A 134161-nucleotide genomic window follows, 5' to 3' on the forward strand; every position below is an offset into this window, starting at 1 on the left:
TCCTCAGTCCCTTGTTTAGAATGCTCCCATTAGTATAAGCCTTTTATAGCTTCTGCCAAGTGAATGGAAACGCATTGTTCTCACTGTGGAAAATTACAGGCAACAAGATGGTGGTTGGAGTCACATGGGCAAGTCATATGTCCATGCATGATTCGCTTAGTCATAGCAGAATCCATTATCCATACTCCAGTTAGAATGTTCACAGGAAAATTCATTGTGTAGATAGGCATCTTCCATTGTGAGTTATGTGTTCTTTGATGGGCCATTCGACTTGAATGGTTCCTTCACAATGTGCTGACTAAACACCTTGTTGGTGTTTCCACATGAACAAACATTTGAAACACAGGTACTGTTAATATTCATAATTTCAGATACAAAAATGATACATGCATACAAATAGCATAATCACCTTCAGTAAATTGCATTTCCATAGACACCTTACTTGACATACTTTGTACAAAATTTGTTGCAATTATATAACAGTAGCAACAATGATCTACATGGTCATATTTTAATCAGATAATGTCACAGTACTCTTCCTCCACTTCAGTGTAACTATTCTTGGAGTAAGGTAATACTCAAGGTGAGTAAGGGTGGCAGAATCAGGCTCACAGGTGCCACAGCAGAAAGAAACAAAAAGGCCAAATATAAAGCTACTGAAAGAAATCTGAACCCAAAAATGATGTCGGGTCAGTTCAAAAAGAGTCTTCAAACAAATCATTTGGGAAAGGGGAGGTGCATTAAACAAAAGAGATGGAAAAAGTTCTTGAAGAAGAACCCAATTCTCCTATGTAGTCTTCAAAGCACAGCACGGTGCCGCTGCTGTACGCTTCAGGGTAAAGTACTGAGCCAGCCATTCAAACTAATAGGGACATTGGGGCCCGAGCCTATGAGATGCTGAAGCACACCTGCAAAGAGCATTCGCCACACATCTCCTATGTGAAATCCATGGATACCCAGGACCTCAAAAGGAATCCACTACCTGGTGTGAACCCCTTGATGACCAGCATTTCCAAAACTCTGGGTGCAGAGCTTGATCATGCAAAGTGTTGAGCACTTCCTAACAGTTGCTGAGAGCCCAGTAAGGCTGGCAACACCTGTAGCTGTAGCTCACGAAAGCTTATGCTCAAATAAATTGGTTAGTCTCTAAGGTGCCACAAGTACTCCTTTTCTTTTTGCGAATACAGACTAACACGGCTGTTACTCTGAAACACCCCTACTGAGGTTCTCAGAGAGTTTAAGAGGATCAGACCCTTCGCCATCATGTTAATTGGATGGCTGTATGCATAGCTGGGACTAGTCAGTGATTGTAGTTTATAGCAGTGTTCATCAACCTTTTTGATACCCAGGACCAGCTTGCTGCCTTTCTAAACTGTGTCAGGGAGAGATCAGAGACTGGCACTGGTCCACGAACCCGTCATTGAGAAACATTAGTTTACAGGATATCCAGTATTCCAGCTTATGTCCGTTCCAGGCTATAGAAGAACAGATTCCTACAGTATAAGAGAACTTTAAAAATAAAAATATTCAAAGAAATGTTTTTAAAAATCATATTAAGCAAGCTGCTTCTTCATCCCACATTGCTCCCTCCCTGAATACTGTGTTCCTCCTACTCTGCTCCCTATCCAGGCTTCTCTATTTTGCTCCCTGTACCGACCACCTTCATTCTGCTCTAGGAGCACTGTGGGTCTTTGGGTAGAGCCCAGTGAGGCTAAGGGCAGCAATTTCTCTGTGGCTTCACTTTCCCAATAAGCATGTGCCGACGCTCTGCTCACACTCCTTTGGGCTTCAGCACAAGTTCCAGCTTGAAACTGTGCAGAAGCAAAGAAGGCACCCAGCACATTTGTGCCTGCAGCTGGAACCTACACACCCATCTATGTATGCAGCTGGAATCTACACACCCATCTATGTATGCAGCTGGAACCTACACACCCATCTATGTATGCAGCTGGAACCTACACACCCATCTATGTATGCAGCTGGAACCTACACACCCATCTATGTATGCAGCTGGGATCTACACACCCATCTATGTATGCAGCTGGAACCTACACACAATACTGCGTATGCAGCTGGCACCTATACACACGCAATGTCTGTGTATGCAGCTGGAACACACACACACACACACACCTGTGTAGACAGCTGGAACCTACACACACATCTGTGTATGCAGCTGGAACTGACACACACAATACAACCATGTATGTACCTGGCGCGCACACACACACACACACACACACACACACAAAATACATCTATGTATGCAGCTGGAACCTACACACCCAGCACCTGGAAAGTAGATACAACAGGAATGTGTGAAGCTGTATGTACTTGGAATGTACACACACGCCATTTCTTTCTGCAGATGGCGTGTACAATATTCTAACCTTCACAAACTGTCCTGTTGCCACATGCACACACTACGGGTGTGCACAGCTGGAAAGCACACACACAGCCCAGACCAGACGTGTCCGTAGTTGGTTTGCACAACATAAAAACCTGCAGCTGAAAAGCGCGTGCACCCCATACAACCTGTGCCCACAGCTAGGAGCTATCCACACCGAGTCTGTTTCCGCAGCAAGAGCGTACACACACCCCCCGCTTGTGTGCCAAGCTGGAACGTGTAGACACGGCAGGTACACGCACAGCGCTCGGGCGTGCACATGGATCTCCCAGCTCTCAAGCGTCCTGTCTTCCAAGGGGCGGCGATCCAGGAATGGAGAAGGCGGGGAGAGGGAAGGAGAGCGCCCCGTGGGCCGGACGGACACAGCGGGCACCCAATGCGCACAGACACTGCTCCCCGAAGGGAGGGGAGTGGGCAGAGGCTGGGCCCAATGAGGCAGCGCCCGGAGCGGGACTTCCTTCGGGGATTCCACTGCAGAGAGCAGCCGAGGAGCGGAGGTGACACGTAAGTTAAGGGCTGGAAGGTGGCCAGGGCAGGCAGGGAAGTTTCCTTTGTTTCCCGTTCAGGTGGCTGCAGAGTAAGGCGGGCAGGAGGGGAGGGAGCTGATGCACAGAGACTCCCCCCCCCCCCCCAAGGCGGGCAGGAGGGGAGGGAGCTGATGCACAGAGAGCCCCCCTCCCCCGTAAGGAGGCAGGAGGGGAGGGAGCTGATGCACAGAGGCACACACCCACAACCCCCCGTAAGGAGGGCAGGAGGGGAGGGAGCTAATGCACAGAGGCACCCCCCCCCGTAAGGAGGGCAGGAGGGGAGGGAGCTGATGCACAGAGGCACCCCCCCCCGTAAGGAGGGCAGGAGGGGAGGGAGCTGATGCACAGAGGCACCCCCCCCCCGTAAGGAGGGTAGGAGGGGAGGGAGCTGATGCACAGAGGCACCACCCCCCCGTAAGGAGGGCAGGAGGGGAGGGAGCTGATGCACAGAGGCACCCCCCCCCGTAAGGAGGGGAGGGAGCTGATGCACAGAGACGCCCCCCTTAAAGCGGGCCGGAGGAGAGGGAGCTGAGAGAGAAACAGGCTCGCCCTCTGACCCTTCTGCCAAAGCAACCCCGGCAGGAGAACAGGGGAGCTGCTATACAGAGTCCCCGTACCCCAGCACCCACAGACACACTGGTAACCTGGGGCAGGGGCACTGCAGCGCACAGATCCCCCCCCCCTCACCCCCCAAGTCCCGCAGACAGCATGGCAGGGACCAGGAAAGCTGCTGTGTAAAGAAACTCTTCCCCCCCCGCATCCTCCAGTACGCGCCCCGACACCCCAGCAGATGAGCTGCCGCCCCCACCGCTCCCCGCCCTGGAGTAAGACAGGCGGGGGGCAGAGATCCCCTCCCCCCACCCACCATCCGTCCCCGGGCGGCCCCCGAGCCCCCTTCCCGCGGCGGAGCGCCCCAGGGCTGCAGCATGCTCCTGGGGCGCCCGCAGCCACGTGGGCCGGACGGCCTGCGGAGAGCGCCCCGGGCTCCAGGGCAGCAGCAGTGGGAGGGGGCTGAACTAAGCGCTCAGGGTCCCCTCCTCCTGGCTCTGTCCCTTGGTGCCCAATGCTGCCTCCTCCTCCTCCTCCCTCCAGCTGCTGCTAAACCGCCTGGGGTGGGGGGGCTCCGGGACCCGAGGAGGGACTATGGGCAACGGGATGTGCTCCCGAAAACAGAAGCGGATTTTCCAGACCTTTTTGCTCCTGACCGTCGCGTTTGGCTTCCTCTACGGGGCCGTGCTGTACTACGAGTTGCAGAGCCAGCTGAGGAAAGCCGAGGCGGTGGCACTCAAGTACCAGCAGCACCAAGAGTCGCTCTCAGCCCAGCTACAAGGTAATGTTGGTTGCAGTGACCTCTGCAGGGGGCTCACACAAACCCTGCCCAGTCCCAGTGGCTCCTGAATGCCTCCCCCCATGGAGAGCCCTGGGCTGCAGCTCCCTAACTGCTCCCCAAGCTTACTGCCCTCCCCAGCCCCCAGGTTTTGCTAACTACATGCCAGAGTGTTTCCTCTTGTGTCCCTATAACCAAGTGTCCCTGAAATCCTGGCCCCATTGAAGTCAATGGGAGTTTCTCCAGTGACTCTGATGGGGTCTGGATTTCCCCTACCTCTTAATCCGGAGGGATCCCAAAGCACTTTACAATCTCCTAATTTCAAAGGAACACTCCCAGCGTCCCCCTGTTCTTATTCGTGCACACAAAAACACTTCTTACTTTTGCCAGTTGCTTTAAATTGTCTTGCCTGTTTTATTCAGTCTGCTGAGGTGAGACTCAGCTGTGAGATTATGTGGCTGCTGTGCATTACACCTGTCATGCAGCTACACCAGGAGAGGAATATTTTAATAATAATAATAGGTATATTTTTGTAGAACATCCTTACAGGGTTTTTTTTTATAAAGATTTTTTAATAGCACTGGGGGAGGGGGGCTCTGAATTTCTTGGCTCAAAGCACCACGTTTTAAAAAGTGCCTATTCATCCTGTGTGTTGGTTTTAGGATGCCCCAGACTGAGCTACTTTGTACCTGATGCTGAGAACTCACAGCTCCTATTTACTTCAGCACTTCTGAAAATTAGTTGCAAGGTGTCAAACTTATGCATGAAACATCAATTCAGTGGGAGGTATGGGTCCTCAGTACCACTGAGACTCCAGCCCTAGTGGTTTCAAGACAGGCACACGCACATTTGTGGGTGTTTCTGAAAACTTTGGCCTTACTATGTAGGTCTCCTTTCAAAAACTTTTAAAAGTGGCTAGAAAATGAATATTGATCATGTTATGATAATTAAACATCCAATCACATACATCAATATGTAAGATGAATACTATAGATTTACAGCTTTTACACAGCAGCAGGATTGGGCTCACAATCTATTAACTTCAAGAGAATTAGTTCATGAACATGTTTAGCTATGGTCTAAAACCATCACTACTTAGTTTTATTACCTCAAATTGAAATACTGTAATGCCATGGAAATTTTTTGACAGAATCTTCACTCTAGTGACCAAGGATGTATAAACATTTGGCTGGGAGATGGGTATGTGGCAGATGGCTAAAGGGTTCCTTTAGCTAGTTTGTATTTTTGCGAACAGTACTTGAAGAGGAAAGAGAGAAACAGGAACAATTATTGTTTAGTGAAATAAAAATTCAGTAAGTTTTCTGCTGCTCTCACTAAACTGAAGAAAAGCAGAACGTGCTACCCAAATAAAGGAGAAGGGATCTGTAGATGGTACTCATTGGGGCTGGTTTATAAACATCCACTTTCTAAACATTTTGTTGAGGACCATTCTCCTATCCAAATAAATACAAATACATAAGACAGAAGAACTCCATTAAAAGGTCATCATCATGGATCATGCAGCATTTTATGTTATATCCCTCTTACCTTTGATTACTTTTAATCAATTAAAAGTACAATTAAAATATGAAAGAAAAATCAAATATCAATTATTTTGATTTATAATATTTTTTTTAAAGAAGCACTTATCCTGGACTCTGGGAGCCGTTGCCAGCATATCTGCTATGTAGATAAGATTTCCTACTGAAAGACGCCCTGTTTGGGAGTAATAAACCTTTTACTACAAAACACATATGAACACTTCATACAGAAAAATGAAGCGATCCCATCAGTTTAGAAAACACACAAATAGCATTTTTTTTGGCTTACTATTTTTACAAGTAACACCTAAGACTAATAGAAATGAAAGAGATTAGAAAAAAAAAGTTTACTCTGCCCGCTGTCGCAGTCCTCCCCCCCCCCCCGCTCCCCCCATTTTCTCTATCATTTGCATTTGACAGTCCTTAGAGCCTGATTGTGTACTGCCTTGAACCTTCTGTAGTCATTTCTAGGGCCCTACCAAATTCACGGCCATGAAAAGCGTGTCACGGACCGTAAAATCTGGTCTCCCCCCGTGAAATCTGGTCTTTTGAATGCTTTTACCCTATACCATACTGGTTTCACGGGGGAGACCAGAGCTTCTCAAATTGGGGGTCCTGATCCAAAAGGGGGGTTGCAGGGGGTCACAAGGTTATTCTAGAAGGGATCATGGTATTGCCACCCATACTTATGTGCTGTCTTCAGAGCCGGTCAGCCAGGGAGCAGCGGCTGTTGGCCAGGCGCCCAGGTCTGAAAGCAGCGCCCCGCCAGCAGCAGCACAGAAGTAAGGATGGCCTGGTATGATATTGCAATGCTTACATCTACACTGCTGCTTGCAGAGAGTCAGCAGCTGACGCTCTCCGGCTGCCCAGCTCTGAAGGCAGCCGTGCAGATGTGAGCATTGCAATACCATACCATGCCATCCTTACTTCTGCGCTGCTGGTGCTGGCAGCAGCTCTACCTTCACAGCTGGACTCCCGGCAAGCGGCCGCTGCTCTCCAGCTGCCTAGCTCTGAAGGCTGCATAGTAGCACCACAAAAGTAAGGGTAGCAGTACCACAACTCCCCCTACAATAACCTTGTGACCCCACCACAACTCCTTTTTGGGTCAGGACCCTTACAATTACAACACTATTGTTATATAACAAATTTCAGATTTCAATAGCTGAAATAATGAAACTTACTATTTTTAAAAGCCTCTCACCATTAAATTGACCAAAATGGACCGTCAATTTGGAAGAGCCCTAGCCATTTCTACTTATGAAGAGTGAGTGTACAATGCTACCACTTGTATAAATGTGTGGAGAATTCTGATTTGGTGGTATTTTATGACCTCTTAGCACAAATATAAACAACTACACAAGCTGGACAATCCAGTCTTTTGTTTATAGTCCATTTCCCCTGTTATTAGTCACAAAGCAACAGGGGAGAAGAAAATATTTTTTGAAGGAATATATGCTTTGAACAACACAAAACAAAAATATTGGCAGAGAAACTCAAGGGCAGTTTCCATATCTGACCGTACTTTGAACTTTTATTTTTAAGGGACTTATATTTTAAATTGACAGTGTCCTTTTAAAAAGCTGGTGACTACAAATATTTACTTTTCTAGGTTTCCTTTCTTTGGAGCTCTTCCTAATGTACAGAGCCCCAGTTCATCCTGTGGAAGAGTGCTAATTACTTTAATGCTAAAAATAAATAAGACACTATTGCCAATGACAAAGACTTTTGATTTAGAATAAACCTATTTATGTAGAAACACTTGGTTTTGAATTGTTTCATTCACTATTTTTAACTTGGTGAGATAATTGAGAAGGTTATTCTTATTAGAATAGTGACAGAATCTATAATTAGTAAACCACACTATTCCCATGTTTCTTTTGGCATAATCATTTCTCTTAGGATATGGTTGCTGGTGTGATAATTTTGGAAGTATAAGTATGCTGAAATACTCTAAACAGGAGCTAGTGAGGGGTTAAGAAGGGATTGCAAGCCCAAACTGGGTCCAGTAGACATACATTGCATTTGATTCAGAAAAAAAGTTGGGTTGGGTGGGGGTGAAGATAGGGGTGGAGGTGGCAGCAGCAGGAGAGAAAGATTCAGGGGAAGGGTGATGGATTTGCTGGCCACTTTTAGTTTTAAATATATGGGAGGATCCTCTTCTGGGAAAATATTCAAAGCAGAGCCCTATTTTCTTTCTTACCTACATGTCATTCCTTTACTTTTAATATTTGCATAGCTTGCAGAGCAAGGGTTTGAGGGAGGGGGAGCCAGTAGAAATGGTTGACTCCACAACTGTGAGTAGGATAGCTGTTTTGGAAGGAGTGGGGTTCTATGGCCTCTGCTCACATGGGACGAGTCTTTGTATTTGAAAATTAACCTTGGAAACTAGGGAATTGAGAACTGCAGAAATGAACATGTTTGAGTTTTATCTCCTGAGTTTTACCTCATAATATATTCCTATTGGACTTTAGAGGAAGCAGTGCAGCTTTTGTGACCCACAATGTAATTACTGGAAGCAAAATTTAGAGATGACAGGTACTGGCTTATAAAATTATTCAGAGCACATTCAAAAACCTATTACATTACTATATCCCTATACAGAATATCTAATTGTAAAGTGTTTTATAACTTCTGATCTTCCCAGGAGACTGATTATTTTTAAATCTTATTCTCTTAGCATTACATATTCAAAATTTGGGGATAATCTTATTTAATTTGCCTTAAAGATCTTTCATGTTGTATCATATTGAAGAGTTTAATGCATAGCTTGACATTGTTTGGCTATTGACTAGATTGGAACAGATTTCAGTAGCTACAACAGGGGTGCATTGACATTTGTAAGAAAACCCAATCTCATCTTTCTGACGGCTTCGAGTCTAAATGGAGCTGGCAGTGGTTTCTAGAGCTTAAAAATTCCCAGTCTCCCCCATCCCAGGCATAAACTAACTTTATTAGAATGTTTATCTATCCTGTTTTAATCCTTTATCCCAATAACCATCCTACTTCTAAATGCCTTTGACTATCTTATTCTTGGTACTCATTATTAGAGAAGAACCCCAATTATCTGAAGGCTTCAAGCATTCTTCTCTTTCCAACCCTGAAATCTTACTATAATTTGGGGAAGTGACACAGCAGAAGGACTCCTGGCCTTCAGATTTCAACCTTCTGGATGGTTTGCCCTATTATGGACAGTTTGCAAATTTCCCCAAGCCTGTCCAACCCACCAGGACTTAAGCTGCCACATCAGCTAAAATGCAAGCTGATAGTCTACAGAGTCGATTGGTTCTGGGGAAGCCACCAGACATAATTATCTGAAACAGATAATTGCTTGCTTCAGCTGGTGATGTGACCCTGTTCGGAGTAGTCCAGGTGTATTGTAATTAAATATATATAAATACAAACTTAAGATCTATCTACTGATGAAAAGTGATATATAAGAGCTATGCATTATTACTTTTGTCTGTAATATGGTCTGTTAAAAATGTTCTTAATAAAATATGTGAACAAAAACATCAATTAATCTGACTCTCTCACACCAAGCAGGCATGCTAGGAGTAAGGACTGAGAGAACTTTGATCCATCTCTTCTCTTCCCAAGCACCATCCAGTTCAACTTCATCTGTGTTGCTGTTGCATAGGGTTATCCCCTTCCCCCTCCTCACCCCTCACAGCAGCATGGGTCTGAAACAGAACGTTCTGTGATTCCAGTCAGTTTCACACGGCTGCTGCCTATTGCACAGCATCACAGGTGCACTAGTGCTGAGGGAGGTATTCTTGTACTTAGGGTGAGGGATAACATAAACGTAATATTCCTGGGCTGCATTTAAACTCCTTTTCGTGCTCACTTTGACTATTGAGCAAGGCACGTTGCACCACCCTGAAACAAGTCAGTTTCTGCAATGAGGAAGCAGATATTTCACTGTTTCTGCCTCAATTCTCCTTGCAAGTACAAAGAATTGCTAATTTATAGGGCAACTTGAACCAGTAGTGAGACATACTGTCACTTTCTCCCTGTCTCCAGCTCTGCACCATCACCACGACTCAGCTTGCGCCATTCAAAGCATTACTGATACTGTTCCACCAGCCTCAGAGCAGGTTCCACAGCAGTCCTTGTGATGGTGCTTCTTGCTATTCATGCTTTCATGAGAAGTTCTGCAAGACCCCTGCTGGTACTGTTACAGATGCATTGGCAGTGCTCTGAACAATTTAGGGCAGCGGGGGTTAGGGAGGTCAGGAGCATTGCGCTAACCTGCACCAGGCTGAGCTCAGCTGTGGATCTGGAGATATCTTTGGGGTGTTGGCTCTGTTTATGCTGTTTTGAGATTGAGATTTGTTGTTTTATTGACCTGGCTACTTTGTGTGTATTGTACTTCTCTTAAATAGGCATCTAGTTTTCAACTGGAACACCAGGTCAAAAAGGGACCCTGGCGGCTCCGGCCAGCACTGCTGACCAGGCCGTTAAAAGTCCAGTCGGCGGTGCAGCGGGGCCCAGGGCTAAGGCAGGCTCCCTGCCTGCCCTGGCACCACACGACTCCTGGAAGCTGCCTCCAAGTCCTTGTGGCCCCTAGGTGCGTGGGCGGTCACGGAGGCTCCGTGCGCTGCCGCCGCCTGAGTCCTGGCTAAGCACCTCCCATTGTCCGGGAATCGCAACCAATGGGAGCTGCCGGGGCGGTGCCCGCAGGCCCGAGGACAGTGGGCAGAGCCTCCCTGGCTGCCCATGTGCCTAGGGGCAGCAGGAACCTGGTGGCCACTTCCTGGGAGCTCGCATCCCCAACTCCCTCTCGCACCCCAACCCCGTTCTCTAGCCCAGAGTCCCTTCCTGCACTCAAACTCCCTCCCAAAGCCTGCACCCCACACCCTCCCCAGCACCCTGCCCCAGCCCTGAGCCCCCTCCTGTACCCCAAGCCCCTCACCCCCAGCCCCACCCACCCCAGAGCCCACACCCCCTTCCACACTCTGAACCTCTAGGCCCCTGCCTGGAGCCCCCTCCTGCACCCTAAATCCCTCATCCCTGCCCCCACATCACAACCCTCTACCCCAGCCTGTATCCTGAACCCGTCATTTCTGGCCCCACCCAGCTCCTCCACCCCCAGCCCAGAGCCCATCTCCACACACACACATACCCCCCTACCCCAGCCCGGAGCCCTCTCCCACACCCCAAACTCCTCATCCCTAGTCCCACCCAGAGCCTTCACCCCCCCTCCCACACCCCAACCCTCTGTCCCGGCCCGGTGAAAGTGAGTGAGGGTGGAGGAGAGTGGGTGACGGAGGGAGGGGGGATGGAGCGAACAGGTGCAGGGCCTCGGAGAAGGGGTGGGGAGGCATGGCGTTCAGTTTTGTGCCATTAGAAAGTTGACAACCCTACTTAAAAGGCACCCACTCAATCACTCCAGAAGTAGCAAAGAACATCATAATGAAGGATAATAAATAGCTACCATATTATGATCAAATTATGAACAGCAAATAAGGCTTCCTAATTTTGCTATCTATATGATATCTTGCAGATTCTCAGCTCACTGAAAGTTATTTAGCCTCATCTGAGAATTTCAGTTCTTTTTTCCACTTATTCCCACGTCTCACCTTGTGTACAAAGATCTTTATTTTAAATGTTTAGAGTGGAGTTGGCAGAATTCAGTTTAGTGAACACTTTGACCAAATTCCTTTATCCACTGTACATGGGAAGAATTAAATTTTATCATGTGAAACATGACTGTATTCCCATCTAAAGTGTCCGTTTTATTTCTAAATCGGTTGTTTAAGGTAAACTGGTTGCCAGTTTATATATAAATAAGAATTTTTAATAAGATTTCATACTGTAAGTTCAGAAATGGCACTGGGCAATTAGGACCCAATAGATGAAGGAGCAGGCTTATTACCTTTTATCAGATTTCATATTAAATGAGAGGATCCCTGATTCTGGCAGCTGAATTCCAACAATGGAAAGAGTTGATTAAGGCAATGCATGCGTTACCTATTTTACAGTATTTGTAATACATGTCCATGTTTGGAGGCACTAAAACATCTCCTAATGGGGTATGGTACAGGCACTAATTAATTGATACTTTCAGGAATAATTGTTACCAGTGCTGCAGTCTAGTCTCTGGGTTCCATAGCATGTGCTCTGTCTTTATCCCATTCACCACCACCCGAATCTTAAACTATTTTTTTTTCTTCTGAGTTTAAAACTGGCCCTGGTCAACGGTCAGGTTTTGTAAAATGTAGCGCTATAATCCTGAGTCCACCTGTAATTAGGGTGGATTTAGATTCTTTTTAAATTTGTGAACAGTCTGGCCAGGGTCATGAACCGTTCACAGACTTGAGCAGATGCTATTTTGAAATCTCTCAGCCCTCCCGTTCTCACTGTTGTCTATTCTTTGTTGACTATTCTCTGGCTGACCAACCAGCTCTGAGATTGAGTGAGGTGGGAGTTTGGGCCTCCTGACCCAGCCTCTGCTCTCCTTAGAAGACAGGAACAGTGAGTCTGGAGGTTGGGAGCTGCCATGGGACTGCTGTTCCTTTAGGAAGAAATGGTGCCATGGCATGGAAGGAGACGTGTGCACTTGCGGGGTGCCTCTGGAGGTTCAAATTCTGCATACACTGGCAAGCCGACTGTCAGCCTCTGCAGCTGGACCCTGCATCGCATTCACTATTAGCAGTTAACTGAAAGTTCAGTGGCCCAATTGTTTTTTGGTGGATAATTACTACTACCATTACTACAGGTGCTGATGTCGGTGCTCAGGAAAGAGGCTGAGGACGTAATGGATGTGGAGACCAAACCTGATATCCGTACAGGTGGTTCCTCCATAACAGGGGTTTGTCACACATTAGGAATAGGGTGTAGGAAACCTTCTTTACTGCTAATGTTCAAGCTGTACTATAGCTAGTAGCATGTATCATTCTTTTGTGTCCTGGCATTTAATTATCTGACACCTCTGCAATACAAATCTCCATGCAATTAAGAGCATTATCCACAGTCAGTGCAGGGGTGAGTATGAAGACAAACCAAGTGGCCTACCATTAGAATTGGATTGTTTTGAATCCTGGATTGTACCATGCATAGTTTTATGGAACTGGATGCGGTCCTGAGAGAAGAAAGTCCGCAATAGCTTTGCCTGTATAGATTTACAGTAAAGTAGCTCTGATTTTCAGTGTATCATTTGGGGTTAGCAGAAATATTAAACAGCTATTTTGTATGCCAACAGGAAGTACAGTAATCAGTTTTAATCGCTCCTTGTGCTTAGGCAGGTGAGAACAAGTTTTGCATTGTATAGATGTTAACATTTTTATCAACGATAAGTAGACTAGGCTGACTGTGGTGGGCTTGCCCTCTAGGTGTTAGATACTTAAAAAGAAATCAGTGCTATTGCTATGGGAGTTTCTTTCTGAGCACGGTTGCAAAAGATACCTGACTGCGTTTGTATCTGGGGGTCCCAGAAAGGACAGGAACTTCATATAGGTGATTAGTCTGTTGATGAAGCACTTGTGGCACTAAAATAGTACATGCTGGATTGGTTCACGTGTTGATTAAATTTGGAACAGCTCCCTGGGTTTATGCGGGAGAGGCAGCAGTATAAGTGTGGTGTGTATGTTGTGCCTTCTAGGGGATGAAAAAACTGAAATTATTCCTCTCCCTAAACCTAAGCAATTTACTTATTTTCCCCCCCATCTCTCCCCCCCCACCCTGCAATTCCTTTAGGGAGTCTGTCTCTCAGTGGGAAAATACCTCTGTACTACCCCTGCTGCTGAGAGGGAGGAAAAGGTAGCCCTATAGCTGTGATGGGGCCAAAGCGTGGGGCTCTCTCCTCCTTCCACATGGTTATCCAAAGTGGCCAGGGGCAAACATGAGTCCCTTTTCCAGCAAGACAGGTGGGATTGGAGGCTACACCCTCTGCCCCAAACCTCCAGCCGATGAAATAAGTGAAAAGACAGCTGAGGCTGCTTTAGCATGTTTGACTCCTCCCTCATCACTCCCTCTCGTGGAGCTATCCTGGGTGGCTGGGCAGCCACACCTGTTGGTGGGGAAGCTACTGCAGCCCCAGAAGCTCAACACAGGCATCTCCCATGACATTTCAACTGCCCAAACCCTTTGATTACAAAGTAAGTCTGAAGCCCTGTAGTCTATAGCAGGGTGTATTAGAGTGAACTTATTGCTGACACATGCTCCTTGTGGGTGGGCACGGCACACCAGGCTCCTCTTGTCCAGTGTCACCTGCTGACAGCTCATCCAGCCCTGTGGAGGTCTACCTCTACGTGTGATGGCCCTTCAGCCAGATCACTTTATAGTTTCTCTCTGTCCCTTCCGAGGTACCAGAACCCCAACAAACAAACAATTTCAAGACTTTGGGTCGGGTCTCCAGCGGTCCTTATGTAAGCCACACACCTCCTGGGTGTGGTGTTCTGTCCCATCTAGTGGCACCGAGACACCTCTGTGTGTGTGTGTGTGTGTATATATATATATATATAATATGCGCAGTAGAGGCTCATACACTAAGCTCCAGAGGTCCCAGGTTTGATCCCGACAACAACCAGGGTCTGTCTTACATCCCTCATGTGAGGATTCATCACCTTTTTCTCTTCCCAAGATGCATGTTTCTTTCATGACAGGAGCCTGGGGTCCTTCAACAAATCCCAAATGAAAATGCGAATTTCAGCAACTTCTCCCTTCCTTGGGTTCAAACTTGTATCCCTCAAGTTTTTCTTTGGCTATGTTCCTCAGTCGAATGCCTCCCTGGAGGTCCAGGTCCTGCCATTTTGTCAGGGCTCACTTGCTCCATCCTGGTGACTTTGCCATCTCTCCTCTGGCCTCTTGCCAGAAATCTTTAATTAGGAGACAAGCCCAGGGCTAACGCTCCCACTGGACTTCCTCTTCAACCCTGTTGGTCTCTATTGCTAAAAGCAGCACTGCCGAATTCTTCCCCTCTCTACCTGCAGCCATCTCTGGGATTCTTCTCTTTACAGTGACCATCCAGCTCCTCCCCCAGCTGGGATTTGTCTTTAATTGGGCCTGACTCCCCCTCCAGGTACAATCAGGTGCTCTAACTGAGCTCTCCAGCTCCAGTTAATTCTTTTGGAGACACTGTGGGGTTCATACCCCATCACACAAAGCTTGTGCTATTATGGTTTTACTAAGCTATTGTATTGTCAAACAAGATTCTGCTTCCAGAATGGGCAGGGTCTTAGGACAGTGCCTTTCAACCTTTTTTTTCATTTGTGAACCCCCTAAAATTTTTTAAATTGAGTTGCAGACCCCTTTGGAAAACTTAGATATAGTCTGCGGACCCCCAGGGAGCCATAGACCACAGGCTGAAAACCACTGTCTTAGGAAGAGAGTCTGTGCTCCTGCACAGAAACAGTTTCTTGATTATGCCAGCAGCTGCTTGAAACTAGCTCTAAAGTGGTTCAGTCTGAAACTGCTGCTCTGATCTCACAGAAGAGTATACACAATTGGTCTGAGTGGAGATTCCTCTGAGTGTATAGAATTACTTCATAATATATTAACTGAACTCTCATGTCAAGATGATAATGTTCCAAATACATTACCTCAACAGGCTGGGTCAGTGACTCTCTTACTTAATGTTGTGTGTTGTCCCGAGAGAAACCCAGTATTTGGGCATGATACAGGCCATTCACCCTTGTGTGGAGATGGGGAAGCATCATGAACACTATCTCCACACTTACTCTGGAAGTTGAAGTGAGCTGTAGCTCACGAAAGCTTATGCTCAAATAAACTGGTTAGTCTCTAAGGTGCCACAAGTACTCCTTTTCTTTTTGCGAATACAGACTAACACGGCTGCTACTCTGAAACCTGTCTGGAAGTTGAGTACACCCTGTAGCATCTCTTAACAGTGGTGGGTAGAATTCCAGGAGTTTAGGGGTGAGATAAATCTTATGCTTGTTTTGGAATGGGATTATTGTATGGGAAAACTAATTGATTAAATCTGTTATGTTAAAGCAAATTAAGGAGCAGCCTGTTAATATTTATTGGTAACCATAGTAACTAAATAATGCAGCAGTCATGTGCATACTCTCCTGATTAAAGAAGATCTTTTTGGAATGATTTTCTGTTTTTAGATGCCAGGTAGGCCAAATCCTGGTCCCTCTGAAGTCTATGGCAAACTCCTATTGAGTTCAACCTGTTGATTTGACCCTGTTGTTTTTATTTTAAATGAGTGTCTTTCAAAAAGAAAGATGCAAACTGGAGAGAAAAGGTTATCGCTTTTTGTTGGTGACCTTGCTTAGATTGATAACTTTTTTGCGGTTTTAGAGTTGTCCCTTTTTAAGTTCCCTACAGAAGAACAGAACTTTGTATGAACTGTTTTGAGGAAGTGGTTTAACAGTCTTGGAAGGTGATAACCATAGTTTCCTCCCAGGTTTGGTTTTATCATAGTGGAGTATGCCAAAAGCTGATGTATGTTTGAATTGGGTAAGACCAAAAAATCCCACCCCAAACCAAAACCCCCAATTCAACCCTCACGCACTGCCTTGAACCTTGAGTTTTTACAAAACATTCAGAATCCAATCTCACCTCAGCATCTTGAGGAGGCAGTCGCTGCTATGTCCCATCAAAGGAAAAATTACTCTAAACATTGTTGTTTGCACTGGTGTTGTAGCCGTGTTGGTCCCAGACCTGAAGAAGAGCTCTGTGTAAACTCAAAAGTTGGTCTCTTTCCCCAGCAGAAGTTGGTCCAATAAAAGAGATTGCTTCATCCACCTTGTCTTGCTAAGCAAACTAGGCAAGCAAAGTCCACCATTTAAAAAAACCTTATTTAAAACATAGGGCCAGATTCTGTTTTTAGTTATTGCTGGAGTAAGCCATTCTGGTGTAACAAGAGAATTTGGCCAATAATGCAAAATTTGTTCTGATTTTCTTATATACAACGAGAGTCTGGATTTGTTGCTTATTTGGGGTGGAAAGGAAATGTAGGAAGGATGAACAAGCTCTTGGGATGGTGTTCCATGAAGGAGGAGTGCTGGGCAGAGACGGGCTCCACCTTACGAAGAGAGGGAAGAGCATCTTTGCGAGCAGGCTGGCTAACCTAGTGAGGAGGGCTTTAAACTAAGTTCACCGGGGGAAGGAGACCAAAGCCCTGAGGTAAGTGGGAAAGCGGGATACCGGGAGGAAGCACAGGCAGGAATGTCTGTGAGGGGAGGGCTCCTGCTTCATACTGAGAATGAGGGGCGATCATCAGGTTATCTCAAGTGCTTATATACGAATGCACAAAGCCTTGGAAACAAGCAGGGAGAACTGGAGGTCCTGGTGATGTCAAGGAATTATGACGTGATTGGAATAACAGAGACTTGGTGGGATAACTCACATGAGAGGAGTACTGTCATGGATGGTTAGAAAATGTTCAGGAAGGACAGGCAGGGCAGAAAAGGTGGGGGAGTAGCACTGTATGTAAGGGAGCAGTATGACTGCTCAGACCTCCGGTACGAAACTGTAGAAAAACCTGAGTGTCTCTGGATTAAGTTCAGAAGTGTGTGCAACAAGAGTGATGTAGTGGTGGGAGTCTGCTATAGACCACCGGACCAGGGGGATGAGGTGGATGAGGCTTTCTTCCGGCAGCTCGCGGAAGCTACTAGATCGCATGCCCTGGTTCTCATGGGTGACTTTAATTTTCCTGATATCTGCTGGGAGAGCAATACAGCGGTGCATAGACAATCCAGGAAGTTTTTGGAAAGCATAGGGGACAATTTCCTGGCGCAAGTGCTAGAGGAGCCAACTAGGGGGGGAGCTTTTCTTGACCTGCTGCTCACAAACCGGGAAGAATTAGTAGGGGAAGCAAAAGTGGATGGGAATCTGGGAGGCAGTGACCATGAGTTGGTTGAGTTCAGGATCCTGACACAGGGAAGAAAGGTAAGCAGCAGGATACAGACCCTGGACTTCAGGAAAGCAGACTTCGACTCCCTCAGGGAACAGATGGGTAGGATCCCCTGGGGGACTAACATGAAGGGGAAAGGAGTCCAGGAGAGCTGGCTGTATTTCAAGGAATCCCTGTTGAGGTTACAGGGACAAACCATCCCGATGTGTCGAAAGAATAGTAAATATGGCAGGCGACCAGCTTGGCTTAACGGTGAAATCCTAGCGGATCTTAAGCATAAAAAAGAAGCTTACAAGAAGTGGAAGGTTGGACATATGACCAGGGAAGAGTATAAAAATATTGCTTGGGCATGTAGGAATGAAATTAGGAGGGCCAAATCGCACCTGGAGCTGCAGCTAGCGAGAGATGTTAAGAGTAACAAGAAGGGTTTCTTCAGGTATGTTGGCAACAAGAAGAAAGCCAAGGAAAGTGTGGGCCCCTTAATGAATGAGGGAGGCAACCTAGTGACAGAGGATGTGGAAAAAGCTAATGTACTCAATGCTTTTTTTGCCTCTGTCTTCACGAACAAGGTCAGCTCCCAGACTGCTGTGCTGGGCATCACAACATGGGGAGTAGATGGCCAGCCCTCTGTGGAGAAAGAGGTGGTTAGGGACTATTTAAAAAAGCTGGACGTGCACAAGTCCATGGGGCTGGACGAGTTGCATCCGAGAGTGCTAAAGGAACTGGCGGCTGTGATTGCAGAGCCATTGGCCATTATCTTTGAAAACTCATGGCAATCGGGGGAAGTCCCGGATGACTGGAAAAAGGCTAATGTAGTGCCAATCTTTAAAAAAGGGAAGAAGGAGAATCCTGGGAACCACAGGCCAGTCAGCCTCACTTCAGTCCCCGGAAAAATCATGGAGCAGGTCCTCAAAGAAGCAATACTGAAGCACTTACATGAGAGGAAAGTGATCAGGAACAGTCAGCATGGATTCACCAAGGGAAGGTCATGCCTGACTAATCTAATTGCCTTCTATGATGAGATTACTGGTTCTGTGGATGAAGGGAAAGCAGTGGATGTATTGTATCTTGACTTTAGCAAAGCTTTTGACACGGTCTCCCACAGTATTCTTGTCAGCAAGTTAAAGAAGTATGGGCTGGATGAATGCACTATAAGGTGGGTAGAAAGTTGGCTAGATTGTCGGGCTCAACAGGTAGTGATCAATGGCTCCATGTCTAGTTGGCAGCTGGTGTCAAGTGGAGTGCCCCAGGGGTCGGTCCTGGGGCCGGTTTTGTTCAATATCTTCATAAATGATCTGGAGGATGGTGTGGATTGCACTCTCAGCAAATTTGTGGATGATACTAAACTGGGAGGAGTGGTAGATACGCTGGAGGGCAGGGATAGGATACAGAGGGACCTAGACAAATTGGAGGATTGGGCCAAAAGAAATCTGATGAGGTTCAATAAGGATAAGTGCAGGGTCCTGCACTTAGGACGGAAGAACCCAATGCACAGCTACAGACTAGGGACCGAATGGCTAGGCAGCAGTTCTGCGGAAAAGGACCTAGGGGTGACAGTGGACAAGAAGCTGGATATGAGTCAGCAGTGTGCCCTTGTAGCCAAGAAGGCCAATGGCATTTTGGGATGTATAAGTAGAGGCATTGCCAGCAGATCGAGGGACGTGATCATCCCCCTCTATTCGACATTGGTGAGGCCTCATCTGGAGTACTGTGTCCAGTTTTGGGCCCCACACTACAAGAAGGATGTGGATAAATTGGAGAGAGTCCAGCGAAGGGCAACAAAAATGATTAGGGGTCTGGAACACATGACTTATGAGGAGAGGCTGAGGGAACTGGGATTGTTTAGTCTGCAGAAGAGAAGAATGAGGGGGGATTTGATAGCTGCTTTCAACTACCTAAGAGGTAGTTCAGAGAGGATGGTTCTAGACTATTCTCAGTGGTGGAAGAGGACAGGACAAGGAGTAATGGTCTCAAGTTGCAGTGGGGGAGGTTTAGGTTGGATATTAGGAAAAACTTTTTCACTAGGAGGGTGGTGAAACACTGGAATGCGTTGCCTAGGGAGGTGGTGGAATCTCCTTCCTTAGAAGTTTTTAAGGTCAGGCTTGACAAAGCCCTGGCTGGGATGATTTAATTGGGGATGGGTCCTGCTTTTGAGCAGGGGGTTGGACTAGATGACCTCCTGAGGTCCCTTCCAACCCTGATATTCTATGATTCTATGATTCCTAGAGCTGCTAATGCCACATGGGGGAATTTTAGTGGGGAAAGGTTCTGTTTAGGGACTGTTCTGCTTTTCTTTGAAAACACGTTAACAATTAAACATAATTAATACTAGATTGTGGTGTTTAGGCGCAGTTTTAAGTGAAGGGTGGCACATGGGTGCGTTGTTGCAGGAGCTATTGTGACTCCATTACCATTCCACCCAGGACATAACTCTTGTGCCAAGAGGGGGAAAAGTGACTTACTGCACCCCTGAAAAGGGTGCAGCCAGCTCCTTGGTCACCGCACAGAGGGAGATGACTAAGCTATTATTGCCTGCTTCCCACACTTTCCCCTCCCACTTGTTGCATGAGAGTCAGGGAAAGTAGCAGCAGTCATGCAGCTATGCACAGAACCTGGACCTGAGTGGCTCTAACCCAGCTGTTCAGGGGTGAGGTAGGAGCTAGTCCCCTCTACAGCCAGGTGAGGGCTAGGAAATAATATTGCCCTTCATGATAAAATTGGCAAGATGACGAAGAGAAAAAGGACAAAGAAAAAACAAAACTTAAAATGACACCCTCGGTAATTTAAAGAACAGTCTAAGAAACAGCTAGTCAGTTTACCAGCACAGAAATTAAGTAATTATCATAAATATGTTGGCATATAAAATGTCTAATTTATAAAGCATTTTAAACACAAAACAAAAGTTATTAAAAACCAGGGACTCTGGAATCATAAAGCAAATGTTGATCTGAACCACTAGGATCATCATCATCTGACAAATCTTCCATCTCGGCTGTTGTTTGAACTAAAGAATGTAATATCATCCTACTCCAAGAAATGGCACCAAGTACCCATCATAAGCTGCTGCAGTTTAGTAGGGAACACCCCCTAAGGCAACAACTCTCTTCAAAGCATTATTTTCGGCAAAATATTAAGAAAGACCCTTATTGCTGCACAAGCATAAAAATTCCACTTGTGGCTAGCAGCGTCATTGATTTAAAAACAAACCCTCAAAAAAGGAGGAAAAAAAAAAGTGACCTTGAAGGCTAGAAGGCAGGGGCAGCTGCAGCACTCTCTTCAAGGAGTTTGTGTGCAGGGGACACTGGTTAATCACCCTCTTCATTGATCCCCTCTGGAATGAGGCGATGGGCGGCCCAGGAAGTAGCACCAGCAGTGGCAAGCTCAGCTATAATAAGAGGAGTTAAAAATTGAATGGGCCAGAAGTTGGTGCTCTGAGGAGTAATGAATGTCTAGAATCCTCACAGGTTAGTTCTGACGGGGGGTTGTCACCAAATTGTCCTCAGGAGCCCTGGAAGGAGAAACAGCAGCCTTCTTGTTGTATCTTTCTCTAGATATTTCTCCAGCTAAACCACTCCAAGAATGGATTAAATATCGTAGCCCCATGGTTCTGTCATAATGAATGTGTCTGGCAATTTGTCAGTTACACTTAACACACAGGGTGACCAGATGTCCCGTTTTTAAAGGGACAGTCCCAATTTTGGGGACTTTTTCTCATATAGGTGCCTATTTACCTCCCCCTCCCCGTCCCGTTTTTTCACAATTGCTATCTGGTCACCCTACCCAAAGTGCTCTGTAATCTTTCACTTTTGAGGGAAGATGAGCAACTTGTGCCACTCTTAAGCAATCCCAGCAAGTTTTCCAAGGATTAGTATCCAAGGGTTCCAAACTCTAGGAGCAACACTGAAGAAAGCTGTGACCCAAAGGTCTGTTTGGTGGGGGGAAATGGGGCGGTCCCAGAAATTTATTTCTCAGAATTCAGCAACTGCCTATTCCTTCCCCCTCTGTCTGTCCCTTCCTGAAATGCTCAGACTCTTTTTGATTGGAGAGTTGATTGCCTTTAAATATATCTAAAGTTACAAACTGGGGTGGGGGCGAGCCTTGAAAGTATAACCACGGTCAGTGCATTGGGAATAATATGGTGTAGACTGGGAAGGGTCCTCTCAGCCACATGCAGCTTTGATTACTTTGTTTTGCTGCTTTACAGTGTTTACTTTGTGCTAGTTGTTTACCTTACTGAGTAAGAGGCCTGTGTTTTTGTAGCCCGACACAGAGATTTGTCCTTGATGCAACATTGTACGATTGGCAGCCTATTATATCTGTATGTTTGTAGTTATGAAATGGTCTGGCATATGAGAACTGGTAGTGCAAGGCTAGTAGTTTCTGGAACGCTGATGACTTTCCTGCTACGGCTAGTGTATCTTTTACAGAGGGGAAATTAAGCCCTGTTCTGAAGGGCTGTGTGTATTTCTCTCTGGAACTGATCACAGTGCTTGCGTTGGCCACAGGGGTTGCTAACAGTGGGCATAAGCTGCTGAGCACTCTGCATGGAAGAACTACATAAGCTGTGGCTAAGATTTTCAAAAGTGATCAATGATTTTTGGATGCTCAATTTAGGCTGTCTCACTGGGCCTAATTTTCAGACGGGGCCGAGCACCCATCCTGCCATAATCAGACCCCATTGAAGTGTATCATGTAGGGTACCCAAAAATTCAGGCAACCAAACATGAGTCATATTGAAAAATCTTATCCATAGTATGCTTGATCCCGAGGAAAAGGAACTGTGTTTCTGGGGAGGGTTTTTCTTACTGAACATATGCATACATAGGCCTGATTCTGTTTCCACTTATACCAGTGTAAATCCTGATTAATGCTGTTGAAATGACTGGATATACCACGCATAAAACTAGTGAAAGTAAAAAATTAGGTTCTTTATAGGGGAAGCCAGGTCACATACATATATTTGTACCTAAATAATAAAGAAGGAGATACATCTCTAGATCAAAACGCCTTGGATTATATGCAGTCAAATACAGAAATGTATTTGAAAGGGTCTGACATGTAGATTCATGGCCAGTTTTTGCAAGTCTTAGCCCGCCAGCCACCCCCAGCCCCCTACAAAATCAGACAGATGCTGCTGTGCCTCATCAAGGATGTTATTGAGTAGATTCACTATTATGTGGAACAATAATGCCCTGTTCTTAAAATAAGCACCTTGTTACCATCTGTTCCATTTTTCAAGGAATGCAGTAATTGTACCTAGAGTATTAATTTTAAAATAATGTTCATCAGAATAATCAGCCTTCTGAAGCTCTGTTGGAGTAAAAGGCCAAACTTCTTTATTGAATGTATATTTTGTGCCTTGGAAAAATAATATGTCCATAGTTTGTCTGTTCAATCTTTCTGCCTTCACCCTTGGTATTTAAAGATCCCACTTCTCACAGCTGAAAGAGTCGTAAGTGGATGTGCCTACTCCTCCTGTTCTATGACCGTGTGGGTTCCTTGCAAGATATTTTTTGTCTCCTTAGAGAAGTATGTTTTAGCCTGGACTGTTTTGGAGGCTGAAGATGAAAAATGATGTAGCTAAATACAGGCTCCACTCAGGGAACATTTTGATGGTGTACGCTTAGCCAGGCTCAGGATGGTATGCCTGACAGTGTCCCAATCCAACCCCAGAGCCTTGCAGATATTTCCACTGCCCATCCAGCAAGGGGCTGCAGGATCATTGGGCATCCACTAAAATACAGATTGGAGAGCATAGAAAACTAAACAGTAAACTAGAGTTAGAAGAAAAACTAGAGCTGGCTGTTTTTTGCAGGGAAAGATGGTGTTTTGGCTGAAATGAAAATGTTCATTATTTGAAATTTTCTGGTTTTGATGAAAAACTGAAAAGATGGGATTTGAGGTTCTCCCTCCACTCCCTTTTTCTGCCCTTTTTCTGTTTTGTCGAAAAACTGAAAAATGTAAAAGCAAATGTTTCGTTTTGTTCATATTTGTTTTTGTGGAAAACTCCCCTTTTTGAGCCAACTCATTAGAGACAGTAATACTATATCTTCAAAGCCGGATTCACAAGAGTGCTCCCATTGATTTCAATGGAATGATTCTTGAGAATAAAGGTTTGCAGATATGGGGGAAGGGGAAAACCTGAGTGCAACCTACCTCTTTGTAAGGTACTGAAAAGGGGTCATTCCCCTAAGGCTTCCACTCAGGGGATGATATTTTCCTCCTGTCTTTTACTGCAGTTTTCGGTTGGAAACACTGCTTTTAAAGTAGCGTTTGGCACTGCCCATCTTTCAATACTGATGATATGCAGGGCTGTGTCACAGAAAGGTGACGCTCATGCAGTAATAGCCCATTTTGGATGTACCGGTATGTGTATTTTGTTGCCTCCAGCTTCTGCAGAGCCCTCAAGCTTTTATGATTTCTCTTATCGCTGTAACCGTTTTGTTTTTTGACAAGAGCTATAACTATGTACAATGAATGCATAGCATATACAAGATGATTAGGCTTTCCATGTTCTTATGTGAGTGTGGTTCTTTTTACTTAGTTTTTATTTTTAGTGACTTGTGCCTCCAGCAGGTTTAATTATTGCATCCAGTTGTGTTTTGTGTTTTCTGTTAGTTCAAAGCAAATGTTTCCTTAATAATTTACTACTAACCAAACTTGCAGTATGTCATCTGGCTCTCTCACTTCATCGTGCGATCGAGGTAAAATTTGATAATCTGTTCACGGTAACGTCTGTAGGCCTTACCAGCTCAATGTGATGTATTGGCTACTATGTGCATACTAAAATAGCCAAGTTAATTAGTTTTTTTAAGCTTTCTAGAACAAGGAGGCTTTTTAGTTTTCAGTAACACTAAATCTCAATTTAGCAGTTCATATTGTACTAATTCACACTCCTTAAGAATGACTGACATTTATAAATGGGTTAGCAAAGGGCTAACACATAGGCAGTCCCAAAGCAAAGCCTCCCAGAATGTTAAAATCAATGGTTATAAACTATTTAGGAAGGCTCAAGGGGGCAAAAGTGGCACTAAAATGGCACTCTAAGTCATAGATAACTCAAAAGAAAATGATTTTCAGTGCATATGGATCAGTGACCTAATAGGTAAAGCATAAGCAGGTTTTAGTTGTATCTACTACAGACCACCAAATCACACAATGGAACAGATGACCGCCTGCTTATGCATCTGTCTGTAACATTTAGAATAAAAACAAAAGCTATGTGATCATGGGACTGCAGATTATGTGACATATGCTGAAGGTCTCATGCTGCCAGTGCTAAAACATCCATGGAATTTCTAAATATTATGGCTGATAATTTCCTAACTCAAAAAATGTTACATATAAGCCAGGGGAATTCTATATTAAACTTCATCTTGCCAGTAAAGAAGAATGGATCACAGAATTAAAATTAATGGTAGGTTAGGTACAAGTGATCATGATTTGATCACATCTATAATGTACAAACAGAATAAAGTCCAGATCATTAATATGTACTTGGTACTTTAAAAGGGCTAATTTCACAAAGCTGAAAATAATTATGAGCCCGGTCAGCTCTAAGAAAGAATTTAATCAGAAAAAGTGAAAGATAATTGGGAATTGTTTAAGAACACTTTACTAGATGCCCCAAAAGCTACTGTCAAAGAAGAAGGCTGTATTGGTTAAACAACCTAGTTTAGAGCGGAAGTGAAGGCAACTATAAAAAGTGTGTGTATGTGTACTATCAAATTCCCCTTTCTTCCTTTTTATAAATATATATAAATAAAAATAAATGGAAGAAAGGGGAATTTGATAGCAATGAATATAAATTAGAAGCTAGGAATTGTTGAAAATTGATAAGGGAAGCAAAGGGCCACAAGGAGAAATCTCTGGCCAGCAATGTTATGGACAATAAGAAGGCATTTTAATTATATTAGGAACAAAAAGAATCCTAACAATGGAACTGGTCCATTACTGGATGGAAATGGTAGAATTATCAATAATAATGCAGAAAAGCCACAAGTGATCAGTAAATATTTCTGTTCGGTATTTGGGAAAAAATAGATGATGTCATATTGTATGATAGCATTCCATTCCACTGGTATTTCAGGAGGATATTCAACAGTGGCTACTAATGCTAGGCATTTTTTAATCAGCAGGTCTGGATAACTTATATCCAAGAGTTTTTAAAGAGGTGGCTGAGGTGCTCACTGGACCATTAATGGTAGTTTTCAATACGTTCTGGAACTCTGGGAAGGCTCCAGAAGACAGGAAGAAAGCTAATATTGTAGCAATATTTCAAAAGGGTAAATGGGATGATATGGGTAATATAGGCCTGTTAGTCTGACATCAATCTTGGGTAAGATAATGTAGCAGCTGATATGGGACTCAATTAATAAAGAATTAAAGGAGGATAATATAATTAATGCCAATTAATGTGGGTTTATGGAAACTAGATGCTTTCAAACTAACTTGATATCTTTTTTGATGAGATTATAAATATGGTTGATAACTGTAATAGTATTGATGTCATATGCTTGGACTTCTGTAAGGCATTTGATTAGAGACCACAGCTATTTCTTAGCAATAGGGGGATGTGTTTCTGGGATAAGCCTACCAGTTAAGAATAAATAAATAGTAAAAAAGGTTATTTCTGAAAGCCCCAATCTTCTCCCATTTCTAGAACTGGACTCAAACCAAGCTTTAGAATGTGCAACCTTTGGCAGGTTTTTTAATGTTTTGTGGGTTGTTGTTTTTTTGGTGGAACCAGAAGTGGAAGTGCTAAAATACTATGATATGCAAAGCCAAGGGTCCATTAAGCATCTCAGTCGTCAAATGCTTATCTGACCTACACCCAAACTCTGAACCTTATGAAGTTCTTTCATGATTAGCTCCAATATCTTTATCTATTACCGAGCTCTACAAAATTAGACTATGGAATACTCCTAGATGTGGATGGGATAAATTTCACAAAGTGTATCTGTAACTACCACTATCTTCAGAGTAACAGCCGTGTTAGTCTGTATTCGCAAAAAGAAAAGGAGGACTTGTGGCACCTTAGAGACTAACCAATTTATTTGAGCATGCGCTTTCGTGAGCTACAGCTCACTTCATCAGATGCATACGGTATGCATCTGATGAAGTGAGCTGTAGCTCACGAAAGCTCATGCTCAAATAAATTGGTTAGTCTCTAAGGTGCCACAAGTCCTCCTTTTCTTTTTACCACTATCTTGGCCAACATACCAGGGATTGAACAGGGAAATTGTAGAACTGAAAGAGAAAGTGAGCTAAAGAGCCGGCTGGGGACTGTAACAAATGCTTATCCTCTGGATCCAACACAGAGGGGGATACAGAACACAGACTTCAAACTATTAATATGAGGTTTTTGTACTGACATTCATGTATTGGAGTGCTTCCCCCATACAAAGCTTTGTCAAAAATATATATGAAGGAAGGGAATTTTGCATGGAAGCAGGAAGAATCTGCAATTAAAAAAAAAGTTATACAACCTTGTAGAGGGGACCTTTTATAAGTAAAGTTGGTTGTAGTATGTCTCTGTCCTATCTAATTTGTATGAGTCACTGTGGTATTTGGGTGTTAACAGTTATATATAGCAAAAACCAAAAATATGACAGAAGGTCTCATGGTCTCTAGTGTTACTTTCTTGTTCGAATGTTTGAAGAAAAATAATTGTGTGATATGTCCCTTTCTGGTTCCAGGGACAAGTAGGTATCAAGAGACTGTGATTTGTGAAGGACTCTTATGGCACACGGGCAAGTGATGTATGTCTTGCTTTCTTTTTATGCATCTACTGTCAACAATAACTCTATGACAAATACATCACGAACACTTGATTTTATAAGGTAGATATAAATAGTGAGTCTCCTTTAAAGAAAATTAAAACCATATACAACATTTGTGACAAAGGGCTCTCTTATTTTACAGGACATCAAAAGTCAAAGCAGTGTTTACTTTTTGGGAAGCGCTGCTGCCAGCAAGTCATTTTGCTTGTCTTGAAAAGCTTTGTGTTCTTCTTTTGTGATAACTGGTTGTAATTTATTTAACAAATGAGCAATTATCTGAAAATATAAGTCTGTATTGGGACAAATCTGTTTCTCTTATATAAGCAAATCTGATTGTTATAGAATGTAAATGAGGTTCTAAAGAATTACTCTGGGGTTTTTTTTTTAGAAAATGTAATTACAACACTCTGCAGGCAATTCTAGTTTTAAATTAACAAAATAATAGTCTGCCTCTGCACCAAATCTTTCCATGCATAAGCTGTAAAAATGCATATTTTTACACAAAAAGTTTGTCCTTTATGAAGAAAATAAGTGTTGACTAGAAAATGAAAAAACTTCAATGTTTTTCAGCATTCTTCTTTCTCTGTAGCACTTCTCTAATGTCACTTCCTGCACTCTAGATAACGAAGTAAAATTTTCCTACTTTCAGTGACTTGAAATACTACTGCTTTTTACAAAATATGCTTTTCACATAAATTTCAAATGTAGTTGTAACTCTGAACTATGCAGTTGTCGTACACAGTCTGACCACAAGGAGCTGGATTGCAGGGGAGAGTGATGATACTTTCCCAGGATCCACTCACAATCTCTGAATGTGGATAGCTGAATGTTTCTGCTAAGACGGTCAGCAGTAAAATAGTGGATCATGCTATTTGAGCCACCAGGACTGGAAAGACGCATAGAGAGCAGTCCCATCAAATTCACAATGAATATTCACAATACATGAACAACAACATAATAGTAAGCAAATGCATAAGGCAGGGGTGGCCAGCCTGTGGCTCCGAAGCCACATGCGGCTCTTCAGAAGTTAATATGCGGCTCCTTGTATAGGCACCGACTCCAGGGCTGGAGCTACAGGTGCCAACTTTCCAGTGTGCTGGGGGGTGCTCACTGCTCAACCCCTGGCTCTGTTACAGGCCCTGCCACCACTCCACCCCTTCCTGCCCCCTCCTGTGAGCCTGCCATGCCCTCACTCCTCCCCCTGCTCCCCCCCCCCCCCCGAGCCTCCTGCTCGCCACAAAATAGCCAAAATAGCTAATCAGGAGGTGCTGATCAGCGGGGCTGCCAGTGGGTGGGAGGTGCTGGGAACGGGGGGGTGGGAGCTGATGGAGGGCTGCTGACTTATTACTGTGGCTCTTTGGCAATGTACATTGGTAAATTCTGGCTCCTTTTAAGGCTCAGGTTGGCCACCCCAGCATAAGGCTTTGTGATTTGTGGTCTGAAGGGTTACCATTAAGCTTCAAAGTCAATCCCACATTGGTATGAATGGATCTCTTCATGTCTCTTAGAACAATTGTTTCTTTCTGTCTTCAGAATTAAGAAATAAGAGAGCACTGCATTGATTTACATGTGGATGGCTCTCTTTCCAACCAATAGGGTTAGAAACCGATAGGGTTACCAGAGAAGTGCCAGTGTGGCTTACCTCATACTGCTGATTCAGTCCAACTCTGACAGTTTGTGCGAGAATAAATACTGAGTATTGCCAAGATTACTACTGCCTGCTACTTTCAGACCAAAGAAGATTTTTTCTGCAGGCACAGAGAACGTTTGGAAAGTTATGTAGCACAGTAGCCATGATATTCAGTAGGATAATTGATTAGTATTCTGTATGATTTTAATATTTTTCAGCCAAGATGGAAAGTTACATTTTCAATGCGTAAAGCAGTGTGTTAGGGTGTTCCAAACTTTACATCTCTCAGATCATCTTTCTGGCATACCAAGAAAGTGAGGTACAGTATTGTAGTTGTAAAAGAATTGATAATGTAATATTGAAACCACTGGCTTTTTAAACTACAAGAATGTCTTTAATTGAAAAATTGGATTACGTTTTCATGAGTACACACCAAAGATGAGTGAACTAGTCCATGAATGCCAAGTAAGCTTTCTTTCATCAGATCACTTTCCTCCTCTGTTATAATTAATATTATGTCAGGGGGATTGCAGCAGAGCAGTTTTTTGAGAACTTGTTATTTAGCTAGAATGGTGTGTGGTCCCTCCCCGCTTTTTTTTTTTGTCACGGCAAATTTTAAATAGAATATTTTCGTCTGAGATGAATTCAAGGAGTATTGAATGCCTCCCGTTCTATCCCCTCCTCCGCCATTGCATTGACAAAACATTTTGACTGTCCATGACAGTCAAAATGCTAGTAAATAAACACAACTATGTCATATAGTTGGCATCACAGAGACTTGGTGGGATATTAGTATGGAAGGGTACAGCTTGCTCAGGAAGGACAGGCAGGGAAAAAGGGAAGGAGGTGTTGCCTTATATATTAAAAATGTATACACTTGGACTGAGGTAGAGATGGAAATAGGAGACAGACTTGTTGAAAGTCTCTGGGTAAGGATAAAAGAGGTAAAAAACAAGGGTGATGTCATGGTAGGTATTGAAACCACTGGCTTTTTAAACTACAAGAATGTCTTTAATTGAAAAATTGGATTACGTTTTCATGAGTACACACCAAAGATGAGTGAACTAGTCCATGAATGCCAAGTAAGCTTTCTTTCATCAGATCACTTTCCTCCTCTGTTATAATTATATTATGTCAGGGGGATTGCAGCAGAGCAGGGGTCTACTACAGACCACCTAATCAGGAAGAAGAGGTGGATGAGGCTTTCTTTAAACAACTAACAAAATCATACAAAGTACAGGATTTAGTGGTAATGGGGGACTTCAACTACTCGGACATCTGTTGGGAAAATAACACAGCAGGGCACAGATTATCCAACAAGTTTTTGGAATGTATTGGGAGACAATTTTTTATTTCAGAAGGTGGAGAAAGCTACTAGTGGAGATTTGATTTTGACAAATAGGAAAGAATTGGTTGAGAATTTGACGGTGGAAGGCCCTTGTGGGTGAAAGTGATCATGAAATGGTAGAGTTCATGATTTTAAAGAATGGTAGGAGGGAGAGCAGCAAAATAAAGACCATGGATTTCAAGAAGACAGACTTTAGCAAACTCAGGGAGTTGGTAGGTAAGATTCCATGGGAAGCAAGTCTAAGGGAAAAAACAATTGAAGACAGTTGGAAGTTTTTCAGACACATTATTAAGGGCACAACAGCAAACTATTCCACTGCGTAGGAAAATATAGGAAGTATGGCAAGAGACCCCCCCCGGCTTTGCCAGGAGATCTTCAGTAATCTAAAAATCAAGAGAGAGTTCTACGAAAAGTGAAAACTAGGTCAAATGACGAAGGATGAATATAAATAACACAAGTATGTAGGGACAAAATTAGAAAGGCCAAGGCCAAAAAGAGATCAAACTACCTAGAGACCAAAAGGGTAACAAGAAAACATTCTACAAATACATTAGAAGCAAGAGGAAGACCAAGGACAGGGTAAGCCCATTACTCAATGGAGGGGAGGTGTGAAATAATAACAGAAAATGCGGAAATGGCAGAGGTGCTTAATGACCTCTTTGTTTCTGTTTTCACCGAGAAGGTTGGTGGTGATTGGACGTTTAACATAGTGAATGCCAGTGAAAATGAGGTAGGATCAGAGACTAAAATAGGAAAAGAACAAGTTAAAAATTACTTAGACAAGTTAGATGTCTTCAAGTCACCAGGGCCTGATGAAATACATCCTAGAATATTCAAGTTGCTGACTGAGGAGATATCTGAGCCATTAGCAATTATCTTTGAAAAGTCATGGAAGATGGGAGAGATTCCAGAGGACTGGAAAAGGGCAAATATAGTGCCCATCTATAAAAAGGGATATAAGAACAACCCAGGAAATTACAGACCAGTCAGCTTAACTTCTGTACCCGGAAAGATAATGGAGCAAATAATTAAGCAATCAATGTGCAAAAATCTAGAAGATAATAAGATAAGTGACAGTCAGCATGGATTTGTCAAGAACAAATCATGTCAAACCAACCTGATAGCTTTCTCTGACAGGGTAACAAGCCTTGTGGATGGGGGGAAGCGGTAGACATGGTATATCTTGAAATTCGTAAAGGTGTTGATACCCTCTTCTCATAAACAACTAGGGAAATGCAACCTAGATGGAGCTACCATAAGGTGGGTGCATAACTGGTTGGAAAACCATTCCCAGAGAGTAATCAGTGGTTTACAGTCACGCTGGAAGGGCATAATGAGTGGGGTCTCACAGGGATCAGTTCTGGGTCTGGTTCTGTTCAATATCTTCATCAACGATTTAGATAATGGCATAGAGAGGAGATTTTTAAGAGCAGATTAGACAAACACCTGTCAGGAATGGTCTAGATAATACTTAGTCCCGCCATGAGTGCAGGGAACTGGACAAGATGATCTCTCGAGGTCCCTTTCAGTCCTATGATTCTGTGACCATATTGGTTCTGCTTTGGGGCTTTTTTCTTTGAGGCTATACTGCTTGCTTCTGTACAGTCATCTGTGGATTCCCGAGGTGCTTTTTTTCAAGCATGCAGGTAATTTTATAGAATTAACAGCTATGCGTATACCAACTCCATCTATGTGCAGGCACTTGAGTTAGATGTACAATACAGCAGCCATTAGTGACACCAGCAAAGATGGATAAGGGAGAAAGAATAGTGTAGCCAATTAAAGTAACACAGAATGTAGTTACTAAAAGTTAACACTGGGCCAAGACCGGGTTAGACCCTCTACACACTGTAAGAGCTAGCTTATAACTTTACATACTGCCCTGAGTAAGGGTGTAGCTACATGCCTTCTGCCCCAGAAGCAAACCAGACTAGACAACGAATTGTGACTCAGTCACCATTTCTCCTCTGTTTCCCACTTGCTCAAGGGGAGGAGTAAGTTATTTCACGCCTTTTCATGAGGCAGTTTTCCTGACTTTCATCCGAACCTGCCTGTGATTTGACAAAAGTTGATCCAACCACCAATGCTTCTGTGAAACATTTCAGGTTTGACAAAGCAGCAGCTTACACTGAAACTGTTTTGTTGTAACATTCCCGATCAGCTGTCCTAAGGAACTTTGGGTTCAATTCCCTGCTCTGGCACACACTTCCTGAGTTGATCTCAAAGCAGTCAATCTCTCTGGGTCTCAATTCTTCATCTGTTAAAATAGGAATGACAGCACTTAACTACTTCACAGGGGTGTTGTGAGGATAAATATCTAAAGATTGTGAGGTTCTCAGATACTATGGTAATAGGGGCCACTTAAGATCAATAAGATCTCTAGTGTGCTAAGGTGAGGCCAAGGTTTGGAAAGTAAGAGGAAAGCAACCATAGAAATTTGAAAGGCTTAATCTTCGGTTGTGCCAAATTCTGAAAAGAACAGTATGGAAAATGTAGTAACACATTTTACAATTTCTTTCTTAATTGGAGAACTTAGAAAGCCATGGATTTATTTTTCCCTGGAAAAAAATCTGTTACAGTCAATAAACTGGGAGAAAACAAATCTTCTTAACTCTTCTTTCCCTGCTCTTCGCAGTTACATTTTGTGCTTCTGAAACATCTAGTCATTTGAGACACTCAAAACATTACCTCATCTCTGCACTTGCTGTTGCTGATTTATTACCAACAGTTCTGACTGTGAATCTCCTTCGAGCAACTTCTTCATTTTGTCCATATTAACATAATAAACGTTTCTTAATTAAGGCAAACAAACATTCTATTTATCCTTGATTTCTATATTTCAACCCCCTCCCAAGAAATTGTGTGAATCTTTATTGGTGAATGTAAAAAACATATTTTAATGTTCCAAAGGGAAATGAGGTGTCGAGAAGGGCATGCAGTGTGGACTAGCGATTTTCAAACTTGAGTCCAGATACTATTTACACTTCTGCCTCGGTCACAAATGAGGACTATTAATGAAACCTCTGTCCCTTTATATTTACTGCTAGTATAGCTTTAGACTTTCAGGGCTTTGGGTAGCATCTTCTGACAAGACTACAGAATATAAGTAATTTGTAGATTGTACATAATCAGAATCCAAAACAATTATTGAAATGCCAGTCCTGATTCAGAGGAGAGACTGATCACGTGTTTAAACATGGCATAAGAAGTGGAGTACCATTAGCTTAGTCTCTAGGTAATCTCCTCCTTTCTCTAGAAGGTCCAGATTCAAAAGCTTCTCAGACAAGGCTGGATTTACAGCCTCGGGGCCAGCAAGATTAGAATATAGTGCTGGGTATAGAAGGAGATACCAATTTATGCCAACTGAGTATTTGGCTCTAAAAGTTCAGTATCTTATTTAATTACTATCAAAACTGAACATTTTTCCTGTAAAAAATCAGTTTTTTCCCCCATGCATATTTTTTCCTCAACTAAATTGTTTTTTCAAAGAGCATTGAAGGTATAAAATAGTGTGGTCTAAGAGCCAAACCACTGAGTTCTTTATCTCCTTTCTTTCTGCCCACCTCGTTGTTTTTCACCCTTTAAATCAAAGTTTGCTGAGGAAGTTACAATAGCAGGCAAAGTAGAAGAAGAAGTGAAGTGAAAAATATTTCTGTGGAATCATGTGTTTATGGCTTAGCCTCTGACTGCTGAAAAGCCTACTTCCACTCCTGATAGCATGGAAGGAGAAAAGCATTATGGATTTTAATTTTTCTCATGAGTTGCTATGCTACAAGCACTGTTCCTTTTGCAATGTAATTCTACATTCAAAATCTTTAGTGCCAAGATGAAACCATTACTACAGTTCTTCCATTTTTTTTCTCTGCTGAAACTTAGTTCGTGGTGACTTTGTGAATATTCATTCTACGATTGTTTTTGTTGCAGTGGCTCTTGATACATTAGTTCATCTTCACTGATGCCCTTGACTTAGGGGATAAATAGCAAAGTAGAGGTAGGTGACAAGGATTGATTAGCAATCCTGCTTCTAAGCAAAAATGTAAACACTTCTATATAAATCACTAGCCAACAAGTCTGCAGAATGCATGTTAGAGGAATTAAGAACAGTTTTTAAGGCTGTAAAGCCCTCTTTTAGAACTGCCAAAATGCAAATCTTTACTTGATATTTCTTGTTCATGGTTCACTATGCCATTTGGTACCTACTTCACTCTTCGGTAAAATGCATTTTCTATTTTTATGGAAATTCACAATTTTCAGTTATTCGTTTCATAAGTTGCAAGGACCCTTGCAAGTTACGGTTTGGAAAGGGAACAAGAAGTCTTTCAGCACAGTGTGGTCAGTTTGTCTTAAGCACAGCTGTGTAAAACTGCACTTTTACTTCACAGGGGATTTGTGTGAACATTTTCCTTCTATTTCAGATATATCTGGGTTTTCATCATGAGATTATGTTTGAGTTTGGGATTTGTTCATACCTGAAACTCAAAAGAGGAGAGCCCCTCAAAATTGCTATTTTTTCCCAATCTAATTGTGATGTGAAATCAAAACTGACCTAGTTTGAGCAAACCTGGGACAAGGTTCAAAAACTGTCTAGAATCTTTCAGTGAACTTGCTCTGGATTTGGCTTCACAGATTTGATTTAATTGTAAACATTTTGCACAGCTCTAGTCTTGAGCTTCTAAAAGGGTTAATTATTTCTGATGATGGAGCAGTTTTCCCTTACAAGTGTACTGTCTGTACCCAAGGCATTGAGCATATCATCATGACGTATAGATACATAAGAGGTATTATCTCACTTGTCTAAATACAATTGGAAGTAGAATTATTACATAGCAAAGGTTCTTAAACTGTGACCTGCAATGCAAAGCTGACTGGTCACATAGTACTGACTCTACTCCTTGTTTCAAACTGCCTTATTGCACCAAGGTAGCTAAATATACACTCATAATACTTCCCTGATGTAACATTTCCATCTAATCAGTTGCTTTAGTAGCCATAGGGATGTCATGCAATCACAAATGCAAGAGGAGAGGGTCCTTGTGATCACCTTTGGAAAGATGTGGTGCACACTATGAAAAGACTTGAATCTAGAGTATATAGAATCTCTTTCGCACAAGATATCCCATAACTGAAAAAGAGAAGTCTATTGACTAAGAAGAATCTTGTTTGTGTCAGAGCAATGCAATATTCTGTTTCTGGCTGCACAAATCCAATAAATGGATGTGGAACTTTTTATTTTTACTTGTAGGAAAATGGGTTGTCAGTAGACCGTAAGCGTTTACTATAGAGTATGAGGGCAGTAATATCACAAAGCATACATGCTGGCATGCTGGCTGAATTACAAGAACACCAAAACATAATGAATAGGAAAAGTTTGATTCATAGTTTTTGGTGACCAGACTTGGACTAAGATACTGAAAGAGAAATTAGTTGGTGTGAATTCTGTAGCATTCACTGAAGCATACCACAAATCACATTGTAATCTATGGAAGCATGCTATGAAGCCTTGGCAAAGACAGCATAGTGGCTTTGCAAAGAAGAATAAGTGATTTAGAGGTAGCCAGTGATTATTCCAGAAGTCCAAAAATGACACATGACACATGCTTTTGCTACTCAGACTGTTGAGGCTTTTGCAGGATGTTTGCCACATATGTTTATGCTTGAAGAGATTATGGACCTCAGTTGGTTTCAAAGCAATATTAGGTTTTCCTAGGGAAATACAGTCGCACACTCTGCATCAGCTGCTTATTACTCAATGTCAAACTGGCTGGCAAAATGCTTACTGCAAACACTTACAGGGGTATTGGAGAAAAATGAGGGAAGACCCCTGTAACAACATATAGCAAACTTTTTTCATTCAGGTGTGTATCACAAACTATCCTCCAGAACACTCCGAAGAGTTATTTCTTCAACATCAGTTAAGAATGAGAATTCATTATCTTAGCTCAGATTTAACCAAAGAACTAGATGATATAGCACAGAATAAGAAATCCACAACACAAACAATGCCAGGTGTTTTTGCCTAGACCAAAAGGTGTGTTGATTTTGAAATTACAAGGTCAAAAGTAAATAGTGTTATAATATACTGGGACATATCTGGTTGAATTAAATGGAGAAGTAAGGAAAATATTGATCAGTTATTAGAATAAAAAGAATGTTTCAGAGAATAAAAAGCTGAACACTGGTTATTTCATTTCTCTTAAGGAAAATTATCATCTTTCTTACTGGCCTTGATGATACCACCAGTGAAATGGAGTCTGAAAACGACAGTGATATTTTAGATAACTAATCTGAATATATAGATTAGCAATAATATCCTGACATCACCTCCAGCCTGAATCCAACCAATTTTTATTGTTGAATCTTTTGGAATTCAGTAATATTGCGGTTAACCATTTCTCCATATCTGTCAGATCATGCGCACACATGGCTGACTGCAGATGAATTCAGATAAACCTCAGAGGGCAACAGTTATTTTTCCAGGCTGCCAGTTTCTTTAAGTAGTGTAGGGAAACGTGCATAAATTGCCATCTAGTTGGATGCAATTCCAGGACAGTTATTCGAATGATTGTAACAGTGAACAATGCAGTAAATTCAATTGATTAATGCAAAATAAATTAACTAGATTAAAAAAATCAGTTGTGATTAATCACTGTTTTAATTGCACTGTTTAATAATAGAATATCAGTTTAAATTTATTATAAATATTTTTGAATGTGTTTCTACATTTTCAAATATACTGATTTCAGTTACAACACAGAATATCAAGTATAGTGATCACTTTATATTTTTGCTTATAAATATTTGCACTGTAAAAAACAAAACAAAATATTTTTCAGTTCACCTCATACAAGTACTGTAGTGAGATCTCTTTATTGTGAAAGTGCAACTTACAAATGTAGACTTTATTTTTTTACATAACTGCACTCAAGAACAAAACAATGTAAAACATTAGAGCCTCCAGGTTCACTCAGTCCTACTTCTTGTTCAGCCAATCGCTAAGACAAACAAGTTTGTTTACATTTACGGGAGATAGTGCTGCCTGCTTCTTCTTTACAATGTCACCTGAAAGTGAGAACAGGCATTCGCATGGCACCGTTGTAGCTGTGGTTGCAAGGTGTTTACATGCCAGATATGCTAAACATTCATATGCCCCTTCATGCTTTGACCCCATTCCAGAGGACATGCTTTCATGCTGATGTCACTCATTAAAAATAATGTGTTAATTAAATTTGTGACTGAACTCCTTAAGGAAGAATTGTATGTCTCCCGCTCCAGGGTTTTACCTGTATTCCATCTTATATTTCATGTTATAGCAGTCTTGGATGTTGACCCAGCACATGTTGTTTGATTTAAGAACACTTTCACTGCAGATTTGACAAGATGCAAAGAAGGTACCAATTACTCCTGTGGGATTTCTGCGCCCCTCATACCTATCGTAGATTTCTTGGATTCCCCTCAGAAAAATAAGGGAGCAAGAAATCTGTGGGAAACACAAACCCCTTCTCCAGCAGCCTGGGTGCATCTCCTGGGAGCAGCTGGCAGCAGACAGCAGATTACGATGGGAGGAGGCTGGGCGTGCGTGCATCTGTGGAGAGACATTATGGGTGTGGGGCTGGGTGCTTGCCTGCGTGCAAACAAGCGAAGGAGACTCATTCTGTCCCTCTCACTTGCAGTTGTACTTGCTGCATCCCAGGTTTGGAGGTGTAGGGCTGAATGAAGCAGGCTCTGTCCCTTTGGCAGAGCAAAATGTAAGAACTAAGCAGGCAGGCTGCTAATGTTCCCATTGTTAGTTAATTGTTCCCATTCTTAGTCAATTAAGGTTTCAGAGTAGCAGCCCTGTTAGTCTGTATCCGTAAAAAGAAAAGGAGTACTTGTGGCACCTTAGAGACTAACAAATTTATTAGAGCATAAGCTTTTGTGAGCTACAGCTCACTTCATCAGATGCATACAGTGGAAAATATAGTGGGGAGATTTTATATACACAGATTTCAGAGTAACAGCCGTGTTAGTCTGTATTCGCAAAAAGAAAAGGAGTACTTGTGAAGTGAGCTGTAGCTCACGAAAGCTTATGCTCAAATAAATTGGTTAGTCTCTAAGGTGCCACAAGTACTCCTTTTCTTTTTGTATATACACAGAGAACATGAAGCAATGGGTGTTACCATACAGACTGTAACGAGTGACCAGGAAAGGTGAGCTATTACCAGCAGGAGAGCCGGGCGGGGGGGAGGGACCTTTTGTAGTGATAATCAAGGTGGGCCATTTCCAGCTCTTTACAAGAACAGTAGGAGGGGAAATAAACAAGGGGAAATAGTTTTACTTTGTGTAATGACCCATCCACTTCCAGTCTTTATTCGAGCCTAAGATAATTGTATCCAGTTTGCAAATTAATTCCAATTCAGCAGTCTCTCCTTGGAGTCTCTTTCTGAAGGTTTTTTGTTGAAGTATTGCCACTTTTAGGTCCGTAATTGAGTGACCAGAGAGATTGAAGTGTTCTCCGACTGGTTTTTGAATGTTATAATTCTTGACGTCTGATTTGTGTCCATTTATTCTTTTACGTAGAGACTGTCGGGTTTGGCCAATATACATGGCAGAGGGGCATTGCTGGCATATGATGGTATATGTCACATTGGTAGATGCGCAGGTGAACGAGCCTCTGATAGTGTGGCTGATGTGATTAGGCCCTATGACTGTGTCCCCTGAATAGATATGTGGACACAGTAGGCAACAAGCTTGTTGCAAGGATAGGTTCCTGGGTTAGCGTTTTTGTTGTGTGGTGTGTGGTTGCTGGTGAGTATTTGCTTCAGGTTGGGGGTCTGTCTGTAAGCAAGGACTGGCCTGTCTCCCAAGATCTGTGAGAGTGATGGGTCGTCCTTCAGGATAGGTTGTAGATCCTTGATGATGCATTGGAGAGATTTTAGTTGGGGGCTGATGGTGATGGCTAGTGGCATTCTGTTATTTTCTTTGTTGGGCCTGTCCTGTAGTAGGTAACTTCTGGGTACTCTTCTAGCTCTGTCAATCTGTTTCTTCACTTCAGCAGGTGGGTATTGCAGTTGTAAGAACGCTTGATAGAGATCTTGTAGGTGTTGGTCTCTGTCTGAGGGGTTGGAGCAAATGCGGTTGTATCGTAGAGCTTGGCTGTAGACGATGGATCGTGTGGTGTGGTCTGGGTGAAAGCTGGAGGCATGTAGGTAAGTATAGCCATCAGTAGGTTTCCAGTATAGGGTGGTGTTTATGTGACCATCGCTTACTAGCACCGTAGTGTCCAGGAAGTGGATCTCTTGTGTGGACTGGTTCAGGCTGAGGTTGATGGTGGGATGGAAATTGTTGAAATCATGGTGGAATTCCTCAAGGGCTTCTTTTCCATGGGTCCAGATGATGAAGATGTCATCAATGTAGCACAAGTAGAGTAGGGGCATTAGGGGACGAGAACTGAGGGAGCGTTTTTCTAGTCAGCCATAAAAATGTTGGCATGCTGTGGGGCCATGCGGGTACCCATAGCAGTGCCGCTGATTTGAACGTATACATTGTCCCCAAACGTGAAATAGTTATGGGTGGGGACAAAGTCACAAAGTTCAGCCACCAGGTTTGCCGTGACATTATCGGGGATACTGATAGCTTGTAGTCCATCTTTGTGTGGAATGTTGGTGTAGAGGGCTTCTACATCCATAGTGGCCAGGATGGTGTTTTCAGGAAGATCACCAATGGATTGTAGTTTCCTCAGGAAGTCAATGGTGTCTCAAAGATAGCTGGGAGTACTGGGAGTGTAGGGCCTGAGGAGGAAGTCTACATAGCCAGATAATCCTGCTGTCAGGGTGCCAATGCCTGAGATGATGGGGCATCCAGAATTTCCAGGTTTATGGATCTTGGGTAGCAGATAGAATACCCCTGCTCGGGGTTCTAGGGGTGTGTCTTTCCGGATTTGTTCTTGTGCTTTTTCAGGGAGTTTCTTGAGCAGATGGTGTAGTTTCTTTTGGTAACCCTCAGTGGGATCAGAGGGTAATGGCTTGTAGAATGTGGTGTTGGAGAACTGCCTAGCAGCCTCTTGTTCATATTCCGACCTATTCATGATGACGACAGCACCTCCTTTGTCAGCCTTTTTGATTATGTCAGAGTTGTTTAAGGTTCCTTTTCCTTGCTAGAGTGGCGTAAAGGAGCCGTATTATAAATTACAGTAATGGAATTTTCAGCTAGGAAGAGCTATGTGCTTTCTCCCTTTTTTTTCTGTGCCAGAGAGGCACAGTGGGGTTAGATTATAGCTCAGAATCTATTTTACTGATCTATTTTAAAAAAATGCAGGACAATTATTAGCAAAGCTGTATAACTTGCATGTGTGAAAGTCTGAGCCATTTAAAGTGACATTCTACTTTACAAAACACCAAAATAAAATTAATGTAATTTAAATGAAAATCCAGGATTACAAATGGAATACAGGGTATTGGTTACCAAATATTTGTAACTTAACCTTCATGTGTTTAGAAAATGCTGAACAGTTATTGTGATTTTTTTTTTTTCTGTATGGTAGTTTAAATAAATTACCCAAATAAGTGAAACTGGTGTGATTATATTGCATTATTTTGACAAATAAAATATGTAGAATTTTTTATTTTTGGCACAGAATTTTGGATTATTTTGGTGCAGAATTTCCCCAGGAGTAACAAATATATGATTTCTAAAGATAGCTACAGCACTCAACCCAAGGTTTTAGAATCTGACATGCCTTTCAAAATCTTGAGAGGTACGAGGTGTGCAACATGTTGTCAGAAGTCTTAAAAGAGCAACACTCCAATGTGGAAACTACAGAGCCCGAACCACCAAAAAAGAAAATCAACCTTCTGTTGGTGGAATCTGACTCAAATGATTTAAATGAATGTGCATCAGTCCGCACTTCTTTGGATCGTTATTGAGCAGTACCCGTCATCAGCACTGTATTCTGAGTTGTAACTGAAATCAGTATAGATGAAAACATGCAAAAATATTTAAATAAATGCTATTCTATTGTTGTTTAATAGTGCGATTAAAACTGCAATTAATCACAACTATTTTTTTAATCTTGTGATTAATTTTTTAAAATCATTTTATAGCCCCAAACAATACATATATTGATTTGATTTGTCTTGATGCTGGTTTATTGTCACTTGAGGTAAATAAAATTTTGCTGCTGATACCCAAAGCAGTATCTGCTTATTATATATTGTCTTACAGTACTTGCTTACATAAACAAACCTCTGTATGCCTCACTTTTTACAATGACAAGTAACCAGAGGATAAAAAGATAGCATCATTCCTAATGCACTCAATTTAAATAAGTAAAAGTGATTTCAGCGACTACATATATCTGAGACCATGCAACAATTTTTGTGGTTTTTACAAATCATATTTTCCTATTTTAAATATTTTTCTCACCCCAGTTGCTCTGTGCAAGACCCATACAAATAACTGACTGTCCAGAGGAAAAAGCAAAGCTGACTCAAACAAAATGCTGTTAGATATACAGAGTAAACAAACAGGAAAAAATGGAGATACAATTGTATCTCATTTCCAGTTACAGTAACTGTAGGTATTACTTGTAACAACTGAGGATTGAAAAAGAATTCACACACACGAGATTTGGGTTGAAATTATATCTTTAACTAAAGTGCTTAATTGCTACTAGGGCAATAATTAATATAACCTGTGAAAAGCAATTTAGAAGTTTTGACCTCTATTCAAGAAAGCACATAAGGACATGCTTAAATTTAGTCATAGGTTTAAGTCCCATTGAAATCAATGGAGCTTAGACACCCTTCCTGAGCTGAGATGCTCTCCTAAATTAGGGATTTTCACACCTTGGACTGATAATGTGAAAAAAAAAAAGAGATCGCTTCTCTGAGTTAGTGTTACCGTGAAGGACGACAGGGCCCATGTATTCTGCAACAAAGTGGATTCAGACATCAGCACCATGCATTTGCTGAGAGTGGGCACCCAAAAGACAATCAGATTTTATACAAGATGTCCCACTCAGCTGGGGGCTGGGATAGAAAGAAGAGATCACTTGTATCAGACATTGTTTATGTCTGAATCCACTTTGGGGTACTTATATGGCCGTATTTGAGTCTCCCCGTATTTGAGTCTTCAGTGTAGTTATCCTTACTGAGGTATGGAAGAACTATTATCCTAATTTTACAGATAGGAAACTGAGACACAGAGCAACTAAGTAACTTTCCCAAGGTCATGCAGTACGTCTGTGGCAGAGCAGAGAATTGAACCCAAGTTTCCCAACTTCAAGGCTAACCCTCCAACCACTGCACTATTCTGCCTTTCTCATCTGCCCTACTACTTTACCTGCCTATTCCATTCTTGTGAGCAAGTGGAGTGCTGCAAGAATTCTGGTCTTGAGGAATCTAAGCAGGATTTATTTCGTTGTCTTTTTCACAAGCAAGGCCGAAGAGATTGGAAATTCACACATGCATACCAAAGAAATAAAGAAAAACTGGTAGGTCTAATTTTTGGCCTACCAGCATTGACCGTCCCCATAAACAAATCCAGTGTATAACTCGCTTGCCACAGATAGAAAAAGATATAGCACAAACAGAATTTGAGTAATAAATAAAAGATTAAATGGCTAGGACTAAAGTTTAAGGACCAGATTCTCAGTTGGTGTAACTGACTTTGGATTGTCCTTGTGCATTCTGCACCAATACTATTTGTTATGTATTGTTCCCCTTTCTATTATCTGTGAAGTGAATTACTATGTTCAAATCTTTCTCTTTTCAGTTGTCTATGAGCACAGGTCAAGATTAGAAAAGTCTTTACAGAAGGAAAGGCTTGAACATAAGAAAGCAAAAGAAGGTAAACTCTTGTTTTTCATTTTTCTCAGTTATATATGTTAATTTTATAAATTATGGATCCCTGTAATTCACTGGTAGGTCCACTGCTATAGACAGGTTGCTAGACATAGCATATTGCATTTCTATGATATAAATATGTGCACAAGTCCTTTTATTGGATATTTAAAAACAAACAAAAACAAACCCTCCATTTCATGCATGCCATAAAGTACTCAGCTTTAAACACACAAGTTTCTGAATTGGGGCCTAAGTACATGCTTAAAATGCCTGTCCTGAATAGAGATGATTTGTGAATCTGGATCTTAGTTAAATGTCCTTGAATAACACAGTACTGGACATATGCTGTGTTTGATTATGCAAATAATACATGTTTTTCTTTTTAAAAAGACACCCTCTGCAAAAGTTTTAAGAGTACAATACTTTTGTTAACTTTTCTAACTTATTTTTCATGGTGTAAATTCCTTGGTTGAAATTTTAAGGCATGAGGTCATGAAAGTCCACCCTGTACTCTTCCTAAAAATAGTTCCTGGTAGCTAGGCGATTCATGGCCCTTCAGTTAAAGTAACTTGTTTGATACAAAAAATTAAAAAGCATTAAAAGCTATTCGGGGTTTTCTTGCCCTAAAATCCTAGATGGTTTTGTGGTGCCATCTAGTGGACAATAAATCATTAGTTTTGTAAAGGGCAGGCCATCTTTTTCAGAGTTAGAAAATAAAGAAGAGTACAAAGGAACTCACAATGAAAAGGGGGTGGGAAGCGTTTTTGTGTGTTTTGCTGTTTGACGTTCCTGTGTTGTTGTGGCTGAACAGGATTTTCAAGCGTAATCTTGCCATAAGAAAATGCACAATTTAACTTCCCCTTTCCTTTTAATAGCTCTATTGGACCTTTAAATCTGGTACATAAGACTTCTGAAACACATTTTGTTTCCCACCGTAGTCCCAGGCTTGCCTTGGCATACGTTGTACAGTACTGGTATAAACTGTTTTATATGCAAATACTTTGACAATCAGATATAAAATTCAGAGTATTTCCTTAGTTTTTATAGTTCCTCAGGAAAGCTGTAAATGCAACATTCCCCAACTTTGTAGCTACTTTGTATTCAAAATACCTTCTTGTAAATGGGACTTCCACACACAGAGTACCTACGGACTCTGGTCCCCAAGCTTTTTTGTCAGTGAAATATTTCTTTAATAGTCTCCTTTTTTTTATTATTATTATTTCCTAGACTTTCTTGTTTATAAATTGGAAGCACAAGAAACACTAAATAAAGGAAGGGTAAGTAAAAAAAAAAAAAAAGACACTATATTTATTTACAAAGGAAAGGATAGGGTATGTAATTAAAACCATTCAAAAAGATAAGAGACTTACAAAACCCTATTGAAATAGCCTTGACTTATTCCACTTTTGTTACGTATGTTAAATGCACCCTGTTAGAAAGATCCAAAAGATGTGAGTTCTAGTAAGAGAGGGAGTTTCTTTCTAGGGAATTACTTTGGAAAAACACTCCTCCGCTTATACTATAGTAGCTGAAGTTAATGGTACTCTTTTTATAATAGCTGTCTCCTATCAGCCAATCTTGACTGGAGAAAACTGAATAGGGAGAGAAATAGAGATAAGAAGGTATCATAAATCCTGTTGCTGCTGTACTTTTCTCATTGGACAGAGCCAGAGTCTTGTAACCAGTGGTTTTTTGATTGGCAAGTTAAAATCCCCAAGAAAGTTTGGCTTGTGCAATAGCTGCCAGGAGGAAAGCTGAGACTGTCATTGGAAATATATTTGAGGTCTGTAAAGAGCTCTTTGTAATGATAATAAGTGAAAGCATATTGCTGTTTATTTTGGGTCTAAAGTGGGAAGGAAAGAGCGGGAGGAATAGTAGTGTAATTAAAAAATACATTACTACTGCACCTATTGCAGAATTGCTATCCCTGATATATTTCAGAACCAAAGAGAGACCAGATCAGGTAGGCTCCATGCTGAATTATAATTGCTAGTTTACAGCTTCTGTATAATATCCTTTACAAAGAATAGGAACATGAAAGTGCATCAGGATATGAGATTCTGCTGTCCCTAATTAACGTTAATATTTTCATTTCTCAGCAAGATTCAAATAGCAGATATAGCACACTGAATGTACAACACCAAATGTTGAAGGTAGGTACCAGCGAGATTCTCTTTTGGGGAGTAGCAATATGGGATATAAACATACTAATTTTTCTTGGCCCATCTCTAAGAGTCAGTGTATTGTTTCAAAAAGATATTTTCCTTTCATGAATGTACTTTAAGGATAAACTGATTGCATCATGTATTGAATAGCTGTGTTTTCTGGTGAGTTACGTAATTATTTGAGGAGGCCATTGACATGCATACCACTAGGTAAAATTGGAAAGATTTTGCATATTAGACATTGTACTCAATATCCAAAGTAATAAATACTTTGACATACATTCTGGAAATAGTTTCAAGAAATTTTTATAGTTGGGATGCAGCAATCAAATAATTACTCCTTTTGCCATTGTTTTGCGTCCAATGGAATGACTTCAGTGCAGATATTATGCACAGATCCATTGAAAAAGGTGGAATGCGCTATTCAGTTATGCTTGTTGCAAATATAATATGTAGTGGGGAACATGTACATTAAAATATGCAGTGGCAAGTAACTTTGTGTACACAATTAATAGCCCTTCTTAAATGGCAGCTAGCTCTGCTTCAGTATATTTTATTAGACGAATATCTTGTAATTTAATAATTATAGTCTTCTGGTGTTTAGTAATTTTTCATCTTAGATGCAGCTATATGCATAGCAAAAGATTCCTGGAAGGTAATGAAAAAGAGAAGCTTAAAAAAATTAAATGGCGCGTTTAGCCAGTGAAAGTGGGTTTATTTGTAGGATTGCAATTTCAATAGCTAGCCAATGTTGCGTGGTTTTTTAAAGTTCTTAATTGAAAAAGAATGAACGCACAATGCAGGTTAGTTTTAAACTTGTACTTTATGACATGAGGCTTTAAGGTTACTACAGCAAAAGAACTAGAGTTAGTGTCATAGACTCATGCCTTTAGGGTGGGATTTTTCAAAAAGTGCTCCACATTGACCTAACTCTGCTCCATTGAAATCAACAGTTAAACTCACCCTGACATCCGTAAGGACAGCGTATTAGTGTTTTTGAAAATCCTGTGCTTGAGGGAAATTTTCAGAAGTACCTACAGGATTTAGGAACACGGTCCCATTGATAATCATGGGAGTTGTGCTCCTAAATCCTTCCAGCATTTTTGAAGTCTTTCCAGCTCCAGTGGGTTTTCTGGTTACTCTTGATGAATACTTATGAGAAACTTTATTCACCATTATAGATTAAAGGGTTCCCTTGGATTTACAGCGATATCTCTGCTATTGCAAGTCTTTTGTATGGAAACTGTTAGCCAGTCCAGCACCACTGAAGTCAATGGGAACTTTTGCCATTGACGTCAGAGGAGCTGGATAATGTATGTAAAGAAACCTTTGGGAGCATGCTGTAAAGAATTTTCTGATGTTTCCAACAGAGGTAATATTCCATATTGGCTGTAGAAACAGCAGACAAGTCATTGACAATATTGACTTCTAATATTGCTGTGGATCCAGATTATGAATGGAGAGTTTCTGCCTCTGAGAAAGTGTATTCAGCAACTCTCAGAGGGGTATAACAGCTGCCAAGGGGGGATGGTAAGTCCCTGGAACAGGGAGCTACAGAGACACAGAGGCAATTTTGTGTTGAGTAGGAACTGTGGTGTACAGGCTTTGAATAATAAACTTCTTGTTATGAATGCTTTCTATTCATCTGGATTTAATTAACAAATTGCCAAAGATGATAATAGCCAGATATGCAGGTGCAGAACTCCTTCCAGTGTTCAATTTGGCATTTGCAGAGTCAACATGAAGAATTAAAAAAACAGCATGCAGACCTCGAGGAGGAACACCGAAAACAAGGAGAAGACTTTAGAAGAACATTCAGCGATCACAAGCAGAAATATGTACAAATACAGGAAGAGAAAGAGCAGGAACTCTCCAAGCTAAAGGGTATATGCAGCCATACTCAGTCATACCACACAGCTTAAAACTCTTCACCTGCCACTGCTTTTTAAACAGAAATCAGTACCAGTGTGTGTGACCAAGAATGGGGTTGGGCATGCGTGTACACGCACACTCACGCACACCAAGCATAAGAGGTCATCGTTCATGCTCACTCAGCATTAATGAACTTGGCCTTGAAAATTTAAGGTTGTGTTTTTGTATGGGGGTCAGAGCAACACATTAATGTCAGCACAAGCTCCTTGGATTTCTCTGCACTGATCTCATGTATTTTACTACTGCAGTTATGTGGCATTTTATGCCATTTATATAATAATCCTTTTTTTGTACATCACCTTGAATTAGGCTTTCATGGTATTTAAGAGCAAATACTTTAAAACTTGTGGTATTAAAATTACGATAGCATAAATCTGATTGAGTTCAGTCTTTGCATTCTGTTTTGTTTTTAATAGAATCTCTGTATAATTTGCGTGAGGAGAATAGACACCTGAGAAAAGCACACCAAGATATTCATACCCAGCTACAAGATGTCAAGGTTGGTTTCTGTTCCCTAGAAATAGAACCTCCTCCTAGTGTATGTGAAATTCTTTGCCATTATTTCAACAACTTGGAGGTAGGTTATGAGGGAAATGTTTAACTTTTCTGAAAAAAATGACTAAAATATAGTCATTTGGTTTGTTTATCTGCCGCGTCTGTAGGTTCGGCCAATCGCGGCTCCCACTGGCCACGGTTTGCTGCTCCAGGCCAATGGGAGCTGCTGGAAGTGATGGCCAGTACATCCCTCGGCCCATACCGAGCATGATCCAACATGGTCCTGTCTATAAGACTGTTTTATTTTATTTGCAAAAGGAAAGGTTTCTTCATAAACTTCCATGTGTCTTTTGGTAAATAATGTTAATATTGATGTGCATTCCATTTCAGGTCCTATCTCTCCATATCTGCTCCAACTTTCAACTGTGGTTACAAAACTCAGGCTTTAAATTTGGTGTTTGCTGCTACCACTGATATTGAACTCCCCATTAAACACACATTAAAAAAATTCAAAGTGTGTGTTATTCCCAGTTAGGATTTTTAAATTTGAAAAATCTGTGGGGATATATTTCAATTGAAGGTTAAGCTGGTGCAACCCAGAACAAACAATATGAAACATGTAACATTCTTCTTTTTTATGTAGCAACAGCATAAGAATTTACTCTCCCAACATGACCAGCTTGTAGTGACGTTGGAAGACCACAAGAGTGCACTAGCTGCTGCACAGGTCAGAAAGGAAAACAGAAATATCAGCTCTCCTTTTTATGAGATCTGTTTAATCTTCCTGGATCTTTTTTATCTTACCTCAGCTGACTATAATCTTATGCATGCAGCTTTTTGCATGGGAATCTGCAGTTAACACCTTGCTACACACTCAGGGAAAAATGCATGCCTTGACGTGCTGCTGCTAAATTTGAAAATTATAGCAAATTAAATAATTTTTTTTGGTCTTTGGCAGCTCCATTATGGGTCCAACTGAGCATATGCATTACTGATAAGAGTGATAGCTCTCCAGTTTGATAGACTGCAGAAGGCTTTCCTTTCTTTCTCTTTCTCCTATAGAACTCTGGTTAACTCAAGGTGTCAAGGCTCTGACACTTGAGGAACATGTCACGTTTAAAGAACTGGTTCACTTAAGCCGATGAGGTCTAGCTTTGTGTATGTTCTAGCATAACAAAGCAGGTGGAATGTAAGTGACTAGCTGGTTCAGTAGAGACAGAGTGTGCATGGAGGAACATAGAACACCACATGGGCTTTGGAGACACTATAAAGGAGGAGCATTAACAAGCTTTAAAAAATTCTATATACACAGCCAGCCAGCTATTCCAGTAGTAGCCACATGTCCCAATAGTGAGTATAGGTTGTCTGCTTATCTTGGGGAAACTATTACCAAAAGATCAAGGAGGATAATGATGAAAAGAAAAGTTCTGGGGGAAGCTAGGATGGTAGTTAGTATGGTAAGGGAAAGGATCAGGAAGGAAAACAGGAATCTAGTGTAAGTAAAAAAAAAAAACACTTATCAAAATCTGTGGAATCATGAGTGGGAGCTATATGATTGTATGTTCCTTTCTAAATTTTGTTTGCTGTTGTAGGTAGGTTATGTACTAATAGGCCAGTGTTTTGATGTTCTTCCATAATTGTATTTCATGGACTGAAAAAAGTAAAAACATGTCATTTCAGATAGCAATATGTGCTGGAGGCCAATTTTTCAAAGTAGCAGGCAATAATTTTTCTTCCACTATCGGCTAAAATCCAGGGGGTCCGTTTGCTAAACTCTTCAAAAATAGGTCTCCTGTAATCCACCTAGGGCCTTAGCCAAAGTCTACTGAAGCCAATGGGAAACTTTTCATTGATTTTCGCTGGGCTTTGGTTCGTCCCCTTAAACACAAAACCTACACTTGCTTTTCTTTAGACTTTATCTGTCCACGTACATAATGTTACATTCATCTTATTAAACAGAGTACTCATACATCTTGTGAATTCTCTGAAATCAACAGGCCATACTTAACACAGTTTGCATAGCTTTTCTTGCAGACCTGCTGAAGAAAGGATTCACAGCAGTACCACTCAAACAAACCATTCAAAAAGGCACCCCATTATTGTTGGACATATGGTAGATATTTAAAAGGATGGATAATGTCAGCAGTCAACACTACATTGATATTTTGACCTGAATCTTTAAAGTACCACCACTTACCTGGATTTCTATAGCTCAAAGAGCTAAAAAAGCTAATATATATTATAAACTCTATTTTCACACCAATATTAATTCTCTTTAGGCTAAGATCTCAGATAACAACTTTTAGCATGGAATGATTTGTATAGTGGGGTGGAGTATAGCATCAATGTTTGAGTCCTGAATTGGAGGAACTGAGAACACTGTTAAGAATATCCTGTATATAGTAATCTCTCTATATGGCCGGTAAGGGGAAAGAAAATTTAGATTCAAGGATAACCTTTTATGTTTAAGACCCTTATTCCAGTTTTATCTAGGGACTGTAGTTAATATTGTCTTTAATCTTTTCTGTAAAATGTATAGTCAGAGACTCCAATGAATCAAGCAGGGGAGGGGGACACAGAGAAAGCAAGAGCTCCCTCCAGAAAAGCCAGACTTGTAATTACTTCACATTCTGCTTTGCTTTTAGGCCTGTCCATTTTAATCGATGCCATAGTGTTTTGAAGATGCTTTGAGGTGCGTCTAACTTCGGAGCTATTATCATATACTGCATCATGTCAATCTGTAGCACTGTGGATTTTGTTTTGTATCAATATTATACATTGATATATGATGCATCATATCTGTCTGCTGTACTATTGATTGTTATGATATTACATCGAATACTCAAAGGGACCTTACAATCACTGGGTGTGTACTGTAGCCAATTGCTAAACCTTCATTTGGATTTTTTTTTAATCACCAAAGAAAAATTGGAGTTTTTACCAAAATGATAACTTGAAGCATTTCATTTTATTTATTCCCAAATCAGTAGTTCCTCACAAAAGTAACAGAGAATCTGATGCCTTTAGAACCTACTCTTTCCCCTCAAACAATAAAGAATGCTTTGAGCGATTTTTAAGTGTTGTTTAAAGCTGAGTGATTGTGTGGCAAGTTTTAGCTCCAAATAGTGTTAAATGTTTTCCCACAGAGTTATAAACCTTAAAACAAGGAGAGGGGAAGTGGAACAGGAGAAGGTGGAGGGGTTATATGTAAATGGTAAGCCGCAGTGCTAGGCACTACCTTTCGTGTATCTGATAGATGTAATTGGTTATGAAAGACGCCCCTTCTGAAAATATCCTGCTTTCTGAGTTGAATGGTTTTTCTTGTACACCTGCTTTATGGGGAGTGGCTTGTGAAAAGTTTCCCAATCCTGCCTGAACGTCCAGCATGGGTAGCTTGCTGAAAATGAACAGATCTTCTGTTGGTCAGAAAAACATCAGTGCAGTTGCAAAGAAGTGGATCCCTGACATCTTACTTTGGGGTGTGAAGGGATATTTAACAGCTCTAAATTTATCTTTTTCCCTTCCCACTCACTTCCTTCCACCATTGGGAGTGTTGTTACTTTATTTGTTGTGTTCCATTAAAGTTGCTCCAGCTTGATTGATTTTTTTTTTCTCCCATAATATTTTCTCTTGACTCTTATCTATTGGTAACAATTCTCTAAATGTTGAAGATAGCTGAGAATTTTTAATCACTTGTGTCTGTTTGTTTTTTAAACTTGATTACTGTTTCTAAAAAGAATTTCATCTCTTGCTACTGACCAGATGAGAAACAATCCATGGCACTCTGTTTCTTTAATTTTAAAACGTGCAAAGAAAATTTAATCATTCCCTTCAGCTCTTCCTATGCCTGGCATGAAAAACTAATCGCCATCTCTGTACTGTAGGAATTTTCCTGCATGCTTTGTATTTGCATGTTCACTGTGATTGAGGAATATGTATTAAATCACGGCTATCTAATGCATGGAAGCAACCAGTCTTAGAATCTTGATGTCTGATCTGATTTGCACGTTGAGAGATTCTATGTACTATTTTGCCAACAAACTCGCTCTGGAGTGAGTGTGTATTTTAATAATAATTCTTGTCTGGCGTAGTACAATGGGTATATTTCAATTTTAGTCCCAGGTAGAAGAATATAAACAACTGAAGGACACACTCAACAAAATGCCAAGTTTTCGACAACCTGAAAAGTTAGAGCAGCCAAACGTTCCACAGGAAGCAGCAGTGGCGGGAGCAACATCTCCAAATAGTGACCTCCCAGCACATGAGAAAAATGCAGCTGACGAGCAAAAAGAGGTGAAAATCACTGACTGCTGCAGCAATTTTTTTCCGTGATGATTTTCCACGAGGGCTTGATGACATTTTTTTGAACAAACAAGTCTTTTCTGGATGAAAAATGCAGATTCAATTTAGTGTTGAATTTGCCAGATTGTTTTGGTTGAAACACAAATTCTGAAGAAATCTGAATGTATCTTTTCAATATTTTACAGTTCAAACATTCTTAGCTGCATGCCAAAGAAAAAAAAAAGGGGGCAGGTTTACATGTAAAATCCAGGGATGAGCTCTTGTTTTACATGTGTCTTTGCAAGCTGAGAATAAATATTTCTGAATCACAACAAATAGGCTCAGAGGAATTAGATTTAAATATCAGTAAATGTTGATTTCATTGTACATACACAAACTGATGAAAAAATATTTCCATAGCTGAAAATCAAAATTTACAGATAGGCAAAGAAAAACGTTGCTTGAGAACTTGTCAGACTTTCATTTAAACATATTTACTTTTGACATATTTTGACGTATGATGTTAACAATTTGTATTTTAACTGTTCTCCAGCTTTAACTTCTTGAACTTCAGCATCTACTGTCATTAAAAAATTTTGTGAATCCCCACATTTTGTGCAAATGTGAAAATTTAATAAATATTGATAAAAATTTAAAAAATGCTTTAAAAAAAACATGAATATTATCCACTGACATGATAAAAAATAAAAATTGAATTCTGCCAAGCCTAAAAATAAAACACTTTTTTTTAAACTGGAAGATAAATATTTTGGGCTTCGTTTTAGATTAAAAGTGGGTTGAGTTATTTCATGTCATTGTCATTTTTTAGTTGCAGAGATCCAAGGAATAGATTCTGATACCCAGACTCACATTAAGTAGTACCTTACTTCAGAAGTAGGCCCATCGGTTCTGGTTATTGAGTGAAATTCTACTCAGCACGAGTAAGTGCATCAGAATCTGGTCCTTAATTTTTATTGTAGAACACAGTTGACTTATGCCGCCTTAACTTGTGGAGTAAAATATTACTCCACATGAGTAATCACTCACTTTAATAAGACTCCACTTTTAGAATAATGTGCTGATCATCCTTAGTAAGGCTGGAAATCTCACCTTTAGCATTTTCTAGAACATAACCAAATCTGAGAAGAGTATAAATTATGAATCAGATATTCAGCAACTTCTACTTTTTGCAGGCACAGTTTTGTGCCCTAAATAAATTGTATCCTCTTGTGCCAACAATTAATGTGGATGCACATATTAATAAAGATGACTCTGTTTACACGTACAAATAGGTAGACAGAGGTCTAGCTGCTACTTCAGATCACGTTGAGGTCTACATGAAAGAGGCCTTGAGTAATTATCAGACCTAATCACTGATCATAATAAACAGGTGGACAGTTTCTTTTATGAACATTATAAAATATTAAGCCTTTATGGAAGTCATGCAAATGTTTTATAGTGTCATGGACTCTAGAAGTAGAGACATCTCTGAAATATCATGGAATTAATATATCATTTTACACAGGTACCCCAGAATGAGGAGAAGCCACAGGAAAGGGAAGAAATAAATTCCAAGAGAAGAGAAGATGAAGATGAAACTTTACTGAGCAGAAAAGCAAATGAGGGTCACCCTCACAAAGAACTGAATATTCAGCAGCAACAAGAAGCAGGAGAAGATGAAGAGCAACACATGGACCAAGTTGAAGAGGAGCACAGAAAAGAACTTGAGGAGGAGGAAATGGAGCAGGCAGGGCAACCTGAGCACTTGGTGGAAGAACAGGATCAAGCACCAGAAGAACATGACTGGAAAGAACGGGAACATAAAGAAGAAGCAGCCAACATGCTGGGTGAACGCATTCACTCAGAGGTGCAAGATTCTCTTCTCAACAACGGCCACCCTTTCTGGCACCTGTCAACTGCAGGCCCTGCTTTGCACCTGTAATTAGTTGCAGCTGTAATTAGTATCATTTGGATTTGCAAGCAGTTGAGGAGTAAGGCAACATTTAAAACACAGCACTTAAATGCCTGGGACTCTAAGCATATGCTTAAAGTTAAGCACACGATTAAGAGCTTTCTGAATTTGGGGGTTAATTTCTAAGTGACATTAATTCCACTTGCAAATAACTGCAGGTGCAAAAGGGAAACCACACTGAATCCAGTCTAAAGCTTGGGGGTTGTGGGAAGGGAAGGTTTGTGTTTGAGTTTTTTGGGGGGGACTTCCTTTACAATATTAGATTTGAAGTGTCATCCTGTGATAGCAAATGCAGTTACATTTCCCTTTCAGGTATTGGTATAACTTCAGTAAACACTCTTTAAGACCTAGTCAAGCTCTCAGGGTCTATAGTTTTGTCAGTAATCTCAATATTCTTCCATGGCTATCATTGTTTAGTAATGTACGGGGAAAAAAAGAAAAGACAATTTGGTGATGCGTTCAAGCTGTGTCGTTTACCCAACTGTGCTTGAGTAGTTCAGCACTGTTTGCATTTAGTTCAGATATTACACAGGATGTATTTGGAGTGTGGGTTGGAGGACGTGTACTATATGCTGGCATGTATTGGCGATAGCCATAGTATAAACTGCATTTATCACCAAACTTTGATTCTTTCACCTGCACTCTGCCCACATGATCAACCCTACCTCCAGACAGCCAACAGTAGCAGTATTTTTTTAAGTTGCTAAAATATGTCAAGTGCCTGTCAACATTGGATCTTAGTACTGTGGCAGTATCAAATTTCTCGTGCGAAAAACTTTATACCACAACCTCAGGTATTCTGATTCCCCTTTAAAAAAAACAAAAAGCAGCTGTGATTATAATGAGAACACTTAATGTGTAGCTTTAAGTAAGATGATGAAAGCTTCAAGAGTGAAGTTTGACTTTATGATCACAAAACAGCTATTTATACGTTGTTCTCCTCTCGTCCTTTGTTTGCATAATTCTGCCGCCTCCTCCCAACCTCTCCTTTTCTGGCATCAGTGGTTTTACCATGTCCATTGCTAATAATATGGGTTCTACCAGGAAAATCATTCCGATAGGGATGAGAAATAGGTACCCAAGAAGGCAGGTTCAGACGTGTATATATTCAAACATGTTTGTTTCTTTCACTTCTTGACACAGAGAGTAACAAAAAGATACAAACTGGCCTATGAAGAACAGTTGGAACAGCAGCATCTGGCTGCCCGAAGAGCTGAAGAAGCCAAACAGTTAAGGGAACATCAGGAATCTCTACACCAGCAGAGGCTGAAAGGGCAGTTATTACGGCAGCAGCAGCTTCAAGAAAAAGAGCTTGCACTACGGAGACAGGCTGAACGAGGAGAAGAGCAGTACAAAAACCAGCTAAGGTTAACAACTTCTCTTACATGTGTGCTGTGATCTGCACTCTGGGTTTCATGGGATATGTCTGCACTTTGGTGTAAATTGCACCTCGAGGAGACATACCCCGCTAGCTGTCATTGAACTAATGCACTAAAAATAGAGGATAGCTGTTGAGGTGGGAGCAGCAAGAGGGGCTAGCTGCCCCGAGTACATGCCTAGTGTGGTGAACGTTTATACGTATGTTCCCAGTAGTTAAGTGGCTTGCTTTGTGCTACCTGGTTGTTACTCCATACCCCAGAGGTGGCTGCACGTCAGCAGTGCTGTACATAGACAGTTTCAGTTTTTGAAATGTGTTAGGATCTTTTAGGATGAAAAGCACCCCATAAATGGAAGATATTTTGAAATAATTTCATGAAAACTTGATGCTTGTGAACGTGAAGGGCTAATACCACTTGCTTTGTGCAGCCAATAGCATGAGTTTAAGGATGAACTTTTAGCATTAACTTTTTGAATTTTATAAAAAGAAAAAAAATGGTTTGATTCATATCCCTGATGTTCAAACATTTCTGTGGACTATTAAAATAAAGAACCTATAAGTGTACATCAGGCTCCTGTAAATGTAACTTACAGTCTATGTACTGTAGATCAGTGGTTCTCAAAGCCGGTCCGCCGCTTGTTCAGGGAAAGCCCCTGGCGGGCCGGGCCGGTTTGTTTACCTGCAGCGTCCGCAGGTTCGGCCGATCGCGGCTCCCACTGGCTGCAGTTCACCGCTCCAGGCCAATGGGGGCTGCGGGAAGCGGCGCGGGCCAAGAGACATGCTGGCTGCCCTTCCCGCAGCCCCCATTGGCCTGGAGCGGCAAACCGTGGCCAGTGGAAGCCGCGATCGGCCGAACCTGCGGACGCAGCAGGTAAACAAACCGGTCCGGAGCCCCAGGGGCTTTCCCTGAACAAGCAGCAGACCGGCTTTGAGAACCACTGCTGTAGATCATCTTCTCTCCCCTCACTCCTTTCAGTCTCCCATTTAGTGCCTGTCTTCAGTTAATGCTATTTCTGCTCTCCTGCTGAGATAATTTCAAAGCCATTAGTGGCCTTCACTTATTTTCTGAAGCTCAAACCTATATAATGATCTTTACAGAAATATTTTCTGAAACACACAGTAATAAGGAAATATTAACATGAGTAACATTAAAAAAAAAAAAAAAAAAAGCCTTATTACCAGGAAGTGAATTAGTACTGTCCAAATCCCCAATTCTAGAGGTTGTGCCACGTAAGAAAACTCCTTGCCAGGTCAAAGCCTAAATTGCTCAGGTACAGGTGTATGACTTCTTTGTTTTGGGGCCATTATTAAACAGATTTTTCAATACAAGACTCTTTGATTTCATTTCTTAGCACCCTACATTTTCAAAGCACTGTACCGCCACTAACTTGTGTCCTTATAACAGCCCTATGAATAAGCCAGTACAGTACTACCCACCATTTCTATAGATAGGAAAACAGATGCAAAGGCTAGTAAGGTATCCTACACAAAATTGTCTTGTTCCATAATGTTCATTTCCTTTTAAAAATGCTAATGGAAAAACTTAGCTAACAGGAAAGTAAATCTGGGAATCCTTTAAAAAAGCAAGCCAGAGTCTCTGTGAAACTGAAACTGTATTTTTGCATATAATTTTTTAGCCAACAAGCTCATTATGACAATATGGACCATGATATTGTACAAGGAGAAGAGGGGCAAGGCATCCACGAAGAGGATGGAGGTGAGACTGAATTCTCTTTCCCTTCCCCCCCCATCTGAAGTGTCCTCAGTGTCTTATCCATTCAGAAATAAATATAGCTGCTTTGGATTCCAATAAGAGAGCACTGTATTTTCTTTACAATTAAAATCAGTGACTATGTTTCACTGGTGATTTTTGGTGGTTGTATTGCCTAAGATGGGTGCAGTTATGATTATATACAAACGAGAAGAAGGATGGCCTTATGCTGAAGGCAATAGACTGGATCTCAGGAGATTTGGGTTCAGTTGTTGGCTCTGCCACAGATTTCTGGTGTAACTTCGGGCAAATCACATCAGAAGCTCTTCAGGGCAGGGACGACTACGCATATGTACAGCACCTACCACAATGGGGCCTTTTTCTCAGTTGGGGACTCCAGGAGCAGCCGTAATACTCATACTAATAATTAATTTTGTCAGTGTATGAAAGGGACAATCGGCACCAAGATGAAGCTGAAGAAGTAGAAGATCAAATTAATGCAAATGAGCAGCAAGAACCAGAGCATCAAACAGAGAACCAGCAGGCAGATGAGCCAGCGGTAAGACAAATCTGGCTGTTGAAATAAGATCTTGGACACAATTTAAATTCTTTATTTAATTTTATTTGTTTTGTTAGAAATGAGTAGGGTCATCATTGTTGAAGGCATTCTGTCTTTCAATACACCCCAGAGCTGTGCTTCTGGTCTAACCGTGCATGAGGATTTTGACGCTGTTGGGACTTAAACCAGGAACACTCGGATACAAAAGCAGTAAACGAGCATTTCATCAGCTGTCCGTCACAGCAGATGCCATCTTGGAGGGTGGAGAATCCAATTCTACATAAATACCTCATAATATTTTTTGTTCAGTTTTGTGGTGTATTCAGGATCTTGCATACATGCATTTTTATTTAGAAGACTAGATTGTGTGGCAAATATTTGAAGAGAAGAATATTTATTAGCCCAAAGATGTTACTGGTGCCTCGGTAGCTGCAGTATTAAATCTATGGGATAATATCGGATAATAAGCATAAAGGAAAAACAGCATTTATGGAATAGCAAAGGTTGAGGAGATATCAGGCATTTTGTCCCTTAAGTAACTGATACAAATGTGGCTCAGGTCAATATATCATAGCCTAGGGTAGCATGGAAAACAACTTTTGTGAGCTATGTGGAGTCCGGCCTGATCAGAGTTAACACTTAACTATTCTGACCTGTCTGTTGTTCTGACTGAGCTGTACTTTTATCAGGCGTTATCACTTGCTGAATTATCAATAACCAAAAGCCTTGCAGTATCCTATGTGAAGTGAGTTGGTAGCCTCAGTCTAATTTCGAGTAGACAGATGTGCACATCGCAGCTGTATTCTTATTCAGGGCCGACGCACTTATTTCCAGTGCTGTAAATCTGACACTTTTCAGAATCACTGGGGTTTTGATTCAATGCCCACTGAAGGCAATGGAAAAACTCCTATTGGCTTCAACAGGCACTGGATCAGCCCAGAGGTAACTATTACTATAATGATTTTCAAGTGAAATGGAATTGCTGAGACTCATGTACTTATACAATACACCCTTCTAAAAATTGCAGAAGGCAGCTGTGGAAGATGTGAACCCAGCTGATGATCCTAACAATCAGGGAGAGGACGAGTTTGAAGAAGCTGAACAAGAGAGAGAAGAGAATCTGCCAGATGAGAATGAGCAGCACAAACAAAATAATCAGAAGCAGGAGAATCCTGAGATGGAGGAACATTTAGTGGTGAGCAGATAAAAGGAAGCATCTGTAGAACATGTGCAATTGTGTGCACATATTTACAGCTGTGTTAAGAATGGCTGTTCTAAAGATGCTGTACGAGGAAGGACAGTAACAAACATTCAAACTTTGATACTAAGACACAGACCTTTGTTTTAATTGAGCAGGTTTTATACTCTATACAGTACACGCAGGTAAAATTACAGAACTGCTTCTGGTGATATCTTGATCTTGACTCTAATCCCATCACCCCCATCCCCACTGCCAGGCTCAATGCCCTGTTTTGCTACCATCCCCATGTCACCTTGTACACTGCTCCCTGTGTGAACAACTTCCCATTATAGTTCTCCCAAGCCACTGCCCTGTCTTCACTCATATCTCTCATAAAGAATTTTACTTCTTCCATGATTCGCACAAGCAATGTTTCCCAATAAACAGCCTGGTCTGTTTTTTCCTCTTTGCTTCCCATTGCATCCTGCCTATTGTATTTGCCGTTAGACTGTGAACTTTGGATGGCAGGGACTGTACTTTTTTGTCTGGATGCTGTGTGTAGTCTGATTTCTGTTGTACAATGATTTCGTTATAATCAGTCCACTGTCTTTTTTTTAATTTGACTTGGTGTAAAGGATGTAACCAGTCTAATATTAATAATATTCAACAAATTACAAATTTGCTACACTATTATTCTGGAATATAGGATATTTTAGTTGCAGTGCAAGTAGCTCTAACCATCTGTATTACTAAAATTAAGAGACATACATGGTAGAACTGCGTTTCCCTTCTGTTTCTGCAGATGGCAGGAAATCCTGACCAGCAAGAAGATAATGTGGATGAACAGTACCAAGAAGAGGGAGAAGAAGAGGTAATAAAAAGAGTGTAGAGTATATGTGGAACTCAGGTAGCATAACAGATCTCAATTCACTTTGGTGAACGTCAGTTAGTTTTAAAAAGTAAAAAAGTATCATTTTTCCCATAGTAGCTTTTGGGAAGATGGGAAGTAATCATCACTTCTCCCTTGCCCATTGATGTAATACTTCAGTCATAATTTTTTTCTTTTGAGTACTTATGTAGATGTATGGCAGTCCATTAATTTCCTATGTCTTTTTGAGCATTAATTATGCGGTTACTGAAAGGATTAAACTGATCACAACTTAGGAAAAAAACCCACAAACCTCTAACCCTCCAAGTGTCACTGAAAACCTCATTGATACTTCATGCTTTAATCACATACCTCTGTTTCATGCAAGCAGTTTTCCCAGTTAACTACTGTCTCCTTAACTCAGATTAATTTATCCGTGGTTCATTTAAGTAGTTTGAGCTATTTAAGCTCCCAGTATGCATGCAACTGAATAGCCAAGCAGCTGTCAGTACATTGCTTTCACACTGAGAAAACAATGGAAACAACTTTGTTTTTCCTCTTTAGAATTTTGAGTTGCATGCTAATCATGCATGCCTGTATGCTGCTCTGTAGCTCGTCAACACTGAACTAATAATGGCTGTTTCCTGCTTTACCTGTAGTGCTGTACTACAAAGCAGTAGATAGGATTGCTCAACACTCACTTATGAAGTTCTGCTACTTTTTGTTTAGATTAAATGGTATGTATTTAACTTTTGCCAGTTCCTTACAATATGTTGAAATCAACCCAGGTCATTAGCAACAGGTCTTAAGTTGCCTCTCTGGCAGTTATTCAGTTGTATGTGAAATGATTTGGTGTCCATAAAAGAACTAAACTGGTACCCTTATTGGAAGTATTTACAGAGTAGTTGAGAATCGAATGGGTACGGAAAATGAGCTACTCTCCCCAGAGGCGGATTACAGTTTGATGGGGCCCTGGGCCAGAACAAGTGGGGGCCCCTCCCCACCCCTTCCACCTGAAGTCCCTCTCCCCCCACGCTCCTGCTGGGGAGCGGGGTCAGGGTAAGGGGGGCTTGTCCCGTTCCGGCCAGCACTCCTGCCAGGGAGCGGGTTCGGGGCACAGGGACATCCAATTGGCCAGGGAACCCTGGGCATGGGCCCTGTTGGCTCAGTGGCTAATCGGCCACTGACTCTCCCATTCCTAGCAATAGTCTTTTCGGCAGATGGATCCAAGTATATCACCAGAGTAGAGTGAGGAACTTTACACTACTGCTCCTTACAAATTTTCCGATAGACAATCAGAAAACATTGCAGTACTGGTGAGCCACTGGAATAACCAGTTTTTTTAAAAAATAATGGGCTGGATTCTAATTTTCACCATTCCCTCTTTATGCTACTCTAGCACTGTAACAGGGCCATAAATCTGTAGTAAATTACGTTTGCATCCAATTTAAGGCCTATTTATATAGCTAGAGTGGTGTAAAAGGACCTTAGTGTGAATGTGAGTTGGGTCCAAGCCTTTTCACTGTGCCCAAACAGTCAGAAACTTAGTCACATTGGAAAAAAAAATTAAAATATAATCTTTAGGTTTCCTGCAACTGGAGTATCCGTTTAAAAATCACATCACTTGATCCTACACCTGTTCCATGACCTGACCTCCCATAAAAGGCAATAGGAATCTTGTGGGCAAGACTAGGGCAAAAATAAACCTGCAGAGCTGTGCAAGGAGATTGGCATGTAGAATCATAGAAGATTAGGGTTGGAAGAGACTTCAGGATGTCATCTAGTCCAACCCCCTGCTCAAAGCAGGACCAACACCAACTAAATCATCCCAGCCAGGGCTTTGTCAAGCCAGGCCTTAAAAACCTCTAAGGATGGAGATTCTACCACCTCCCTTGGTGACCCATTCCAGTGCTTCACCACCCTCCTAGAGAAATAGTGTTTCTTAATATCCAACCTAGACCTCCCCCACTGCAACTTGAGATCATTGCTCCTTGTTCTGTCATCTGCCACCACTGAGAACAGCCGAGCTCCATCCTCTTTGGAACCCCCCTTCAAGTAGTTGAAGGCTGCTATCAAATCCCCCCCTCACTCTTCTCTTCTGCAGACTAAATAAGCCCAGTTCCCTCAGCCTCTCCTCATAAGTCATATGCCCCAGCCCCCTGATCATTTTCGTTGCCCTCCGCTGGACTCTCTCCAATTTGTCCACATCCTTTCTGTGGTGGGGGGCCCAAAACTGGACACAATATTCCAGATGTGGCCTCACCAGTGCCAAATAGAGGGGAATAATCACTTCCCTTGATCTGCTGGCAATGCTCCTACTAATGCAGCCCAATATGCCGTTAGCCTTCTTGGCAACAAGGGCACACTGCTGAGTCACATCCAGCTTCTCATCCACTGTAATCCCCAGACCCTTTTCTGCAGAACTGCTGCTTAGCCGGTCAGTCCCCAGCCTTTAGCAGCGCATGGGATTCTTTCGTCCTAAGTGCAGGACTCTGCACTTGTCCTTGTTGAGCCTCATCAGATTTCTTTTGGCCCAGTTCTCCAATTTGTCTAGGTCACTCTGGACCCTATCAGACTCAGGATCACTACACATACTAGTGAGAGAATACTAAAAAGATTTAAAAAGGAAATTAGTCTTTTGTATACACACCACTAAATGTCAGTATCAGATGTCAAGCCTGAAATCTAATTATAGGAGCCTCCTGGTGGGATTGATTTAATCATAACCACTGTACAGACTTAATACAGTCGTTTGAAATTTGAAGGAGAGGGACAAACTTGATATAGAAATCTCAGGTCAGGTCAAATCTGTGCAGTGTGTGCATGTGTGTTGGCTTGTCGTGGGGAGCACTGTATGACAATTGTACTATAAATTCATACATTTCTTTTCAGAGTAGATGAACAATGTGCTGGTGATGTTTTTTTAAACTGGGTTTTTATTTTGTTTTTGCATTTTAATACTACAGTAGAACCTCAGAGTTACAAACTAACCAGTCAACCCCACACCTCATTTGGAACCGGAAGTACGCAATCAGGCAGCAACAGAGACAAAAAAGCAAATACAGTACAGTATTGTGTTGAACGTCAACTACTAAAAATAATAAAGAGAAAGCATTTTTCTTCTGCATAGTGAAGTTTCAGAACTGTAATAAGTCGATGTTCAGTTGTAAACTTTTGAAAGAACAACCATAATGTTTTGTTCAGAGTTACGAATGTATCAGAGTTACGAACAACCTCCATTCCTGAGGTGTTCGTAACTCTGAGGTTCTACCGTAGAAGGATTATATTTGCCACCTGCTAATTTTAAAGGAAACCAGAAATTTGCAGAGCTGTATGTTTGTGCCTTTTAGGTCCAGGAAGATTTGACTGAAGAGAAGAAAAAGGAACGGGAACACAATGCTGAAGAGCCATATGGTGAAAATGATGAAAATGTAGGTACAATAAAATAGTAGGTATAATTGTCTTTAACAAAGCTACAGTCATGGTAGACATTACACAATAAAGGTTGTAGCTCACTTTTAAGCATAAATAAACTTTCAAACTCTGCCTCAACTTCCTCCTGCCCTAATTCACTTCCTATTCCTCCCAAAATCCTTTCAACCTGGAGAGCCTCCAGCTCTAGCATCTAGAATTCCTTCATCAACTCTTCCAGCTTCACATGAGAATCACCTCTTTTTCATCTGCGGTTATCTATTTAATTGCATCTCTGAATTTGCTTCCCACCCTCCCACATACACATCTGGGCTGCAAATTCTATGCTGTGCCTGCGAGAGACACAGCCCAGAAACTCTCCCTGAATCCGTATTGTGTTGTGTAATGTGCTATTCTGTCATGTACGAGGATTATAGAATTCTGTAAATATTCCATTATAACCGCATTTAATAATGTAACTCACTAAAAGGTATCATCCTGCTCCTGTGAAATCAATGGGACTTTTGACATTAACTTCAACAGGATCAGACTGTAAAGGATGAAATTTTCATCCTCACTACAGCCTCTGTGGCATAATACAGGGCTATAAAACCTCCAGAACTAGATAGGGGACAGTCCCCCCACCACAGGAATTGTATAGGACAGCTGCAGCCTGCCTTATGTAGGCCACTTTGCAAGCCTCAACATAGTGGATGGAGTTGGGGGCAGGCCTATAGCTCCACCGAGATTTTGGGTTATGACGCGTCAGCTTCCAGAGCATCCCAGAATTCAGAGGTTTAAAGCCACCTTTGCCCTCAATTCCTCAGAACTATAAGTTCTGTCTTGCACCAGAATTTTATCCTAACCCAGCCATGTGTTTTAAGATAAGCTATAACCACCACACAATATATATTTTTAAAAGTTTTATGGGTAAATGTACTTGTGACGTTCCCCTGATGCTATCTGGACCAGTGATAAGCTAGGCCACTCCAATCCTTGACTCTGGGAGCCAGCCTTACCCTGCTCTGCTGTCAGAACCCCCACTCCTGGGCTGTTCACACACAGCCTCTGGCATGTAAGCTGCTCCTTGGATTGTGCAACCGAATGACACTAGCCAATACCTCCGGTTCCAGAGGAACCCAACCCTAGGAACCTCCGTCTTGCAGTGTCCAGTTGTGCCTGTTGGATGCTGCAAGCTTATATGAGTTTGTCATTTTAACAAAGACATTAATATGTAACAGGCTTGCTATCCCAAGGTGAGTCTCTGTCCTGCTTCAAACCAAACGTACTGCTTCAGGTAGAACAAACAAATATCTTTATTAACTATAAAGATAGATTTTAAGTCAAAGCGTAACAAGTCAGATTTAGTCAAATGCAATAAAAGCAAAATGCATTCTAAGATGATCTTAACAATTCCAATGTCCTTACAAACTTAGATGCTTCTCACCACAGGATGGCTGGTTGCTCTTCAACCGGGCTCTCCCCTTTGATCAGTGGTTCAGTCGCTTGGTGTGGTGTCTGTAGATGTAGGTGGAAGAGAGAGGAAGAGCATGGCAAACGTCTCTCCCTTTTATCATGTCCTTTCTTCCCTCTTGGCTTTGCGCCCTGCCCCCCTTCAGAGTCAGGTGAGCATTACCTCATCACAGTTCCAAACTGGCCAAAGGAAGGGGGGTGACTCACTCGAGAGTCCAACAGATTCTTTTGTTACTGCCTACGCCAGTGTCCTTTGTTCCCGTGAGGCTGGGCTGGGTTTGTCCCATACCTGCCCTGATGAGGTGTGAACTGCCTCTCTGCTCTTGGAGAGATTTTGCCTGGGCTTGCTTTAAGCCACGAGGATACATTTTCAGCTTCATAACTATATACCTGAAATTATAACCTATGACATTACTGTAACAATTACTATAACATCACTGTAACAACCATGCTCAGTGCATCATGAGCCTTCCGAAGACACCCAACATGACAAACTTTGCATTGGATACCACACAATCATTTTACAAGGATGAACATGGGGGTGCTGGGTGTTTCCCGGAGGTACAGAGCCTCACAGTACTTTCACTGAATCCTTCCGTTTTTGTTTGATCTTTTCAGGCTGATGAAAAAAACAATGAAGGTGCAGACCATGAGCAAGGAGTTCATGAAGAGAACAATGCAAAAGAAGGTCATGAAGAAAATTATGAGGAGGAAGAGGAGGATGAGGAGGAAGGTGGCGCCATTGCAGCAAAAGCCCATAGAAGAGGGGAAATGTAACTCTTTGTTGTTTTATGGGTTATGTTCAACAAAAGGTTCTTGCTTGAAATGAACTTTTTTCTAATGATATTTAATTACAGTAATTCAAACTTTGCCTTTTATGTTTTTTACTTTTCTATTAGATGCTTTCATACGTATATGTGAATACACTATTTTGATATTCTAGATTAGCATCTCTTTTATATTAAGGCAACACAAAGACAGACAGTGGAATAGGTCTCATTCTTGTCATAATTCTGGTAATGTTTTAAAAGAGCATTTTTGGTATAAATTTAAACTTTCCTATTGTCCAAGTTTGGAAAGAGCATTCAGTCTACACTGTACTTACATGGGAAGTGATCTCGGGCCTGAAACTACTCAACGTTAGTCACTCAAATAGTTTCATTGCCTTCAGTGATTCATGGGTGAGTAAGGGCTAGCTGAATTACACACTGAAGCCCCCATAAGCATTACAGGATTGGTTTAAAGTTTAGGCCACAAATGAGCGGTCTCATTGGCTTTAATGGGACTATTTGCATGCTTAAAGGTAAACACGGGCATGTGTGTTTGCAGGATCAGGTCTCAGCATGTAGATGAGTGCAACCTTAAAACATGCAAGCTATAAAAGCTTTAAGAATATGGTGCTGTTAATAGCTGTTAAGGTTAACAGCTGTTTATGTAAAATTATTATAAACTTAATTTTAACGTGTATCAAGGTGTTTCAGTTACAAAAATCACAGCAGATAATAAAAGATGGTCTGTGGGTAAAGTACATGTAGAATGCATTATGTAAAGAACGACTTAGACAATCATAGATGCAAAATCAAAATAGCCCCATCAGTTGAAAACATACTCAGCACAGGAAGAATGAAGGTTTACAGGAAGAATAACTGGGTGATACTTAAACTAGTTCATAAAATGTGTGTCTGTCCCACTATCCTCAAAACATTTCAATGATCATTTGTGTGTAAGGCCTGTTGAACATGCATTTTGGAGAGTAAAAGGACTTAAGGCATTTTAAGTGAGTTAATAAGACTAGTACAAAATATCCCCTTCTGAATTTAGGGCCCCACATTTCTTGTGGAGGTCATCCAGAGGGATGTCTATATATACACTGTTGTGCTCAGCTGGTGAATAGCAAACCAGCGACAAAACTTCTGTAAGCACACTGCAGTGTGTTTTGCTTCCCTTTAGCACTGCATGGCCAAATGTTAATACTAACCTACCAGAGGCCCAGTATGTTAAGTATACCAAGTCCTACAATTAATGTAATTGAGGTGCATGAAAATATACAATATTTGTACTGTTACACACCTTTGCTGTTTAATTTAAAGGGGTTAGGCCTAAAGGCTTTAATCTAACCATTGTGGTACTCTTGAATTAACCCCTGGAGAATGGAAATCTGGATTTCCTAGGCTATGTCCCATTGCTGGAAATGAGGCATACCATCGCTACCAGTGTGAAGGTGTTAATATATAAAGGAAAGTGTGTTTCTTTTTCTCTTTACACTTTTTTTGAATGATACCTAAGTAATATTTTTTAGTTTAACTTTTTAATCTGATTGTAATTTAATTCAATTTCTACTAACTCAATTATACTTTTTAAAGATGGTTTTACTATTTCTAATTTTTTTTTAAAGTGCCCTATATATTTCTTACATTGCATAGGAATATTTTGGTCAAAATGTGTTTTTGATTTTCTGGTTACCATATTTACATTATGTATAAAAATGCCTGTTTATGTAATACTGTAAAATGTATATAATATGTACATAATCGTCAGAATACAATTATTTTGATAAATTGGTCTGTTTTTTTAATGTCACTGTTGCAGAATTTAATTATTTGAGGCATAATAAAAACTTGCCTGCAGTCAATAAAGCTAGAATGTGGGTTACCAATCTTTTTGCAGTGTGACATTTTACTATTGTTTTTCTTCATGTCCATTCTTATCTTCTGTGAATGTGTTCATGGAGGGGGTGAGGTTGGAGAGAGAATGGCAGCATTGTACAGCAAGGGTGGGGTTTTCCAAAGCACTGCTTGATGGTTTTATTCAGTTTCCAGGGAAGTCAGTGGTAAAACTCCCACTGAATTCAGTCAGAGCAGAGTTTGGCCAATGCTTTGAGCGCATCAAAAATTCCACTGTAATTGTCCAAAGTGTTATAATACGTTGACTGATTTAACTGTTTGTAGTTGACAGGGCTGGATTAAGGCATAAACTAACTAAACTACATCTTAGGGCCTTGCAGTATGAGCTTGCAATATGAGAGGCCCCTAAAAAAGAAAAAACTGAGAAAAATTATATTCTCTCTAAATATAGACATTTTTGATCAATTATGACAAAAATAGACACATCTGGTACACTCATATCTTTACCTACCCTTACCCTTCATTAATTGTTCATTATTGACAGGCCAGAAGCCAGGGCTGAGGAAAAAAACCAATAATTGCACTTGTAAAATTATTATTTCTATGAGTACTATCAGTCTTCTAAGGCAGTGTCTTGTTGGCCAGCTGCTACTGGTAAAATTCTGACCATGCCTTCATAATTTATTTAAATAAATAACTAATCTCACTGCCGATAAAATCAGAAAAAATGTGAGGTCGGAGACGGCAGTGTCATGAAGCCATCTTGCCAAGCTCATACTTGTATGGGACTTGTCCTAGGAATGACGTCATGTAAAGCCCTCCCCTTGGTTGGTAATAGCCGGAAGGCCGCCACCTTTGTTTACAGTCCAGCATGCTCAGTCGTGTATATATCAAAAACTCCTGTTTTTCTTCATTTTTCTTAATTATTACTGTGTTCTTTCTTCTTTTGATCTGTACATACATGCAATTGTGTATTTTAGTGCGCATGCCACTTTCTGCTTCTTGCGTTATCCATGCTTCACCTGACTAAGTTTGCAGGCGATCGTCTTATGGACTTGGGTCAAGTGGATCTTAAGGAGGATACATTTTGTTGGCTTCCCTCTGTCAGTTTCGGGAACCTTCACAGTAAATATTAGAGCAGGGGTGACCAACCTGTGGCTCTTCAGAAGTTAATATGCAGATCCTCATATAGGCACCGACTCGGGGGCTGGAGTTACAGGCGCCAACTTTCCAATGTGCCCGGGGGTGCTCACTGCTCAACCCCTGGCTCTGCCTCCACTCCACCCCTTCCTGCTCCCTCCCCCGAGCCTGCCATTCCCTTGCTCCCCCACTCCCTCCCAGAGCCTCCTGCATGCCACGAAACAGCTGATCGGGAAGTGCGGGGAGAGAGGGAGAGGCGCTGATCAGCGGGGCTGCCGGTGGGTGGGAGGCACTGGGAGCAGGGTGTGGGAGCTGATGGGGGCCGCTGACTTTTACTGTGGCTCTTTGGCAATGTACATTAGTAAATTCTGGCTCCTTCTCAGGCTCAGGTTGGCCACCCCTGTATTAGAGAGTGCTGACAAAAGAATAACTAGAGGGTTTTGAGAGAAGTGAAGGAAGATATACATATATATCAAAATATTCTGAGTACATGGTGAGCAAGTTATTTCAAACAATGTGCATATGTGATTTATAGGCTATTAAAGCCGATAATATTCATTATATTTGCTTGAATATAGGCTAGTTTTTCTCAGTCTCAATGCCTGGCTAGAGATTAGCAGTGTTTTTTCTGGTAAATTCTTTCTCTTCCACGCATATAGCTTGTCACTGTGTGTGTCCGAGGTGTTTACTCAAGATTAATTAGTGGTCCTGGGGGAGACAGAGGATAGAGAAGCAAATGCAAACAGAGATACCTGCCTAGAAAATGCTGCAAGAAAAGCTATCTGCCCTAAGCATTGTGTGCATCGAAAGTGACAAACTCCATAGCTTATCACTTGAGGACATAATCAAAAACTTTGCTCTCCAAAAATCACGTCAGAAAATGTTTTAAATTTCAGTGTTAAAATTAATATGATGCGCAAACAGATATACTGCAGATTGTACTGCTTCCATTAAGTAGGCTGGTCTGTACAACTGTAACTGCTATTGTGTTGCTGAAGATATAAAATTTTCATATCTACTAATTAATAAATCAGATGAAAATATATTAATTTAATTCTATTTTTACAACTTCACCTCTGTATATATATATGTAAATATAAAGCTTTTGTGTTTATATATTCAATGTCCTTTCTGTGAAAATAATTTATTTTTTATGGTATGGGGCCTCTTACATTTGACAGAATTTAGAGCATTTCAGAATGTCATAATCCAGCCCTGGTAACTGGGGTCTTTAAACCGTACTTGAAAGAGAGACTCCCTTCCCATATCTATCACTGAACTGCTCTACACCTTCCCCATCTAACACACAACATATCAAAGAAGAAGTGAGAGCAACAGACATTGCTCCCTTAAGTCTTTTGATTTGCTCCTACCTCAAGAACCAGTTATTCCCCCCATATTTACCTAGCTGGAGGCTCTTGGTATCTCTGGTGGCTGTTCAAACTAGACATTCTTGCTTTTCATGGCAGCAATGCCATTTCCAGTGGGGTGACTACAAGATTGCCAACCACCATGGGAATGGATTTACAATCGTGATAATACTGATTTTTCAGATCAGTCGCCAAACCAAAAACATAAATTATTTGCTGAGCTCCATTTAACTGCTTTGTGGAAATTGAGCCACTGTCATTCCAGATGTTTTATCACATATGTAGTACTATTTGCTAAGGATGTGGTTATATACCCTTTCTTTATAGTGCAGTAGTGCCCCCAAAATGCCAGGGTGTGGTTTCCTGGTGCTTACTGTGGCTTCAGTGGAACCTAAAGCCAACAGCAGGATTGGAGCCAGTGTTGTTTTTTGCTTCAACCATTAATTCTTAGTTCATACAGCCTGCTTCTTTAGAAAGAATAACATGAGTTAATGCCTAATGAGAACAGATCAAGAAAGTCTTCTGTTTTGTAAAAAACAATGAGTAGATAAATACTGTCCTTCACAAAGGGCTTATTCAGTTCAGAAGAAGGTTTCTCAGATTGAAGATCTAGGGCTTCGGTAAGAATTAAATGTCCCTTTACTGACAATAGTATTAAATAATCACTATAGATTTTCACAGGTGCTGAAAGAGAAATAGGGCATGTTTTGGAAAACATGGTAAATCTGCATAGATGATAGTTTCAAGATGGATGAATGGTGTTGAGTTTTCTTGCTATTTGTAAAATGCAGTGGAGTCCCTCCTGTTTAGAAGTTGTACTTTTAACGTCCAACATTTAAAATATAATGTATATAAATGTCTAAGCCAAGGGCCATTTTCTAAAGAATTATGAACACTATTTATATTTGCATGATAAGGACACAACTTTTATTTAAATTAATGTCCTCATAGGTACTTGTAAATGAAGCGTGAAGAATGCACTTTGCTCAGGATCATATTCTATCACTCTTACGTATATCGTGCGACTTGAACAGTCCAATTGAAATCAATGGCTAGTAGAATCTAGCCCTTACTGCATATAACCAGTAAACAAAGTTCAGGGACTCTGAATATTCAAGTACTTTGTCCAGTATATTCAATTAGTAAATTATACTAAGAGAGTACTAACACAATTGATTTAAACACCAAAGAGCATGGAAATTCAGTTAGGAAACTAAAAGAATTGGTATGAAATTTTAAAAATCTTTTCTTTTTGCTCATCTCTAACCAACAAGAAGCTCTGTTCAACCAACTTTACTCCACATCTTCAGAACTTATATGCTGCTGGGTATGTGGGCTTTTAATGGTGTACTTAAATGTCTGAAAAACAGCAGGTTATAATGTAGAATTGACTTATTGATAGCACAGTAAGATGGAAGTGTGAACACCACAATTGTATCTGAAGGGTCATAAATTATTTTTCCTATTTTATCAGTAATTTCAATAGTGACTTTGTGTAATCATGGCTCTCTCTTTTCTTTTTCTTTCTTTCTTTTCTTTTTTTTTTGTTTGCGACTGCTTGGAGTAAAACTCATTCCACATTCATGTAAGGTCCAAGTTAATTAATTGCGGCTTCCACTATTGCAGAACCTGACCAATACCCTCTCACAGCTCCAGCAGAGGTTTCTGCCCTCTAAAATCATGGGAGACTAATGGCCTGCTGTGCCCTCCAGCTTGTAACTAAGACCATGCTTCTCACTAGCTGAAATTTACCCTGTGCAGAGGGCCAGCATTAACACCAGGGATTTCTTAACCCCAGTTTATAACCTCTAAGTAAATGGTAAATAGGGATTGTGCTAGGCCCTTTGCAGAGATGAATTTCCTCCCATTAAATATGATCACGAATAGAGTAGGCCAGGGGTGGCCAACCTGTGGGTCCGGAGCCACAGAAGTTAATATGCAGCTTCTTGTATAGGTACCGACTCTGGGGCTGGAACTACAGGTGCCAACTTTCCAGTGTGCTGGGGGGTGCTCACTGCTCAACCCCTGGCTCTGTCACAGGCCCTGCCCCCACTCCACCCTTCCTCTGAGCCTGCCATGCCCTCACTGCTCCTCCCCCCCCCCAACCTCCTGCATGCCACGAAACAGCTGATTGGGAGGTGCTGGGAGGAGCTGATGGGGGGGCTGTTGACGTATTACTGTCGCTCTTTGGCAATGTAAATCCTGGTAAATCCTGGCTCCTTCTCAGGCTCAGGTTGACCACCCCTGGAGTAGGCAGTCCAATAAACCGAAGAATTTATACTTTCTTGAACCATGTAGTCACTGTTATTTATAAGGCATATAACTAAACTCCTAGGGACAGTGTTAACAAAAAGTCCCATGGTATCAGTCTTAGAACCATAAATTTCCATCTGACCTAAAGGATGGGAGAGCTTTTAAAACAAAACTCAACCCCACGAACGGAGCTAATGAGATCCTTGGACATATAAGCAGGGGAATATTGAATAGGAGTAGACAGATGACATTAATTCTGCATTTGGCACAGGTGCAACCACGACTAGATTCATGGTCAGTTCTGCTCGCCATAATTCAAGAAGGCTGTTGAAAAAATGGAGAGGGTTTAGAGGAGAGCCATGAGAATGATCAAAAGATTGGAAAAACCTCCAGTGAGACTCAAGGAAATCAAATTACTTAGCTTATCAAAGTGAAAGTTAAGGGGTGACTTGATCACAGCCTAAAAGTACTTACATGGGGAACAGAAATTTGATAGAGTGTTCCTCAATTTAGTAGACAAAAGGTATAACAAGTTCCAATGGCTGGAAGCTGAAGCTAGGCAAATTCACACAAGAAATAAGGTGAAGCTTTTAACAGTGATAGTAATTAAACACAGGAATGACTTACCAAGTGTTGTAGTGGATTCCCTGTCACTGGCAGTTTTAAAGTCAAGATTGGATGTTTTTCTAAAAGATATGCTCTGGTTCTACCACAGCCAGTGGACTTGAAGCAGGAATTAATACAGGGAAGTGCCTCTCTGCTTAAAGAGACAGCACACGGTCTCTCATACACTTCTCCAGCACACACACACACTGTCTGTCTGTCTCACACACACACACACAGTCGCTCTCTCTCTCTCTCTCTCACACACACACACAGTCGCTCTCTCTCTCACACACACACACACACACACACAGAGTCTCTTTCACACTCACCTCAACACATACTTGTGTTGTTACTTCTTGGTACTTCCTGCAATGCATATATATTCTCTGTAATCTCTTTCAAAGTGCTGTTATTTTAGTTTATTGACTGGTCTATGCATTTCATTATTTTATTTCTCTCTTATGCTTAAATTTGTTTCTACTAGTGGTTCACATCCTCACATTGTCTCAATATTGGTGCACATCATAAAATCCATTCCGCACATGGATGGAAAACATTAGCGGGAACACTGAACACCGCAGTATGGGTCTGTGTTTTGAGCATGCTGCCATATGCTGGTGAGACCAGGACCAGGACCATCTATAGAAGGCATGAGGATGACTGACCACCTTTCACCCTCATTTGCAGTATTCTAAATATCAAGTTGGGGGAAAAGGTCCTGACATTGAAGTATTTGAGAAAGCAAAATTACTAAGTCTACTCATTATTTTCAAACACAGTTCGTCTCCCTTGTCTGCACCGGATGGACAATGGATGAATTCCAAAGGACCTACTGCATAGAGACCTTGCAGATGCTCCAAGGCCATTGGTCCAACCTTGGCTCAGGTTCAAGGACGTTTACAAGAGGGACAAAATCTTTCAACATTGGCACTACAAGCTGGGAAGATGCAGCAAGCAACAGGCTACACTGGAGGGTTATGCTGCACCAGGGAGTCAAAGGCTACATTTACACTGCAAAAAAACCCCAAAACAAACAAACAAACAAAAAAACCAGGCAGCGAGTCTCAGAGCCCATGTCAGCTAAGAAGGGCTTGAATGGCTTGTGCTACTGGGCGAAAAGTAGAAGGGCAGACATTCCTGCTTGGGCCTTGCCAGGTTTCAGAGCCCGGGCTCCAGCCCAAATGAGATCATCTACACTGGTATTTTTAGTCCTGTAGCATGAGCCTCGTGAGCCCAAGTCATATGACCTGGGCTCTTGAGACGTGCTGCTTCACGTCTTTTTTCTGCAGTGTAGATGTACCCAGAGAGGCTGAAGAGAGTGGGCTGAGGAAGAGGAAAGAAGAGAAAAGTGCAGCAGACCTCAAGCGCCAGTCATGTGCCGGATTCATCTTCCCGCCCTGCACCTTACGCCTGCACTATCTGTGGCATGGATGGACTGTTGCTCAAGAATTGGATTTTCAGTCACTCATGGTGCTGCAGAACACATAGTAACTGAACTGCTTTGGCACTTACACCACCATCTTTCAAGACGGACAGGTGCTAATCGTTCAACTTCACCAATTACAGTTCTGCTACTCACCATCCTATAATAATTAAGGTTTAGTATTTATTTCCTTTTTTACTGGAAATTTGTTTTGGAAATAAATAATCTAAGTGCTAGCTTTGGCTTTTTGAAAATGTATAACCCTTTGGGCCTGATCCAAACTTTACAGACGTCAAGGGAAAGAGTTCAATGCCCTTAATGGCTACATGAGATTCTTCCCCTCCCACCACCAGTTCATTTGTTCCTGTGTTTGAAAATGGTCTTCTATAGGGGTCATCAGTCTTTCTGAGTAGTGAATGCTTAGATTTTTCAGTTTTTGAACAATGCATTAAATTATTATATACAATGCAAAACATAGGCAAATCTGTCTGGTTCTGCAGTTACTGACCCTTTATGATTTCCAGGTCTCACTTTAAAAGCAGCTGTTTACAATATTCTATTACCTTTAGGAAAGATGCTCAGCTGTAAGGATGAATGATTTTCTCACTAGGCGGCTACTGCTGTAAAATGATGACATTGATTTTCCAGTGAGAGTACAGCAAAGCTGTCATAACTCTTATGTGTTGCTTCATTCTGTTCCAGTCATGAGAATGGAAATGTACTTGCTTCTGAAGTTTCTGTAAAAGGACAGCCTTGCAGTACTGCTAACCTCAGGTGTTCAAAAATCATGAGTCAAGGTAACCAAAAACCATGAGATTGGCTTTAAAATCATGATTATGTAAAAATATATATATATTTGTGTTCCTTTTATTTGCCTTCTGCTGTCTGACTTTTAGAGTGCTCTGTGATCATATTTTGAAGCTTTCTCCGCAGCCACAAGGGCCAGAAACTTACTTTTTCTTTAAGAATAAAGGCTGAAATCATCAATAACCACTTGACTCCAGGAGCTGGGGCTTTAAGGAAAACAATAATTATCACAAAAAGAAAAGGAGTACTTGTGGCACCTTAGAGACTAACAAATTTATTTGCGCATAAGCTTTCGTGAGCTACAGCTCACTTCATAGGATGCATATAGTGGAAAATACAGGGGGGAGATTTTATATACACAGAGAACATGAAACAATGGGTGTTACCATACACACTGTAACAAGAGTGAGCTGGTAAGGTGAACTATTACCAGCAGGAGAGCGGGCGGGTGGGGTGGGGGTGTGGGGGATGGGGGATGATGCAATTAACTTAGGCTTGAATAAAGACAGGGAGTGGATGTTTCATTACACAAAGTAAAACTATTTCTCCATGTTTATTCCCCCCATACACACTGTTCCTCAATGTTCTTGTCAACTGCTGGAAATAGCCCTCCTTGATTATCACTACAAAAGGTCTCCATCCCCCTCCCCCTGCCCCGCTCTCCTGCCGGTAACAGCTCACCTTACCAGATCACTCTCGTTACAGTGTGTATGGTAACACCCATTGTTTCATATTCTCTGGGTATATAAATCTCCCCACTGTATTTTCCACTATATGCATCCAATGAAGTGAGCTGTAGCTCACGAAAGCTTATGCTCAAATAAATTGGTTAGTCTCTAAGGTGCCACAAGTCCTCCTTTTCTTTTTGAGTATACAGACTAACACGGCTGCTACTCTGAAACCAATAATTATCACGAGACTCATGACAAACTCATGAGCGTTGGCAAGACTCTTGTGACTAAGGCATTGGATTGGGATTCAGGAGATCTGGGCTCAATTCCAGCTCTCTCCCAGATTCTATCTGAGACCTTGAGCAAGTCACTTAATCTCTGTGCCTCAGTTCCCCAACTGTAAAATGGAGATAACTCTCCAGCTCTGTATCTGCTTAGACTATAAGCCCTTTAGGGAAGTTACTGTCTTTTGCCCTATGTCTGCACAGGGTCTAGTACAACCCTCCCCATAATTTTGCTTGCTAATATAAATAATTGGTAATACAAATATACTAATATAAATAATTGGTAATACAAATAATAAATAAAGTAAAACACTTTTATGCCAATGCAGAACTTTATATTCATTTTTATGGTGGCCATTTTACATTTGTCTGACAGGCATAAGAAGAACCAATTTGCAATTTTTTTGAAGTAGCTTTTAAAAACAGTACTTTTCAATACTAGAGGTAATGAAACCTTATTTCTAGGGAATTGGGGAGAAACCATTTTACACATCGCCTTACTTAACAGCAATAAAGAAGTTGTGCATGTTATTTTGGAGAAGGTGCCATTTTTAATTAATGAACCAATGACATCCAAGTTGTACAACAGTACTTAGCTGCAGACAGTTCTTCTCAGTTCACCAAAAATATAGGATTTTAATGGGCAAAATATCTTTGTGGGGGACTGTGAATGTATGTGAAAATTAACTTAATTCATGAACATTCTAGACAGAGACAAATTATTCCATGAGCAGCAGCAAGTGTGGGACAGAATTCTCCACATACACCATAGAAAAGTCAACCCACAGATCTTTTGTAGCAGGAGCAGTGTTCTGAAGCAGTGACATGGGGGGCTTCCACACCGATACAAATTATCCTTGATGTAGCAGCATTGACCTACACAGACATGAGACAGATTGTCAGAATGTGAACCTTTCTACCATGTTAATATGAACCCATTTTAAGCCATTTATATGATGAGCCAGAAATGTGAAGACCCATATATATGTTGTTTTGTAATGCAGCTTTCCTTCAGGGCCAACCGATTCCTGTATGGGTTTAGAAATTGAAATGGGCTCACACTGTACAATAGAATACAGTATGTGCTTAGCTAACAATTTCAACTAAAATCAACATATCTGTGGGGACTTGATCAAGGAACTCGTGGTACTACTTTAAAATTTTGTGCAAAGTGTGAAATCGAGTTGGATTATATCGGGGACCTTCGACATTTCAGTATTACATATTTAAGGCAATAAGGGCGACAATGAAAATTGCTATATTTAATAGCCACTGCTACCCAGGGGCTAAAGTGGAATGTAGACATTATGTAAGCAAACCATATGTCTAGTTTAAACAGTTTTAAATAATCCATCCTGCTTGAATTTAAGGAGATGGCTGTTAAGGTAGACAGCTTAAGTGTGTCTTACATGTCAGAACTGAGCTTTTCAGGCCAGCATGAGTGTACCGTGCTGAAGTATAGTAAATATAATACCAGTGCTGAAGTGGTTGTGGTTTTGTAGGATAACGCCCTGATATTTCTGCCCTTGAAGTCAACAGCAAAATCCCCTTTAACTTCTATAGTGCAGGATTAGCCCCTGGGAGTCAAGAGTACTGGGTTCTAGGTGCTCAGATACTGTGGCGATGGGGTGATATAAGCAACTAGATAAATCAGTTACAGATTCAGAAACAGAATCTGACCTTTAGCAAATCACTCAGTCTCTCTGTGCCTCAGTGCTCCATTTGTAACAGTCCCAATAATGCTTAGCCGCCTCCATAAAGCTTTCTGAGAGCAGGCAAATTCTTTGTACTCAAATTTTTGCAAATGCATATCCTTACAGTCAGGTCTTTTCACATGCAAAAATGCAGACATAAACAGGTATACGTGAAAAACAGTCATGGAATAGTGCATGTACCACTTTAGAAGCCAGGTCGATGCCCTTCCTTGGAAAATTTGTAAAGGACAGATTGTGTTTCTGGCAGCGAAACCTTCCAAATTCTTTGTAAGTGAAACTGCGCTCCACATAGCAATACTCAAGCAAGACCTACCAGCTGTTAAAGAATTACTCAGGCACGGTGCTGATGCTGCCAAGGCAAGGACCTCTGGAACGTGTTTTGTACCTGGAGATCCGTGCCAGTGTTACTTCCGTAAGAACCTTAACTTGCGGAGTAATTCAATGACAAGTTGCTATTTTGCAACTGAATACCCCTCATCTTGTACACAGAGACCCTAGTTTAAAAGTGTCTTCAGCTTCCTACAATGTTTGCTATTCAGATGATTGCACATAATGTTATCTATGATTGTGCTTAGTTCATCAGTTTGTTATTTCACCCAGGGGAGCTTCCACTGTCTTTTGCAGCATGTGTTGCAAATTAAGCAACACAATAAGCAAACTGCTGACTGAATACAATGCATCTTTGGAAGCATATGACTCCCTAGGTAGGTACTGCACCAAATATCACCTGATTTCACATTCTTTTTTTCTCCACTACTGTGACATGAGTTCTTTGATTAAGACACTGTTGCAATTAAATGGTGACTATCAAGACTGACAGACCTACACTATTTTATACTGGACAGACCTGTTCAGTTGTTAATTGTTACAGTGCTTTCTAATGGAAGATATAAGGTAAATTTTTTGGAAGTTCAAGTGGTTAAGGACCCTAAGGCCTGGTCTACACTGGGCGGGGGGGGGGAGGGGCGGAATCGATCTAAGTTAAGCAATAACATAGCTGAAGTCAACGTACTTAGATCTACTTAGATCTACAGTGAAGACACTGTGGTAAGTCGACTGCTGCCGCTCCCCCATCGACTCCACCTTCGCCTCTGGCGGTGGTGGAGTACAGGAGTCGATGGGAGAGCGCTCGGGGGTCAATTTATCACATCTAGACTAGACGCGATAAAATTGACCCCTGCTGGATCGATTGCTGCCCACTGATCCGGCGGGTAGTATAGACATACCCTAAGTGTCTAAGGCCTAGTCTACGGTACACAGTTAGGTTGATGCAAGGCAGCTTACCTTGCCCTAACTATGGAAGTGTCTATTCTAAAATTTCATTCCCACTAATGTAACTGCCCCAGTATCCTGACTTAATCACTTCACCTCCTCGAGAGGCGTAGAATCAATGTCGACGTAGTTAGGTTGATGCAGTGTCAGTGTAGACACTACGTTGCTTATGTCAACTGTTACTAACTTTCAGAAGCTGTCCCACAATGCCCCACACTGACAGTAAAATCAATACAAGCATTCCTAGTGAGGACACGCACTGCTGACACAAGGAGCAAAGTGTAGACACACACAAGCGATGTAATTACTGTGGCAGCTGTATGCCGACGTTAGTTAGGTTGACTTAATTTCGTAGTGTAGACATGCCTTAAGTCACTTTTTGAAATTAAGATGTAGAAGCCTAATTCACTTGGGCACTTTTGAATATTTTCCCCATGAACGCTAACACGCTGACAAACTATTAGAGACTTTTCTTTGCCCTAAGTGCCTACTGGACATTCACCTTTAGATCAAAGAGTCCTGGCTTTTTAGAAAAGGATCCAGGTTCTAACTCCCATGCCACGTGTGTGTGGGTAAACTTATGACCATATACAGTGGTACTGTATGTACACAGCTGAAGATTTGTGTTGCAACTCGATTATGTTTAAACAGGAGCAAAAAACCCTGACATCCCTCACTCTATCCTGTTCCTTTCCAGTGTGATGGGCTGTGCAGGTCATTTGTCAGCCCAGAACTAGTATATAGTGTTGGTACAGCACTTCAGGAGTACAGGATGCAGCCTCAGTGTTTGGGCCTCAATACAGCTTTAAGCTTCATAAACTTCTAGTTCCCTCATGTCACACCAAAAATAACCTTTCCAAAAAATATCCACAAAGGGCCAGATCTGCCACACTTACTCATGCAGAGTAATACCTTACTCCACATTGATTTTGATACTCTACTACTCAGGAACTTATCTTTTTGAGTAACAGTAACAGAATCAGGCTCAAATTTTTAAAAAATGCTATTTATTTGCAATAATTGGAATGATTTTTTCCCCTTTGCTGTTGTTTCCTAGGGTGCTTTTGGATGAAAGCCAAAATAGTGGCCAGTTCTAGTTTCCACAAGATTCTGTAGAGCATTCCCTGTGTGTCTCTGTTTACAGATAATTCAGCCACCAATTAACACTCCATCTGTACTGCCATTCAGTACCCTTGAGCATTGTCATTGCAAGTCTGGCAGGAACAGCAGAATTTATAACACAACAGAGTTCAGCCCTGCCAAGCACCTTACTTAAAAAAAACTCCATCCTCATATCTCAGTGCACGCATACCATGAAGACACTGAGAAACAAAGGGCCCAATCCTTTGTGGTGGTGCTCAGAGATTCTTGAGAGACTGGGCTGATTTCAATCAGAGCTGAGGACATCCAGTGTCTTGTAGTACTGGGTTCAGCATGTCTACTGGCGGATCCTATAACCCATTCACTCTAGATTAGAACTGCTACGTACATTAATGTTCTGCGATACAACATATGGATGGAATTCTGAGAGGCTGACTCCTGTAAATTGCAGGTGTTCAGTCCCTTACAGGATTTGGTCCTATCTTTTGTATGATTTATTCACATTAGCATCCATCTATTGTCCCTTTCAATGCAGACCACTGTACAATGTTCCCCAGATATGACAGTTGTATTCACTTCAGTAACTGGTTTTACCAACAGGTTATAAACATGTTACCTGCCAAATCAGCGAAAACAAAAAGTAACCTGATACCTAACAAAAGGATTAAGTAGAAAAGGACTTCTACTGCAGGATTTTAATATTGTATTTAGAATAGCTGATTGCCTTGCCGGTCCTTTCTAACTCCCTCCCAAGACAATGTCCCCAGAAGTAAATGAATCTTAGTGACATCTGGTATAAACCAACAAATTTGCTTTGTTTTAGGGTTTTTTGTGAACCCAAAAATGTTGTTTGTACATGCTCATGTAGTCTTACTAGCAATATGCCTTCATTAATTAGCCCAGGGAGCGGCAACCTTTGGCATATGGCCCGCCATGGTAAGCCCCCTGGCGGGCCAGCAGGTTTGTTTACTTGCCACGTCCGCAGGTTCGGCCAATCGCGGCTCCGACTGGCTGCGGTTCCCCGTCCAATGCCAATGGGGGCTGCGGTAAGTGGCGCGGGCCAAGGGATGTGCTGGCCGCTGCTTCCCACAGCCCCCATTGGCCTGGAGCGGCAAACCGCAGCCAGTGGGAGCCGTGATCAGCCGAACTTGCGGACACGCCAAGTAAACAAACCAGCCCAGCCAGCCAGGAGGCTTACCCTGACAGGCCGCATGCCAAAGGTTGCTGATCCCTGAATTAGCCACTAGTTTTATAGCTCTTCAAATCCTAGAATGTGATTTAACTCCCTTATGACTTTCTTTTTTTAAATACTACATCAAGAGAAAAAGGGAAATGGTTTTAAGTTTCATCAAAAAAACAAACAAAAAGCCAGTAATGCCCATTACAGTCATCGGTAACTGGGGCCTGACCCGAAGTCCATTGACATTAATTGAAAGAGTCCCTTAGGAGAGGAAGGATGGTTCAGTGGTTAGCACATTAGCCTAGAGCTACCTGGGTTCCAGTCCCTGCTGTGACATAGACTTCCTGTGCGACATTTAGCAAGTTACTTTGTCTCTCTGGGCCTTAGGTCCTTGTCCGTAAACAGGCATAATACCACTTCTGTACCTCACCAGGGTATTGTGAAGATAAATACGTTAAAGACTGTGAGGCACTCCGATGCTATGGTGATGGAGGCAAAATAAATAGCTTAGACAGATTGACTTCAATGGGATTTGGATTAGCCCCTTAGATACTACTGTGATAGGTGTGTTAGAAACATCCAAGACAGGTAGGGCTGAATTCTGCCCTGAAGTTCCACTAAAGTCAGTGAGCTTACAAGGACGTAAATCAGGGTGGAATGTGAGCATCAGAGAGAGGCTTTCTTTCATGGCTACACAAAGTAAAGTTTATCTCTGATACCCTGTAAGATTCTTGACAGTTCACATCTGGGATTAACTGGCTTCTCAATTCTTATCAATTTACACCTCCATAAAATCCTCCTATTGCTTTAAAAAGGGTGTACACAGCTAGACACTGTGCTGTCAGACTGCATGGAGCAATCATCTTTTAACATTGTAGCATGTGCACATTAGACTAGTGTGTCATATCATCAAAGTGAGAGAGCTTGAAGCAGGCAGACATCACACTGGTAATGCAGATGTCAATAGTTCCCTATATTGATGTCCCTCCAAAGACTGGATTTTTGCACAGCACTGCTATGTATTTATCTCCGATCTTAAAGGTCAAAACTTGCCGACTGTGGTAGGCTACAGAAAGTTTCAAAGCACCATTCCATTGCACAGGGGTTCTGAGCCAAGCAGCGGTCATGCAGGAAGGCTCGACTCCCTCTTCCTTCCGCAGAGCAGTGTTTTAGGTGGCTCTCTCCATAACACTGTGAAGGGAATTTGAGAGCAGGTCAGGGTGGGTAAAGGCAGATGCAGGAACACAGCCAATGTATTTGTGACTGCAGGGATCTGCTGACCTAAAGAGGAGAAAGGGCTCTAGATGATATTGCAGCCCATGCATTACTTGCTGTCAAGGTTCCTCCCCCACTCTGAACTCTAGGGTACAGATGTGGGGACCTGCATGAAAAACCTCCTAAGCTTATCTTTACCAGCTTAGGTCAAAAACTTCCCCAAGGTACAAAATATTCCCCCCGTTGTCCTTGGACTGGACGCTACCACCACCAAACTAATACTGGTTACTGGGGAAGAGCTGTTTGGACATGTCCTTCCCCCCAAAATACTTCCCAAACCTTGCACCCCACTTCCTGGACAAGGTTTGGTAAAAAGCCTCACCAATTTGCCTAGGTGACTACAGACCCAGACCCTTGGATCTTAAGAACAATGAACAATCTTCCCAACACTTGCACCCCCCCCTTTCCGGGGAAATGTTGGATAAAAAGCCTCACCAATTTGCATAGGTGACCACAGACCCAAACCCTTGGATCTGAGAACAATGAAAAAGCATTCAGTTTTCTTACAAGAAGACTTTTAATAAAAATAGAAGTAAATAGAAATAAAGAAATCCCCCCTGTAAAATCAGGATGGTAGATATCTTACAGGGTAATTAGATTCAAAAACATAGAGAACCCCTCTAGGCAAAACCTTAAGTTACAAAAAAGATACACAGACAGAAATAGTTATTCTATTCAGCACAATTCTTTTCTCAGCCATTTAAAGAAATCATAATCTAACACATACCTAGCTAGATTACTTACTAAAAGTTCTAAGACTCCATTCCTGGTCTATCCCCGGCAAAAACCAGCATACAGACAGACACAGACCCTTTGTTTCTCTCCCTCCTCCCAGCTTTTGAAAGTATCTTGTCTCCTCATTGGTCATTTTGGTCAGGTGCCAGCGAGGTTACCTTTAGCTTCTTAACCCTTTACAGGGGAGAGGAGCTTTCCCCTGGCCAGGAGGGATTTCAAAGGGGTTTACCCTTCCCTTTATATTTATGACACTTGCTATGGAATGGCATCAGTTATGTTTTGTGACTTGCCTGGGGATATTTTAATATCATAGTGGTTAAGGCCAGAAGACACCACCAGGTCATCTAGTTGGACCTCCTGTATATCACAGAACACTAAACATCACCCAGCTCCCACACCAAGCCCAACGGCAAGAATTAGACCAAAGGCTTGCAGCCCTGAGGTGACTAACCTATTGTGTGCCACAGGCAGAGAACAGGCAGGACCAAGGGGCACCAACATCCAAGGCCCCTGCAATGATAGGGAATTAAATGAGATACGCCCAGATGATTTTTGCAAGCAACCTGAAGAGCTGCAAGTCCATTTCTCCACCATTCATAAAGAACCCCTGTTCTAAGATTGCTAACCTAGCATCAGGATTTGACCCTTAATCTATTCATGTGACTAACGTAACAATATTTTAAATCAGAATTTATCGTGAGTGCATATTTAGCACGGTACTTGTTGACATTTTGTTGTTCCTATTCAGAGGGGATTATCTAGGGGCTGTTACCATAACAGAGTACTGTTTAGAAAATGTACCTTGTACTGTTTATAAACATAAATCCTATTTCTCAGGCCAAGAAAAATAAATTACTTTGAAGATTTTTCACCCATAAGGTTGATATGGTGCGAACATCATTGACACTCATGATTTACATATTCAATATTTTTCCTTGGGTTTGCTGGTAGAATTGCAAGAAACTTCTGCTTGCCTCCTACTTTTTTCCTAGTCATCCCAAATGCTGCTGTCTCTTATGGGCGTGCAACAACTCTGGTTTTAAATCCTTCCAGGTATGATGGGGTGGCCAACCTGAGCCTGAGAAGGAGCCAGAATTTACCAATGTACATTGCCAAAGAGCCACAGTAATACGTCAGCAGCCCCCATCAGCTCCCCCACCCGGCTCCCAGTGCCTCCCGCCCACCAGCAGCCCCACCGATCAGCACCTCTCCCTCCCTCCCCGAAATCAGCTGCTTCTGGCATGGAGGAGGCTCTGCGGCGGGACGGGGGAATGGGAGCAAGGGCACGGCAGGCTCAGGGGAAGGGGTGGAGTGGGGGCGGGGCCCGTGGCAGAGCCAGGGGTTGAGCAGTGAGCAGCCCCGGCACACTGGAAAGTTGGCGTCTGTAGCTCCAGCCCTGGAGTCGGTGCCTAGACAAGGAGCCGCATGTTAACGCCTGAAGAGCCACATGTGGCTCCGGAGCCCCAGGCTGGCCACCCCTGAGGTATTACAACCCTATTGAGAGGTGTTGGGCCTCTCTTGTTACAATTCTAATAGCATGTGACTGCAATTCTTTCCAGAGTGTTATTCTCTATAATTTTTCTAGCTCTCTCCACTTCACTAACTCCTCCGACACTCCTCCTAAGTGCAAACAGACTACTTCTTCATAGGAAACACCACGCTCCATATCCTGGTGTTTCAGCCAGATAAAGAGCTTGCTTGTTTCACAAAAAGAAAAGGAGGACTTGTGGCACCTTAGAGACTAACCAATTTATTTGAGCATGAGCTTTCGTGAGCTACAGCTCACTTCATCGGATGCATCCCCACAGTATGCACCCGATGAAGTGAGCTGTAGCTCACGAAAGCTCATGCTCAAATAAATTGGTTAGTCTCTAAGGTGCCACAAGTCCTCCTTTTCTTTTTGCGAATACAGACTAACACGGCTGTTACTCTGAAACCTGCTTGTTTCATGTATGACTTGATCACAATTCTCAAAAACGTTGCCAGAGGGTGGAAAGACTCCCAGATAATGGAGGACTGACCCCAGTCAAGATTGCAGCACACAAGGAGGAAACAGGAGTGAGTGTGACATCGTCCAGTCATTTGTGTATGTTATTCTTTACATTGCGCTTATTAAGGTTATGCTTTATGCTATTTTCTGAACATAGATAACTGGCTATCTCTTTCTTCTTTATGGGATTAATTGTTATTTATATTTTGTATTGACACGGCCACTAAGATCAGGGCCCCATTGTGCCAGGTGCAGTAGACTCATACAGTTTAAGACATTCCATGTTCTAAGGTGGGGTGGCAAACTTTTTGGCCTGAGAGCCACATCGGGGGGGGAGGGGGGAATTGCTTGCAGGGCCATGGATGTAGGGCTGGAGCAGGGGGGTTGGGTGCTGGAAGGAGTGCAGGGCATGGCAGGGGGTTGGTGTGAACGCAGGGGGCTCAGGGCAGGGGGTTGGGAATACAGCAAAGGGTTGCGTACGGGGTGCACGAAGGGTTCAGGGTATGGGCTCCGGCCCAGCATTGCTTACCTGGAGCAGCTCTGGAGTGGCAGCGGCGTGCAGCGGGGCCAGGGCAGGCTCCCTGCCTGCCCTGGCCCCGCGCTGGGAAGCGGCCAGCACCACGTCCCTGCAGCCCCTCAGGGAGGGGGGGCAGAGGGCTCCACTCCTATGTGTATCTCCCCCAAGGCTACCATTGGTCACAGTTCCCCGTTCCCAGCCAATGGGAGCTTCGGGGGAGGTACCCACAGGCGAGGGGCAGCATGCAGAGCCCTCTGTCCCCCTCTTCCCGAGGGGCCGCAGAGACGTGGTGCCGGCCACTTCTGGGAGCGGTGCAGGGCCCGCAGTGCCACGGGGGTGGCAATCCTGGGGGCCGGATCCAAAGCCCTGAGGGGCCGGATCCGGCCCGTGAGCAGTAGTTTGTCCACCCCTGTTCTAAGGAGTTTACAGTCTAAACAGACAAGACAGGCAACAGAAGTGTTATCATATCTACTTTACTGTTGAGGAACTGAGGCAAAAAGAGATAAAGTGGCTTGCCCAAGGTCAAACAGAAAATCTCTGGCAGAGCTGGGAACTGAAATGAGATCTCGTGTCCCAGTCCAGTGTCTTCACAACCATACTGGAAAAATGCAACATTATCTGGCTGTTTTGGTGTTGCAGTTGTTAACAGTTAACACGTGGCAGCCAGCAAATGTCACTGGTAGCTGCTGCATTTGCACAATATACAGTAGGAGAAAACAAATGTGTACTTTAGAGGGTTTAGCTTTGGTGACTATGCTACACCCCTTTGAGTGGTAGGATGCAGAGTTTGAGGGGAAGCATTTATACAAGATCTGCTGTAAACATCAGATGCTTTGCTGCACCCTTAACTTGTTGGCAGAACATGTTCATTCAGTTGGATGCCAGAAATCTGCTCCCATAAATGATTTCTCTTTAGATTACAAACACTTTGTTTTGTTGTGCTGTTTATTTAAGACCTTTAGTATCATCCTCCAGACTTATCAGTCGTATAACCCATGAGGGGACTCTAGAGAAACTAACAGTTTGCCCGAAAAATAAAAGCTAGGTGGGCTATAAATGAAAATAATAAAAAAATCACACAAAGCCGCAGTTAAGAATGAAAAAATAGACCTCAATTTAAGAACTGTCATCTCCCCACAGCAAGCAAAACAGGCCTTGCAGGCAGGCAAAATAATCAATGCTTTCCACTACCTGACTCAAAGTCACCTGATGCTGAGAAAAGCTCAAAAGCAGCTAGCAGCAAGCTTTCCTTCCAACTGAGTTCCTAACCTCAGCTCCTTAACTCTCCTTCAAGCCCTGTCCAGGCTCCTCCTTCCAGCTGCCAAATTCCTCCCAGCACCCATGTTCCAGACAAACAGTTCAATTCACTCCTGTCAAACCCTTCAACAGGCTTCCTGCTCTCACAACTGCCCTGTCTCAACACTGTTTTCTTTGTTACCCTCCAAAACAGGGGTGGGCAAACTTTTTGTCCCGAGGGCCACATCTGGGTATAGAAATTGTATGGTGGGCCATGAATGCTCACGAAATTGGGGTTGGGGTGTGTGAGGGCTCTGGCTGGGGGTGCAGGCTCCAGGGTGGGGCCAGAAATGAGGAGTTCAGGGTCAGGGAGGGGCCTCCGGGCTGGGGCAAAAGGATGGGGTGGGGGGGACAGGGAGGGCTCCAGCTGGGGGTGCGGGCTCTCGGAAGCAGCAGCATGTCCCCACACTGGCTCCTACATACAGGCGCAGCCAGGCGGCTCTGCTGTGTGCTGCCCTCTCCGCAGGCGCTGCCCTTGCAGCTCCCATTGGCTGCAGTTCCTGGCCAATGGAAGCTGCTGGGGCGGCACTTGGGGCGGGGGCAGCGTGCGGAGCCCCCTGGCTGCCCCTACACATAGGAGCTGGAGAGGGGATATGCTGCTGCTTCCGCGAGCCGCACGGAGCAGCCCCAGACACTACTCCCCAGCTGGAGCGGGACAAGCCCCAAACCCTGCTCCCCAGCGGGAGCTCGAGGGCTGAATTAAAATGGCTGGTGGGCTGGATCCGGCCCATGGGCCGTAGTTTGCCCACCCCTGCTCCAAAACATGCTTGGATCTGGGTTTCCCAGCCCATGTAACAAAGTCTAAGAGCTCACAGACTTGTTCTTTCAAAAGCTAAATTGCCTTACTGAATTTTACTTTTGGGGGCACTACAAGTTTACTCTTTCACTAGGTTTAGTTCCTTATTATGTACACTAGTCTGTCTTCGGCAGCCAGCCAAGGGACCAACAACAGTCAGTTGCTTAGTACAGATGCAGGTCAAGGGACCAATAACAGTCATTTGCTTAGTACAGATGGCTTAACTAAAGGTCAAACAAAAGTGCACCAGAAAACATGAGACTACTTTAAAGTGAAAACAAAAGGAGTACTTGTGGCACCTTAGAGACTAACAAATTTATTTGAGCATACACCTTCGTGAGCTACAGCTCACTTCATCGGATGCATAGTCTCTAAGGTGCCACAAGTACTCCTTTTCTTTTTGCAGATACAGACTAACACAGCTGCTACTCTGAAACCTACTTTAAAGTGGTTGTTTAAGACTCGGTTTGCCTGCTGGAGTTGCTCTTTAGTGCAGGCTTCACTGCCCTTGAAATGTCTTTGCAGTATTTCTGTATGTAATTTGATTTGTTACAAGAGGTGGATTTTTGTGTGTGTGTGGGTGTGCGTGTGCGGGTGGTGGTGGTGGGGAGGGGGGTTAAGTGAACTTCCTGGTATCTCTCATTATTTAACAAGATTCTTTGCTTTACTGTGGAAGAGTTCTGAAATAATGAATGCTGAATTACCTAACATTAAGGGAACCTCACATCTCTGTTTACATTACAGATGTTTAACTACTACACTGAAAAGCAAAAGAAAGTATACTGCAGACTACGGGGAGCTTTTCTTACTGTATATATGACCTGAACTATAGCGACAGTTGGGCAGATGAAAAATCTACACTAGACATTATCACGTCAAGTAAATATTTTCAGGTGTAAAGTTTCTTGACGGCTTGCCAATTGATTCTTAAGCAAAATATAGTGTCCACGGAATTTGCCATTTCTTGGACATTATTGCTTGCACATTGATTCATAGATACTAAGATCAGAAGGGACCATTATGATCATCTAGTCCGACCTCCTGCACAACGCAGGCCACAGAATCTCACCCACCCACTCCTGCGAAAAACCTCTCACCTATGTCTGAGCTACTGAAGTCCTGAAATCATGGTTTAAAGACTTCAAGGAGCAGAGAATCCTCCAGCAAGTGACCCGTGCCCCATGCTACAGAGGAAGGCAAAAAACCTCCAGGGCCTCTTCCAATCTGTCCTGGAGGAAAATTCCCTCCCGACCCCAAATATGGCGATCAGCTAAACCCTGAGCATATGGGCAAGATTCACCAGCCAGATACCCAGGAAAGAATTTTCTGTAGTAACTCAGATCCCACCCCATCTAACATCCCATCACAGGCCATTAGGCCTATTTACCATGAATATTTAAAGATCAATTAATTACCAAAATCATGTTATCCCATCATACCATCTCTTCCATAAACTTATCGAGTTTAATCTTTAAAGCCAGATAGATCTTTTGCCCCCACTGCTTCCCTTGGAAGGCTATTCCAAAACTTCACTCCTCTGATGGTTAGAAACCTTCGTCTAATTTCAAGTCTAAACCTCCCAATGACCAGTTTATATCCATTCGTTCTTGTGTCCATATTGGTACTGAGCTTAAATAATTCCTCTCCAGTATTTTTCCCTCTGATATATTTATAGAGAGCAATCATATCTCCCCTCAACCTTCTTTTAGTTAGGCTAAACAAGTCAAGCTCCTTGAGTCTCCTTTCATAAGACAAGTTTTCCATTCCTCGGATCATCCTAGCAGCCCTTCTCTGTACCTGTTCCAGTTTGAATTCATCCTTCTTAAACATGAGAGACCAGAACTGCACACAGTATTCCAGGTGAGGTCTCACCAGTGCCTTGTATAATGGTACTAAAACCTCCTTATCTCTACTGGAAATACCTCGCCTGATGCATCCCAAGACCGCATTAGCTTTTTTCATGGCCAAATCATATTGGCAGCTCATAGTCATCCTATGATCAACCAATACTCCAAGGTCCTTCTCCTCCTCCGTTACCTCTAATTGATGCGTCCACAGCTTATAACTAAAATTCTTGTTATTAATCCCTAAATGCATAACCTTACACTTCTCACTATTAAATTTCATCCTATTACTATTACTCCAGTTTACAAGGTCATCCAGATCTTCCTGTATGATATCTCGGTCCTTCTCTAAATTGGCAATACCTCCCAGCTTTGTATCATCTGCAAACTTTATAAGCACACTCCCACTTTTTGTGCCAAGGTCAGTAATAAAAAGATTAAATAAGATTGGTCCCAAAACTGATCCTTGAGGAACTCCACTGGTAACCTCTCTCCAGCCTGACAGTTCACCTTTCAGTAGGACCCGTTGTAGTCTCCCCTTTAACCAATTCCTTATCCACCTTTCAATTTTCCTATTGATCCCCATCTTTTCCAAATTTAACTAATAATTCCACGTGTGGCAGCGTATCAAACGCCTTATTGAAAACTAGGTAAATTAGATCCACTACGTTTCATTTGTCTAAAAAAAATCTGTTACTTTCTCAAAGAAGGAGATCAGGTTGGTTTGGCACGATCTATCTTTTGTAAAACCATGTTGTATTTTGTCCCATTTGCCATTGACCTCAATGTCCTTAACTACTTTCTCCTTCAAAATTTTTTCCAAGACCTTGCATACTACAGATGTCAAACTAACAGACCTGTACTTACCCGGATCACTTTTTTTCCCTTTCTTAAAAATAGGAACTATGTTAGCAATTCTCCAATCATATGGTACAACCCCTGAGTTTACAGATTCATTAAAAATTCTTGCTAATGGGCTTGCAATTTTGGGTGCCAATTCCTTTAATATTCTTGGATGAAGATTAACCAGAGCCCCCGATTTAGTCCCATTAAGCTGTCTGAGTTTCGCTTCTACCTCAGATATGGTAACATCTACCTCCATATCCTCATTCCCATTTCTCATGCTACCATTATCCCTAAGATCCTCTTTAGCCTTATTAAAGACTGAGGCAAAGTATTTGTTTAAATATTGGGCTATGCCTAGATTATCCTTGACCTCCACTCCATCCTCAGTGTTTAGCAGTCCCACTTCTTTCTTTGTTTTCTTCTTATTAATCTGGCTATAGAACCTTTTACTATTGGTTTTAATTCCCTTTGCAAGGTCCAACTCTACTTCACTTTTAGCCTGTCCCACTTTATCCCTACATGTTCTGACCTCAATAAGGTAGCTTTCCTTGCTGATCCCTCCCATCTTCCACTCCCTGTATACTTTCTGCTTTTTTTTTTTCTTAATCACCTCTCTGAGATGCTTGCTCATCCAGCTTGGATGAATCTTTTCCCCTTTCTTGGGATGCAGGTTTCCAATAGCTTCTACAGCTTTGATTTAAAGTAATCCCAGGCCTCCTCTGCCTTTAGCATAGATAGTGTCTCATAAATTCTTCAGTCTAATCCACTTCCCTAACTAATTTCCTTAATTTCTGAAAGTCAGCCCTTTTGAAATCAAAAACCCTAGTTGCAGATTTATTTTTGTTAGTCCTTCCATTCAGTTTGAAGTGAATTAGCTCATGATCACTTAAACCAAGATTATCCTCTACAACCATTTCTTCTATGAGGTCCTCACTACTCACCAAAACCAAATCTAAAATGGCATCCCCTCTAGTCAGTTCAGCAACTACTTGATAAAGGAATCCATCAGCTCTCGCATCTAGGAAAATCTGAGCCCTATTATTATTACTAGCACTTATCCTCCAGTCTATATCTGGGAAGTTAAAGTCTCCCATGATCATGCGGTTTCCATTAGTATTTACTTCATTAAAAACATTAAAAAGGGCTCTATCCATATCCAAATTAGATCCCGGCGGTCTATAGCACACCCCAAGCACTATCCCAGGGGAGGCTCTAATAGTTTTCTTCCCCAATGTAATTTTTGTCCAGACGGACTCTGTCTTATCCATTCCATCGCTTCTTATTTCTTTACATTCTACCTCATCATTGATATACAGTGCTATCTCTAACTGTGGCTTAATGGTTACTGCACTCTGTACAGTTTACCTTCCTAGAGATTCATTAATACGAAGACTATAAGAATCTTAACCAAGGTCCCTGGTATTATTGATGATACCAACTGTTGAATGTTTACCAGGTGCGTAAACTTGTTGATGCCACACAAGTGAGGGAACTCTTGGATGAGAAATGGAGATCCTTTGGGCATAGCATTTCCTGATCTGGATGTTCAGCTACATCCTCTACCGTGCAAGATTTACTGTAAATTGTCAGCACTGTAAATTTAATTCCACCAAGAGATTCAGACAATATTACCCTCAGGAGGCAAAAATCCCTGGCGGTAGGTATTTGAAACTGGCTACATATGTAAGCGTGGGAATAGTCCCGCTATTGTGGGGAACTTTCCTGGCTTCTGCACTGCCCCGGTAAAGTGGGCCAGCGAAAGGAAAGGATCTGAGTCCTCGCTCCGATTTCCTTTACCCAGTGGTCTCCCTGCCCTTGAGGACTCTCCTTCCACTCTCCTGTCTGGCAGAGTCCTCGTAACCCCAAAAAGGCTGGGCCCAGGATTCCTGAGGGGCTCAACCCCCAACCCTGCTGTGGTCACCTAGGACAGGGGCTAGGGTGTCCCCACTCCGGGGTACTCTCTCTGCACTGGGCACTTCTCTGACCCACTGACCATTACATACAATTTAAAGCAAATGCAAGTTATTTAATCAATAATTAATTTTAAAAAGAATAAGGAAAAATGGGAAAGGTTAAAGGAAACCCATCAACCCGCTCTGTGGCAGGGAACATCACAAACAGTGTCTCTGGAATGTCCGGGCAGTTCACAGTCTGTTCCTTGTAAGTCCCAGGCCTTCTTCTCAGGCCCTGGCTGTGCTGCAGGGATGCTGTGGGTTAGACACTCACTCTGGTGGTGGCCACATGCTCTCAGGCTCTAAGTGGTAGGACCCTTCTTCCCAGTGACGCCCCTGCCCTGTCAGGGTTACGATCCAAGCCTGGCCTGCAGAGCCTCTTGGCTGAGGTGTCTCCCTGTGCTGGGCCCGTTGCCCAGGGTCACCCTCGCTCTCCCCAGCGGCTCACCACAGCCAGCTCCAGACTGCTCCAGCCCCAGCTCCACCACTCTGTCTCTGCACTGCTGCTGCTGCTCTGCCTCCAGCTCCCTGGGCTGCTTCTCTGGACCCTCTGGCTCTGCTTGCTACAGCTCTGCTCCCAGGACAGGTCTGCTCTCTCTGGGCTGGTCCTCTGGCTTTGGGGCTGCAGCTCTGCTCCCAGGACAGGGTCTGCTCTCTCTGGATCTGGCCCAGCTCTGCTCCCCAGCTCAGCTTGGGCCCCTGCCTTCTTCTTAGCTCGGCCCCACTCTGTCTGACCCAGGCAAGTCCAGCTCACACGGAGGACGGGACCTCCCTGGCCTCCTGACTCCCTGATTAGCCTACCCGCCCTGTCATTCAGGCTGACCTGGAGCATTAGCCTCTCCCCATTGTTCCTGGGGTCTGTCAGTCTCAGGGTCCTGATTCCCCATCGACCCTTCCCCCTTTTTAGTACTGGGAGCTAGCAACTAGAACACCCCGACTGAATGTTAGTAAAGGGGCAACAGTCCCCTTACATATGCAGGTAAAAGGGACTTCTCTGATCACCTATGGGAGGTAGACACAAATATCCAACGAAGAAATGGGATGCAATCACTGAGTTCAGTCACTAACGAAAGTTGCACAGACAGTGGCTCTCACCAGGGACTCTATCCACCTGCCTCTGGGCAAAGGAGCAGTCTTTCATGCAGCAATCCCAAGGGCTTTAAGTAGGGAGACATAGGTTTGCTGGAATCTTGTGAGGGCTCTCCACAAAGATAAATCCAGTACCAGAGGTTAGCATAGATAGTGTCTCATGCTATCTGTAGGCTTTAATCCCCATGGAAAATTGACATGCAGACCAGGACTCATAGTCTGAAGGAACCCACATGCACAAAGTAGGGAGTGAATACACAGAGGTTGGACAGTCCACACTCTATGGCTTTATCTAAGCTGAGAAGGGTGCCGGAAAGCTGAAAGTCAAGAATTGAAGGGAAAGGCTGGTGAAACAAATGCAATAGACACAGACTAAATGCCTGATTTTCAGTGGCACTGAGTATCCGCAGCCACCATTGACTTTACTGGAATTTTTTAGATCCTACAAAGAGTTGAGCACCCTCAATTCCCACCAATTTCAGTGAGAGCTGCAGCCGGATTTGGTCAGCAAGTCCAAGGAAAAAAATCTTTACAGTTAAAAGTTAAGGTAATTTTGAAAACCCGAACTAATGTGGCGATTTTATTTTGTAAGGAATCATATGCTGTAAAGGAGGATTTCTTAAGACTTGCAGAAGAGTTAATTACAAATCTCAAAACCACCATAATGCTTTTCAGTGAGGTCCCACTTTGTGCAATGGAAAAAATAATTGTAAAGAAGAGAAAGATCTCCTTAAACCTGTGGACTGTTGCCGAATGCTCTAGGTAGAACTCTCAGGCATGCTCCATGCTGCAGACTACACCAGGTATGGACTGACTTTCCACATCTTTCACTGCAAAATCAATAGAATGCAGAGGCACAGTAAGTGGAGTAGGGGGGCATTAGCCAAGGGGCTAACAAGTGATTGTCATTTAATGTATTCTAGATTCCTTTTCTCACAAAAATAGGACCAAAACGCAACACTGGAAATGCATCTATGGGAGGATCTTCCCCTTAACTAACATGCAGGGGCGCTGGAACAATTTTTGTAGTGGGGATGCTGATGATAGAAACCAGGTATTTGATGCTTGTTATTACTACTCCAAGCCAGGGGGTGCTGCAGCGTCCCTAGCACCCCTAGGTCCATCACCACTGCTAATGTGAGTTCTTTCCAGTAGTAATTATGTCTGACCTACTGAGAGATAGCAGTTCCTAATGGACCAAACACAAAACTAGGAACACCTGAGTTCTAATTTTGGTTCTGCTAGTAACTCAAGGCTATGTGGTCTTAGACAAGTCATTTGGGGTAAAATTTTCAAAAGTGACTAAGTCACTTATCTGCTTTTGAAAGTTTAGCCTTGATCTCTTTGTAAAAAAGAGGGATTTAGTTAATATTTGTACTGTGCTTAAAACAATAATAACAACAATATTTGTGCTTAAAAAACAAATTAAAAGCATAACTATTGAAAAGATTAAAATATAGAACAGGCTGGTCAAGTCAGAAGAAAACTGAGTGGAGAATTTTCCTGCTTTGATCCTGGGGAAGGATTAGATGATACAGAAGTGACTGAATGCTATTCTTTGGCATCTCTAATATCTGTATTTTTTTGAGAAAGGCATTTCTATAGTGAAGATAACTAGGCAAATTCATTCCTGGTGAAACTGGATGGGATGAAAGGAAGCTAACAGAGGTGAATGTAGCCAATAGAGCCCCCAACAAGCGCATCTGAAATGTTTCCAAATGACTGTGGCTTTTATTATGAGATGACATTTTAAAAAGTTAAACAATAAAAAGCCAGATAAGGACAATATTTTCAGGATATGAGATTTGTAAGGTCTTGGCATTTGAAATAAAGGCACTCATGTTATGGAAAAAAACCCTTCAAGTAAGTAAAAACCAGCAACAGGAACAGTCAGAAAGGTAACACAAAAAAAAACAAAACAAATTGCAGATCACAGCTAGGTTTTTTTAATGTAGTTTAGTTCAATGTTTTTCTGTGAAGTCTGTATTATTATTGCAAAGCCCCAGGTACATGACATTCAACAGTATATTTATTTTTCTAGGATGATCTATTCCATTTTAATTTTTGTGGCAGTTATACTGCGGATCATTAGCCATGATTTGGAAGCTGTTCCTCTCTCTGATTATTGGATGGTGCAATTCAATTTATTTTGCCAGATGATTTAAAATGCTGGGACAGTTTTCAATTATTATACAGAAGGTAAAGATCATACATCGGACATGCCATTAACATTGTCTAAAAGGGATGTTCTTATTAATAGCCTTTAATCCTTCTGTTACAGACATTGACAAACAAAAATATTCTGCAATGACTGTAGCTAGGATAAAAATTAAAGGATTTATTAATCCTCATATTTCAGGAATAAATTGTGTATAAGCTGGGAGGTCAGGCAGACTTTCTTTCCCCAGCCCTAAGGATAGAGCACTGCACAACCAGTGCACACATGTGAATTATGGATTTCAGTATTCTTTTTCAAAAGAAGGCATAGCTCTGCTGTAAAGGATAGGATACTGGGCTAGGTGGATGTTGTGTTTAAGAAGAACATAAGAACACGAAGTTTGAAGTTAAAATATTTGTCTCAAGGTAAATGAGAAAAAAAACTTTCTTTTAGCATAAAATGAATTTATAACATTTTAAACTGTACAAGAAAGTTGGAGAAAGAAGAATTAGTTTAGACCAGTTGGAAATTCATTCCCATCAAAGGTTTCAAGCAGGACATAGTCTACCTCATCAGACCAAATACTCATTGGCTAGGCATTTCCAGAAGACATTGGGAACAGCTGGTTCTACAAATTAACTTCTCCCTGGCTACCACCTGTTGTGGTTCCCAAACACAAAAAGCAACTATGTAGTTTCAGTCCACAATGACTTGTTTTTTGGATTAAGGAAAACAGGAACAGTACACACTACAAATAAAGGGTGCATGAGAGAGCACAGGGTGTATACATTTCTACAGGCTGCAGCAACTCTGACATTATAGTGGCTGCTTGCTTCTGTAAAGGGATAAATCCTTAAAGAAGTAAAAGGTACAATATACAGAAAACAAAAGACATACTAATTACAGAGCTGAAAGTGCACCCCAATGGCCAAATGATGTGTTCCAGCTTGACAATCTATATTCCTAAGTACGTCAGTTGACCAATATTTTAGATACTACAAGCAGGCAAAAGTTATGAAATATTTTTACCAAAAGCCTATTTAAAGTGATATTTCATTTGACTTTACTATTTTATTAATTTCTAATAAACAGTTTCTTCTGTATTTAAGAAAAGGGTCTTACTTTTCTGTTAGTTTTCTTCAGGAAGGTCACATTTAGTGACTGTTTTCTCCACAAATTTAGTAACAGATTAAACAGTTTGTAATAGGGGTGATTTACCTTGTCTGGCATCTGGTCATCTGTGCATTAATTTTCCCTTGCAGGTCACCGGTCTCCCTCTGACTGGTAGGGTGTGTTGAAGCTTCAACAAGTTGTGATTTACCACTCCAGGCTAACAATAAGCCTTTGTCTTCGGGGTAATCAAAGGAGTCCAAACCCAAACTTGGCCCTCCCCTGTGTTCCCCAGTTTCAGTAGTCCTTCATCCACTATCCCCACCTGCACAATACTCCTTTCTACTTAGCACAGGGTTTTCACACCACCTCTCTAAGTGGTGTTATAGAGGGGGCCAGGCCAGCCCCATTCCTACAGGTGTCTCTGGAGCCCTATGTGGTCAGCTCTCAACAAACACTGCCTTGGTTCATTCTTTCCCATGGCCAGTTCCCCTACTGCCTGTTGCTGATCAGGCCTGCCTTTTTTCTCTTTTCTGACTTCATCCATACAGTCCTTCCTGGCCTTCATGGTCAGCCCCCTCTCATAAGGGAGCCACTACTAATTCTCCCTTTGACCCCAGTTCTTAGAATGTCAGCTAGCCGCTCTTCCTACAATGAACAGACTGCTTCATATTTCCCAGCAGGCCTAGTTCTAATTCACCTCTTATGAAATACTAGGGGAAGGAAAAGCCAAACGTAAGTCAGAACTGGAAACTAAGCCCCTTAAAAGCCCAGCTCACCCAATGACGGACAGGGATATTAGCACAAATATTGAATTATACCGTTCCAAAAGAACCAGCCACAAGGGGAAGATGTCATCATAAAGGAGACAACTCCTGTTTACACACTAATATGTTGGTAATTAGAAGTAACAGATTTTTGTGGTCAACTTTTTTATATTATAGTTTTGATTACAGTTATTTTTGTTAAAGCTCCCACCTTTCTTAGTGCATGGATGTCTGCACGTTTACTAGTTACTTTATTAAAAATTAAAGTTATTGGATGTGTTTTTCCATTGTTTTGCTTTTAGTTGCCTTAAGCTTTGTGTTTGTAGAAACTGCACCAAAAATAATTATAGCACTATGTTTTTTTGTGCTACCTATTATACTTTTTTGAAAATGTAGATAATTTTTTGAGATCTTGTGCAGTGGTGCTTTTTATTGTTCATCTGCATCATTGGCTTTACCTCTGACAAATACAATGGAGAAATGCCTTTTATAAAGAACTTACAATCTGAATCTTCAACATCTCCACATGCTCAGACTGGACATAACAACATGTGAGGTGGATTTTTTGTTTAAAATAGCCATTGATTTTGAATGCTCAAGTTGAGACACCTTTCCCTGCCTTCCTCCTCCAACCCCATCCCAGGCTCCATCTCCCTCCTCTCAAGGACCCATTGCTAGTCTCATGCAGGCACCGGTCCCTGGAAACGCCCCACCAGCAAGCTGTCAATACCACAACTTCCAGGGCTTCCTCTGCAAACAGCCCCACCCCACCTCCTATCCCCATCATTGACCAGTTCCCTATTTAAAGGAAGTTTGCTTCTTTATAGCCCTTCCCCCTTGTCCCAGCAGTCCCGGCTCCTTCCTGCAGTCACATGACATCTTGGGGGACTACAACTCCCAGAATGCCTGGTCTTCAAGCTACTGAGACACCATAACAGGGATGCAGGGTTGGGCTGAGCCCTTAAAGGGCCAGTATGGTCTGTTATGATAGATTTAAGGTGGACTGAATTGTGGCCTTTTTAATAGGTTTTTCATAGAATATCAGGGTTTGAAGGGACCTCAGGAGGCCATCTAGTCCAATCCCCTGCGCAAAGCAGGACCAATCCCCAATTTTTGCCCCAAATCCCTAAATGGCCCCCTCAAGGATTGAACTCACAACCCTGGGTTTAGCAGGCCAATGCTCAAACCACTGAGCTATCCCTCCCCCATATTCATTTGTGGTGTAATTCCACTGGAATCAATAGAGTTACACCAGGCAACCAGTTTGAACCGCTTCAGATCATAGCTGGAGAGCACCACTGGCACAGCAAAAGGTTTAGGGAACTTTTCTCTACTGCTAAGTGACCCAGGAGCCAGTCTCCTGTATGATTTACAATCACTGCTGGAGAGATAATTCTTAGGTAGCATCTGTTATAACATCTGAAGGAAAATTGTAAAGATAACAGGACAAAAAGCAGAAAGAAAAGAGCACTAATAATTTTGGTTAGAACGATAGGCAAAATCTAAACTGTGGGAACAAATGAAGTAACACACCCAGTCAGTTCCCAGTCTTTTGGCTTGAAGTCTCCTTATTCTTTGTCCTTTGTTCAGTATGTGTTTTAAATATCCACCAGTTTGAAAGAATACACTTTTTTTTTATTTCTGGATAGCATTTTATATACTGTTTCAGATACTAGACAAACTACTTGCCTTTTAAAGGCTAAATGTATGCATAGTGGTATTCATGATGGGTTTGATTGATTTACATGTATCTGCAAACTCATCTGCTCCACCAATGATTTATGTTGTCTACATGATATTCAGTGTTGAACACGCTGATTGCTTAAGAAAAAAGCTTTATGCATACACGCTGTCCCTAAATACCTGTGCTACCCACAGCTCCTCTGTTTTCTCTGCTACTCTCCAACATGTATCATCCATCACTGCAATGTAGATGCATATTTTTAATCATTAAAAGGAATGGGCCCTATCTCCTTACGTAGGAAAAAGCCACAGAGGGGGAGAGTAAACACTAGGAGTTCCAGCTTTTAGAGATTCCTAGTAATAATTTGGAGGGCAGGGGAGGGCCCTCTGACAGAAGTTTTGAGTTCAGTTCCCAGAATCTGTGCAGCGCTCTTAGATCCCAGGGGAGCCACAGAAAGCAAGGGCTGTTGACACAGATGCTCCTTGCCTCTGCTGTCTGCTTAGCCCAATTTATTTCCACTGGCTCTCGTGATTCATTGGTCCTGCAAAAGCATGTTTCATGGGGCTCGCCTGACCACAATGTTCCCTACACCTCCACTAAAAGTGGAGGGAAGGGTTTTGCAGCGCAGTAGGATAAGTAGTGCGCATTAATACAGCTTGAAATTGTAATAGTATGCATTTAGTGTCCCTGTAGGTTAGTTAGAATTTTAGAAGAGCCCAACTGGTTCCTTTATCCCACCCCCCATACACTTTCCCCTGGAACCAGGAGGGGAATGCTGTCAGAGTCACGGAAATCCTTAAGGGGGTATGTCACGGAGTCCCCGGGCGATGCTCTGGAACTGCTCCCTACGAAGCCAGTCAGGACTCTGGTGAAGTCTCCTCTCTGTGAGCAGACTGTCTTCAGGGCAAAAAGCTCACACAGCTTCCACCTTCCTGGGTCTGACCTTGGAGCATTCAGCATCCTCTGCCCCTCCGCCAAGGCGGGGTCCTGGGGAAGCCAGAGGGGTCCTGCACCCCAACTTTGCAGTCAGACGTGACTCTTAGCCAGCCAGTAAAACAGAAGGTTTATTAGACGACAGGAACATGGTCTAAAACAGAGCTTGTAGGTACAGAGAACAGGACCCCTCAGCCGGGTCCATTTTGGGGGGCAGTGGGCCAGACAACCACGTCTGCCCCAGCCAGCCCCCAACTGACTCACTCTCCACCCGCTCCTCCTCTGGGCTTTGTCCCTTTCCCCGGCCAGGAGGTCACCTCATTCCTTTGTTCTCCAACACCTTTAATTATCACCTTGCAGGGTGGAAGGGCCCAGGCCATCAGTTGCTGGGAGACAGAGTGTTGGCCATTTATGTACGCTGGCCCTTTGCTCTGGAACAATTACTCCCCCTTATCCCACCACCTAGAGACTTAAGAAATGCATAGGGAAAACTGAGGCACCCCTACAGTATTCAGAGGAAACATTAAGAACAGTCCCACTTTGTCACAGGGTAGTTCTATCAGGATTCAGTATATCTTAGGCTAATATAACTTGCCCAAGGTCACACAAGAAGTCTTTGGTGGAACTGCAGCTTGAACCCTGGATTTCCAAATTTTAGGCTGTGCCCTAACCACAGGACCATCCTTCCCCTTATTAGGACAGTTTGTGTTGGTGGAGCAGCACACAGAGGTTGTGCTGGGGCCAAATATTTGGCCTTATATGTTTACATCATATGGCAATTATTTCTGCATACAAATTCTGTTATTTCCCCAAAAATGTGACACACAAAATTGTAATCCATCATGTGAAAAACAGTGCAAAAACTCACTTCTCTACTCTACTGTACACTTAGAACACATGCAAGCCTAAAGCCAACACAGAAAATGTCATATCTGTGTAACATGCTATTTTTAAAATAATGAATGGGAAATATTTTATTACATAATATAAACATAATACACTGTGGAATTAAAAATGTCCCTTTTATTCCACCCTCTTGGACTGACAGCATCCTTCCTCTGTCACTATTCATGAACTATATGGTCATTGCTAATTTATCACTGTCCCAACCTTCAGCATTCTTGCTACAGTAATTATTATTGTATTACTGTATTATTAGTATTTATTTATATAGCTCTTTTGATCCCAAGCACCTGTTGTCTATGGCCTCTATTCCTTATCTTGAGTGCTTTCAATTATGCAACGTAGCGAAGGGCACCACTTCAAAAACAAATATACCCTGGATGATAAATCGCAAATGAAAAATGATTGTTCTGAAACAACTTAATAGCTTATTTCCACTTATGCTTCCTGCAACTGTGCCTCTGTGTTCTTTATACACAGATCCAAACAGATCCAAACATCAATCAATATATGTACTAAATTCATTTCTTCTTTTGTGCTGATAGCAAGAAAATCACCACAAATGTGGCAGGTGCTTTATTTTGTTGAATGGCACATCTAAATGGCAGAAAGCTGGAAAGCTGCATTATATGGAATAAAAGGGATTTGATTTCACTCAGCTGAGAAGGACCTGGTAAAACAAATGGCTATATCCTGTCTTCCCGTGCCATGGGTGGGGTAGAATGTTTGGATTTTAAAGGGTTAACCGTGCTATTAATACCTTCTTGTAACCTGATCCCTGGCTTATTCAGGTTTCTTCCCTACCAGAACTACGCTCTGATTGCAGCATTGAAGCCACTGGGTGTTTGGCTACTGACTTCAGTATTGCCAACTTCAAGAGAGCAAAAATCATGAGATTTTTAAAAAAGCTTATATTGTTTTTTTAGGTCAGTCTCTTGATTTCTGAACTCCCCTGCCCATCCCCAGAGTGTGTGCATGTGACAATTAGTGTTGCCCACTCTCCCACATGTACTGGATACCGTGATTTTGGCCCCTGCTGCTAGAGCTTCCCCCCGGGGTGCCGAAGAGAGAGGGCCAGGGGGCCGTGGCCCAAATACTTTTAAAAGGGGAGGGCTATGCCCTCCCACCTTTTACCATCCGCAAAGAGAGCGACGGGGTGGAGAAGGCAGAGAGGAGCGAGCAGGGGGTGGAGTCTTGTGGGGAAAGGGCAGTGCAGGGGTGAGGCTTCAGGGGAAAGGGTGGTGCAAGGACAGGGGCTTGGGGAGAAGAGTCAATGCAAGAGCAGAGTCTCAGGAGGGAGAATGGGTGGCACGAGAGTGGGGGCTCAGGGAAAAGGAGCAGTGCAGGGGCAGGGCTTGGGGGAAGGGGCAGTGTGGGGGTGGGGTCTTGGGGGGAAAGGGGCAGTGCGGGGTGGGGCGATGTTTCAGGCACCGGTGCCCCCCCCCACTTTTAGAGAGCTTCTGCCACTCCTGTTTCCCCCCCACACACATTTTCCCATCACTTCATCCTGTCCTCCAGTCCCTCTTCAATTCTGACCCCACCCAACCCCCCTCAGTTAAGTTCCCCCTCAGTTCAGTCCACCAATTCCATCATCACCACTGCATCAGTTCAGCCCTCCCACCCCATCGACCCCCACCCCATCATCCCCCACCCTCCTCACTTCCCCTCCCCTGCAGCTCCCAGGCCATAGATCAGCCGCCCAGCCTCTTCTCTTCTCCAGGGTTCTTCACCCTCCCCGGGCCTGGGGTGGGTTGCAGTGGGATCCCCCTCCCACTTCTCAGGCTGGCAGGGGAGTCCCAGCCACCTGGGGCTGACAGCGGGGAGCCCTGGCTGCCCCAGAGCTGGGATTAATTTTACTTAGAAATCATGTCTTTCGCAATTAATTCACGAGAGTTGGCGTGTCTGTGCCTTTAACGTGAGCAGGATCAGGGTACTAACCTGGATTATGAGAGTAGACGCTGATGGCAAGTATTTTTGTACGTCTTTGTTCAGTCAGTCCTACAAATGAACTATGAACACTACAAATGGGGGCAAGAGAGAAAGAATGAACCCTCTGCTTGGCTACAGTGGCATGTGTACAGTAACCAGAGAACAGTAGCCAGATTCTTTCTCACCACAAGACCTAGATTTAGCAGATGAGGCCAGCAACCAGCTGGAATATCCCTCCAGTTGATGGCAGGGAGCAGGCAGATTCTCCCACCCAATCCCAGGGCAGGATGGGCAGCAGCAAACACCAGGGTCTAGCTATTCAACCAGAGCCCTGCACTCAGTAGACTCCAAAGTGAAACAGGGGAAGGGCTTCCAGGAGCCCCCAGAGTTAGCTGGTATCAAACCAGGGAGATGTCAGAGCCAAGCAGGACTAGCTTTTTTGCTGGCCCTAAACCTATTCCGTGACCCAGACGTGTCAGGCTGAAATTCTGATCATCTGAACATTTGTTGTATGCAGTATTGTTGTCATTTAGGTATGTGATTAAACGTATTTATACAATATGCAAATTGGGGTGTCGAGTCACCAACCTCCAGATTTCTGCACCTTCTGCCAAAAGTGATATGCCTTGCTCCTGGCTGTAGCACCCTCCCTCAGTCTTTGGAAGCCCAAAGCCGTGGACTTCGGGTAGAAGGTTTTCACAAGGTCAGACTGTAGAGTTGCCACACACTCCTGCCCTCTTCCAGAAACTTCAGCTCACATTACTGGAGAGGAGCATCAGGCCCAAAGTCATTTGTTCCTGAAACTTTTAAGTAGGTTTAACTGATATGAACACAACATCTATGCTGAGTGCTCTGCAATCTGATGTACATAGAGAATATGAGCATGGAACCTTCATTGCAATGTTCATTAGTCTCTGATATTTCTGTGTGGTATCACTATTTTAGGTTACTTACACAATTCTTGGGCTGAAGTGCCAAGCTCCCAGATGCTTTAAAACTTGCTCTGGAGTTCCTGGAAGCTCCCTGGGGTTGGATCATGACAAGAAAAATAAAAGTCCTACTTCTCTTTTCCTCTTCACAACCTCTCTTTAATTTTATGTTGTTAAATTCATAAATGTGCCTTAGGAACAGTTGTGTAACTTTTACCTGGATTTTCAGCCTGCTTATTATAATAAGAAGATTGGACCCCAATTGGGCAAGGTCGGGGTGGGCAAACTTTTTGGCCCGAGAGCCACATCTAAGTGGGGAAATTGCATGCAGGGCCTTAAATGTAAGGCTGCGGCAGGGGGTTGGGGTGCAGGACGGAGTGCGGGATGTGGGAGGGGATGCTATGTGCAGGAAGGGGCTCAGAGCAAGGGGTTGGGGCAGAGGAGAGGTGCGGGGTGTAAGCGGGGGCTCAGGGAAGGGGGTTGGGATGCGGGAGGGGGTGTGGAGTGCGGGAGGGGCCTCAGGGCAGGGGTGCAGAGAGGAGTGTGGGAGGGGACTCAGGGCAGTGGGTTGGGGTGCAGGAGGGGTGCAGGCTGCAGCGGGGGCTCAGGGCAGGAGGTTGGGGTGCAGGAGGGGTGTGGGGTGGGGCAGGGAGATGGGGTGTGGGGTGTAGGAGGGGTTCAGGGTTCATGCAGCACCACGCATCGGAACCCCCAAAACAATTTTCAACAGTCTGTTCAAAAGTTTGCTACCAAACCAAAGCCACGATGGCTGCATGTTATTATTTAAATAGACGTGTCTACAGTTCTGTTATTAACTATATCAAAGTTAAAGTCCTGTTCTACTCTGAAAAGTGATTAGATTCAACTGGTTTCAGAGTAACAGCCGTGTTAGTTAGATTCAACTGGTAGCTTCTCACTCAGCAGATCTGCTCCCTGTGTATATGCAGAGTCAGGTCTGTTTGTGTGAGTAGGCAAAAGAAGTTCTGGCTGCATTTTCACTCCTATTAACCATGCAGCACCACACAGAGGGAAAGTCCCAAATTCTGTTCCCTTTTTGTGTATTTTTAACAGAATTGCTGAAAAGTCTCACTGACCATAAGGAACTTTATATCTGAATTTGACCCATCTGTTCCATCTAGTCTGGCATCTATCCATGCATCAAAAGTGTTGAGTTCCCGGCAGCTCCCAAATATGAATTTAGGAGCCTAACTTTAGGCTCCTATTTTTGAAAATCTTGGCCCAGGACTTTACTGAAGTTAATGGAGTTACGCTGGTGTCAGTAAGAAGAGAGGACAAGGCTCAATAAGCCGAATTTAACTGCAATTTAAATGTAAATCACTGAAATGATAACAAGGAACATGACATATTTCTAGCATTCAGGACCAGATTTTCAAATTTTAGAAGTTTACAATACCATACGTATATTTGCATGCACGAGCTTAAGGACGTGTATGCAGATGTACGTACACGTATGTGTGCTTAACTTTTAAAATCTTTCCCTCAGTTTTCCGTCACTTGCACGTTCAACTGGATCAAATTCTCAAGAAGGACTCTACAGCTGTTTGATCAGAAAAAAAAAGTGTATGTCCTGGATTTATGAGTTCTGTTAACTATGGCAATTCCATTTGCTCCATTATGATACAAAATACAGTGCTACAGTACGGTGCACATTTTTGAACGAAAACTGATCTCTGGAGGTGGACAATCCTCTGGCAGCTTTGGGACCCCATCCAGCATTCTCAAGTTTGGCAAATTGGAGAACACTCTACGGGAGAAATGAAAGAAAATAGTATTTTGAGGTATTTACTTGGGTAATTTTTAAGATCAAAAGTAAAGAGGGGCCAGAAGGAAACATTGTATCTGAACATACTAGAAATCTGGATTCAGACCCCAAACTGGGTTTGCCACTTGAGACCAGCTCTGACAAAGGATCTGAATGTTTACTGTGTTATACTGGTTTTAAGCCATGGAAGTCAGTGGAGTTATACAAGCGCAAAATACCTGTAGCAGAAAAGAGAATCAGGCCCATTGTATAACATATCACAAAGGGGAGGGCTTTGTATCTTAGTCTAAGAATTAGGTTTGAAATTCCTAGGCACCTAGAAACTCAGTTCAAATTGCAAAGTGTTTGACTCAACTTTCATCCTGCTGTGATAGATAAACTCAGTTTTATGCATTTTATGCATGTGAGCTTCTTTCATTATAAGACAGTAAACACTTATGTCCTGTCTGGTCTATGGACCTGATCCCAAACCCTCTGATATCAATGCATCAGGCCTTCTGTGGACATTAAAGCTCCTGGTATATTATTTCAGACGAATAGTGTTTCTTCCTAGTATCTCTAATTTCTGCCATTAATGTCTGCTGCCCTCTTTGCCAGAGGTGACTGTATTCCAGTGGAAGGTGAAGCAATCCTGGCATGTATCTATTTTGGAACGTACTTTTCGACCTTTTGGCATGAGAAGCTCTAGTCTATATCAATGTAATAAGGCAGCATTATTAATTAAAGTTAAGTATTGACTTTTCCTCTCTTTTGGCAACTTTTGGATAAATCTTGTGAAAATGAATAAAGTTTCATGAGATTCCCACTGGCTCACTGTTAGATCTCAGATTTCAGGGTACAATAGAATATAATTTTTTTTATATATTTTTGAAAAACTTCACTTTAAAAAACACAATCATCATCATCATCTCCCAAAGAGGAACTCAAAGGGAAAAAGCCTACTGGAAACTCATCCAGGTTCATATCAAGGAGTCTCCTTTCCTTTCTCCCCTCAAGGGAGAGGGATTTTTGTACTCATGCTGGAGGGATTGGGTTCAGGCGGACAGGAAACCACATGGAGACTTAGGTTCCAGACAGCAAGCTAATAGATCCTGTGTCTGTAATGGGGACAACTGTCCCGCATTAGTTGTTCCCTATGAACATCCTGGCAGCACAGGTCTCTGAGGAACTCTGTAAGAAGGATATTGCAGAGACTGGCTAAAAACCACCTCCCAACCCACATGCCATTTATTCCCGTGGAAGAGCTATCAGAGTCCTTGGGAAGTGGGGAGAATGGATCACAGAGATGAATCTCCAGAGAGTGTAACTTACATCTTCTTCTGACTCTCCTCATCAGCATTTTACACCCACTCAGACTCCCCCGGATTTACTCCTTTAGACTCACCCCCACTTTCTATCATGTAGCTTTAATCACCTGCTGAAGTTGGCCCACTGAGTCTGAGTGTGAGGGAGCCTAAGTCAGTGTAACTCAAACCATGTTGGGATGCAGAAGACTGTAGAGCATCAAGAAAAGCCACTAACAGGGAGGTGCAAGAACTTGTGCCACCTTTCAATTTAGCTTACATCTTCCAACATCTTCATCCAACTTCTTGCCATGTAATTCAACTTAGACTCCCTAGTACAGTAGCAACATAATGAGAATTGGCTAAGGCAGTTTGAGTGAAAGGGAGTCTAGCTTACACCTACAAATTGCCTCTGAATTTGGCCCATGGATTTCAGTTTAGCTCATGAGCTTACATTCAAGAATTCATTCTTGCTTAGCTGCTGGATTTCACTTTCTGAAAATTCCACATAGACTACAAATCCATAGGAAACTATTCCTCAGGTGGACAATAGTGACAACTGGCTCGAGTTTGCAAAACTTGTTGAACTATCCCGTGATGACAGGAGAATACAGCAAGAACAAAGCCAGTTTCCTTTACAATCCATGAAAGCTACCGTGTGTCAATTGTGTATTACATTTATGCTTTCATAGGAACAGGTATTTTCTCACTGTACATGTTTTTACTGACAATAATGTAGGACTTACAGCTGCCTGTAGTTTTCTTTAAACTCACAGGGGTTCCTCTTGAGTATAAGGGATTCGAGTGGAGTAGATCTCAAGTCTGATATCCCACTTAGTGTCTCAATGTTGTTATCGGCCAGTGACAAGTGACGAATCTGAGGTATCTTTGGCAGCTGTTTCAAGGATGTAAAATGATTTTTACTGACATTTAATTCTTTGCATCTGTAAAGTACAAAAATGTATGCCATCATTTATCACATATACAGAAGAATATACATCCTTAATTATTGTGAAAAAATATACAGTGTACACACATGGGGCCAGATCCTCAGCTGGTGTAAATCAGCCTAGCTTTATTGACTTAAAGAGAAATATGCCATTTTACACTGGCTGAAGATCTGGTACATACTTGTTTGCTCATTACAATTAATTTTAGGAGGATCTGAACAGATTGTAGTAGGGTGGTGATAATGTCCCATGCAATATTACCAGTTTAAATGCAGTCTAGGTCAGTGACCAAAAGGTATTACCATCCAATGTGGAGGTTCAGTGGCCAACATGAACTCACTTTGGTGATCTCAGATCAGTTTCCAGAGGACAATTGTCCACATCATAAAAACCACAGCGGCTACAGCTGGCTCTTGCTGGGTCATATTCAGTGGAGATGTATAAGGTGGTGTGATTTGGACCTCAGTATGCTAATTTAGACTCCCTTACAGTCAGAAAGGAAAGGCAGAATGTGGGCTATTTTAACATACACCTTTTGATACCTTCTTCTGACAACTCAGTGTGTAAATCACACCAGCTTAGACTACCTTACAAGTAGGTAGAGTGGTTGTAAGTAGGACTAACTAAGGGAATATGACAAAGTTAGCATAAGGTCTAATTTACACCACTGTACACATCCTCTCTGAATGCAGCCTCAGATCCTACTTTGTTATTAAAGAGAGAGACATGCAGATTGAGATAACTTCTCACCCCTTGTCTGTGCCCTTCTCTGTTAGGGCTGAGGAACACCAAGCAAAGTGTGAGAAAGCTTACAGCCTCTACTTTTACCTGTTCTGTGGATAACAGAGTTCATCTTTCAGGGGCCTGATTCTGATCTCACACAATTTTACACTGATATAACTCTATTGGGCAATGGTGGTTTTTTTGCCTCAACAAGGGCTGCAAGACCAGGGCCTGAAAATTTAGCTTTACAGCTTTCTTTTACATTTTTGGATATCTGGACCATTATTTCCCACTCTAACTATTAACACAACCACAGCTTTCCATATATCTGACCATAGGAAATAACTGTAATGGAAACTCCTGGCTTCTCTCCTTGAGTCAGGTATCATCATCTTTATGTACATTTCCTTCTACTCATCTGATACAACAACTTTTCCTCCTAGCAGAGGATATCATTGACTTTGATGAAACTTCTCATGGAGCTATGGTCTTCTCAGTATGAACAAGGGTGGCAGAATCTGACCCAGAATAGCTTTCAATTCTCTTGTATATCATGAATTTAGACTAATTGGATTTTTCAATAGAATTACATGCACATATTATGCCTTGTTAATCACTAAAGGCCTGATTCTGCTCCCATTGAATTCAATGGCAAAACTCCTTTTGATTTCTATGGTACTGGATGGGACCTGGCAACAGGATTTTTCATCTACCTTGGCAACCTTATGGCACTTAGGTCTGTCAAAGAATTGTCCACCAACCAAAGCCTTTCCACGCGAATTAATCTCCGGAGAATCCTGTTAAAGTTTTCTAGCTGGTAAAGGTCGCCCAAGTCCTGAAATGAAAGGTTCAAATTCTGGGGATGGGAAAAAATGCAAAGAAAATTCTTTAGCTTATTTTTTTCTTTTAAAGTTTAGTTATTAAAATCCTTTGCAACAACAGGGTCTGTTACAATGTGAGTCTATTTTAGTATGCTAGAGTTATACCTAATTTAAAACATGGTGCCAAATTTGGCCTAGAACAATAGAAATATGTTGCTAAATTTGTTCGGTCCACCTACCATGCAAGAGGTGGACAGAACTGAAGTTTTGTCATATGAATAACAAATTACTGGAGGATAGCTGTTGCCCTTAAATTGTTGGCCCAGTTATTTGTTTGGCTCGTTGATTATACAGTGCAACATACCCTTATGGAGCAATAGCAATAACAATAATTAATAGTAAGATCTTACTGCACAGTTTTCCCAGTTTTCTTGCAGCTTCTGTTGCCATTTCTCTTTTTCTGTTACTTGTTTTCTTGCTCGCAAGACATCATCTTCTCCTCTGAAAAATAGCTCTTCTTCTGAAGGCCCTGTTCAGAAGTAAATATATTTTCAATAGCTGATGTGATATGGTGGCTGCAGTTAGTTACTTTTTAAGAGAATATATGTAGTTGGGAAGATATTTGAGTTGAAATAATATACACAGTATTATACCAAAGTAGGTTCGCAGACTCCTGAGTGGTAAATTAGTTTGGAGATTTTCACTATATTGTGGGTGCTAATTCAACTCTTTACATTCAATTTACAGTCACTGTGAGTTGGTGGCTTGTTATTAAATGAGATTTCCTGTTCAGTTCAATGCTGAATAAAAGCTTTTATTTAGGTGCCTCACTTTAGACCCCGACCCAGATTTGAAAATGCTGGCATGTGTGTGTGTGCGCACGTGTGTGTTTATTCATATAATATAAATATAAGTAAGATAATGCTCCACTGAATTGTTTTTCCATTTAGGTCCCAATCCTGTAAACACTTACCTAATTTTAAACAAATTGCCTAATTTCATACTCTGGAGTAGTCTCATTTATTTCAGTGAGGCCACTCATGGTTAAAATTAAGCATGTGTGTTTCCATTTTCAGGATTGGGGTTTTACTCTCTGTCATCTGTTATCTCCAAGCATTAATGTTGAAAATATAGAATCTACAGTTTTGACTTTCATTCCTGCTTTTTAACTCTAAATCTTACACCGCTATTGTCTGAATGATTAAAAAAAATGAAATTTCTGCAATGTAGAGGTGAAATCAATGGCAAAACTCCCATTAACTTCAGAAAGGCCAGGATTTCATCCTGGTATTTAATTCTGTACAGGATAAAATCCTTAGGATTTAAATGAATATGTCTTTTTTTTTTCAAAGGAACAAATTTTCATCTTCACCTTCTCTCACTCGGGGGCAACGAATCTGATTTCCTGGAACATCATGTTCTTTTAACTCGTGCCAAGTGAGATACTTGAAGGAATCTGAGGGAAGCTTAATGGAAGGATGTAAAATAAAAGAAACAAAGAATTAATTAATGGTCTTGGACACTGGGCAATATCTTCACATTTATACAAAATCCTGTGGCATTATTCCAGGAGAAAAAATAGACACAGAATCTTACGAAAGAACAGCCATTCTGGGTCAGACCAATGGTTCATCTAGCCCAGTAATCTGTCTTTGCCAGATTTTCAGAGTGAATGAACAGAACAGGACACTTTCTAGTGATCCATCCCTTGTCGTTTAGTCCCAACTCCTGCCACTTGGAGGTTTAGGGACACCTGGAGCCGGGGGTTGCATCTCCGACGGTCTTGGCTAACAGTTATTGATGGACCTATCCTGAATGGACTTATCTAATTATTTTTTGAACCCAGTTATAGTTTTGGCCTTCACAACAGTCCATGGCAATGAGTTCCACAGGTTGACCGTGCACGGTGTGAAAAAGCATGTCCTTTTGTTTGTTTTAAACCTGCTGCCTATTAATTTCTTCAGGGGCCCCCTAGTTCTTGTGTTATGTGAAGGGGTAAATAACATGTTCTTCATACCAGTCATGATTTTATAGACCTCTGTCATATCCCTCCATAGTTGTCTCTTTTCTAAACTGAACAGTCCCAGTCTTTTTACTCTCTCCTCAAATGGAAGCTGCACCAGACCCATAATCATTTTTGTTGCCCTCTCTGTACTTTCTGCAGTTCTAATATATCTTTCTAATATATTCTAGGTGAATGTTTACAGATGAGTTGTGTTACCTTAACAATGACTTGTTAAATGCTTCATGAAAGTCAGTTATGAAATGGCACATGAATGAGAAGAGAGTATATATATTTAAAAAACAAAATCTGGTTTAGGACACTAGATGGAAGCACAGAAAACCTGCAGCCAGAGTCAGAAATGGAGGCTGGAGCAGAAGCTGTCCGCCACATTTTGTCTTCCCCCCAAAAACTGCTCTATGGGCACTCCCGACCAGCAGTCGCAGTGAGGAATTTCAGGGCAAGCCTCAGAGTCAAATCCGGTCTTCATAGCTATACCAGTCCATTCTTGGCCCAGTAATTACACCTATGCACAGCCCCACATGTGGATGACTCCTGTATGCTGGGCTAGATACAGAACTACCTGCAATAAGATCTTTTGTAGCATATGGAGTATGCTTTTGTAGCATGTATGTGTACCCATTTGCAGGTAGTTTATAGTACTTTCCCTACACTGGCCAAAATTTGGCCCATCATATCCTATCTGGAGGCTAAATGGGGGCATAACACATCCATTAACATGTTGCAGAAAGAGAGTCCAGCCGTAAAGTTACTTTCTGTCTGTGTTTTTTTCTATAAACTCATAACCAGACTGATAAACAAAACACTTACTGGTGAAGATATCCCTGAATCAGCTCTCTGCCGGAGTATTCCTCTGTGTCTTGATAAAACTGGCAAAGTAGTATCTGTATCACTTAGAGCAGAACAGTGAGAGGAATAGGATTTACAGAACCTATGGCTGCTTGTATTCAGACCTGAGGAGCTAAAGAGAGAACATTTTAAACCATTCATATGCTCCTGATCTGGTGAATGCGATGCAGGCTGTTTTGTGGACAAGGAAAAAGCAAGATTCCTCTTTAATGCATGTTAACTAGGTCACAAAATGTAAATAAAACCTCGTATGTGACAAGATTGTGCCAACATGATCCTCTGGGATATGCAGGGTGTGACTTCAATAGGACTGCTCGCCTGAATAGAATCATAGAATCATAGAATATCAGGGTTGGAAGGGACCTCAGGAGGTCATCTAGTCCAACCCCCTGCTCAAAGCAGGGCCAATCCCCAATTAAATCATCCCAGCCAGGGCTTTGTCAAGCCTGACCGTAAAAACTTCTAAGGAAGGAGATTCCACCACCTCCCTAGGCAACGCATTCCAGTGTTTCACCACCCTCCTAGTGAAAAAGTTTTTCCTAATATCCAACCTAAACGTCCCCCACTGCAACTTGAGACCATTACTCCTTGTCCTGTCCTCTTCCACCACTGAGAATAGTCTAGAACCATCCTCTCTGGAACTACCTCTCAGGCAGTTGAAAGCAGCTATCAAATCCTCCCCAAATACAGTTACTCATGTATAGATGTTTGCAGGATGGGGCCCTAACATTGTAAGGACAGGTCTTGTCGTATCAGCACTTTGAAAGCCAAACTCACAATTGAAATCAATGGGACCTTGCCTTGTGCTTGTTAATCAATAGCATGATATGGCCTACAGAGATTAGCTGTATTTGGGGATACACTATACAGTTTGTGTGAAAAACACCCTACCGTTGTGTTCTGAATCTTCTCCTTTTTTCTCCTAGCAGTAATTTTTAACAATGCATTAAGGTTCCAGGGAAGAACTTAACTTTGTGTGTAACTTCAAGCACATGTATAGTCCAAATGAATTCCCGTACTTATGTGTTTTGCTAGACCAGGGCCCAAGAGAATTTTGAAAGGTACATTTTATTTAACAAAAATGGCATAATTACTCCAATTGTGCTTCAAAGAAAGTGAACATCTCTCAAGCCCGGGGCTGCAATTTAGAAATCTACCATGGAACTCTTGAGAAAAATCATTTTAATTTAGTAACTGTGTGGATACAGCATAATAATTTGCCTGTTACTCTACAAACTCTTCGAACTGTCAAGAAATATCATTAAAATGATTACACAAGGGATCAGAAGTGGAAAATAAAAAGCAGCTTTAAAAGACTCTAGTGGGGATGGTAATGAAAGTTTCATGGTGAGCAAGCGTGTAAAAGACAAATTAAGTAAAACATGGAATAAAATCAAGGTTACATACCTATTTGAAAATAATCATGAATAGATTTACTACTTGCCTAAGATTTTGTTTTGCCTTTTTGAAGTATCATCAAAAATACACACAACATCTTGTCTGATTTTTATCTGGAAGCTCATAATGTTAACTGGTAAACGACAGAATAGAAATATCATTTGTAACAGCTCCTCTTATCTTTCTCATTTTGTCTTATTTTTGAGATTGAAAGAACAATAAAAAAAAATCCAGTCATGGGTGACTTGATTCAGAGCTGTGTGGTGTGTAGCATTTCTGAAAACAAGCTTATTTTTTTTAGATGCTTTAAAACACTCTCTGTCTTTAGGCAAGCAGAAAGGAAAATGTTGGCCTATTTTTATACATGTATAGTGTTAAAAATCAGTAGAAGAGCCATGTAGTAGTCATAGAATCATAGAATCATAGAATATCAGGGTTGGAAGGGACCCCTGAAGGTCATCTAGTCCAACCCCCTGCTCGAAGCAGGACCAATTCCCAGTTAAATCATCCCAGCCAGGGCTTTGTCAAGCCTGACCTTAAAAACTTCCAAGGAAGGAGATTCCACCACCTCCCTAGGCAACGCATTCCAGTGTTTCACCACCCTCTTAGTGAAAAAGTTTTTCCTAATATCCAATCTAAACCTCCCCCACTGCAACTTGAGGCCATTACTCCTCGTTCTGTCATCTGCTACCATTGAGAACAGTCTAGAGCCATCCTCTTTGGAACCCCCTTTCAGGTAGTTGAAAGCAGCTATCAAATCCCCCCTCATTCTTCTCTTCTGCAGGCTAAACAATCCCAGCTCCCTCAGCCTCTCCTCATAAGTCATAGTCCCATGAAGAGAAGATGGAGTGATTATTTACATTTGGACAGCATGTGTTGGGGACTACTAACTAGACCGTCTGAAATGGTGTTTATATTGCTGCTTCATAGAGGTCTGATGCCCTCTTGATTCATTGCAGGTTAAATAAAGTGGTATGAGGAAGTGAGATATATAGAAATGGTTTCATAGTTATGGATAGCATCTTCTCCATACTTGTTTGAAAATGTGAATTTATGTTGTAAATGTTAAGGATAAACTTCTATATAATATAAATGATTATATTTTTGGTTCATGTATGTGCTCATACACAAAATGTGACTTGAAATAAGCCTTTGCTCTTACGTTTTCATTTTGTTTTTGTTTGTTTTTTATATAAATTTAGTTCAGCCAGGTGTGGCCCCGCCCATGCTCCGCCCCCCAGATTCCCTCCTGCCAGTTCCCCTGTCCCTGTGCGGTGGCTCCATTCTGCCATGCTGCCAGCCTGGCACTCTGGGGCTGGGGCTGTGCCACCGACACTCCGGGGATGGGGGGGATGGGGCCATGCTGCCTGCCCTCCCGGTGCTCTGGGGCTGGGGCAGTGCTGCTCGCCCTCCAAGAGCTCCGGGCTGGGGAGGCTGCAGCCGCACTGTCTGTCCTCCAGGCGCTCCAGGGTTAGAGGCACTAGCCTGAGGTTTCAGAGTAGCAGCCGTGTTAGTCTGTATTCGCAAAAAGAAAAGGAGTCCTTGTGGCACCTTAGAGACTAACCAATTTATTTGAGCATAAGCTTTCGTGAGCTACAGCTCACTTCATCGGATGCCTGGGGTGGGGGCTGGCGGCTGCAGTGGGCGGGGGGGGGGCCTCTGGGCTCCAGTGCGGGAGGGACAGGGCCTTGGGCAGAAGGGGTGGAGCTGAGGGCTAGCCTCCCCCAGCCGGCGGTTCATGCAGCACCCATGCTGAAGATCCACTTCTAACTTAGGACTTTCTGCAGTCAGCATGATTGCTGCAGCAGAATCCTCTCCAATTTACTATTAAAGTCTTCTCCTACTTCATAAATGGGTATTGAATAAGCACTCAGAATTCTAGAAACGATAGCTGAAAGGAGAAATTCAGAACGTCAGGTGGGCTGCAAAAGGAGCAACAGACAGAGGATGGAGCTTTGGACTCTGCACTGTTTGATTTCAGTACGTTTCAGCTAGACATCTAGCATTATTGTAACACAGACTTTGCTCAGGAAAAAGAACCATAGGGTTAGAAGGGACCACCAGGGTCACCTCGTCTAAACCCCTGCCAAGATGCAGGATTTGTTGTGTCTAAACCATCCAAGACAGGTGGCTGTTCAGCCTCCTTTTGAAAACCTCTAGTGAAAGAGCTTCCACAACCTCCCAAGGCAGTCTGCTCCATTGTCCTCCTGTTCTCACAGTTAGGAAGTTTTTTCCTGAGATTTAATCTAAATCTTCTGTGCTGTAGTTTGAACCCATTGCCTCTTGTCCTGCCCAGTGTTCTCTCTCTCTCTCTCTTTTTTTAACTACTGCCTTTTAAAGTTGGTCTAAAGGAAATTACAATGACTGAGGCAGGATGCAATTCAAAACAATTACCGCTTCCAATGTATGAAACTACCAAAACTCTCTGCCTTGATTGCAAGGCCCTTTGGCTGGATATGAATCTCCAGTGACACCTCCGGGAGCAGCACTCTAGATTATGTCAACCATTAAGGGAAAAAAATGAGATTTATGCTGTCTGTCCTGGCTGAGTCATTTCCCCTCACTTTGCCAGCAGTGAGAAACTGGTTATCATAAATCACAGATCTAAATCCTTATGAGAGAGGAATTAATTTCACTAATGCTCTAATGGAAACCCACTGTGGCTATAACCCCGCTGCATTCTCTCTCTTCTCAGTGGTGATCTATAATATCTTTTAAGCAAGCAGCATTGCCTGTATTTTAGAAATCCTATGAAAGAAAGCTGAGAGAGAAACTCAAAATTGTCAAGTGAAAAACATATAATTGCACATATCTTTTGCACGTATAGCCTTCGATTCTTTTAGCTGGTCATCAACTAAGTCTCTAATGGCATGAGTGTAGTTGTGTACCTGATATTAAATCAGTGAACACAATTTCAGAATCTGACCCAATAAGCAAAAAAAAGTGGCTTAGATGTTGATTTAAAGGGTTAAATATGGTTTGAATCAGTTAGAGCTTTGATCCCATGGGTGGTTTCCCTATGTTTTTTTTCTTTCTTTCTTATGCTATACATATAAAATAGCTGACAGGTTTCAGAGTAGTAGCCGTGTTAGTCTGTATCAGCAAAAAGAACAAGGAGTACTTGTGGCACCTTAGAGACTAACCAATTTATTTGAGCATAAGCTCTCGTGGGCTAAAACCCACTTCATCGGATGCTGCTTAATTTAAATAAAAAAACATGCTGACAAATTCTGCTCTTTGTTACACCATTGTAAATCCAGAGTGACTTCAGAGTGACTCCATGCTTTGACTGGCATTATCTACCCGGATATAAGCGAGAGCAGAATGATCTTACGATTTAGCTCGTGCAGCCTTGATTGAAGAATTGTGGATTTTATTTTTTTAGTGGTGGTGGTGGTAGTAGGGAATAAAACGGAAATATTTGATGTTGCAAACCAGAAGCTGTGCACATACCACAGCTACTGCACCTTTCATAGTATTTTACCTACGCTCCAAACAATGGCTGTGATTCAGTGAGATACTGAATCATGCCAGGGAACAGATGGCGTAGTCCCGCGGACTTCCCTGACAGCACTTCACAGACTCAGAACCTTGCAAGATCGGAATGCCCAATGTCAATGGCATAATTGGTGAAATCGAGCTACTCCCATTCTCATTGAAACCAACGGCAAAATTTCCATAGACACTGGGAACAGAATGGGGTATATTTTCCAAGTGGAGTGCAGGACTTTATATGTCTGACTCAACTGACTTTAAAGATCGAAAACATTAAACCCTCATGCAATGCTTTGAAAAGCTATCCCTGTGTTATCTCTGAAGATGGCAGTGAAGATGTTTGGGATGGAAACTTTTCCTATGCAGTATTTGCAATGTTTGACAAGGTCAAAAGCAGTGTTTCAAAACACATCCCCTGACACTGCTGTAAGTCTTCTAATGAAAATGGAAAAGTTCCAGGCTTTGCACCCAATTCTGTGTTCTGCTTCATGAGAGAGACAGTACAGAACGCACAGCACAAAAGGAGTGGGAGCAAAGGTGCCTTTATGCCATTCCTTGCATTGCCTCTGGGCTGTTGTTCTGGGGGCTGGAGTGTCTCTGACTATAAGTTACAGTAGCCGTGGGGTCTGGTCTAACTTATAGCAGCTACCTGTGGACTGCTCTGCAGATCAGAATAGCCATAGTGCTTTAAACTACAATTATTCCCCCATCACTCCAAAATGCTCCCTCAGGCCTGAAGTCCTGTCCGCAGCACACCCTTACACTGGGGGATGGGAAGCATGGGCAATGGGTGAACCAAGGGCTCATGGAGGTTAGCCCCCAGCCCGGCCCACCCCTTCTGCCTGAGTCACCACCCCTCCTGCCCCTTTCCTCCCTGAAGCCAAGAGCGCCTCCCCCACCTCGTGGCCACCAGCCTCACGCCCCAGGTCACCTGAGTGCCTCTAGCCCCAGAGTACCTGGCAGGTGGCACATGGCCCATCCTTTCCCCCAGCCCTGGAGTGCTGGGCAGTTCAGCCCCAGCGCCGGGGGCCCCCAGCGGTGGGCGGTCTCAGCCACCCTAGCCCTAGCCGGCTTCAGCAGCCTACCTGGGCTGGGGCTAACTAGCAGCAGGAGGGTGCCTAGGGGGGGATCATGGGCAGGGCCACGTGGGGACTGTTTGGGGGGGCACAGCCTTCTCCCAGCCTATTAGATGTGCTGCCCATGGTGGGAAGGGGGAGAGGACAATAGTGAAGTGGTGTTTATATTGCCCCATGCAACTCCTATATTAAGAGAATTTCCCTGAGGCCACTGGGGCCCCTTTACAGGCCTTGCATGCTGCTGGAACAGCATTAAGGAGCATCAAGAGCTCTCCACATTTCCATCCTGTTCCTGCTGGCTTCATTGGGAACATGATCTGGCCCATATTTAACATCTCAGTGCTCCAGAGTTATTGTAACGGTGATACAAGGCCACTCCGAAAATACTGATGAATTTCAACAGAAATACTCATTTTAATTGAGTTTTTAGCATCATCGTTAGAAGAAAAATAAACAAAATAAGAATGTTAAACCCCAAAAGGAAAACAGCATAGGTCAAATTTTTAGCCAGTTTCTAGTTGCCACTTTTTGCAAGTGAATAGCAAGATATTTGGTCATTTCCCTCCCCAAACTGCTCCTACAATTAGCAGTTTGTATGCACAAAATGGGAGCTCAGTCACTTTGCTGGATCAGTCAGTTGCACATGCCAAAGCAGATATGCAAAAATGAACTTAAGGTGAACAAATCTAACTTAAACATGTTGTGTAAAAGCCAGGAAATTCAGAATTTAGATTAACCCTCATTCTTCAGTTCACTGCACTGTGCCTAAGTATCGGAACAGGTGAGTGCAGTACAGGTAAGATCAAGCATTATTCTTAGAACTGTCTAAACCCTAGGCACACTGGGATGACTGACTGAGACTTCCTGTTTATTTTCTTGAATGGGTTTCATGAGACCCTCAGCAATATTTTGATGTAATGCTTTTGAAAATAATTTGGTAACATATACACCCGTACTTTATTGTTACAATGCATCGCTACCCTTAACTGTGCCGTAAATTATCTTGCTTTCTGTAAAATAAAACTACTCTGCAAAAGTAATGTAATTAACATAATTAGCCATGACAGACACAACGAGCCGTTACTGGTATATTTATTATTCAAATTCCATGCAGCTTTCCATGAACTTAACTGCAAATTTAGTATCTTAATCAATGAGACTTTTGTGTTTATCATAAATAATCCATTTATATCAAGACACTGTATGTCTTGCAGTAATTAAATGACAAGAAAAAGAGACATTTCTTGATTGCTTCTATTGAATAACAGACACTATCAGCAATTCAGGCACAGTAACTGTATGTTTTAAAAAGATATTCAATCTTGTAACACTATCTTGTTTATTCAAAGTGTGTCAAGCCAACAGTACAAAGACTAACGTTACTTTTCCTCTTTCATTCCTCCTACCTTTTGGACATGTCTTGCTGTTGCATAAACTTCTCACAACTTGCATAAAGCTATTTGTCCTCAGTAAAATAATTTCTTCCCATCTTCCCCCCAGTGGGGCTGTATTTTGCATCCTTTGGAAAGTTGTAGCCCTGTTTAGAGTCTTGGATGGAACTCCATAATCACTGTTGCCACGGAAACAAGCTGTCACCTCGCAACGCACAGTCATGTCAGGAGCTATTGTTACCAATCTCTTATGCACATCAATCGAATTCCTGTGCTGCTCTAGCCGGTAACAATGAACCCTTTTTCCAAGAGTTGTCTGGGGAGTGAGCTGACTGAAGATAGGTTGGTGATACACGTATCAAGATATGTGATCGTTCTAATGGATCTCTGAAGAGCTCGCTTGTCTTCACTTCTAGAATTTCTTGAATTGCATTCATATTTTGCCAATTTGAATTTTCATTTGGCCTTACTTAGTGTGTCACCTTTGCAAAAATTCAGTGTGTGGTATCCAGTTATTGAAAAACCCTAACTATAATAATTAAAAATAATACTTTGAATGGAAAGTTATGTTGCTGTTCAAAGAATTTTTATTTTGTTTGGTGTAGGCACCTCTCTTCAATGCGATTTAACATCCTGGCCTCACGTAAGACTGTCAACCATCATATACTCAAATCTTCCAGGGCCCTCTTGTTTCTGAGTATGAATGCAAATAGACATTCTTTGGTGGAAAATGACAGCAGCCAGTGTTGAGTCTGTTTATGTATGGTATTTCCCTTATAGAAAATTCAACAGCCAGTCCAATAAACCCATCCTTATTCAGACCCAAAGAATCACTTAAATTGATGGGACTGTAATGAGCCATCAAGGGCCATGTCCTATGGACTCGATCCAATGTCCATTGAAGTCAATGGAAGATTTTCCATTGATGATAGTTGGTGTGGGATCAGGCCCTGTCTCTAAATGGAGTGTTTGATGAAACAGAAGATGATAGCTGTCACAGGGTGGCTGTCCCCCTGTGGTTGAAATAGGTTTGGTTCCCCTGTGCCAGAGAAAATGCCCCCAGTTGAGCCAGTTAAGGGGGCAGGACTGCACATGGGTCAGGGGGAGTTCAGTGAGGACAGAGCTGGAAGGGGAACTGCAGGGAGAGAGGGGCTCCTGAAGTGGTCCCTGAAAAAGGGAGTTGGGGCTGGGAAAGAAGACCGAGCTGAAAGTTTAATTGTCCATTGGGAGAAGGCAAAGAAGGCAGGCCAGGCCTTGAACCTTCTCTAGCTGCCCAGACAGCAGGAAGGGACAGTACCTCAGGGAGGAGGTGTTGTGCCCAGCTCAAGGTTGGATGGAGGATTTTTATTTTTTGGTGGGGAGGGGGGATACTTTTTGGGATTTTGTGTCAATAAAGAAACCAGACCCCAACCCCAGAAGACAGGAAAAACAAAGGCAGGGCATTGCAGAGGCATCCCTGACTATGAGGGGGCACTATAATGTTATAGTAACACACGGGCAGATCATGCCCTTTTGATCTGTGTGTGGATTGCCTCCTCCAACACATGGAAAGGAGACAATCAGCCGCCTCTGCAGCAGCATCCTTCCTCTTCCCTTGGGCTCTCCATGGGTCCTGGGATTCATGCTGAGGAGAAAGAAATGGGTGGTTCAAGCCCAGTATTGAGGGAAACATTTATAATCCCCCGTGTCCAGGAGAAAATCCACTGGAAATGTGATACAGCCACTGACTACTACATTTCAGCCTCCTCATGCAGCCCCCTTCCACAGGAGAAATCCTTCCCTTGTACTTCGGATCCTATCTTTCCCCACTCATCCCAGTCATTCTAAAGACCTTCAGACCTTGGTGGTGTGCCTCACAGTGTCTGATAAGAAGATAGATTTCTGCATCTGTGCAGAGACCCATTGAACTCCAAATAAGTGCTGGGGTCTGCACCAGTGCAGAATGGGAGCCTAAAGCCAGCCTTAAAATTTCAGCAGCTGTGTATCAATTTACAAATATTCATGAATTCTTCACTCAGTTCTAAAAGCATATGGGAAATAATAATAATTATCAATTATCTTGTTTTTAGAATATTGTACAATTAATCTCATATGCTGTCAAGGTTCCTTCCCCACTCTGAACTCTAGGGTACAGATGTGGGGACCTGCATGAAAGACCCCCTAAGCCTATTCTTACCAGCTTAGGTTAAAAACTTCCTCAAGGTACAAACTTTGCCTTGTCCTTGAACCCTATGCTGCCACCACCAAGTGTGTTAACCAAAGAACAGGGAAAGAGCCCACTTGGAGACGTCTTCCCCCCAAAATATCCCCCCAAGCCCCATACCCCTTTTCCTGGGGAAGGCTTGATAAAAATCCTCATCATTTTGCATAGGTGAACACAGACCCAAACCCTTGGATCTCAAGGGCAATGAAAAAGCAATCAGGATCTCAAAAGAAGAATTTTAATTAAAGAAAAAGTAAAAGAATCACCTCTGTAAAATCAGGATGGTAAATACCTTACAGGGTAATCAGATTCAAAACATAGAGAAGCCCTCTAGGCAAAACCTTGAGTTACAAAAACAGGAATATACATTCCATTCAGCACAGCTTATTTACCAGCCATTTAAACAAAAGGAAATCTAATGCATTTCTAGCTAGATTACTTACTAATTTAACAGAAGTTCTGAAAAGCATTCCTGACCTGGTCCCAGCAAAAGCATCAGACATACAGCCCCTTTGTTTTCCGCCCCCCTCCAGCTGTGAAAGTAACTTGCCTCCTCCTTGGTCATTTTGGTCAGGTGCCAGTGAGGTTATCCTAGCTTCTTAACCCTTTACAGGTGAAAGGGTTTTGCCTCTGACCAGGAGGGATTTTATAGTTCTGTATACAGAAAGGTGGTTACCCTTCCCTTTATATTTAGGACATATGCGAATTCATGGATATTATGGGATGAGTTCTACTAATGAGCACTCAGGTCAGAAGAAAACTGAGTTTGCCACAGGGCAGAGAGTGCAGGGATCATTATAGCTGCTGCAGTACACAAAATTTTTCTATACCTTGATCACACCCTAGGAAGTGACCTTTACTATGCCTACAACCCCCCCCCCCCATGTGTTTCTAAATGAAATAAGTCAGTAGGTGGTTGCTTTTTCTCTTTTAGTTTTTCCTCCAAATTAAATGAAAGGCATTAGTCTACATCATGGGCTAATGGGTTGCAGATTTTTTATGGAAAAATTATTTCTCACAAAGGGTATGAAAAATTATCTAAAGTGCCATTTCAATGCAATGACATTTCAGGTGGTGTCAGCATTTCCATTATAAATACTAATATTCAGAGGCGTATAACCAGGCCATAAAAATTTGCTCCTGCTTGAAGTTCAGCAACTTACAGCATGTCTGCCAGGTAGAAAGAACTTCTGTCATTTTGTTAAATATTGAACAATTATTTTATTTCTGAGATATACAGGTGAAGCAAATATAAGGCATGGACCCTTCTCAGGTGCTTCTTAAATGTGCATTTGACTTATGTTACTTGGCATGTAATGCAAACTCAGCTGGTGCACCACTGAACATGCCCGACCTGTACAGAAAACCTCTGATTCTGAATTCTAATCAGGGATGGAAAAAACTTAAAATTTCTGTTATTAGCATCATTACAATAGTATGAGGAGGCTGCAACTAAGATGAGGACTGATTGTGCTAGGCACTGGACAAACAGAGTCCCTGCCCTGAAGAGCTTAAAAACCAAATATACAAGACAGACAAAGGACGGAAGGAAGGAAGTATTATCCAAATGTTACAGGTGGATAATCATTGACTTTAATAGGGCTAGGATTTCATGCAGAGAGTTTAAGTGACTTTCCCAAGGTCATATCAGATGAGCATTCTAGGTTTAAACTCTATGAATTTACACCAAACTGCTGAGCTTTTCTGATGTTTATATGATTGGTTAAGAATGTTCACCAAATACTTGAATGACACCACTTAGCACTTCTCTACTGAAGCAAAAACAAACATCAACAAGTTTTCAGTGAATATTCTGATGTCAGCACAACACAGAAGCTGGTAAAAACCAGTTTTCTGCCCCTAGTTCATGCTTTTATGTGGCTTTCCTGGTGGAAAGCCGTTCATTTAACAGTAAAAATAATCTCTGAGCACTTACTGGCTATGAATAGCAGAGTCCATTCTTGGGGAGGGATGGTGAGGTTACCTGGTTTGAGTGCATTCTGGAACACAGGGCAATCTCTGATGCTGGCACCACAAATTACACAGTTAGAGAGGTTTTCTGTGAATTCGAATTTGAGTAATTTGCATAGATGCTGGCAGCTTGCAGGAAAGCACTTGGAAAATGAACAAAATGTCACTGCCTTTCTCCCCCTCCCCTCCGGCCCCCAACTCTCACTCATGCACTCTCTCTCTCTCTCTCACACACACACACACACACACACACGCAAAATGAAGAGGATCACTTTGAACCCAGGCAGTGAATTTTTTCTTCAGTACATTTAGGGTCTCATGACGCGATTCAAATCCCAATGGCAGAGCTTTGAGAACATCTGCGGTGAATGACCAAATAAAAATGCAGGGTTAAGTGCCTTTCATAAGGATTAAGAAAAGTTAAGCAATCACATAAATAATTAAACTGAAAATTATTTACAGCCTAAAGCACAAAGGTGCTGAGCCCGCACAACACCCAAGCCCGTCCTGGAGGTTATATGCATGCTACACCACTAAAGAATAGGGCCTTAGTAATTTTGCTGGAAAAACACTTTGCCTGAATCTTGTAATGCCAAGATCTACTATAGGGACCTGATCCAAAGCGCACTGAAGTCAGTCTTTCCTTTGACTTTAATGAGCTTTGGATTAGACCCTTAAGAGGGATGTTTGTGCTTGTGGAAAGATGAATGGCATCTTCATAGCATTCAGAAGAGGTTTAGTTCACTGTCAGATTTAACTAGGCAAATAAAATTTGTGTCCCTGCTTGATGGGTGAAACAGACATTTGCTGACACTCTGAAGAGAGACTATGTGCAAACTCCGCTTAGGGAATTGTTCTAGGAAGTTTTCCTATTTGATTAACATTGTATATTTGCTGAAAGAAAGTATAATGTATGTAAATTGCCTGAAGGTTAGTTTCACTGTCTGCATGTGTATGAAAAATAGAATGTGAAATACTGTTCCTAATGAATCAATGGCAAAGTCCCATTGACTTCAGCAGAGTCAGGATTACACCAGAGTATATCTTATTGATATGGGTGAAAGGAAGACATCCGGTATTTAAAGTTCAACACATTTTTTGTCTTTGATCAAAAATATTGGGCAGTATGGGCCTGATCCATCAAAACGCTTAAGCTTATACGTAACTTTAAGCATATAGGAGCAGTGCCATTGGCTTAATAGGAGCAGGATCAAACCCTACATGTGTACAGTTAAAAACAAAAGAGAATTGGATTCTACTAGAGTTTTCTAGATTTTTCACATCAGAGTGAACCAAATACACATATGTGTAGGGCCTGATCCAAAGTCCACTGCAATCAATGGAGAGGCTTCCATTAACACCTCAGCTAAGCATTTATACATGTGCAGAATAATGGAAAATTCTGATTGGGTAACATTTGCACAGATGTAAATAGCCATGCGAGGGACAAGGCAGTGGAGACTCAGGTCCATTGAGGTGCTCCTGATTTGCACCTGCATAAAAGAGACACCACAGTTTGTGTAGTGCATCTTTCCCCCGCCCTAGCCCGACTCTGCCTCCAGGCTGATAGTTTTGGTATGCTAGATAATATCCAACTGTTATTCATTTAAATCCTTGTCGTTCCCCAGAGGACCTCTCCTGTTAGTCCCAGAGCATGTGCTCACAGTCACGGATGCGGTGAGTGCACCGCTAGCATACACTGTTTTTTTAGGCCAGCTGATTCATTTTGAATAGGGTCCAACATAGGCCTGAATTGCAATAGTTTTAATTCAGCATTTTTCATGGCTTTGGCTGCTTTCATCCAAACTCCTCTCCAAAAACAAATCTGTTCTCTGACTAGAGCTCAACTTCCTTCGCCTTGCATCCAACTGTAATAAAGCTGAGGTAAAAAAAAAAAAAGGTGTTATGAAAGCGTATCAAGAACTGGAAAGTGAATTAGAGCCAAGCTCTTAGATGCAGCCCAGGATCTGGGTCTGAATGCTGAGCTGGCCTCAGCTCAGCCCTAAAGCAACAGATAGGATCAGAAGAGATAAGATGCCCATAAGCCACTTTTTATATCATCACAGTCCCCAGTCATGGGGCCACGTCTATCTAACCACGTCTTCTAAGGGGTATTCCAGCAGCTAGGAATTGCCAAGACACAGATGTCCTGGCCATACTTCCTCTCCTCCATGTCTTTCATGGGGACCAACCATGTTGGTTTTATTAGGAAATACTTCCTCCCACATACTGGGGCTGCATCCCAACAAAACAATGGCCTCCTTAGAAGGAGATGGTTAGTGTAAGTCCATTGAATTGCACTTGTTTTGCTTCTGAGCTGATGCTTCCACCTCTCTGGTCTATTTGTTTTGCAGTGGAACTGTCAAATACCAGAAGATAAGCTAAAGTAATGTTTCCCCTGCATTGTAGATGCCGCCTCTGCTGTTTTGTGCAGCTACAGAAAATGGAATGAAGCAGAGACTGTGAGTTTGCTGTGCAGCTAGTTTGAATCATGAGGTACCCCTTTCTACAGTTGGAGAACACATTTAGAATATTCATAACTATATTATCTTGCAGAATGTCAGACAAAACAGTTCATGTTGTTGTTTGATACTGCACGATTAATGTTCCAGGCAAAAGATAAGTATTCAAAACATGAACTATTTCCTGAATAGATAAAGATAAACATACATCTTAGTGTAAATGTCACTTCTTGACTCTTTGTGGGACCGCAGCTACTGCTCCCAAATGCTGCATAATATTTATCAACTTGTTCTTAAATGCTTTGATTGTTTGCAGGAAGATCACCTATCTTTTTTTTTGTCCACCCTTTGCTCCCCAAAAGTTTCAGTGATTAGGGCCCTAGTCTGGGACTCAGTAGACATTCGCTCAGTCTCTGCTCTGCCAAATGCTTCCTGTGTGACCTTAGTCTCTGTGCCTCATTTCCCCATCTGTGAAATGGAGATAATACAACTTCCCTATCTCAAAGGGCTGTTGTAAGGATAACTACACTAAAGATTGTGAGGGGCTAGATAGACTGGGGGGATACATTTACTTTATACTCTTCTGCTGACAGTGTTAGAGAGAAATTTACCCTGACTCAGCCTTGGTTGAGCTGGATGGGGATAGTGTGGATTGCCTTCTATACAGGGTGCTATTCCCTCATTTTTGGCCGGTTCAGGCTTTGGCCCATAGTTTGTAATGTGATTTCAGATTCTTTTACAGGAAAGATGATGCTATAGAAGTGTAAGTTGGTGTCATTAAAGAAAAAAGTTTTATGGGATGACACCCAAAATCACGGCACAGTCATAGACAGAATGGAAATTAGGAAATTCTGTATTCCACATGCTGGTGCTACACATCCCATCAAACCAATGGTCTGTAAAGTTTATGATTTCTTAATTTCCCTTAGTCCAAAAGAGAAAGTTCCTTTTTTTAGACAATCCAAAGAATAAGCAGGGCTTCTCCCCATTGAAAATATCTAACTGCACATGAAGGAAACATAAAGGTAAAACATTTCTGTGAATTTTCCCATTTGACTTCCTAGTTTGTTACACAGACTTATTTACAGTCATCAGGATATATTTTCAGTGAAAACAATGGAGGCTTTGATCTGTCTTTTACTTGACTATTGTTCAGGCTCTTAAACTTGCAGAGAAGACAGATAGAAATGAGACTGCCCTATGGCTAATCCCGCTCCCCATTTTTCTGAAAAATGACTTTTTATGAGTGGATTTGATGGCAATTGCTCATCATTTCATAATCTAGGGCATGGCTACACTTGCAGCTGTAGAGCGCTTTGAGTTAAATCAGCCTTCGTAGAGCGCAGTAGGGAAAGCGCTGCAGTCTGTCCACACTGACAGCTTCAAGTGCACTGGAGTGGCCACATGTGCAGTGGCACTGGGCGCAGTGCATTATGGCAGCTATCCCAGCATGCAAGTGACTGCAACGTGCTTTTCAAATGGGGGCAGGTGGGGTGGAGTGGAGTGTGTTGTGTGTATGTGGGGGGAGAGAGTGGGTTTTCAGGGGGCTGAATATGGCAGCATGCCATCTTGTAAATTCAGGCACCAATAGACACCCCCCCCCCCAGCATTCCACAGTAATGGTTGCTTTGTCTCAGAGCAGATAAGCAGCCAGCTGTCAGAAACAGAGCTTTCAAAGGGCATATCCGCATTCCTACAGCAATTCAAAAACAATGATAAGAGTGGCCATTTGACTTAAGGGATTATGAGATGTTTCCAGAGGCTGATCAGAGCACAGTAATGCAACACCTCCTCCACACTGGCACCACGGCTCTCCAGTGGGGGAGCGCAGCAAACATTATTCCACTCACTGATGTGGTGTACCAGCAGCACTCTAGCTGTGGAGTCAGAGCGCTCTACGTGCTTTGCCAGTGTGGACGGACAGTGAGCTAGTGCGCTCGGGGATCCTTCATTGTGCTGTAACTCACAAGTGTAGCCAAGCCCTTAGGCCTGTAGCAGAGCGAGACTCTCCACCACCTCCTGCTGGCTATTCTGGAATTAGCTCAAGTCCTTCCACAGGGCGCCCTCCTTCGGTGGTGTCTCGATCACCATTATTCCCGCTTTGCTGTCTCCACCACTCTGGGACCCATGTCACTCCCCAGACCCCAGCATTCTCTTCTGGGTACAGCCATCTGGCTGTACCCTGCTCCGCTGTCTCTCCCACTGTCAGGGGAGCCAGCAGTCTACAGTGCAGCCACTTGCTTCAGTGGCCTACTGCAGTCACCAGTCTCATCCCTTACTCCAGGGGCAAACTGCAGTCTGTTAGCCACTTCTCTCCAGGGCCTCAGTCTGGCAGCAGTCAGCCAAAAGCTGTTTTGTTTTGCTCTGCTCCCTTGACCACCACTACTACTACTACTACTCTCACCAGGGTGCTCCTAGGCAGCCAGTCCTTCTCCTTAACAGGCCAGGGAGAGACTCCTGCTGTGCTGTTGAACAGCCCTTTATATATGGCCCCTGCTGGCCCTGATTGGCCACTGCAACAACACACCTCCCAATTGGCTCACTTAGTGAGCCCTCCTCTAATTGGAGGGTCCTGCGCAGGCTCCCTCTGGCCTGCTTTAACCCTTCCTCTTCCTGATATGTGGCAACAGCCCTGCTACAAGGCCATACACTCATGTCATTCAGGTAAGTGATCATATTTTAAAATAAGTGTTGTCAAGGTTGAGGCCCCAAAATATCTCACTCTGATGTTATTTTTCAGTGTGTTCCAGATGCATCTACTAACAAGTTGCAAGATAACGTGTTCTAGAAAATGCATTTTGTGTAATGCGTGGTAGCATACTAGATAATGAGTTCTGCCAGCTTCCCTAAACAGGGTTAGTGACTCCCATCTAGGCACTCCAAGTTGACAAAAATTAGGCAGCTACTGAGCTCTGACCACTGCCTATTATGCTAACCACCATTGTCTCACTGCTTCCTTGGTCTCCCCATCTCTCTAGCTACACAAGTTGTCTCTTGTCTTTTTTACTTTGATTGTAAGCTGTTTGGGGCAGGAATTTTCTTTGTTCTCTGTTTGTGCAGCACCTAGCACAGTTAGGCCCTGATCCACGACTGGGACTCCTAAGCACCACCAATAAAAATAATAATCAGAATAATAACTCAACTGACAAACAGCCCCAGCTGCTGAAATAGGGCAGATGTGTTGCACGTTTTCATCTCTCCTGATGCTCAGGGACCAATCAAAGCAAAATCCTTGGGATTCATGACCCAGAGTGAGAGAGATCCTAACTAAAGCAGCAAGTCAGATGCAGAAGAATTGCTGGCAGCCAGATGCCTACTGGGTTGGGCTAGGATGCCTTGCTTAGAAGGCTTAATCCACCTCTGTTCTTCCCACGAGGTAGGTAGGTAGGGGATTCATGACTATATTTCAGATTAATTAAAATTAGGACAAAAAGCCACAGCTGAGATCTAGAATTCTGCCTGGATTCTGATTTTTCTGGGCTTTTGTGACTTTTTGTGGTCCTTGGGCATAACAATTTCTTGTTCTGCAGAAAACAGAGACTGTTCCATTGAGAATCCTGGAAAACACTTAGAATTAGAAATTTAAACATCTGCAATAGGTAAATCTAAGTACTTAATGGAGAAAAATAAATGAGTTCACTGGGCACTTAAACCTGTGACATCCACCTTATATGAGCTAACAGGGGTCGACACCTGGGATGATAAACAGTCTGTTTTAGATGTTCTATGCACCAGCAGGATTAAAGCAGTAAGTAATTTCTGTGGTATATTTTAAGGTCATTTATGATTGACTGTGTAACACTGGTGAGCTTGTTGAGTTGCTAACAATAAATTTTTTGATGACAGGACCATTTATAACTGAAATCCTAATACTGGTGCGCCTTGAACAGCAGTGTCAAAGAAGCAAAGTCACACTAACAATACTGAAAACAAGTCCTCTGAAATAAGGATTAACTACTTCATAAACAAAAAAGCAGAACTAAATTCTGCCACAAATGCGGTACTGTTCTATGAATTAGACAATGGTCTGCTCCTGAGATTCAGCCTCAGAAGCAGGTTAGCAAAGATATGTAGCTACAAGCAAAAATTGTGGGCTAAATCCGGAGCCCAATTTATGCCACATTTGCCCTCCCCGATCCTGCGGCTGACTGAGCACTGGACTGTTTTCCAGAGTAATAAAGAGCAGTTTCAGATTTACTTTAAATTGTGTCAGCTACCAACATCCCCGTGGAGCTGTTCTGGCAGCCAGGGATCACCAGAACACCCCTAGTCAAACCTCCTTTTCATTGGCCATGCTCCCTTGCTGGCCACAGTGTGGGAGCCTGTAATATAGGGGCTATTATGGTAGCTCTTTGCCACCCAAGCTTACCCCATGTAGAGGTTGCTCCTGGGGTCAGTTAACCTTGCTTTAGTGAAGCTTTTTACAGGCAAGGTGATACAAAGTTGCACAAATGCAGGGGAGAACCTGGCCTGCCGCCTTACAACAGAAATGGAATTACTTGTGATTTGTACCAGCATAAGTGAGAGCAAAATCAGACTTGTATTCTGCCTGCTGCAGCCACCAGAGACCCCTGTACAACCCTTCAAGAAGGTAGGCATAATTACAAGACAATGGTGTTGCACAGAGGTAGCTGAAAGTAGAACTTAGCTTGCTGAATCTTTATTACTTGTAATGATATATAGTTGGGAAAGAATCTACCTTGATTCTCAGATTCCAGGGGAAGTTTGTAGGACTCACATGGAACTCCAGCATGCCATTTTTAGAGTGATTATTCATCCTTAAAAACTATTTTAAGAATGATTTTCTAGGATCAAAGGGTGGCAATTTAAACATGTAATTTTATGATAGAAACATTAATGCATTTAACAAAAAGTATATCCACCATTTATGTCTTCTCCATTGTTGAAGGTGCAAGAACTTTTGAAATTGATGCCACTGAAGGAACAGTGGGCAATGATTGGTCCCAAATACTTTCTCTTCTTGACAGTTGTCATAAATATAAAGGGAAGGGTAACCACCTTTCTGTATACAGTGCTATAAAATCCCTTCTGGCCAGAGGCAAAACCCTTTCACCTGTAAAGGTTTAAGACACTAAGGTAACCCCGCTGGCACCTGACCCAAAATGACCAATGAGGGGACAAGATACTTTCAAATCTGGAGGGGGGGACAAAGAGTATGGTCTGTCTGTGTGATGCTTTTGCCAGGAACAGATCAGAAGTGCAAGCCTTCCAACTCCTGTTAAGTTAGTAAGTAATCTAGTTAGCAAATGCGTTAGATTTTCTTTTGTTTAATGGCTGGTAAAATAAGCTGTCCTGGAGGGAATGTATATTCCTGTTTTTGTGTCTTTTTGTAACTTAAGGTTTTGCCTAGAGGGATTCTCTATGTTTTGAATCTGATTGTCCTGTAAAGTATTTACCATCCTGATTTTACAGAGGTGATTCTTTTACCTTTTCTTTAATTAAAATTCTTCTTTTAAGATCCTGATTGATGTTTCATTGTTCTTAAGATCCAAGGGTTTGGGTCTGTGTTCACCTGTACCAATTGGTGAGGATTATTATCAAACCTTCCCCAGGAAAGGGGGTGTAGGGCTTGGGGGGATATTTTGGGGGAAGAAGACTCCAAGTAGTCTCTTTCCCTGTTCTTTGTTTAAAACGCTTGGTGGCGGCAGCATACGGTTCAGGACAAGGCAAAGTTTGTACCTTGGGGAAGTTTTTTACCTAAGTTGGTAAGAATAAGCTTAGGGGGTCTTTCATGCAGGTCCCCACATCTGTACCCAAAAGGTCAGAGTGGGAAAGGAACCTTGACAACAGTGCTCTATATTTTATATACGCTTGTATTCACAGTATATTGTGTGTATCATTCCCTAAAGCCAGATGTTCTTCGAGGTCAAAACTTAACCGTCATGATGACAAAAATGCTGAGTATAAGACATTTTGATTTCTATTGGTTTTGAAGTGCAGGAATGTTTGAAATAATGTAGACCATAATTCTCTTGTCTACATATTAACTATTTAATGTAAGAGCTCAAACTGATCCACTATAGGTGAGGAGGTTTGCTGGGATTGTATAGCAGCCCACACCAAAACTGACTGATACAGGAATCCATGCTTTGGCCAGAAAAAGCGCTTCTCACCAGCTAGGTCATGCTCTGTCTGACTAGGAGGATTAGGCCTGTGAGCTCTAAACAAAACAGTTTGCCTTGGGAGGAGGAGGAGGCGGCTAACCTCACGATAAACCCTAGGAAAGCAGCTGCAGCTCACCTAGAGAAAGAGAGGGTAGGGCAGAGAGAAACAAGTTTGGAATATGTGGGGGAAGGGAAGAGGGACATCAGATTGAAAGAAAAAGAGGAAGAGCAGGAAAGCAAATCAAGCCTTGGGAATTTAGACACATTTTAACGGAAGATATGTACATAAATCCCCTAGACCTCTTTCAAGATCTCAGCCTAAAATAGAAAAGCTTTAGTTAGGCTAGGATCTATTCTTTCTTTTACTTTCTTTCTTTCTATAAAGGTTATAGCTTATATATAATTCATATCACAGTGAAAAATTATGCACAGTAACAAACATGCTGATATCAGGAGAATTTTCCTGATATTTAGGAATATTATTTGACCCCTGAAGACTTGGTGAATGGCTGGTGAAATAACAACACTTCTGGGAGCAGCCTTTCTCCATTTTATTGAGGTAAGTGGTCAGTTATGTTTGTGATTTATACATTTTTTATGGAAGATGAATTTCTTTTTAAAAGACGATTTAACAATGCCAGACTCTATGTTTCTAAATGATATAATGTACTAAAAGCTTTTCCATCTCTCACTCTATTGGCTCATGGTTTCATGCTAGCCTGGGACTATCAGGCTTTTCTCACTTATTAATACATATTAACAATAATAATAGCACTCTTGATTTCAACAGCAACTCTACATTTAGTAATATATACGTGCCTTTATTTTTTTTTCTTGATTCCACAGCTCAGCTCATACAGGTACAACTAAAAAGTTCTTTGGAAACACTATAATTGGAGATCCATTTTATATTAGCATGTAAACGACCTGTTTGAAGCGGATTTTGTACTAACTGAATGAAAGAAAAGATCTCATTAATAAACTGAAACTACAGCTATGACGTCCACTTGGCTGTCCATCCTCGTTTTTATAGCTCTCATGCTTTAAGGCACGAGCCAAGCTCTACCGGATGTGGGCTAGAAAGAAATTTCTTTATAGGTTATTCCATAATGGCTCACTCTGCCATTTCTTGTACTTTGTCTAAACCATGTGGTGCTGACCACTCTCAGAAACAGGATACTGGACTAGATAGCCTAGTGGTCTGAGCTAGCATGGTATTTCCTATGTGATGGCAGTAGCCAGGATGTAAAATCACAGCTATTCATAGTCATAGAGAACCTGGAACTTCTGGAGGTATTTCAAATATTGTTAATCCAGAAGTTTAATGATACAGTCTCTTTTTAAAAATATACACATAATTTTGGGAAAAATTTTCAATTGGGCCTGAACCTTGCTTCTACATTTGTGTATGGAGTTTTGTGTGGACAAGTATCTGCATGTGCAAATGAGGTTGTTACGCATTTTGGCAATAGAGACATCACACACATACTATTCCTTTTGCCCACTTGAGCTAGTAATAATGCATGTTTATTTTTGGATACTTGACCGAATTTTAACCAATGGAATTTGAGGGGTGGGAAATCCCAAAGGGGGTTTGTGCGTGTGTCTTGAGTTGAGGGGTGGGAAATCCCAAAGGGTTTTTTTTGTTGTTGTTTTTTTGTGTGTGTGTGTGTGTGTGTTTTTATTTGATCTGTTTAATAGCGCTGCAGTCACTATGGGTGAAATTGTCACCCGTCTAGAAGACCAGAACAGGTCCCATGTACCACTTTAATCCCATATT

The 134161-nt window shown here is 42.2% G+C and overlaps 1 protein-coding gene across 4 annotated transcripts; it reads left to right on the plus strand.

Annotated features, from left to right (window-relative positions):
• Positions 1–2872: 2872 nt before the first annotated feature.
• On the plus strand, positions 2873–67262 carry GOLIM4 (golgi integral membrane protein 4). 4 transcript variants are annotated; one of them, XM_077826738.1, is made up of 17 exons: positions 2873–2911; positions 4027–4264; positions 43134–43208; positions 44432–44481; positions 45304–45357; positions 47103–47253; positions 47718–47800; positions 48440–48523; positions 51913–52089; positions 53603–53944; positions 55193–55416; positions 57065–57144; positions 57579–57697; positions 58725–58892; positions 59680–59748; positions 63096–63176; positions 65248–67262. In XM_077826738.1, exons 2-17 carry the CDS (start codon positions 4078–4080, stop codon positions 65404–65406), a joined length of 2103 nt encoding a protein of 700 aa, XP_077682864.1. In that variant the 5' UTR covers positions 2873–2911; positions 4027–4077; the 3' UTR covers positions 65407–67262. The 4 variants fall into 4 exon arrangements, with proteins under 4 accessions (XP_077682864.1, XP_077682865.1, XP_077682866.1 ...); XM_077826739.1 differs by lacking the exon at positions 48440–48523; XM_077826740.1 differs by lacking the exons at positions 2873–2911; positions 4027–4264; positions 44432–44481 and having other exon boundaries at positions 43132–43208.
• Positions 67263–134161: the final 66899 nt, after the last annotated feature.

The sequence above is a fragment of the Eretmochelys imbricata genome, chromosome 9 (genome assembly GCF_965152235.1).
Source record: "Eretmochelys imbricata isolate rEreImb1 chromosome 9, rEreImb1.hap1, whole genome shotgun sequence".
Taxonomy (NCBI): domain Eukaryota; kingdom Metazoa; phylum Chordata; order Testudines; family Cheloniidae; genus Eretmochelys; species Eretmochelys imbricata.

Bases quoted from the DNA above. Each gene is read 5' to 3' on its own strand.
- GOLIM4 (XM_077826738.1), top strand. From the start codon at position 4,078: ATGGGCAACGGGATGTGCTCCCGAAAACAGAAGCGGATTTTCCAGACC. The intron at 45,358-47,102 runs GTAGGTACCAGC...TGGCATTTGCAG, and splicing joins TACAACACCAAATGTTGAAG to AGTCAACATGAAGAATTAAA. The intron at 48,524-51,912 runs GTCAGAAAGGAA...TTTCAATTTTAG, and splicing joins GTGCACTAGCTGCTGCACAG to TCCCAGGTAGAAGAATATAA.